Raw genomic sequence first — 144,179 nt, 5'->3', positions numbered from 1 at the left:
CCTACAAAACAATTTTATTGATGTTATTCAGTGCACATGTAGTCTTTAGCTTGCACCATGTTTTCGTGTTACTCTTTAGTGATGTGTAGCAACCATGCAACCCATTCGTCTACTCCAGCAACAGGGCCTCTCCAGGGCAACACTGTAACACCCATCTTGAACCCGCGTACTCAAGAAAATAATCTGAGTTTGCAGATATTTATACCTCATATTTATTGCAGATATTATGCCTCAAGCGTATTTTTGGTTGCTGCTCTTTCGCTGCTTTTCAAGCATTTTTGTACTCAGTTGCTGTACTTGTCTTTCTTTTTAATCGGTTTATATTTTTTTCAAACACGCAGGTGATTGTGTATTTTGCATACTTGTTTTTACACTAATGCTTGGTTTGACTTCGTATTTGCTGTCGTGACAGAAGTGCCGTCGCATGCCACTGCTCACCTGCTGTACGGGGGGTGGGAACTTAGTCAAGCGTCCATCGCCTTTATTCCCATCTCCTCCATCAATATAATGGTGATGGAAATAAATCATTATATCATTATATCATGCACATTACACGTAGTAAACACTGTCAGAAAGACTGGCCATTGTCTTCATGATCGAGTAAAAGAACTATGCAATCGAATAGGCAGATTGTCAGCACATTGAAACATGTGTGTGACTCCATCTGGTAAAGGAATGTACTATTCAGAGCAAACAGGGGGATCTCCTAATGTGAGGATTCACAATACCAAAAAGGTATCACGTTCACTACCTGTCCCTCTCAGCACAGTGTCAATTGCTTTATTAGAAGAATTATCATTTCTTAGACATCAGCGTGATAGTTTGCTTAGGGAACCTGTCTAGTATATTTTACCAAATAATTATACAACAGTGCTGCGTCTCATCACTTCTTTCTGTTCACGTCAGTGTTTTTCATGCTGTACAGCAACTTAGGCCTTATGACTAGCCATGCCAATAGATACCTTGTGGTAGAAAGACTACCCAGGAGTGTTACTAACAAGTTATGATCTTTGTAGTATACAGCTTCTTTGCATAGTGGACTACCAAAAAATGCAACATTAAAGCAGCCCACTCTTCTCAGCTTTGTTTTCCTAGCAGCTACTTGCGAACATCCAAGCAACATACCGTGGAACCATGGACCATGGCTAAAGTTTCACAACTGTCTATAGTCTTAGACATCTTACTGAGAAATAGAAAAATCAAGAAAATAACTATTTATGCCTTGCTGCTCAAATTGTTTACATTGCTCTTTAGAGTGCTACTCTACTGCTAAGTTGGCACACTCTTCAAGCTGTTCAGCTACCAGGTAACTGAAGAATTGCATCTTCTAGCTGTACATTTCAATCGTTACGCAATGCCTCAAAACCAAACGAAATGTTCAAAACTAGGGCAAACAGTCTCGTAGAGTTCATTATGCAAAATAAGTTTTACTTGAGTTTTCGGCTTTACCCATACAGGAAGAAAGATAATGCAGATCCCATGCAATGTGAGAATCGATGTAGGCGAAGCTTTGTGTGCATTTTGCTTTGACCAAAGATAATGAGCAGTGATGTTGAAGGCGAGTTGATGTTAAACATTACCTTTCGTGCACCACTGCTGTTTTTCTGCGTAGTACACAAAACACACAAGGGGAGGCGTTTGCTTGAAATGGTGTTTTGCGCCGTACTTCAGGACCTCCGAGAGGAGAGTTGAACATATTCATTGCGTCACATGGCACATAGGATTGTGGCACAACTATTAAACTTTAATTAAATTCGGGGGCTGCACATGCTAAAATTACAATTGGATGATGAGGCACGCCTTAGTGTCGGACTCTGGATTAATTTTGACACCGTGGACTTTCTTTAACGTGTCCATAAATATAAGTGCGCAAGCACGTTTTATTTTCCCGCCGTCGAAATGCAGCTGCCGCGATCAGGATCAAACCCGTGAGCTAAAGCACTGCCATAGCCGCAAAGCTACTGCAGCGGGCACTGAAGTGTTGATTTGACGTGTGACAACTTCCGTAGTGTCGCTTTGACCCTCAAGGTGTCCTTTAATGCGGCTCTGCTTCAGCACACCCCTAGTAAGTAGTCCGCTTGACAAATTTGCATGGTACTTATTTTTCCGAAATAGCAGAAACGTAGCGTACCCTGCCTTGAACTTAAATTTATTTCATTTGCCTCTGACCACTGCCATGTCTACAGCAGCGTTTCCTTGCGTTCTCACGTCGTCTTTTCCCTAACTCCCATTCTCTTGTATAGGAACAGCGAGTGAAGAATCGCAAGGCTTGTTTCGCGACTGCATCGGTTCTTTCTCCTCTGCCACGTTTCTTCCATGTATATGCACACTCTGAATCGCCCCCCGACGCGGTGCGCCAGACAGCAGCAGCTACAGCAGCAGCAGCAATGGGAAAGTCAAAGGAAGAGGCAAAGAAAGATTCAGTTTAAAAAGATAAAAGGCCGATGCAAGTCTCGGCTAATTCTAGGACGAGCGCCTTCAACTTTTACAGCAGCTCTTCCTCTCTACCCGCCTTTTCTCATCTCGGAGCTAACCGCTGCTGCCCCGCACATTGCACCGCACCAAGGAAATGTCAGAGAGTATGGCTAGCTCCCTTAGCTACTGCTATTTGCTCCATACATAAAAACAGGGAAGCCTAAAATGCCACTTGGCTTCCATCACACACTTCCTTAAGCATACTGGAACTTTGAGGCCTCTTCAGTTCTTTCGTTCCTCCATTATCCCAACACAGGGCGTGTATATGCATTTGTTTATGAAACAGCCAATTTCACAAGCTTTTTCGCCATAACGCCGTTGTCAAGCTCTAACCAGCAGTAGTGTCTAAAACAGTAAGTGAATCAAAACTGCTGAAAAACCAAGCATTTCACATTTGTTATTGTCATCGTTTATTCTCACAAAGAGGTATCCCTTTCAGTATACACCAGCGATTATGCAAAAAAGAGCACTGGTGAAGACCAATTCTTACACTCAGAGGCCACTAATCATGGTATATCTATATATATATGGGTCATTCCATCTCAAGTGTACTCGGTGTTTTTTCGACCATCTGGGAGAAGACGAAGAAATGGCTCTTGTGTGGAACCCCGTTTTCTACTGCTCTCATTCTGCGAGTATTTTCGCGTGTTTTCGGGAGGCGCCGCTTCCGAGACCTTCGGCGATGGAAGCGGAGTCAGCTAGACGTCCCGAGGAGACCGACGTCACAGCGTCGAGCGCTCCGAGGAAGTGCAATCACCTGATGAGCGACACAGGCAGCAAGGACACCTTGTTGTACTACTCTGCTTCAGAAGAAGATCTGTCGGATGACGGCTACTACTTGACAGTTGTGAGGCAAAAAGGAAAGAGGAGAATCGTCACTGCCTCCTCGTCTTCAAGAAGGACGACGGTGGCAGCAAAGACCCATGACACGGCTCATACCGTCCTCTTCCTACCCGAGACGCCCACCGACAACCTGAATCGGCTAAACAGGCAAGCCATATTTGTAACACTAGAGGCTCTTGTTCCAAATGAGATGACGGATATGAGAGCCAACACCCGTAAGAACATTCTCGCAGTTGACGTCAAGAACAGGGCATCATTGGATATCTTGAGTACAGTGAAAATGCTGGGCAAGATAAATGTTCGCACGATAATACCACAGGACAGCAATACTATATCAGGTGAGATTTATGATGTCGATGAGTCAATCGACGACAACGATCTGCCTGTTTTGGTCAAACCCGCCACAGCAGATGTATCTATTACTGAAATCCGTCGCCTAGGAGATTCACGCTGTGTGAGTATAACTTTCAAGGGAGGTAGCTTGCCGTCCCACGTGAAAGTTGGATTCTTTCGTCATCCAGTGCGACGGTTCGTTCCAAGACCACTTCAGTGCCGTAATTGTTTGAAGATCAGGCATGTCAGCGGCATATGAAAATTTCGACCGTGTGCGCAAAATGTTCTGAGCAGCACCGCGCTGATGCTTGCCGTGCGACTCATTTCAAGTGTGCCAATTCCTCCGGTCCCCATGAAGCATCGTCGAAAGACTGCCCGAGACACAAGACAGAGCGGAAAGTACTAAAACAAATGGTGAGAGACAACTCAACTCACAGAGAGGCAGCCTCCAAAGTGTGACGGCGTAGTGTCCGCCGTCACCATAGACGATTCTCTTCTACTAGAAATACTGATACAGTCGCAAGACAGACGCCACTTCCTGAGGCTGGTGCTCCCAAGGCGCTCACTCACAGAAACACGGTGTCTGATGACGCAGTGAATACCTCTACTGCAAGCGGCTGGCCTGCGCTTCCGAGATTAAGTCCTCCAGCCCAACAAAGGTCGACGGTGGACGACCGACGAACCAATGGGTGCACAGATCACGTGCGAGGTCAGCACAAGCAAGTAATCGCCATAATAAAATCTCTAATGAAAGTCATTCGCGTGTTGATAAATGTTTTGCAGACGCCATCTGCTCGAGGTGCACTACAAGTGCTGGACAGCCTGGATCCTGCTCTTGCGAGCCTCGAGTAGCAAGCACAATGGCTCTACCGCGTCAGCCGTTCTTCAGACAAGTCAAGGAAGCATCGATTATGCAATGGAATGCCCGTGGCCTGAATTACCGCAGTGATTTTCGCCATTACGTTTTCACCAATCGATTTCCCATTGTTGTCGTCTGTGAACCGAAACTACAGAAACCCGCCCGGATCTCAGGCTATGAATCTCATGTGTCATCGACTTGTACTCACATTAGCAAAGTGATCATCTATATACGGTGTGAACTGACTTACGTTGTTCATCCAGTGCGGCCACATGGCACTAATCAGTATGTTTGTTTGACCGTGAAAAAACAAAAACTTGCGCTTACTTTATTGGGCGCTTAGCTTTCTCCATCAAGCCGTTTCGATAGGCAGAGACTTAGTGACATTATAGATGCGACACCTGGCCCATGGATTGTTGTTGGGGACTTCAACGCGCATCATTCACTTTGGGGAAGCAACAAGGTAAATTCCAAAGGAAGAAAACTCGTGTCCTTTGCTTGCGACCATGAACGTTGTTGTCTAAATGATGGCAGTGCCACGTTTCTGCGCGGCCGGACGTACAGTAGTTGTTTAGACGTAGCATTTGTTTCGCGATGCCTCACTCGCTGCGTCCATTGGTTGACAGATATAGAAACCCACGGAAGTGACCACATTCCTACCTACCTGAAGATAAAAGGTCTCACCAAATCCGTTCCATCAAATTTGAAACAAACAATCGATTGGCCCGTGTTTAAATCACTTAAGGAAGACGCATGCCACGAAGGCATTTCGTCCACACTAGAATTTGAGATCGCCAAGGCTATGCAGGATGCTATGCGCTCATTTCGGCCATTAGAAAAATACACAGATTTTGATTCGGAAATACAGAGCCTCCGTGCAATCCGCCGGCGTGCGGAGCGACGGTACAGACGGACGAAATCATTGTACGACCTTAGAGAGGCCAGACGCATTCAAAAGAAAATTCAGCGTCGCCTTGCTGTACTGCAAAATCAACGCTGGAAATCGTTTTGTGAGTCTCTCGACCCGCGTAAACCTCTGTCGGTTGTCTGGAGGACAATCCGTGGACTTCGATCACCTCCTCAACAGCGTAGTCCATATAAGTCTCTAGCCCTACATCAAGGACGCCGAGAAGTCGAGGTAGCCGAAGATTACTGCGCAAGGATCGCGGGTCTGACGCTCACGTATTCACCTTGCGCACGTATTCCCATTGTGCCCTCTTGCTCCAGAGATCCTCGTATGGACGCTGCTTTCTCCATCGAAGAACTGGAGGCCGCACTTGCTGGGTGCAGGCGATCTCCGTCACCAGGACACGATGGCATCACATACTCTTCGCTTGCAAACCTTGGTCAAGAGGCCAGAGATGCCCTTCTTGGCCTATACAACGCATCTTGGCGTGACGGCCAGGGCCCTACAACGTGGAAATCCAGTCGGCTTGTTGTACTCTTTAAGGCTGGCAAATCCCCGTTGAAATTGTCATCTTACCGTCCAAAAGCACTGGCCAGCTGTGTCGGCAAGGTAATGGAGAGAATGATCCTTGCACGGTTAGAATGGTACCTGGAATTTTACAACGTCTATCAAGAGGTAATGGCTGGTTTTCGACGTGGCCGCTCGTCAATAGATAGCGTTATTGACCTGGTAACATACGTGCAACACCAGAAACATCTGAAACGAATCACTGCGGCCCCCCGGACAATGTAGATCGTCATGCAATTCTGGACGCCTTAGAAGCTATAGGGATTGGTGGACGCACCTTTCGCTGGATATGCAACTATTTGAATGGAAGATCTTTCTTTATTTTGCCTGAAAACGGACCGACGCCATCTAGCTATACCAGTCGTGGTGTACCGCAAGGCGGAGTACTCAGCCCTATCCTTTTCAACCTGCTGCTCGTTGGTCTCGCTAATTCGTTACCGCAAACCGTACAGCTCTCCATATATGCAGACGACATTTGCATATGGCCCTCAGGCGTGACACGTGTACAATCCGTGCACGACTTCAGAAAGCCTCAACGGCTGTGTCAAGATACCTAAGAAGACAAAGCCTGGAGCTTTCCGCTGAGAAATGTGCACTCGTTGCTTTTACTCGCAAATCGATGGCCCCGTATGCTTTGCGGATTAATGACCAAATTATACGATATAGACGAACGCACTGATTTCTTGGCGTCATCATTGATAGAGACTTGTCTTGGAGCCCTCACATCTCGTACATGACAAAGCGTTTGGCTGCCGTTGTGGACCTTCTTGCGTTTCTCGGCGGGAAGTCCTGGGGCGCAACAGTACCGTCAATGTTGCAACTATATAAAGCACTCTTTTTGGGCTTCCTGCGGTACAGCTTACCTGTAATAGGAAATGCTTGCACTACGAATATTCGCAAACTCCAGAGCGTGCAAGCCCAAGCACCCAGGACTTGTCTCGGTCTTCCCAAAACTACGTCATCGATTGCGACAGTGGCCATAGCCAGAGACGCTCCTTTGACAGTCTACATTGATACAGATGTCCTGAGAGCGCACATCCGACACCTGACTCGGATTCCCTCACACCATCTTGCTTGCTTGGCAGCAAAATGGCCGCTTTCAACTTTTGCTAAAACTATTGCAAGACATCAGTCGTATTTGCCATCAGAATTTACGCCCGCTACACGATTATCAGATCCATTGTGGTGTCTGCACCGGCCGCAAGTGCAACTGACAATTCCGGCAATAACAAAGAAAGCTGGAGCGCCATTGCAAGCTTTGAAACAAGCAACTTTGGAGCACATTCACAACGTGCACAGATTCCGGAAACATGTATACACTGATGGTTCAGTGAAACTCAACAGCTCTGCTGCTGCAGTCATCATCCCAGCACAATCTGAGGAAATCAAATTAAGAACTTCATGTGCGACCACATCGACGGGTGCAGAACTCGCGGCACTCCGTGCTGCACTTGATTACATTAAGCAGAAGCCACCGCAACAATGGACAGCTTTTAGTGACTCCAAGGCAGCCCTTCAGTGCATACGAAGCCCAATGCGCCACGGACCCAATGAACAACTGGCCTCAGAAATTCGGCACATATGTCATCAAAGCTATGACAAGGGACACAACATAATCTTTCAGTGGCTTCCAGGACATTGTAACATCAGCGGGAATGACCACGCCGACGAAGCCGCCCGATCTGCACATGAAAGTGGTCAACGAGTCTTCATTCCGCTTTCGCGAACAGACGCTGCGGCTGAGCTGCGATTGATGTCCCGTGAGTGTGCTTTGCCCCTGTGGGACTCAAATGTTTTCACCATGTGTAGGTTGCGTTCGTTGTCTCCAGACATACGGATGCACCTCCCACCTGGATTACCACGACGTGAACAGACCATGCTCTACCGTCTGTGGCTAAGCGTTGCCTTTACAAACGACTATGCTTTCCTCATAGGAATGGCCAACAGCCCCACGTGCGACACATGTAACATCGACGAGACGCTCGCACGCATTATCTGTGTCTGCCCGCGATACAGTGCTGAGAGACAAGTGATGTGCAGGGTATTGGACCAGTTGGACAATCGTCCACTTTCTGAACTAAAAGCTCTAGGCCAATGCTCCGAAAGAACATCCGCGTTGAAGGCCCTACTAGCGCTATTAAGGTTCTCGCGATCTACGGGGCTTCACGACAGACTCTAAGAATGCCGCTCCCTACCGCTCTGTAGTGTACGCGCTTTGTTCCTGCTTGTCTCCCTTTCTTTCTATCTCCCCCTTGCACTCTGTTTCTTTTTTCATCCCTCTTAACCCTTCCCCCTGTGCAGGGTAGCCAACCGGAACTACCTCTGGTTAACCTCCCTGCCTTTTTTCTGCATTTTCTTCTCTCTCTCTCTTCGACCATCTTCGATTCTGCTGAAAAAATTAATACTGTTATACCTCAATGTGGGAAGTAATTATTCAAGCGATTTTTTAAAAAAGGAAATGTTCTAATGCCATGAGGACGCTTCTAAGGTTGCACACACAAATGAATCTATGCCAGGCAGATAAATTTCTGCAACTTTATTGCTTTGGCCTGCTGCTGCAAATAATGTTTATATAGTCGCCAGACGGTACTCTATCATGTCTACTATAGTTTGTTAATTTTGTTTTAATTTATATAATTTTTAGCCATAAGAAAAAGCTGACAATTGCCCATTGTGTATAATTTTTATTAAAGAAACTAACATCTCCATGAGCAACATATTCACAATATGGGTCTTGTATCTTTGTATACTAGATAATGAAAGTACTCTGGTAAGAAATAAAACCTAAACCTTCGCTTAATCTCATCGGAAAAGTGTAAAGAGTTACGTGCTGACTCAATTTGTGGCTTCATTTTCACAATGTAGCGTTCCAAGTAAAAATACGGCTTAGCCATCATTGCGTAGTACGCTTTGCTGCCTATCTATCTAGAAAGATTTAAAGGACTGAATTTTGTTTTAGGCGAGAAACAAATTTTTTAACTGCACAACCACAAGGTTACGCGGAGCATCTTGTTTCGCCTTCACTGCACAGCACGTCGGTTGGCATTTCAGCCTGGCTCACATTACGTGTTTCTTGCTTTTCTTTTTGAAGATAAGGTCTTTTTTGGCGACTTCAGGTTGACTTGAGGTTCCTGCGGACTGAGTTTCTGGCCATCGTCATCTTGTAAAATTATATAACTTTAGGCCTTCTAGTGCACGTAGAAAAAGAAATAGGCGTCCGAATTACGCTTGGAGCGAAAAAAAAACGCACAAAGTTTGCGTACAACTATATACGGAGAAGTTACAACTCGTAATTGTCACAAGATATGAAAAAAATATGTTCAATCCACATGTCCCCGTTCACACAAAGGGCGCCAGAAATTGAACCAGAACTTTGGCTTTCTTCAACAAACAGGTTATTTGTGGCACCCTGCCATACCTAAAACAACGAAAAAGGCCACTGGCCAGCTGGATATCGAGAATGTCTGCGAAGCAACTTTATATGTGTGGTTGGAGCACGTCTTCGTATCGTAAACGCGTAAAAATTCCAAAATTTTAGACAGCAATCTCTCCAGGATTGGCCCATATTTTTCGTAGAGCCACACTACCCGTTCTGGTTTTAGGCGCACGGTGTGTGAACGGGCACATGTGCATTTATTTCGCCATTGCGCGTTGTAACTTCTCCGCATATAGTTGTAAGCAAACTTCGTGCGGTTTTTTCGTTCCAAGCGTAACTCGGACGCCTATTTTCTTGTCCTACGTGCATTAGAACGTCTGATATAATCTAATTTTACAAGATGACTATTGCCAGAAACTCAGTCCCCACAAAGCCCAAATAAACCTGAAGTCGCCAAAAAAGACCTGCTCTGCAAAAATAAAAAGAAGAAACACGTAAAATGAACCAGGCTGAAATGCCGACCGATGTGTTGTGCAGTGAAAACGAAACAAAAGATGCTCCACGCAACCTTGTGGCTGTGCAGTTCAAAATTTTTTTTTCTTTCCTAAAACAAAATTTAATCCTTTGAATCTTTCTACATAGATAGGCAGGAAAGCATACTACGCAATGCTGACTAAGCCATATTTTTACTTGGAACACTACATTGTGAAAATGAAGCCACAAATTGATTCAGAACGTAACTTTTTTTTTCATTTTGCCATGACATAAAGCGAAAGTTTGGGTTTTTTCTTCTGATCAGAGTATATTTAACATCTAGTATACAGAGATACCAAGCCCATATTGCGAATACATTTTTCAAGGGAATGTTAGCTTTTTTATAGGAAATATTAAACAAGGGGCAATCGACAGCTTTTCCTTACGGCTAAAAATTAACTTAAAACAAAAAGTAATAAACGACAATACACATGAAAGAGTACCATCTGGCGACTATATAAAAATATTCGCAGTAACAGGTCGAGGCAATAAGAATGCAGAAATTTCGCTGCCCGACAGAGTTTCACTTTTGTGTGCAACCTTCGAAGCGTCTTCACGGCATTAGAAAATTAGAAAAAAAATTGCTTGAATATATACTTGCCACGTTGAGATAAAACAGTAGGATTTTCTTTTTTCAGCAGGATCAGAGATGGTTGAAAAAACACCGAGTACGCTTGAAACGGAAGGATCCATCAATATATAGGATTCAGGTATTGAGAACCGCTACCATGACAGCACATGTAGGAATCATACAGGTATGCCCTAATCAGAGTCACAGCGAAGTCTATTGCAGAACATCATCATCTGAAACTATTTCTGTGAATGATAAGAGAAAATCGAAATTACATATGAACAAGCTTCACAGCCCATTTATTACCGCAGCAATGCTGAAGAACATAATTCTACACTAATTACTTATAAAATATAAGAAACAATTGTAACTGCAACTGCACAATTTCCAAAACTATTGATTTCAAATACTTGAGTAAAAAGTGGCAAATCAGTTCAGCCCGAATGCAAAAGTCGGAGAACATTCTATAAAAGCAATAAGTCATGCAACTAAGAGTAGCACAAAGCTTAATGCTACTGCTAGGTGGGTGATTTGCCTCTCATTATCCAAAAGGCATGATGTCCCACTAGGTCATGTTATAGTATGGCGAGTGATTTGGTTGGTAATCTAAGCTTGCTGAAAAAGTTATAACATTTGCGTGTAGAGTAGACAAAGATACTAAACACTGATCTCAGAACAGCAAATTTTCTTCTCGATCAATACTTTTCCATCGGGCCAAAGTTAGATTAGCCCTATCAGGATACAAGTGGATAATTCAACTCAAAACAAGGAATTGTGGAATTCTGGGCTTTTATGTGCCAAAATCATGATTCGATTATTAGGCACGCCATAGCGAGGGACTCCACATTAATTTTGACCACCAGGACATCTTTAACGTGCCCCCAATGCACGGGGCCGGGCCCCGTGCATTTTGCCCCCATCGAAATGCAGCTGGCGTGGCCGGGATACAAAACATTGTTCACATCTTTGATGCGCTTTAATTATACATGGTCCTCCTATACGATCTTTGTATTAATGTTGTTCAAAAGACTTCCTAAATAGCATTTTCTTTACGGCTTCTGGCACACTGCACACATCACGCAGTCAACTGCCAGGCCCGATTAGGTTTCTATTGAAGCCATAAATCCACAACCCTGCCAAGCAACATTGGTTTTAGGTAGCCGTTGCGATAGAGACACTGGCAGGCCCTAGTCAGAACGTCGCCTGCACTGCCAGGTGCTTTTATGTTTTGCTCCATGTTCCTAGTGGTCCTCCAATGAAGTTTTACATGTCCACCTACTGCTGCAAGCAATTATGCAGGCAATGCACTGCCCTCATCAGACAACACAAACACGGAGGCAAGCGGACCGTGTGACCGTCAGCGTGATGAAACAGAACCAGTTGGGATTGAGACGACACTACAGGCGGGCATATTACGCCTGTTGACAGTACAGTAAACTAATTATAATTGAAATGGATATTTCGTACTCTCAGTTGATTCAAGCAAATCTATAATTTTTGGTTGGTTCACTATGTTGCCAATGTACGTAAAGCCAATTAATTCAAACTGCACCATTCGGTCCATACCAGAAGTATGAGCTGCTCTAGTCACTTCTAGCTGAACATTTTCGTTCATATAATAATGGAGCCAACTACCTGCCTACACTTCTAAAAGCGGTAAAAACCACAAACAGGAAAGCGGTCCTTGTTGGAATAGAAAAATTTTTGTTTTAAAGGCGCTTGCTGCAAGAGAGCAGTCACGAATTTACAATTTATTTTCAATATATGAGCAAATGTATATTTCATTACAGTATAAGCTGATGTGTCGCCCTAAGACATATTCACACCTGCATCTGATAATTCAAACAAAATTCTGGGGCCCCCTCGAGTTTGGATTATCGGAAGTCTACTGTATATCTAATCAGTTGTAAGCAACGAACACGGCACCGTCACTACCAGGCCCAGTTTTTCTCAGAAACCGAGGTGCCTCGAAGACGTTGAGGACACAGACCCGCAAGCGGCGGGCTGCATGCCTGCAGCCTCGCTGCCACCTCCGGTTCGACCCCCTTCGCTGACCGCAGGCATCTCTCCTCCGCCTCGAGCCTAGCATCTTACGATCCCGCCAGTCTACAGTAGCCTGTGTCGTACAGAGAGTAATATTACGTTTTAAAAAGAAAGGTTGTGTGTCTCTTGCTCTTCCAAGTTCTCTCGAGGCACCCTTTTTGAGTGGAAGCAACTTGAGGCGAGTGTGCGCAGTGCCTTACTTAGCGTCGCGTGTTTCTGTTCTGCAGTGGCACATTCAAGGGCCGCTGTCGACCAGAGCTCGCTTTTAACTACGTGCGTGGTTAGCTAGCCGAGTCCGCGGTCGAGAACATTTTGCACTCAGAAGTGGGATAATCCCAACAAGCCCGTCCAGATGAGCCGGAATGACGACGTCTTGCTGCACAATCATGCGCTGATGAACAGGTGACGAGCGCCACCGAGCTTCAACGGGACAGCAGGCAACAATATGATCACGCCACACCAGACCAGCTCCAAGAAAAAAGTCGCCCAACTTTCATGACTGCAGGAGGAGATTCAGGAGCCCGGCGGCTCTACTTATGTTCCCTTAACACCGTCATTCCAGCCGGATCCAGGACTCATCTTGGGACGTCATCTTGGGACAGCTCACGGAGGCCTTCTCTGCAATGGCCCGCATGATGGAGAGTATGAATGTGCCATCGACTGCGACAACTGTTCATGCGAGACCGGACCTCTCTACCGCAATCCCAAACTTCACAGGAGGCAACTACCAAATCAGTGCTGTAAACAATCTCGCGCGTTGCCGACGTAGCCAAATGGTCCGAACATCAACGACTAACTACTGTTCTCCTCAAGCTGCAGGGCCCAGATGAGAATATACTGATTTCATCGGCAACAAAGTGTTATTTATGGCAAGGGTTTGTAGCTGCGTTTAAATCAGGTTTTGTGACTGAGGAAAACTGAGAAAACAGGAAAACTGAGGAGAATGGGCGAACTAGTTCAGAGTCGTAACGAGGATTTGACGAAGTACGTCCGAGAAAAGAAAAAAAAATTGGAGGACGCTTAAGCTTCGCCTTCAAGAGTGGGACGCGACAGCGTTCCCGTCGACCCGCCAAGGGGTATAAGACAATGCGCTACGGCACAGCAATCACTTACGATGCGCCCCGCATCGGACTTAGCGCCCACCTATCACGCGGTGAGCGTCAAGCAACGCAGCGTTCGGCGCGGCGACGAAACGTGCGCCTGAGCGAACGAAACGAACCAAAGAACTCGGTGTCTCGGAGGGGAAACGATCTACGCCAGCCAAACGTCGTGATCGGCACGGGCAGAGAGATAGATAGTAATCTAAACCGGAAGCACGGCGAAGCGTCGTCAGGGGAGAGGGAGTCCCGCGACGCGCCTGGCAGCGGTCCCAATGCGCGCGCGGCGCTCCTCCTGTCGGGGCAGCGCCGTACATTGAGAGGAGGGGGGTCTTCTGTGTTTGCCGCAAGATGGCTCTGCGTGTGCGGAAAGCGCAGAAGAAATGCAGCGGAAACGCACTTCGCAACTCGTGTAATTGTGACTTCTGTACGTTACATGTTCATAATTACCGATATACACCGCAGTATAACTTTCCACGGCTCGTTTCGAAGGCAACACCGCATTCACTAGAGGCGCGTTTGCACCGCTTGGAAGCATCGAACTCGTGGCTGAGTGGTAGCGTCTCCGTCTCACACTCCGGAGACCTGGGTTCGATTCCCACCGGGCCAATCTTGGAAGTTGCTTTTTATTTATGAAGCGCCTGCCGTGATTTATCGCTCACGGTCAACGCCGCCGACGCCGACACCCGACGCCGACGACACCGGCTTTTCTGCGACACGAGCTCCTTAACGCTATCGCGTTAAAAATTCGCGCCAGCCTGAAGCTAACTCTGCCGGATACCATTGTCAAGATTATCAGATGTCTTTGGTCGACTGAGATGAGTTTTGCATTACGAGACAGAAGCTATAAGTGTGTGGACGAGTTAGTTCATGGTATGAGAACTCATGAAAACCTAATAAAAAGCCGCAAGAGACAATTTCCATTGGCGCAACAGTTCGACTGCCGAAGCCGATGGAGTAGTGGCCACCCGCCTTGTCCTGCGTCAACATACGTAGACGATGCAGTACTCAACAGTACCGTGCAAGAAGGAGGGCGCCGCGCGGATAGGGTGCGTTGATACAACTGCCAACAAACGGGCCACCTGTTGAGTCAGTGTCCTGAGCCTCGGCGCCCACTTTATTGCACGGAATGTAACCGTGATGGGCACGGCACAAAATCGTGTCCGCATCACGGCTGCTCTGGTAATGTGACTTACACTGTACGCACTATGTCTTCAAAAAGGGAGCACAAAAGCATTTGTATTGACGGCGAACGGATGGATAATCGCCCTTCTCGATACGGGCTCCAATGTGAGCTTGATAAAGATGATGCGTGCCGTGCAGCTGAACGGGGAGCTTATGGCGCTTCCCGGAGCGGCCATACGTGGAGTCGGTGGAAAGCAGCCATCCCTCGGCGAACTAGATTTAAACGTCAGCGACGACACCTTTTTTGGATCGGACGTCATCATTGGCACTGACGTAATTGACTTGCCCGATCTGCTTCTGGTCCGCACTGGTGGATGTACCCATGTGCTGAACCAAAGGCAAGCACTAGGCCTGACAGGAATTGTCGTAGTACTCGAAAGAGCGAGAGAAGTCGCCATGTGTAATGAAAGCATTGAGGCTTCCGCGATGACGGTTCTGTCTATATAGGGAACGCCTTCTTTTTAATGGACCTGTTGTTTTCAGCGTCCTGGTTGCGCACTTCAGTAATGTCAAGTTGCACATGAAGCAAGGACACCTCATACTGATGCGTCCACCCACTCCTTGCAACATGTCAGAGCAAGTTTAGGGACCGCCAATGAGTAGGCCCATGTGCTGCAACTGATAAACTGAGACGATAATAATGTAGGCTGGATTATCTATGGCGAGGAGAAAACATAGCCCTGCACGTTGCTTAACAAGCGTAATAATTGCTGCGCACTGCGAATTGAAGAAATGAGGTGCAACGGCATCGCTGAGAAGAAAATCATCGAGCTCCCTCGAAGCAAGCCGGTTTCCCAGCCATCATACCGTAGCTCATACTACCAGAGGCAGGCATGGAGAGAGATTTTTGATGAGTCGATACCATATAGACTAATCTGTAATAGTACTTCCGCGTACAGCAACCCCGTTCTCACGCGGAAGAAAGGACACACGAGGGTGATCGACTACCACCGCCTCCATAGCCACAATAGTTCAGGACACAGGACAGCCCACCAAGACCTAAACCTGGACCTAAACCTAAACCTAAACATGGAGGCCCGTACATTCTTACAGAAGTGCTGCCTTCAGACACATACCGCATCTCGAACCTACCAATATCAAAGGGATCGACTTGGCCAGTCTACGTCACAAACGCCCATGCAAGCCAGATGAAACAAATAAATTGGCATCGGACAGCAAGTGCCTAAGCAAGTCAGCTTGATGAGACTCTCTCGGGACAAGGTTGCTCAGGATGGCCGAGTGCAAACAACGAACATGGCGCCAACACTATCAGACCCGATTTTTCTCAGAAATCGAGGTGCCACGAAGACATTAAGGAGAAAGTCCCGCAAGAGGCGAGCTGCATGCCTGCGGCCTCACCGCCAACTCCGGTTCGACCCCCTTCGCTGCCGCAGGCATCTCCCCTCCGACTAGAGCCCTGTGTCTTACGACCCCTGTGGTATACAGTAGCCTGTATAATACAGAGAGTAAAATTGCGTTTCAAAGAGAAAGGTTGTGTGTCTGTTTGCTCGCCCAAGTTAGCAAGGCGCCCTTCTTGCATGGGAGCTCCTTGGGGTGAGTGTACGCCTGTGCCTTACTTTACATCGCGTGTTTCTGGTCCAGAGTGGCCCATTCGCGGGCCGCTGTCGACCAGAGCTAGTTTTCTAACCATGTGTGCCGCTATCTAGCCGAGTCCGCGGTCGAGCACTTTTACACAGTTGTCACTTCGTTGACCCAGAGATGGACGGCCAAATCTAATTTCCTCAGCTGTCTCAGCATGCTTGCTTGCCCAAGAGAAATCCCCATAAGTGTTCTATGGGGCTTGCTGAAGGACATATCAGTGGCGTAGTGGTTTAAATATCCTGTGCTCGAGGTCCTCTGATCAAATCTGGCAACTGGAAACTTTCCTATGTATTTATTATTATTAGTAATAATGCAGTAAGTTATATAAAATTATATAAAATACAAAGCAACGATAATGTGTAAAGCGAAAAAGATAATGTTTATACAAATGCGCATAAGCAATCCTTCCCACGCTTGCTAAAGTGCCTTGCTTGCAACTCACGTGTGCCCTAACACTACACTTCTGTCAATTATAGTCTATGGTCACAACAGCCGTTATGCACCAGCGTGGACATACTGACGCAGTATGTTCATACCGCCTCAGCAAGAGACCATACATGAGTTCTAACATTCGTGACTTCTTCAACAAACTACCATGAAGAGGTACATCGGTGGGTGAGTCCTTGAGAACCATTGCGCTGAGATGCGCACATTTTGCCACCGCATCGAAACTGGCAGCTTATTTATCATTACTTGAAGTGGCCAAATTCTGTTCTTGCTGGAATGAAACACAGGTGCCACATCACTGTTGAAGGTCAGTGTGATGTCCCTCCATACCATTTTAGAGCGCAGCTCTTTGGCGTCCGTTCCTGGGTTTCGCGTCGTCGTCGGCGTCGGCCTCGTAACCAGCTCCGCCCCCCTTCGCTGGAGTGGGAGACGAAGGACGCGAGCCGCGAATGGCGGAGACCAATGAGAGCGGCCCCTTCAGTGACGTGCGCGCGCGATGCTGGTGTCATGCGGACCCTCCTTAGGGCTCGATGCGCACTCGTGTCTGGTCTCAGCCGATCTGCTCGTTTCGTACTAGGGTCTGCCCGCGCCACAGCTCTCGCCCGCGCCTGTTTGGTTCTGTTGGGTCGGTCTCGTTCGCGCTTGTTTTGGTTGTTATTTCGACAACAAACGGTTACAAATATCCCTCGAGGCCAGCGCACCTTCCACAACTTAATGCGGTGAGTGTAAGACTCGTATCTCCGCGAATCCCATTCATGCAAGTGCGACGACTGATGCACGGCGGAGGCCAATATGGCATTAAGGGCCCAGTTGTGAACGTCTTTGTGAACGTCTTTGAGAATCAAGCATTGGTGTACCAAGTCGAACATATATCAGTCTATTTCTCCCACCACAAAGCTTCCTTCATGACTGTCAAGAACTGTTAGTGGAGTCTTTGTTAAAGGAATACGTGTGAAAAATAAAAAAAAATTCTGTGATAGCGCATACATGTGTTGCTCGATTTCTTTGCCTCAATCTATCGAAAAGGTGAAACAGCTTATTTGCTGCGCTCAAATTTCGCATTAGGAAGTAACGTAATCGTCGGTAATTTTTTACCTGCTTTCATACACTACGGTACAAACTTCCATCGCTGATGCCAGAAAAGGCGCCACGCACTAGAGGCCCTGATTACAGCTTCCATAAGTTAGTCTGGATAGGTCTGCCAACTTCTTTTAAGAGTTCAAGGAACTGATGTTGCATCTTATACATCAAAAAGAAACTCCCAGAACTCATTAACTGTTGAAGCCTCTTTTCTACACCGCATGAATCACAGGTGACACTGGGCTTGCTTTCAGCATTGCAAGATAGTCCGAGGTATTTGTGGGAGGCTTTACAATGTAAATGCACCCTCAACGCTTCTTTCTTGCTCTTCCACAGCTTTCTTAGAAAGTAGGTAGTGCATGGCACAACTTTCTCCCCAAGCAGGGCATTGATCAGAGTTAGAAGTCCTAGAACGTGTGCCCATTTCAGTCCTGCAGTGACAATGTATGTAAGCACAAGCAGTAAAGCTTGTGCTTTTGTTGTTACCTGATAAGGTAGGATTTCCTGTCCGAGTTTTCCAAAGTACTTAACGAAATCATCTCCTGTAGCTTCACTCCCACTTCCTTCGGCATCACGCATTTCTGCACTTCCTATGGTCATTGCTGCCCATTTCATCTGTTTATTGAACAGGGTCACTATCAGAACTCAACTCAAATGCAAAATTGAGTTCACTGCCACTGAAGCTTGTTGCACCTTCATCACAAAGAACATCTGTTTCACTTGTAGCTGGGCTAGTTTCCTCTTCTTACACATAACTGGCACTTGCACTTGTATTCGCACCAGAACATATTCCTGCGAGGCAGGAGCTGTTTTGTCTTGAATCATCACTGTGGTCTTGAGTACAAATGACACAGGTGGCATCCATGTAAGGTGTACAGGTTGGCTGGCATGTTCTGAAGCAACATGGAGCAAATGAAAAATGGAAGATTATCACACTGAGATAATTTGAAACTCAAGTGTTCTTACTGGAAATGGTGCTTGCAGTGAAGCTTTGAGGAATGTTGTCAGAGACTAACTAAATTGTGCAAGGTAAAGCTTATGTATTGCACCATGAATAACACGCGAAGTCGGCTGCGTCCGATTTTTTTTCTTATTTATATTTGAATCTGAAAACGGGCAGTAGCTACGTATTCAAAGGAATGTCATAAGTCTTCAGCTTCAGGATGTCCTGTGATTAATGGTGAATACCTTCTGCACCTTCAGCGTACCGGCTCAGCGCGTTCCGGCAACGTTAAACAAAATAACTTCTCAGGTTTTTAAGTGTAAATCCTAATATATGATTATCAGGCACGTCACAGTGGGGGTGTAACGTGCACCTAAACTGATACATGGTCATTTCTGCCTTCCGCTTACATTGAAATGCGGCCGCCGTGGTCGAGATCCAACCTCGAGCTCAGCAGTGCAACGCCATTGCCTACCGCTGCGGGTGCCGGTGCCGCGCTCTTGCGTGCTTCACAGGCCAATAAATGGGCTTTAAATAATCGATGGCAGCAGTGGCACAACGCCGAAAATGTTACGTGAGCCACGCGAACTGTTGCTGATAGTCATGCCGGCTCTAAAGACGGCGCTTGGTGTGTAGTTTTGGTAACATATCGCATAGCTATGCTGCTTGTTATCCGCTCTTAGTTTGGTGTTTGTACTCCAATGAATTATAATGAAGTTGATGAAGCTTCCAACGCATACATACATACCTTAGTAGTAACGGCCGCAAGTATCGTTCTTTTTGACGCGTACTTCCGAGTTTGTCTTGGGACTTGGTTGCTCGATCCAGGCTGCAGTTACTGTCGGTAAGGTTTTGGCATTATTTGCGACACTTAATACGCTACTATATTTTTGGTCGAGCTGCCGAACTTGCGTCAGTCACGCAGCGGGAGGCGTCGTTTCTCGCTTGACGCGCAGATAGATGTCACTGTTTCCTAGGTTTCCTACGCGGAGGAATGATAAGTGGATGAATACTATGAGCATTCCCTTTGGAACGGGGTAATTCGTTGCGCCACCAAGCCTTTGTACATAACTACCTGAATATCTATACAAAACTTCGTTTTCTGCACCGTCGTTGCTTGTCGTTTGCCTGATTTTCTTCCACCAATCTTCGTATCGCCTCTTACTAATCTCTATTGCGGACATGTTTACTTTCCCCTTGCTCTCGCTGAACCCGAGCGCTTCAAGAAGAGGAAGGAAAGAACCGGCAAGCGCCCTCGCATGCTGCAGATTAACGAAAGCCTTCAAAGAGGTGTGACCTTTATTCTTGATGTAAATATGCTTGCTACAAATGGCATTTATATGCTCGTTGCAGTGAAAACATCTTAGTGGTATTCTAGAAAAAATGGTATAAATCCTCGATAATGCATGAATATGGATACAAAATATCATTAATAGTTTCTGCGTTATCTGTGCTCGGTACACATCGGCAAACTTTCTTCATGTACATCCTGATATGGCTCCTTTAGGTTATCGTAACACCCTCTATCGCGACTTTCGATTCTACGCGCGCGCATGTGTCAGTTAAGCATTGACTACAGTTAGGAAGTCATATGCATTTTAAAAGAAACATCACATGACAATTTTGTTGGCAACTGTACTTTCTCACACAAGCCATAGGCACCCGCTTGCTTTTAATTGTTTGTTTAAATACATATTTAAACACTTCAATCGCACAGAAGCAAAATTCTTGCAATAAACGTCATGTTCCTGCACGACCGCGCAAGCTGCAAGCTTTTGCGCTAAGGTGCTGAACGGCAGACTCCGGATGATCTAGTATTGGGCATGCTGGCGCATTTCCGGCCGTAATACAAGCCACGAGTAAAAAAAGTGGTGCCGTTTAATGCCACCTGCATTCCTCGTTTCATGAGGATGTGCTGGCGGACTAGTTGCAAGGCGGAACAAACAATTTTTTTATGACAACGTAGGACTAACATGCAAACACGAAAAAGAAAGGTTAAAAATGGTCAGAAGGATGAAAAGCACGAGGCAATTAAACGCCCGCGTCTGTCTTGCCCTTTTCGTTACTCATGACTGTGCTGCACGCATGCCTTTCAGTGACATGAATCCCTACCAAATCGCCCGAATTTATTTGAGTGGTGAAAAGCTTTCCTCTTATCTTGCTGAGTGGATGGGGAGCGCGCGTCGTGGTGGATACCGCCATGGTCGCACAAAAACACACTATATAAGAAGCAGTGCTTTGTAATGTGTTCCATTTGTCCCAGCTAGCCCATCATTCTGCCTTACTCTCTGCCTGTGCGGCCTCTCCGATGCACAGAACTAAATCCAGCATATAAATGTAAATAAATAAAGTGGTACATGGCTTGCAGTGGTGTATGGTTACCGCTTTTAAAATACTGGGCTTTTTGGTGTTTTAAGTTTCGTTTATACAGATCAACGACCACTAGAAGCGCGATTGTATTACAATCGCGCTCCTAATGCTTCGGATTTGATTGCTTGCCTGAAGTCGTCGTCATAGCTCGACGCTGTGTTTGTCATGGTGGCTTTGCGCGATGTGCACCATGTGCATTTGTGTTTTGTTTGAATGGTCCTCCTCTGCGCGAACTTCTACAAAGCACATTCGTCACGATCTTGTAGTGTGGTATCCCCGACAAAACGCTGGTGCGTGCAGTACAAGGTCGACTCGACAACTGAGGTTTACCAACTGGGTGCCATAAGAGAGTTTATTCTGACAAGCATTGCCGATTTTGATGACGCCAAATCTTACGAAGCATGGTGGACCGGCGACGACAATGTCTCCGGTGTATACTATAAAGCCAAGGTACTCCACATGGCAGCTAAGCTGTTAGACTAACAGTACTGTGTTGGTGTATAATAGTATTGGGCTGGCGAAAAGGCTAAATAAAAGAAAACATTGAGTCCAATTGGAGTTTTCAATGGGACCTAATTGCACGAAATTTGAGATCACTGCAGGTGTAAGTTCGTACAATTGCAAATCATTCGAGTTTAAAATGTCAATTGGACCGAATTTGAAGTCACTGGATGAGCAACCCCATGAAACAACAAAATTTGATAATCATAAAAGCGTAATTTTAATGTGAGCCTTCAAATTTGGCGAGAAGCATTTAGGCTTTTGGGAAGTTGGAACCTTGGCACTTTACCCTCTTTCAATTACTCGCATCACTTGGTCAACCAAATTTTGCTTAAGTATATAGCATTTGACATAGTGAACCAGTTAATGGTGGATATGTCATCGAAGATAATTGCCATTACTTGTTCATGCATGACTAAGCCTCTCGAATGGAGTTGCGAGTGTACCTGCAACATGTCAAAGTTAACAGCCATCTAGGTATTTTTTTCTTTCACATTTGTGCCAAAAAGTCCAATGCGAGATCAATTGATCGATCTAATTAATGAAGATGTGTTAAAAAGCCATACAACTAGGCCAATTTCAAACATAATCATTAATTATTTTTGACTCGTAAAAATAGGACAGATGTCCATGCATGGCCTGTGAGAGTGCGAATGTTGATGCGGTGCTCTGTGAGGAACTTCTGTGATTTACAGAAGGGTGTTTACAATCTCCGCACTGCCACTGAAGCGAGACAAAAAACAAAAAACAAAAAGAAAGCAATGCCTTAGTTGAGGATGACACCACATATAACTTGGCGGACATTTATTTAGGTTGGTATGGCATTACACGAGTCTGTCTTACACACATGAGCAATGCTTGTTATGTTAATATTCTCTTAAGCAGTTCTAGCAGACAAAAATTGAATCGCCTGCAAATCTTGCCATTGTATATAATTCCAATGCTTGTCAATAGTTGAATGTCAGTCCAAAAGAGAATGGTGAAGACTTAAGTGGCAGCTTTATTGTAATATTACATTTATGTTGCAACATACCAAAAAGTGAAAAAGTTGTAATCTAAACTGTCAGTGTTGTGTATGCATTATGCAATATTATTTCATTTCTGTGCTCAAACGTCACTGCTTTCTGGTGCCGTGCAGAAAGATGGGCGGAAATCGAATTGTTCCTGACCTAGAAAAACAATGAACCTCAATAAGGGCATAGGGATGAAGTGGACAAAAAGAAAGGTATGATTACCCAACACTTATTTTTGGGCACTTATGTAGCTGACTACACTGGGACACTTTTGAGCCCCCTGTTTTCAGCCACATTAGTTTAAGCTGGGGAAAAGAAAACACAAACACAATAATTGTAACAGATAAATAAGATAAAAGGAACCGCCGAAGGTAAAGTTTACTTATGTCTAGGCTTTTCCCTTCCGCGTCTGAGCAAACGCGAAACAGTCGCATGCGAAGCTGCTTTGATTCAGCATCTCTTCCGAGCAACCAGAAACACTGTCGAACGCTGTCGGACTATTTGGCACCGTAACACATGTGCAGCAGCCTCGCGTCCGTTGCTTTCCCTTTATCGCCACCGAAAGTTGTCCGCGTGTGTACGATCTACAACATGTCCACAATTGGAATTTGCTTTATTGTCACTTTGACAACCAAAAAGTTATTTATTTGCCACGTTGCTTGCGAGGTACTACATTTAATGTCTATTTGCTTGATATCATGTTGAAGATAGTAGACATACTGTTGTTGGCACATTATCATTGCAGACTCATGCCTGCAGTCTCGCAGCAAACCGTATTCTCACAAGAGCTCTGAGAGGAAACCGCAGCTTGTGGGTAAGGAAATGTTTTGTGCGCATATTTGGTTTATAATTTGCTAGCACATTCAAATTAATTTAACTTTGAGAACTGTATCAGTGCTACTATACTTCATCCACATTGGAATAACTAACCCGCGTATTCATAAAGGCGACTTAACTTGAGCTTGACTTGTGATTGACTCAGCACAGTGCAAACGCGTTTCAGAGACCCTCCTTAACTAGAAACGCGTCCTTGCGACGAGCTTGACTCGGTGAAGTCGACGAAAATATCAAGTCTGGTCGAAAGCAGTCTTGAATCGGTCTTCGAAGGCGCAAGCACGGCAGCGTTCCGCAGAGACGCAGCGTACTTCAGGAGACGCGGCCTTATGGAGAGACAATCAGCTTGTCAGTTTGCGTGCAGAACTTGTGTTGCTGTATTCGGGGCTGCGTACGTTTTGCCGTGTGTACCAAGGCCGTCATTGCGCGACAGAAGAAACCCAATGGAATTCTATAAAGACATGTTTTTCGCACGATATCGTTTCACGAAGGGAACAGTCCGACAACTCCTGGCGTTTCTGCCGATTGGAGAGAACCACGACTATAGGGGACTACCGCTGCCACCACTGCTGCAAGTCTTGGCCACCCTGCGGTTTCACTGTGCTGGTACTTTACAAATTGTCGCTGGAGGCTTCGTAAACGTGTCGCAGCCTACAGTTTGTTGCATCGTGAAAAATGTTACTCGGCTTATCGCCAGACATCTGTACAGAGCGGTTGTTCGTTTCCCAGGAGCCTCCCAAATGTCCAGCGTGATGCGGGACTTTTACGAGATTGCTCACTTCCCCGGAGCGACCCGGTGTATTGGTTGCAGACATGTGAGACTCAAAAGCCCCGCTGATGACGATGATGAAGTATACCGCAACCGCAAGGGTGTGTTTTCTGTAAATGTTCAGGTAAGTGCACTGCTTTTTGGCCCAAGTAATTCATTGCAAGAATATAATAGTTTTGTGTCAACTAAACATGCGCTTCACAAGAACAATTGTATTATCGAAGTTTCGTGAGTAGAACGAATGTGCACTACGCAGAAATATAGATGTGGAGGAAGAAGTACAGGAACTGCATTATAGGATATTTTTTCTGCGATATATTCCATCAGCGTTTCCTCCGGCCCTATACTCGGACGCCGTACGTCGAGTGGCCGATAACAGCGATCTCCGCGTTCCAAACGCGTCTGAGCCTGAGCATGATACATATGGTCTTTCGGCGGGGACAATTCTCAGCTTGCTTTGGAGGCGCGATCGAGCAGATAAATTAGCAACGGTGCACGTCCCTCGATCCGGTGACGGTAGCGGCTACCTATGGGCAGCACGCCGCAATTTCGAGACAGAAAAGGTTTTTATCTCCCCTTGGTACATCAGCCGACGCTTCGCGTAAGATACTGAATGATTGAGTGACATGTAGGTCACTGTGGTGAGGGTAGAGCGTGGCGAAAAGGCTATCCGCTTCGACGGAGCAGATAGGGCGACGCGACGCCGCGTGCAGATGCTGTTCTTTGGTTGCTTGTATTTATCGCGCGTTCGTTGTATGCGCAAGCTCTCGCCTGTATTTTCAAGTTGCGTCGTCCTACCGATAGGTATCCACTGCCGTCACCGGACAGATGGATGCGCACCGTTGCTAATTTATCTGGTCGGCCGCGGCTGGCGGGTATCTTTACCTAAATAGTACAGATATTTAACGGTAGCCATGAGTAAACGTGAAAGGTAGCGATTACATGAATAAAAATTGTTTGCCTAATACGGCCCCTGCTTTCGAAGCGAACATTTTACGCCAAAACTGTTAGTGCGACTACAAGCTTTTAAAAACATTTGATGCCTTTGTCACGGTGCTGTGAAAAAAACGAAAAAAATCATTCGCGAAGCTTACCTTTAGAAGAAATGTAGGACATCGTAGGGGTGATGCGCAGAAAAAATTGTAAGCGTGTGAGTTTAGTAGGGGTCGAACACTATTTGCTAAACACTCGTTATGTGCCTGTTTAGAGGCATTATAGGGAGCACTTGTTCATTTTTTCAGCTTCACTACAAGAACCAAAGGGGTAAAGAAAATTATATGCGAAGCTTACAGAGGTCATATACAGGCAAATATAATTCTCAAACAGCTCTATAGGAACAGCTTTGCTATAAATAGGGCTGTGATTATTCAATGTCGCGCAAAGCTGTTGCCTTTATTTATAAAGCTCCCTATATGCAAGCTGCAACAGAGCACCTGTGCGTTACCTTTGACTTCTGTCCTCGTTTGTTTTGTTAGTGCTACAGTATTATAATAAATAGCTATACCAATTTCTTATGCAAGTTTCCGATTATTTTTGCTCGCTGTAGTTAGTGTGGGAACTGTGAACGATATTGTAAAGTCCTCGTTTGTTTTGTTAGTGCTACAGTATTATAATAAATAGCTATACCAATTTCTTATGCAAGTTTCCGATTATTTTTGCTCACTGTAGTTAGTGTGGGAACTGTGAACGATATTGTAGAGATAGCCTAACTTCAAATATGTTACAATTTGCAACTGTCTATGGTTTTATACATGATTTCATGTTCATTGGTGCATGGTATGTGATGCGGGTGCTTCCAACCGTCAGTGTGTCTTATAATAGCGCAATATTCCTGCAAGTTGTGGGGGGCCCACAGCTACAGTGTTTCAACGTTGTGGAAAGCTGGCCAGGGTCTGTACATGGCAACCGGGTATTTGACAACTCCCGGGTGCGAGTTCTTTATCAAGAACATCGGGTGCCAGGAGATATGGGCTATTCGTGTTTCCCATTCCTAATGACCCCCCTTGCAGACCCAGGTTCAGCCAACAATCCAGAGGGAATGCAAGTAACTAAATCCAAATTTGCCCTAATGCAAAAGCTGCTTTTAAAATTAGAGCACGTTTTTTAACTGAATCAGAAATCTAATCTACACTGCTATTCCCTGAATATTGACGCAGCAAATACAAACAGAGGTATGCTAATTAGATTGCTGATTGTGTTAAGCACGCACACTGTGCAAGTAGGCATTTGCATTATTTTTGTTATTATACCTACAACAAGGCCCACATCAAGATGCGCAACTCCGTGGAGAGGGCTTTTGGTGTTCGGATACGACGCTTCCCCTGCTTGGACATGAAAGTGCAACACAGGCCCTGCAGTGCTACAAGCATCATTACCGCTTGTGCTGCTCTACATTATTTGGCACTGTCGTGAAGAGAACCCGAGCCAGTCGAACCGCCAGAGCAGCATCCGTCAACCAGCAGATGCAGACGCATGGGACGAAACACCTGTGAAGAACATTTCCCACCTATTGATCGTGTGGCAGCCGATGGGTCCGGAATGCGGGCGCGGCAACTTCTTATAGAGCGAAGCTTTTCTTGAAGTATGGTGCATGCTGTGACGGTTCACAGAAACATGTGTTTAGTGCTAGTATTTTTTGAAAAATTTAGTAAACCTCATAGAGTGCAGGCTAAGTGTGCCGCACATATTCACGTATCAACTAGTCTAGCTTTCCACTCTCGTGCAGCGAAGGGCATACGCTTCACTGTAGCTATTTCCGAACCTCTAGAAGCAAGCTGAGTAACGGTGCGTGGGACTGGATGAGAGAGAGGACGGAAAAACGAAGCATTTCGTTGGTGCTTCTTTCATTCTGTCCCATGCAACGTGTAACAACTGGCAGAAGTCAGAGTACTTTTGCTCGTGAAATCGTCGTATATCACATTTTATCTGTACTGCAGTAAAAGTAAATCGAGAGAATAGGTAGTACACTGTACCATCCGCTAAGGTGCCTCTGGTACAGAAATGTAAGAACACAGTGATCTCCTCCAATAAAAATATAGCATAAGAAGCTTCATTGGCTTCAACAACCCAAACAACTCGGTAATAGCATAACAGCAGGAACCAACGTTCCGACAAGTGGACTTATATTTTTTCAAGGCGACATATGCTGTCTTGGCACAGTGCGTATAGTTGTGGTTCTTTTAAAATGGACAGAGGGTAAAGCGTATGGGCAAGTCAACGATCGAAGGTGTCTTAGCGGCGAGTTTGCAGAATTGAAGATAGGTGTGCTACTCAACGTCGGTGAAGGAATGTAAGGTAGCCCCGTGTGTTAGCCGGTTGACATGTCCCTGTAGTTTCCCTTTCCGTGACAGAAGCGTGAACAACGCGGGGGTGATGATGATGATGCGTGGTGTTTTATGGCGCAAGGACCAGGCTTGGCCAAAGAGCGCCATGACAAGTGGTAATGTTGACGATGTATTATGGAAGACGTGACTTGGCTGTAAACTGGCCAAGAAATAGTCGCTGTAAAGTGCGTAAAATCTACGTGCTATAAAATTATGGCGATGACTAATGACAAATACTATGAACAATAAAATCCATCGTAGAACAACGATGCGAAATAGAAAATATATAAGATGGTAAAATTACTTGGAGCACTGCTGCCTCGCCAGAGCCCTTGAAACACAAGGGCCTAGAGGCATGTGCTGAACGAAAGAGCTATCACAGCGGCATCCTCTGAAGAGAGGACTCGCTACGAACATGTGGGGCTAAAAACATGCAAGAAAACATCTTTCATAAAACTTAGGACTGCGTTGGTGTCAAATAAAGGTTCTGGGCCGAGTAGCATTACGGGATATAGGGGGATGTGCTGCCGGTATGCTAGAGGAAAATGTTTCCTTCTCTCAGATTCGGCTGCCCGACACTCCAGGAGGACGTGGAGGACGGTCGGCCTCTCCCCGCATCTACCGCAGGTTGGAGGATGATTTTCAGTGAGTAAAACGTTATGCGTGCCAAATGTGTGTACTAATCTGAGGCGACAGAATAGGACATCTGTTCGCCGTGATTTTCTTACAGAGGGCCAAGAACCTAATTGTGGCTTTATCACGTGCATTTCGTTATTTACTTCTGCATCCCATATACGTTTCCAGTGGTTTCGCAGTTTCCTTCTTAAGAAAGGCTTCAGGTCTGTGACAGGGACCGAAGCAGTAGGATTAACTGCATGCAATGAAATTGATGTGGCCATCTGGTCCACTAGAACGTTACCCTGGATCCTCCTATGGCCAGGCACCCAGAATATAATCACAGGCTGGTTAGATACATATGCTTTACATAAGACGGAATAGAGTTAAATTATAACAGGATTTTTGTGCTTACAGAACGATATCAAAGACTTCACAACACTTAGGGAGTCTGTATATATAAGTGATTTCTTTAGTTTTTATTTCCCTATATGCTTCACGGTCGACAATATTGTGTAGGCCTCAGCCGTAAAGATACTAGTTTCCGGATGCAGTATGTCGGATTCCGAGAAGGATGGACCGACGGATGCATAGGACACCCCGTCGTGTGACTTCGATGCGTCTGTGTAGAACTCCGTGCAGGAGTGTTTGTGCTGGAGTTCCCGGAAATGCATTAGGATTTCAATCTCTGGAGCGTGTTTTGTAACTTGCATGAAAGATATATCGCATTGTATCAGCTGCCACTCCCAAGGAGGTAGCAGCTTGGCGGGATGCATTAGGCGAAGCTCGAGGAGTGGAACATCCATTTCATGACTAAGCTCCCTCACACGCAGCGAGAAAGGCTGCCTTACGGAGGGGACGATTATGAAAGAGTGTAGCATATGTCATCTCGTTAATGGTATTGTAACATGGATGTTGAGGATTAGACTAGACTTTCAGAAAATATGTTTGGCTGATGTATGTTCTCTGGAGATGAAGTGACCGCTCATTCGATTCTGCATATAAACTTTGTATGGGACTCGTTCTGAAAGTGCCCGTGGCTAAGCGGATACCTAGATGGTGAACAGGGTCTAGCATTTTTAGCACACTCAGGGCGGCAGAATGATAGATCACCGCACCATAATCTAATTGTGAACAAATCACGCTCTTATAGAGATTCATTAAGCACTTCCTGTCACTACCCCACGTAGTCTGGGATAGAAGCTTCATTAGGTTCATTGTTTTCAGACAATTTTCTTTAGGTTGTTTAATGTGGGGGACGAAAGTGAGCCTATACTCAAGTATAACACCTAGAAATTTGTGTTCTTTGTTTAAGGGTATCTGTTGTCCACGTATATCTAAGCAAGAATCTGGGATCAGGCCTCTCTTTCTTGTAAAAAGAGCGCAAGATCTTAAATCCATTTTTTTCTGCCGCATCGACACTTTGTTCAGGCCATGCTGTACCTGTCTCTCGCCGACTGCGAGGTTACAAGATTTGAAAGCTATTTGAATGTCGTCCACGTAGACAGAGTAAAAGATGGCCAGTGGTAATGAAGCACGAAGCGTGTTTATCTTTAGCACGAGCAATCTTTATCTTCACGATAAAGAGCGTGCAGCTGAGCACGCCTCCATGGGGTACACCCGTTTCTTGTGTAAAAGGACGTGAAAGAACATTGCCGACTTTTACCCGGAAGGTACGATTGGACAGATAGCTTTCTATTAGGGTAAGCATATTACCATGGATGCCCATACGTAACACGTCTCCTGGGATTCCGTAACGCCACGTTGTATCATACCCGTTTTCCATATCGAAAAATATCGATAGGAAGAACTGTTTAGGTATAAATGCCTCCCGGATATTTCCTTCAAGACGTACGAGATGATCGGTTGTGGAGCGCCCTTCTCGGAAGCCGCACTGATAAGGATCAAGCGTTTCGCTCATTTAAAAGAAATGGATGAGTCGCCGATTATTCATTTTTTCAAATACCTTACAAAGGCAACTTGTGAGGGCGATTGTGCGGCAACTTGCCACTGAGGGAGGATCTTTGCCTTGTTTCAAAACAGGAACCACAATGGCATCTTTCTATGCAGTTGGAAGGTATCCTACGGCTAAAATGGTGTTGAAAATTGTGAGTAGTGTAACTTGGGTGTCATTGTGAAGGCTTTTGATGATGTCATACATGATTCTGTCAGATCCCGGTGCAGAGCTCTTGCATGAGCTCAACGCAGCTCTCAACTCGGCAATAATGAAAGGGCCGTTGTACGATTCTTTCTGTAGTCATTTCCTTTTGAGTGGCTTACATTCTTCTATTTGTTTATATTTCAGAAACGATTTCGAATAATGTTTTGAACTTGACACTCTCTCAAAGTGCTCCCCAAGTGAGTCTGCCTGATCTTACAGCGTATCACCCTGTGTGTTTACCAGAAGGAGTGAATATGTTTGTCGCCTTCTAATTCTATTTACGCGGTTCCGGACTTTCGCCTCATCTGTAAACTAGTTAATACTCGATAAATACTTCTGCCAACTTTCTCTTCTGGCTTGTCGGCGGGTTCTCCTGCCTTGCGACTTCACTTTTTTGAAGTTGACAAGATTCTCTGCAGTGGGCGAAGCGCGTAGCAACCCCCACGCTTTGTTCTGATTCCTACGTGCGATTCTACATTCATCGTTCCACCACGGTACACGCCGTTTGCATGCCGAGCCACTTACTTTACCTATGCATTTAGATGCGGCATCTATTATTAAGGCTGTAAAATACTCCACAGCCGCATCAATACCTAGCGAGGACATGTCATCCCGTGATGTACTAGTTATGGTTCGGAATTTCTCCCTGTCGGCTGTGTCAATCTGCCACCTAGGAGCCTGTGGTTGATATTCGTTTTCTTTAAGTGTTTTTAATAGTATGGGGAAGTGGTCGCTTCCATAAGGATTGTTCGCAACTTCCCACTTGAGTTCAGGCAGTATAGACGGGGAAACTATGCTGAGATGAATTGAAGAAAAATTTTGTTTGCAAGACAGCATAATGTGGATTTCATCTTATTCAGAAGGCAGGCACCAAAAGAGGAAAGGAACTGTTCAACAAGACGACCTCGCACATCTATACAAGAGTCGCCCCACAGTGAGCTGTGCGCATTGAAATCGTCAAGAACAACATAAAGTTCTGGCAATTGATCTATCTAGGACTGAAAATCATGTTTGTTTAATTTGTAATGTAGGGGTATGTAAAGCGAGCTAATGGTGATGAGTTTGTTTAGGAGAACAGCTCGAACCGCCACTGCTTCAAGAGGCGTTTGCAGCTGTAAAAGTTGACACGCAATGCTTTTGTCAATAACAGTAGCTAAACCTCCCGATGATGCGATAGCATCATCACGATCTTTGCGAAAAGTTATATGCTGTCGGAGAAAATTTGTGTGTTTTGATTTTATGTGTGTTTCCTGTAAACACAGCACTTTTGGATTGTGTTTGTGTATGAGTTCTTGCACGTCATCCACGTTTCTAAGAAGACCTCTGACGTTCCATTGAATAAATAATTTGTGTATCCATATTTAAAGTAAATTGGTGCTGTGTGTACAGAAACCGAAGTGATTCCTTAGTATACAGAGCTTTTTCCAGGCCCTGTAACGGGGATTTTATCCTTTTTGGAGCGTTCGAGAGAACCTCGCCGCCCCTTAGGCGCTTGGTGCGCATTGAGGATAGGTTTAGTGTCCATTGCCTCTTGTGAGGCGCCGGACATGTGCTCTTGCGAGCGAGAAATTACCAGAGAGGGTCCCGCCTCGGAGGGCAAGACCCCTGGGCCCTTCAGCCCGGAGGTCGATGGGGCTCCCTGGGGGATTTGCCTGCGCCGGCTGTTGCCAGCGCTGGAAAGGGCCGGGGAGGTTGGGGCAGCCTCGGCTGCGGCCACCTTCGGGGTCGATGGTCCCTCATTCTGGGTCGACGAAGCAGCGCTAGCTGCAACCGCCGTGGGGGCAGATGGTGTAGCTGCCGACTCAATGCTTGTGGGTCGGACAGCCGCCGGAGGCCGTTGTGTCGCTGCCCCCTGACGCGTCACATCAGCAAAACTTTTCTTGGGCAGGTATGAAACCCGCCTACGTGCCTTCTTGAAACTTAAGTTTTCCTTGACTTTGATTGTAACAATTTCTTTTTCTCTTTTCCAAGACGGGCACGACCGGGAGTATGTGGCATGCTCGCCATCATAGTCGACACAATGTGGAGTGTTCTGGCACGTTTTGGAGGAATGTTCATTGTCACTGCACTTGGCACAAGTAAGCCGGCCTCGACAGTTCTGTGAACTGTGGCCGAAACGTTGGCACCTAAAGCATCTGAGAGCATTAAGCAGGTAAGCAGTTTAATATAACCGGCCTCGATGGTCTCGGGAAGGACACCTGAGCCGAAGGTGAGTATCAGGTGTTTCGTCTTGATCTCTTTACCATCTCGTCTCATTTTAATTCGTTTAACATTGATAACGTTCTGGTCACTGAAGCCCTCCAAGAGTTCAGCCTCAGTGAGCTCCATCAAGTCATCGTCGGAGACAGCACCACGGATGGTGTTCATCGTGTGGTGTGGGGTTATAAATATTTGGGTTTCCCCAAATGACACTAGTTTTGACAATTTTTCATATTGTTTGTGATCGCGGAGCTCCAAGAGGATATCACCGCTTGCCATTCTCGATGCCTTACAACGAGGACCAAAGACTTCAGTCAATGACTTGGAAACAAGAAAGGGTGATATTGTTCGTACTGGTTTATCTGGTTTTGCACAAAGAATGACATGGAAACGCGGGAAGGATTCTTTTTGGCGGCCAAAAAACTGGAAAATTCATTGGTGCGCCCTCTTTTCTGAGGGCGATCAGGCAGTTGAGGGAAGGAATTATCCATAGAGGAATCTGTAGTTTTTGGCAATAACGCCAACCACCCACCCTGGAGCCCTACAAGGGGACGCTGCAGGAACTGTAAAAACAGGGCCTGCAAACGGCAGCTGTACGCAATTACTATAACCGAATATGAAATAACCTAGGTTAGCTATCCACACAAGGTTAACCCGTGCTGCCTGGAAAAATTGGAAGTAAGGGGAAGCTAGGAGAAGACAGGAAAGATGAAAAGTGAAAGAAAGACGAAGGCTGGAGGGAGAGAGAGACAGGAAAAGGCAACTACCGATTTGCCCCGAGTGGGTCAGTCCGGGGGTGCCGTCTACGTGAAGCCGAGGCCAAAGGGGTGTGTTGCCGCCGCCGAGGGGCCGTAAAGGTCCAAACGCCCGGCATTGGCCCAACCCCCAGAATCCCCTTTTCCCCAGACACGGCTAAGCCGCGCACGGTTAGACGCGGGAGGATCCGACCCTGGTGTGCTCGGGTACATGGTGTCGCAACACACCAAACGCCTGCTTACGCAGACGCCCCTGCAGGGGAGAACGCGGGGAGTGCGGGATTCTCTGCAGTACACTCCACCTCCCCCCCGCCACTCCTTTGTTAGCTTATTTTCGTTTTGCTCATCGTTTTAAATTTCCACCTACCACGTTCCCCGTGTTTTCGCTGGATTGATTGCACTTCGGCACACGGCCTCGAAAGGAAGAACTGCGGCGCAGGAGCGTAGCTAGCCCAGAGTAATTTCTGTGCGCTTCGCGATCTGGCATGAAAGACGTACGCCAGCACCCGCTTGCTCCCCTCTCCTCCCCAGGTAGCGTGAGTGCACTCCCCCCCCGTATTGCTGGCACGCCACTCGCTTCGCTGCACGTCTATTGCTCGCGTAACACATCACTTTACGCAACTGTGCTTCTTTTTGCGCTGGCAAGATCTCCATTTCTAGTTTATTTTTTCATTTCTTTTTTTAATATGTCATCTTGGTCCTCCTGCAAAAGCCTCATTCGGAGTTCATGCTCCTCGCACATTGACGCGAATGTCGTTTTCCTCCGAAAGTGTCTTTTCCAATAGCGCCATTCTGCAACTAGATGGACTTGTAGTAGCAACCGCAACCTGCGCAGCGTCGAGTGGCGGACTGTCTTTTCTCGTGGAGTGTGCACCAGCACTACAAGGAGCATGGGGTGGCTGGCTAGAGGCATCATTGGCTGCACACGCACCAAGCATTTCATTTGCATCAGGAGGCTGCGGGGTGGTTGTGCCGTCACTTCCTGTTTGCATTACTGAAACTTGCAGCCGACAGTCAGGACTGCGCAGCTCCTCTGTAAAGAAGTGGTAACTAAGCGTAAGGATAAGGCAATAAAAATGAAATGTTCACCAAGCTCAACGTGTTTGAAAGCTCGTAATTGTCTCTCTGAAAAATTGCGGCACATAATGATATGACAAGTACTTGCATTCCAAATCACTAATCAAGAGATTTGCAGTTGATGTAATACTTCTGAAACATTCGGATGCGTACGTAAATACGGTACGAGTACTGGCTTTTTGGTACACAATTGTTTTTAATTGCAAAGCAATTAGAACTACAATACACTGGTCAGATAACAGAAGCACCGTATGCGATATATGCCAGGCAAAATTGAGTGGATTTCTTTAAGCTTCTTGCTCACCGCAACTACCTCATATTGGGCTCAGGAATGTGATGACTCAATATACGTAATGGCACAACTTAGGTATTACTGCACCGTAGTATTGCATAACAGGCACGTCATTGCCAGTAACCATCGGCTGTAGCAGCCGGATGACTGGTTCGCTTTGAACCGGCGGCAGGTACACTGCTCCGTCCGAGTCGTCGTCATTTCGTCTTCTGGTGGCCATATGACTTGCAACTCCTCCGACCAAAACCGACGGTGTAGTCATACTGGCAGGGGCTGGTCGTCCTCCTGTATTTAAACGTGTTCTTTTAGTACAAACACACGCGCATTATGGAATAAATATTTCGATGTTTGTGCGACTAATACACCAACCACATTGAGGTGCTACGAGGGGATTCTCGCACCCATCCGAAGTCCTGGTGGCCTGCTATGCACCGTTTTAAATACACAGAAGACTTTTCAAAAGCTTCACTATATCCTGTGCGAGGTTTTCGTAACACCTGGGCCCCCTTGTACAAAAGCGAGCCTCTAAGACTTAAATCCGAATCTTGCCTTAGTGTAACCTAAAATAAGTCTGGACTTTCCGGCCATCATGAAACGCTTGCACGAACCGACGAGAGTAAATTATAGTCCAGACTTACTGATGACGTTAGGTACTTTTAGTACCTAGGTGGGAAATTTCGCCGTCGACAGGGAATGAGATGGGGAATGGGCCGGAAGTTGATTGCGGCGGCGACAGGCGGTCGCGCTGTCCAGTAGTTGATCGCGATTCGATGTCAACATCCGGCCACAGTCCCGCCCTTGTCACCCCTGCAGAAGCAGCCGAGCCACCTACAAACGTTGACGGCACGCACGTGTTTTCAAGCATGTCCTCGCAACCCCCCGCCAAGCGACTCAAGAGCAATCACTGGAGCGAAGACGAAAAATAAATTTGGTGCAAATCATTAGCGAGAAAACCACGGCCTTATTTAGTAAGTTCAACTCGGCGTGACAAGTAAAAAGCGTGAGCGAGCTTGGGTAGGCGTTACCCAAAAACTAAATTCGCATCACTCAACGAAGAGACAAGTAAAATAGCTGAAAAATCAGTGGCAGAACCTAAAGCAGCAGCTGAAGGTGGCAGTTCAGCGCGTACGTCAGCACGAGAGACACACCGGTAAGTGATCCCTTCTATTTGCAGTAAAACCTGTGTTGTGGTACCAACTGTTACGGGCCATTATGTGCAGGTGCGGACATAAGTAAATGGAGCACGATATTCCGTTCTAAGTGCAATCATGCCTTCCCTATCAAAAGTGAAGAAACATCGTTTGTACATGCAAAAGCGCACTATCGTCAACTGCCTTCGGGCATACACCACATCCGGCAGTTACAATTAGGCAACGCGTCGTGACTGTTTGAATTCAGTGACGTGCTTACTTTTGTCCACGGCTGAACAACTCGAACGCCTTACGCGTCTGCGGCGGTAGTTGTACCTGCATTCAGAACAAGGCTAGCGCTCGGGTACGCGGCTTTCAAACTATCTATTCAGAAGAATATGGTTTTGCGCTATGATGTATTTTCGCAATGCTTCTAACGCCTCGTTTCGTCATCGCTCGCGGAGTGAACTTGAGTAGGTATGCTTAATACGACCGCAATCAAGTGAAATATGGCCCGCTTCCATCAGTCTAGCGTAATACATACGAACACCGCCTGGCACAGGAACGCGAGAAAGCGACGCTGTCTAAGTTCATAACATTTGACTCATGCAGCTGTTTAAGGACAACAACGCAACGAGGGCGGAGAAAGCCACATTCTTCCTGTTTAAATTTAGAGTCGTGGATTTCGGTACCTCCAAAATATTGGCCGGTATGCAGCATTCTGTGGGATAATATTCTTCCTTACTTGTTGAGCAGAATTATACTGTGGTCAACATTGAGATCTGAGAATTCATTAGCCGCTTCAATTTACAATTTATTGTAACTGGTTCCGAGTAGGCGAAGCGTCTGTCCTTACCACTCCTTCGGAAAAGAAAAGAAAAATGCAGTTAAGCGTGCCTCATTACAAGGTACTTTTACTGGAAGGGCTGTAACTGCGATGTAAACCTAACCTTGAAGATAGAACCGATGCAAGAAAGGAATGCTGGAGAATAAATAGCACTGCACGGGATGAATACCTTTTCCAAATATAAAAACAAAAATGGCTGTATACATTTAGAGTATATAAAAAAATATGTTTGTTTTTCGACGATTGTTTTTCTCTCTGTGCTGTTCTTTTAATGCCTGCTCACTTAGGCTTAATGATGTCTGTCTGACTGACCTTCATATCCGTCATACAATTGAAGTTCATCAGAGACTGGCAGTCCTGCCACGCAATATAATTGGCAAGAACACATGTAGAAGAATACGAGCCAGCATCACTGGTAGCAACAGATAAAAAAAAGTTTATTTTATACTCAGACAAGAAAAACAATAAGGTAATATTTATACACAAAGGTTAAAAAAGGAGTAGGAAAGTGGTACGCACAAGAACTCTTGGATGAATAGTGTTTGCCAGCCATAACAAAGTTCAAGAACACAAAAGTCATTACCATGATCTCTTGGATTAAAGCAATCAACGTAATGTCACGTCCCACATAGAAATGAAGTGTACAGTGCACAACTTCCGCTGCTGGGCATGGCTACTGAGTGTGGCATATTGATGTGGCGGTTTCCTTGTGATAAACATTCTAAGACAGTGCAATGCTTATATTAGTTCCTAATGCAAGATTTCTTAATGTGTGCAGGTGCTGGTTGTAATGAATATGAGCTGCCTGCCTTGCTGAAGGCTGTCAGGGACGTCGTCGGGGCAAATAACCCAATTTTGGAAGCCATGCCTGATGCCGTAAATCTAGAAGAGTAAGTATAAAACCTCCCCAACTGCAATGAACTGCAGTCCCTATGGTCATTATGTCAACCACTAGAATAAAGTGCTGTGGTATGGAAATAGTGCAACGTATACTTTTTGTATTTGCTGCTGAATGAAGATACACTGAATCTGGCACAAGAATTAGAGACTGCGATCACATGCATATGACAGGATTAAATCACTAGATTGCTGTGTGTGCATTCCAAAACATGGCTCATAAGTTGCTATCGTGCATAGCAGACCTAATTTGCTTATGAGAAAGCCCTTAAAAGAATATTTTCACAATTTCAACATTTAGTGAAGACAAACACACAGTTAATGCAATGCAAGTCCATAATGTTCACCACTTCCTGTAGAAATAGGTAACCTCACCAGACTGAAATCAAGACTTTGTACATAGCTGCCACATTGAAACAAGCAGAAATGCATTTCCGTCAGTGTTTGTCATTCTGCTCACTACCCTCTTTATACATATTAAGAATCACTAAAGGTGCAAATCGTTCACACAGGCTCCATGATGATGGTGATGACCAGCCTTTGCCAAGCCCTGCTGATGACCCAAGGCAACACGAGCTAAATAACAGCGGTCTGACAAAGGTTTACACGGACTAAGAAGCCCCTCTGGATGTAGTCGATGAGGCGATGTTATACTCATCGGATCATACAGAAGCTGAAGGGGACACTGCTGGCTCAGAAATTGGCAACCAAGGGAGCCCACCACAACAAGACGACGCATTGTCTTTGCGCGATAACGCTGTCCTGGAAGCAGTGGTGGTGGGAGCAGCACCAGCCGCAACTCCAGCGCCATCGCCAGCAGAAGGAGGTCAAACAGCCCTGAACACAAGAGGGCAACAAGCAGCAGCAGCAGTGGCACCTCAAGCTCCACGCTCCTCATGGTCAGTACAGCAGAATCATGGCCCCCAGAAGGCCATCCAGCCTAATAGAAGAAATGTTGAGTTGGAATATGCTGTCCTAGAAGGCAAAGAAAGAGCTGTTCATATTGAACTGAGTGAAGCAGAAGCTGCTGCTTCTGCAGCAGCAAAAGTGTCAGAAGCAGCTGGAGGCTGGAAGGCAGTCAGCGATGCTGCTGTTGCCGTCATTAACAAATATGGAGCTATTGCTGATGCAGTTTTAGCAGCAACACAAGCACGAACAAAGACAGAGGCGGGCAAAGCTGAGTTAGAGCTGGAACTACTTCAGCTAGAAAAAGGACGGCATAAGCTCGAGATCTTGAAACTACAGCTTGAACTCAAGGGAAAGAACAATAAGATGGCAAATGGTGGGGAAAGAAACTGAGTGGTCTCAAAATTTTTAAAATTTTCAATCAGCTTTCTACCTAAGATTATCTTTTATTAATCATATCTTTCGTAATGACGTTTCTATTGGCACAAAGGTTAAGAATAATTTGAGGTAAAGCTATCTGTAAGGTTTGTGGCGCATATTTGTTATTTCTGGAGCCGCATTCCATTTTGGGGCTTCCCTTTTTTTCTCAGCCATGATATGGTTTGATTTAATGGGGCTTAACGTCCCAAAACAACTCAGGCTATGAGAGACGGCGTACTATAGGGCTCCCGATAATTACGTCCGCCTGGCATTGCATTTCACGGCACACGTGATATGAATATGTAGTTTCCACTCTGAGGCAAAAGCATATTGCTAGGTGATACGTGCCTGGTGTGGTTGCAACCCGTTCTTGAAACAATGTGCAGGTCTAGTGGATGGGTTGCCTCTTCATTCATGATGTGCTTGGCGTGTCATTTTTTATTTGAACTTCCACTGTTGTGGCAACGTGTCAGCTGCGTCGTATGAGCAATGTTTGCAGATAGAATCATCTTGTCTAAGTTTAGAACACCTATATGGTATGCCAAGAAGCAGAAAGCATTCTGGTGTATTCCTTAACAATGCCTAGGTTTATTTTTGTACTCTGTTTTTATGCTTGGGATTTGACATTTAGGATTTTTCTGTGCCCGTGTTTCTATCCACATTCTATCTATTTCTCCACCGTGATAAAACTATTGTATAATCAAATAGGGAATTGTTGTTGTCCAGGATAACACACGTGTATGTCGGGGGCAGTAACTTCAGTGGTAGCATTTTTCCTGTGCATTTAGTTTAGAACTGACATCACAAATGATTTTCACGACTGTGATACGCTTGCGCAGTCTTCACATTAACGCAATAGAGCATTTCTAGGTGATATCTGTCGTTTTGCGACCACTTTTTGGAGCAGTATTCAATGCCTATGTGTATGGGTTTCCCTGCATACATAATATGGTTTCATGTTCCATGATTCCCTACCTCAACTTGTGCTGTTCTGGCAACATGCACCACTTTAACATAAAGAACAAGATTTGAAACGCACTCATCTTTTGTACTCGAGGTTAATTACATACATGAAATGCTAAGAAGCAGTAAATTTCTTGCTGGACTTTTTGCTAACATTCACGTTTTATTGCGCAATAGTTTACCTTTTGAATTTTTAGTTTTTTGTCGTGTACACAAACAAAATAAAATGTGTTCCTGTTCACTGTCGAACTTTGTCAGCAATCATGACAAAAGCACTGCACATTCAGCAAGGGCTTTCGTGAAGTCCAGGGCACGATATGTTAGAACAGTAACACAGGGAATGATATCTTTCCCCATTTCTTATTTTAGAATTACATAAAAAGCGTGATACTTACACTGAGAAAAGTGTAGCTGCACCAGTGCATTTCACACTGTGTTGCCATCATCAGTCATGTAACTGGGAGGAGTTGGCACCTCTGGTGGAAGCAGGCATTCATCATCACTAGTGCATGCGGGGACCTTGGCAATGTTGTGCAGCATACAGCAGGCGACGGTGACAGCTGAGCACCGGTGAGGTGCCATTCGCAGTTCCCCATGCAAACAGTGGAAGCGCCGCTTCAGCTGCCCGATCGACCTACAAAGGCAAGGGGACACTCCTAATTGGCACAGTCACACCCAAACATAGTAGTAGCATGCACATATTGAATAATGTGTCTACATCACGCTACGTGTCTTTCCGGCTGTTATCTGTAAACTGCATACTGTACATTCACATTCTGAAAGTAACGTTTTCTATTGAGCAGTGCATATTTTCACATGGCAGAATATCACAACAAAATGTGTACAGCACAGGGCACTTAAGCGCAATAACAGATGCGCACCTGCCTTCGTGAAATTATTGCTACGCAATATAAATAAGCTGCTGATAACCATAGTGCATGGATTAATTAAGGAAGATGTTCACTCAGCCTGTTTTAATGCCTCAATGTCTGAACCGCACAATCAGAATGCAAACAATGAAAATTGATTAATAATGCACACCTATGTTATGTTGTTACGTGGTGGCATGAGAGCTCAATCGTGTACTGCATAGAGCTGTGTGCGTTTTACCTTTTCATGTGTTACTCACTTCCCGATGCGGTGTATACGAAACCAACTATAGGTACCTGTGTTTGTCTTCGACCGAAGCGTCAAGATTTACCTCTCCACCATCGCCCTCGTTGTGCCGTATGCAGCGTTGTAGCACCTTTTCCCGGGCGTGTTTGTAGTGCGAAAGGGCCAGCCAGGGCTTGCACAGGTAACCACTGCCTCCGAGTAGCACGCCGGTGTAAGCACCGCTGTCAGAGCTTTCGGCCACACTGCTGTTCGCCAGCATCCGCGCGTCGTGAGTGCCGCCCGGCCAGCGTGCGACGACATCGATGATGCGGCAGTGGCTGTCAACCACCAGCTGCACGTTTATGGAGTGATAAAAGTGGCGGTTGACGTAGTCTTCTTCATGCTCTCCAGGAGCCTGTATCCGCACATGCGTGCAGTCAATTGCGACCACGACGCGCAAAAAGCCAGCTACAGCGCAGAAGCAGCCTTGGACTTCCCGCACCTGTCTAGGCGAAGGCCAACTGGTAAGAAAACTGGGGTGGTCACGTTTAGATTAACGCCGATGTCACGCGCGGGCCTACACACAATCACATGCGCACATGTTGAGGGAGGCACACGTATTGTAAAGAACGGCGGGTTGCACAACAAGATTGTCACCTTGCCACCCGATTACGACAAGGGGTGCAAGACGCGCACCTCCCGCTCTCCGCCGCTGCAGCTGCGAGGCGTTCAAAGAAGCGACCTTTGCGCTGGAATCCGCCGCCTTCCTCCAGCCCGCTTCGACATTGTGACAAGACGAGTTTGGTGTGTGGACAATGATTCCAGAGTTCCTCAACGCGGCGCTGATCTGACACGCCTGAAGAAGCTACCGCGGGAACGTCTTATTTTTGCGCTCTCACGGTTCAGCATGTTGCAAAACAATGAGCGTCCCTCGAGCGGCGTCGATTTTCCGGAACGGCACCACCTTCAACGCCGTCGCTTGGGCTTCGGAATGTGTGTGCCTTTGTGTCTGAAAACTGGTCTTCAGAGCAGCTGCGAGTTGGTGGTGTGTAAACGAACAGCCGCCGCGTCGTAGGACCAGCGGATCGAGTGTATAAAAACTGTGGTTGTGCGATTGTTGGACGCACTTCTCTTGAGCAGTCATGTTAGACTGGTTCACTTCTCTCATGCAGTCCTGTTGGACTAATACTATTTTTCTCAAACAGTCATGTTAGGCTGAGTTAATTTTCTGTAAATAAACCCCTTTTTCCTCGTTCTCGATGAGAAGCAGTTCTTCACTTCATCAACGATCTCAGCGTAAATAAGTTGGACGACGGCATGGGCCAGCTACCTTCGAATTCATGCCGTACTCCAATCTTGGCAAAGGACCACGGACGAAGGGATTGAGCCCCCAATCCTGACAACTGGCTGACAGCGGTGGGATGGACTTTGCGACATGGTGCTGTATCTGTGGTGAGTGCTTGGTTTTTGCTTTGACTCTCTAGGCTTCATTTTGTGGTTGTTCTGTTTAGAACAGTAGGGAAGCTAGATTGTTGTGTGTTAGCTAGGTTGTGTTTTCCTAGCTAGATTTAGAGAGCAGAATCAAGGCAGTAAAGCAGCAGTCATGGAGTTAAGGACACTGCTGAGAGACGAGTTGTTGATTGTTGGTGAGGAACTGGGCCTAGATGTACGCAAGGAAATGCTCAAATCGGAATTATTGGAGCTAATTTCCAATCAGGCCAGTGAGCAAGATATTGAAATGGGATTGGAACTTCTCAAAAAGAGAGAGAAACGGGAAAAAGAAAGAGAAGAACGAGACAGAGAAAAACGAGAGAGAGAGGAACGCGATAAAGATCGCGAGATAACAAAAATGCAACTTGAACTTGAAAACAGACGTTTGGAGTTGTCTCAAGGAAGTGAAGGAGCTCTGGGTCGATCAAGTGAGGCAGAATCGTACCGCATGGACAGGCTATTAAAGCCATATGAGGTCGGGACCGATATAGGCTTGTTCCTTTGCAATTTTGAAAGGACTTGCGAAAAGATGAACTTCGGCCCGAGTACATGGCCACAGCGGTTGCTGTCTATGTTGCCGTGTGAGGCGGCGGAAGTAATCGCCAGACTGAGTGTGCAGGATGCATATGATTATGCAAAAGTTAAGGCTAGTCTCCTGAAGAAATACCGCCTTTCAGCCGAAGCTTTTCGGCAAAGGTTTAGGAGCACAGGCAAGAAAGATAGCGAGGGCTATCCGGAGTTTGCATATAGCTTAAAGGCCAACCTAGTCGAGTGGCTTAAAAGCGCGGAAGCGTACGACAGCAGAGACATGATCATTGAATGCATGTGTCTAGAGCAGTTTTACAAAACCATTCCCCAAGCTGTGAAACTGTGGGTGCAAGATAGAGGTAATGTAAACACTGTGGAAAGGGCGGCTGAATTAGCCGAAGAGTACGCAACCCGTAGAAAGTTGAACGCCGAGGAGGGAAACTGGGACGGTCGAAATGGACCGCGGAAGCCATTTCCGTTCAAAAAGGGTGCGCAAGCTAGACGATCCGAGCCTGTAGACATGGCGGAAAAGCCCGCAGAAAAGAGCGAGGAGAAAGTTAACGGAGAAACCGCACAAAAAGAACAGAAAAGAAAATTCGAATCTGTCAGACCAATTCGCTGTTACAAATGCCACAAACTGGGACATATAGCTGTAAACTGCGAGAAGCCAAGCGTAGTTTTTTCCTACGTGGAGGAAAAGGATGAGAATATGGAACTTTTAAGTCCATATCTCCACGACCTGCAAGTTAATGGAAAACCATGCCGAGTGCTAAGAGACAGTGCCGCCACGCTGGACATTGTCCATCCGTCTTACGTGATGGTAGAGGACTTCACCGGAGAAGTAGCATGGATAAAACAGGTTGTAGAAGAACACAGCGTGTGTCTGCCCATGGCCAAAGTCAAAATCAGTGGACCATTCGGGGAGCTAGAGACTGAGGCTGCAGTTTCCAAATTTTTGTCACTGCAGTATCCCTACATCTTTTCGAATCGTTCGAATCAGTTACTGCGTGACAGAGGGCTCAAACTGGGAGAGGGCATAGTACAGGCATTGACCAGAGGCCAAGCTCGTAAGATCGCGGCGCTTTCGGCTGAAAATGCTCAAGCTCCTCCAGCTGAAGCAGAAAAGGGGATAGCTTCAATACCCGAATCCGAGCTAGGCCCGACGGACAAAAGAACAGTTGAGGAGAGCCTGCCAGTTGACCAGCTCAATGAGAGCGTAGCACTAGAGTGTCAGAGTTCTAGCCTGCAGGAAGAGCATGCAGACGCGCTCCCAAGCGAGACAGGGTCGTTATTATCACCGGCCTCAAAGAACTTTGATCAACTCTTACGCGTGGATAGAGAGTCACTGGCAGCTGAGCAAAAGAATGATGAGAGCTTAGCTAAATTACGGGACACAGCTAAAGAAGGCATTGCTAGGTGCAACGTAACGATACATGAGAAAGGAGGATTGTTGTATCGGCATTACAGAGATCGAAAGGGTAGGATTTTAGATCAGTTAGTCATACCTACTAAGTATAGGGAGGACCTTTTGAGTCTTTGTCATGGAAATGGGTGGTCCGGCCACCTAGGCATAAACAAATCAAAGGAAAGATTGCTTATGGAATACTACTGGCCTGGCTGTTTCAAAGATGTAGAAAACTTTGTAAGATCATGCGACGCCTGCCAGCGTTCTGGTAAACCAGGAGAGACTTGGAAAGCTCCACTGAAGGTAGTGCCCTTAATAACAGAGCCTTTCAGACGGCTTGTAATAGACACGGTAGGGCCTCTTCCAAAAACAAAATCAGGCTACAGGTACTTGTTTACCATGCTGTGTCCGGCTACCAAGTTTCCAGAAGCAATCCCTTTGAAAGAGCTCAGCTCCACCGAAGTAGTAGACGCGCTTTTGACAGTGTTTGCACGAGTTGGGTTTCCAGCCGAAATTCAGGCAGATCAAGGGTCAGTATTCACGAGCGCACTGACTTCCACATTCTTGCAAAAGTGCGGGGTAAAGTTAATTCACAGTTCTGTCTATCACCCTCAGTCAAACAGTGTAGAGAGGTGGCATTCGTTGCTTAAGCGAGTTTTGCGTGCGCTCTGTTACGAGCACAAGGAGGACTGGGAGAACTGTCTGCCGGCAACTTTGTTTGCTTTGCGAACGGTTCCACATGAAGCGACAGGGTTCTCACCAGCAGAACTAGTGTATGGGAGGACACTCCGTTCTCCACTGAGAATGTTAAGAGAGATGTGGGAGGAAAGAGGGGAGAGTCCAACCGTGGTTGAATACGTGCTGAATTTATTGGAACGGCTAAGCGCAACCCGAGAACTAGTCGGAAAGAACATGGAAATAGCTCAAAGGAACGCCAAATTCTATTACGACAAGAATGCGAGGCTTCGTACGTTTAAAGTTGACTTAACGATGAAAGCGGAAAAGTGTAGGTTTGGTTGTTCGCAGGTTACTTATTTGGGCCATGTTGTTGGTCAGGGCATGAGACGGCCGGCTGAGCTGAAAATAGCTACGATTGGAGATTTTTCTCAGCCGCGCACGAAAACGGACGTTCGTTCATTTTTGGGACTTGTGGGGTACTATCAACGGTACATTCCGAATTACTCACAATTGGCAAGTCCATTAACAGACGCCCTCCGAAAGGGAGCACCGAGTAACGTACACTGGGATAAGGACAAAGAGAACGCTTTTCAAAGTTTGAAAACGCTATTGGTTTCTCGCCCTGTGCTTCGCGCGCCAGACTACACAAAGGAATTCATAGTTCAATGCGACGCAAGCGACAGAGGTATGGGCGTGGTACTTAGTCAAGTCGGCGACGATAACGAGGAGCATCCTATCCTCTACGCCAGCCGTAAACTAAATGTAAGAGAGGAAGCCTACAGCGCTTCAGAGAAGGAATGCGCTTGTTTGGTTTGGGCCGCACAGAAGTTGTCGTGTTATTTGTACGGAGCGAAGTTCATCTTCGAGACCGACCACTGTCCTCTGACGTGGCTCAATCAAATGTCACACAAAAACGGCCGCTTGCTCCGATGGAGCCTCACTCTCCAAGAGTACAACTTCTCCGTTAGATATAAGAAGGGAAAGTTGCATAGCAATGCGGATGGTTTGAGCAGGCTAATTTGAATTCTGCGTTTGAGGGTCCCGCCTAAATTTTAGGGTTACTAGTGTTAATTTTATTAAGCGAAGAAGATCCCCTCTCATTTAGCAGGATTCCCTCCATGATTGCTGAATTTGTCAGCAGGAATTTGCTTCAGAAATTGGCATAGTGAAATGCAGCATTTTTTTTGTTTCTGCACTTATGTTGTTGTTGTTTTTTTTGAAGCCTAGCGAGTCTAAAGTGAGAGCCAATGCACGTCATCTCGGCGCAGAGCCGTGTTGTGGGGTTCATTTTGCAGTTGCCTGTCCTTGTTGGATGTTTTGGGGCGGTGACATCAGTGCACAAGTGGTCGCTGCGAGCCAAGACATCAATCCCCCCCTGACCAGCAGCAGTTCTCTTCCTGCCTAGCGGTTGTCAGCGCTAGACAGTCGAGACTTTTGGGGCCATGGAGGCGCTGTAAAGAACGGCGGGTTGCACAACAAGATTGTCACCTTGCCACCCGATTACGACAAGGGGTGCAAGACGCGCACCTCCCGCTCTCCGCCGCTGCAGCTGCGAGGCGTTCAAAGAAGCGACCTTTGCGCTGGAATCCGCCGCCTTCCTCCAGCCCGCTTCGACATTGTGACAAGACGAGTTTGGTGTGTGGACAATGATTCCAGAGTTCCTCAACGCGGCGCTGATCTGACACGCCTGAAGAAGCTACCGCGGGAACGTCTTATTTTTGCGCTCTCACGGTTCAGCATGTTGCAAAACAATGAGCGTCCCTCGAGCGGCGTCGATTTTCCGGAACGGCACCACCTTCAACGCCGTCGCTTGGGCTTCGGAATGTGTGTGCCTTTGTGTCTGAAAACTGGTCTTCAGAGCAGCTGCGAGTTGGTGGTGTGTAAACGAACAGCCGCCGCGTCGTAGGACCAGCGGATCGAGTGTATAAAAACTGTGGTTGTGCGATTGTTGGACGCACTTGTCTTGAGCAGTCATGTTAGACTGGTTCACTTCTCTCATGCAGTCCTGTTGGACTAATACTATTTTTCTCAAACAGTCATGTTAGGCTGAGTTAATTTTCTGTAAATAAACCCCTTTTTCCTCGTTCTCGATGAGAAGCAGTTCTTCACTTCATCAACGATCTCAGCGTAAATAAGTTGGACGACGGCATGGGCCAGCTACCTTCGAATTCATGCCGTACTCCAATCTTGGCAAAGGACCACGGACGAAGGGATTGAGCCCCCAATCCTGACAGTATATAGTGTTAATCTCGCGCTGACCATCACACCGCTACGCACGACTTCGACTTGAAAGAACAAAATCACGAACTGCTCGCTTGAGCCTGGAAACGTTATTCACGGAGAGCGACACCTCCGCGGTGCGTGCAATCAGTTAGCTTCGTTGCAGTCGAGTAGGTGCAAACATTTGAGACATCGTACGTACAGCAGCTGATTTTCTGGCAGCGCAGCTTGTTCAAATTCAAATTCAAATTGTTCAAACGAAGCGGGAACGCATCTACACGTTACAGCAGGTTAGCGAGAGCAACAGAGCCTAGTTCGACCGACGGTTTGACGTACTGGCGGACGCGGCCAATGCGCTCTGACGCGCCCGGCGTCTAATGCTCGCCCTCTACACACGTAGGCATTTCGCAGCACTAAAAGCCCTAATGCGACACGCGCTCCTAGGTTCCGCAAAGCACTTACGTGCTGCGTACTTATCGTCATGACGCAGTACTAAAACTGTTCACTATAACACAGGGAGTGTAAAATAGATGGTTGGAGATATGCTTACCAGATCCAATCTCTGCCGCGAAGGCAGCAACAACCCGGCGTACCGTGCCGCTTGCTGTTGATTCGTGGGCGCCGATCATATCTCCGGCAGTAATCAACAAGCAACCGGAGGCAAACAATTTCAGCGCCAGCATCACCTGCAGCTCGGCGCTCAAAGCACCGCTCCGACACGTCGGGTTCTCGATCTCGGAGCGAAGGAACTCGACAAGAGATGCTATGCCGTCCCGCCCGAAGCGTACGCACCGCTGCAGCTCCTCCTCGCTGAAGGCGTCAAGCGGATTTGTCCTGTCGCGAAACACACGTTCGCGGCGCAGCAGGTGCTCGGAGATCATCTCGAGGCGGGCCAGCCGCAGGGCAGCCATGTTGGAAAAGACTGAATAAGATTTTTCGGATAAGCCAGCTCGAAGCAGCCTAGATTCCGGTCTCATTTCACTCTTCATGTTGTGTCTTGTTCCCGTCAAGTCACTTTCGTGCAAGCGACTTATCGGCTGGGAAGATTAAGCCTGCAATAATATCCGATTGAGCCTGAATATCAGAATAAGACCGGACTAAAGAGTTTTGTGCAAGCGGGCCCTGGAGTGTATACGAAAGTTACAGTAATATACAATGCAGGTTCCTACATTGCTGCGTTGGCTCTACCACGCCCTGCGTCCAACCGCGCGTTGCCTACCGACGCCGCCATAGTGCCGCTTCGGGGCTCCGACGCTGAACGCGTTGCTTCCCGGCGTTTGATACGCACAACGAAGTCGCCGTACAAAAGCTGTTGTGTATCTCCACTTTAAAAAAAAAATGCCAGGACTGTGTAATATATTGCTTTGAGAACAGTTACCTGTCTTCGAAATCTCCCGCTTCTCTTCTGACTTTTCTTCCGTCCACTTCTGTTTTAGGTTTCCTCAGCACTTCTTCAATTGTTTGAAGTCGCGAGCAGTTACGCCGTGCTGGGCGTTGTACTCGGTGCACAACCGCTTCCATGCTTGCGTCTTCGCACTCAGAGACGTGACATCTGTTTTCTTGCATTCTATGACTTTCTTATACTTATTAACGAAGCTTATCAATTTCATTTTTTCTTCTGCCGTGAATCGCGGCGCCGGTTTTCAAGAGGCATGCAACGCAACGTTGAGTTCTGACTCCATGCTTGCTTTTCTGCTTGCGGGAGCTGCTGTGCATTGCTAGGATGCTAGTGTCTACTTGCCCACGTTGGATTATACTTTCTCTGAGGTTATTTCTTTCTTTTCGCTGTTCTGGGTGGTCAAAATGCGCACTTCAAACGCTTTTTGTTTAGCCTAATTTTCTGCGACTACAGTAAAGATATTCCATTCGAGTTACTATTGTACTCTCGCTCCCAGATGTGCCGTACCGTGACTTGCCAACGACTTCACAAAGGACGGCAGCTGGAGTGTCTGTGAAACGCAATGCCCGTCTCGGTCGCGTTCAAGTCAGGCGCTGCCTTTTCGCAGACTTGATCCATTCAAGTCATGGCCTCACGTAAAGGCGCGTTTATGAATACGGAGTTATTGTTTGTATGGTCTTCGGGAACCACTGCAGCTGTGGCTTCAGATGACGCTGTGGAAGAGCATGTGTAACAGCAGCTTGATAAGAAATTTTCTGTATGCCACTGCTTGCGTAGTTCTTTTTATAGACGACTTGTCATTTGCTTTTAGAAAGTTTCCATCTGGAGCTGCTTGCATGCAAATGTTTACCAGAGTTTAAATTTATTGCATCATAATAAGGTAGAACTTCAGTGAAACTTCTGTAGGGGTGAGTTGGTACATATTCAGTAGATAGATAGAATAGAATTTATTGATTGGAAAGACAGAGAGGTCGACCTGAGCTAGTGCGCTCTAGTCTGCTACTCTGCACTGGGGAAGAGGGAAGGGGAGTGAAAGTATTGGGATGGATGATGATGATAAGAGAAGTGGTGAGTGCTTATGTACATGAGACAGTTGCCTCGCTAGAGCCGCTCGTCGAGCTTGGTGTCCTGCAGGAACTTCAACAATACTTTTGGTGCACGCACTGAAATTGCAGTGTCGGGCCATGGGCCGAGAATAACTTCCTCCGATCGTAGTTATCTGCCAACGCTGGCTAGGAAACTGTCTAACGTCCTTCGCTCCAGCATATATGCTGGGCAGTCGCACAGTACGTGTTGCAGTGTTTCGGGCATCTGGCAGTGTACACAATGAGGGTTGTTCGATTGGCCGATGAGGTGTGCGTAGCGACGGGTGAAAGCAATGCCGAGCCGAATCCTGTGTAGCAATGATGTTTTGCTCCGTGTAAGCTTCGGGGGCAAACAGAATTTACCGTCTGGGTCAATCGTATGTAGACGTCTGTGAATATTATCAGAGTAGGCTCTGTAAACATGTTCAGTAAACGAGAACAGCTAAAACCAGGATGACCACAAAATGAGAGGGACACACACGGAATCGCTACTAACAACTACTTTTATTCAGTGCCACAACACACAAATACACGGTATCCCAGATAACTTGAGTCAAGAAGTTAAAAATGAAAGGCGCGTCGGAAGCGAATTGTACTAAACGCATACTATTTGAGTAGCCTAAAGTAACTCTCACAAGTTTTCGTTTTCCCCATTACTCACTAATTATTTAAGTTTAATTACCCAATTTCTTAATTATTGGCTGGGGACCCCAAGTATGATACGCAGATTTGTAGAGCACCTTCAGTAACCACCGATCGAGTTGTTTCCTTCGCGATACGTCTCACGTAGTCCTTTTTTTCCGGGTTGCAAAAGAAACCCCCGGGAAATATGAAAAAGAAAGCCACGTGACAGAGCACTTCCGTAGAGATATTGTGCTGCTCTCAAGCGTGCGTTCGGTGCATAAGGTCGGCTACATCAGGAGAAGAAGAAGAAGATGCTTCGGCTGCGACTGGCGACAAGGAAGCGGCAGGGAGTTATCTCATCGGCAGCGCTCGGTCAGGAGCATGCATTTTCGCCGTTATCCGACGGGAGCCGACGTTGTTCACCAGACGCACGCTTGGGAGCAGCACGATACCACTGCGCAAGAGCTCCGTAACGTGGCTTTTTTTTCATATTTTGTAAGCAGATGACTGACACAGTCATCTGCTTTTTTTGTGTGTGGTCAGCTTTAGTACTAATCGCGCTTGCTCGCTTATGCTTCGCCCCAGAATCAAGGTCTTATGAAAGCATGGTGCACAATTAAAGAGGGAAGGGTTTTAAAGCTTTATAGATACGTCGACGACTTTTAGTGTCTTAGCGTGTGACTCCTCGTACCTGGATACAGTTAATGAGTTTTTAAGTCTTTTTAATCAATCTTGTCAAGGGCTAAGATTTATTCATGATTTACGCCATGTAATCATTTGCAGTTCCTTGATCTTAGCCTAGAGTTCTGTCAACGGCATGTTTGTTGGGTTTGCCTTCTTCGGGCACAAAAGGAATTTTTGTCTTTCAAGTCAGAGCATTCAAGAATTGTCAAAAGAGGTATAGCATCCCAATGCATGGAATTAGGTCTCAGTATATCGTGTGTGCATAAAATGCAGGCAAGTTTTGATAATCAGGTTCGCCGGCTTTCGGCAGCAGAGTTCCGTGTGAAACTTTTGACAGCTATAGCCGAAAATATGTTACAGAGGTTGAAAATCAGAAAGCCGAGTACGAGGTCGACGACAGAACGTGAAGCGCTATGACCTGTAGTGGTGCCTTATATACATAAGGTTTCCCACAACATTAAGAAGGTCGCAAGTAGGCACGGCCTCCCTCTAGATTTTTCTGCTCAGAATAAGCTCGCAAAACTAGGCCCGGACATTCAGTGATAACAGGCGAGGCTCCTAAATTAGGCATGGGATATCGCGCGTTCCCTGTGTAATCGGAGTGGTTTCCGCCCTACCTTTATCATGTGCAAAGACGTACATTCGTCAGACCGGGTGATGCATCAACGAGCGACTGAGGGAACATGCCAGAAAAGCAACCAGTAATGCTGACAGAGAGGCACACATTGCATCCGATTTTAATATTTGCCGCCGTTGTGCATCGCGCTTTGATGAGACCTTCATTCTGGGGCGAAGCAAAAACGAGCAAGCACGATTAGTGCTAGAAGCTTATGAAATAAAGAAATAAAGCAGATGACTGTGTCAGTGACATCCTTATCTCTTCATGCTGCAGAGTGTCGTATTTTAAACTCGCATATCTGTTAACAACTGCCTGGCGTACTTGATGCGTTCATTTTGATTACATTTGTGCATGGGTGGCCATGGTGTATATATGTGCGTTGTGGCACGAGAATAAACGTAGTTGTTAGTAGCGCTTCTGTGTGTGTCCCTCTCATTTTGTGGTCGTCCTGGTTTGCGCGATTCTCTTTTACGGGTTAATAAGGTACTTCAGGCCCGTAAATTGATGCCGCACTGTGTCCAGGAGTGTCCAAAGTAAGTGTGTAGTTAACATGATACCCGTCATGGTGGCTTATCAGCTTTGGCATTCTGCTGTTAAGCATGTGGTTGATAGTTCGATTCCTGGGCATGGCAGCTTCATTTTGAAAGGGCGAAATGCAAGCACGCCCATGGTGTTTACATTTAGGTGCACATTAAAGAACTGATGTGGCCAAATTAATCCAGAGTCCTCTACGATGACATCTCTCATAGCTCCATTGTCGCTTTGAGGTGTTGAACCCCATTAATCAATCCATCGGAAGAAGGTCCTGTTCAAAGCGCCAACATGACCGTAGATGCTATGTACTTGCGTCAGGCATTGCCTGATGCAGTGGCCGGCCTAATTGGGCCTGTAGTACATATTTACCGATAAACACATTTTATCGTCAGTAAATCGCTCACAAGGAGCTCCAGGTTTAGACAATACGAACAAATGTGTACACGTGATGATGATGTCTAGAAAATAGTACATAGGCATGTGCCCAAAGCAGGGGAAAATTCAAGCAAACGTTTGCGCTACACCCAATTAGCCGTCAGCACAGCTCTTGTTCACCATGGGTTTGTACGCAGTGCACAAGTTGGCAGAACACCACGGGTTTTCTGTGAAATACACCCCAGCAAATCTGGAAATATTCTATGCAGAAGAATGGAAGAAGGAGGTGGTGGAGCTTGTAACATTAACATATCATGAGGTCTTGGCTCGATTATGGGAAAAGGCAGAAGAACTTTGTGAATGCTGTTCAAGGCAATGAGAAAGTTTGTTGTGGAGTGGGTAACTTGTTCAAAGTCCAAAAGAAGTTAAGCAGGCATGGCATTGCAAGTTGCTGCATTGACATCTTTACTTTGTAATGTATGAAAGTAATATACAAAGACTTGTCGGTCTGTTGTCATTGCAGAGCCTAGTGACAGGTTATCTGGTGTCTATGGGTCCAGAGCTTTGCAGCTTTTGAGTAAGACAATACTTCATATAGAGGGCCAGTTTTTTCTTGTTTGCCATCCTCGTGTGTGACTGTTGTTTTGTCTCAATTACTGTTGAAAGTTAAAAAATTGTCCTCCACCCTACAGCAGAAGAAAGCTACAAATTTCCTCTGGTGCTTCATGCTACTGTTGGGTGCATGACATTTTTTTACTTTCATGAAGCTTCCTCTAGTTCACGAATTTTCGCAGAACTGATTTGCAATAACATTGCTTGTGATCCTGTGACAGCATCTTGACAGCGCCACAGTGGTCCTGCCCGACCAGCTTGGTAAGATTTCTCTGACACCATTACTTAGTTTTCAGGAACAGATTGTGAGACACTTCCTCATGCTAACCAATATGTTATGCGTGCACTCGCTCATACTCATCGAGTCATTTTCACCAATACTTACCTACATACCTGCAGCACTTTTCAAAGTACTTACTCACACATTTATATGTTCACCCCCGTCTGTGTGGAAAACTTTGAGATAAGCACAGTCTTATCCAGATGTGCCTTGACTATTTCCAAGCCAACCCCCTTTTTTTCAGGAAGCCATCACTAATATTTATGCGTAATTTTTATGGATAGCTTTCGTTACTGTAATATCAGCAGTTCATATGATATTTTTTCTTGTCTGTCAGTGTTTCTAAGTTGCAGATAGACATTCTCACGGAAACTGTCTATTTGTAGCTTCACATTTCTTGGAATAGCGTTCACATACGACACATCATTTCTGGCACTGTGAATATAGGAAACCACAGAGGTGCCAGCGCCTAAGCATCTTCATTGAGCCACATTCAAGCTAGTGATGCCACCAGAGATTTGTACTCTTCTTCGTAATCATCGGTACTAAGTTGAAGCTCTGAACATGACTCAGTAGAGCTATCCAGGCCTAATCGTTTATTTGAAGTGAGTAAACATCGAAATACACAATGATTTTAGCATTGAAAAAGGCGGCGGGTATCAATAGGGCCCCCTAACTCCACACTACAATCTCTAAATCCCTGGGGAGGCACATTTCCAATTAATTTCTGCAAACTGCAGCCACAGAAATTTTTTGTGGAGGGAGGAGTGGTGAACTGGTGCCATCTAGTGCACAGCATTCACCCAAAATATGATAAAATGAGCGCCACTCATTTGTGGCGCTCTGCGGATAAAAGAAAGCCTTTGGACGAGTGAGACTCATAGTATTTGTTATAACTTAGTTGATGCATAGTTTCCATAATTAGTGGGATTGTGTGTAAGCAGTTGTTTAAATAGAACTAATCGATTAGAAATTTGCAGAAAATCTAATTGAATTCTTTCCTTTGCCTCAATATGTACTGCCACGCAGCAGCGGTGCGCAGGTGGTTCCAGATGAGCTCGGTAAGAAATGTTTTCTTAAGCTTCCTCTTATTATGCATATATATTTTTATGCATCTGTTTTTTTAGAGTACTCACAATATTGCGCGATCATAAATTGCACATGGCATTTTAACCAATCATCAGCACGCCTATCCTCGATTCCATTTCCGCCACATAAAGGGCAGAAAATTACTGTGTCATGATGGTGCTATTAGTGCCGCTCAACAAGATTTCTCGGAAGTTTTGCAGGGCTCCTTTCACGCATCATGTGGTTAATTTTATTCCCTGCTAGATGATAGGTAGCTTTGGAGTTTAATATGCACTTACAGCCTGGCTTGTAATGTTAAAAGCCATCAGTTATAGATCACGCATCCATCCTTTTTTTGTCTGAAATCTCTTTCTGTGCACATGTGCAATAGATTTTGCAGGTGCGTTTCGTGTTGCAGAGCACCATTAAGAGTTTGCATCCACTCACTTCCTTTTTTGACTGGAGTTGTGTTGTTCTGCCATTATAATTAATTATTAGAAAATAGCCCGGTTATTAGTTGTTTTGTTAGTTAAGGTAGTGCTGTAGAATGAATTGCTACACATCAGCAACACTAAACAGGTTGCAAAAATGATTGAGATTACATAAATATCATTGTTCACAGCTAGCAGCATTGCAAAATTACGAACATAGTAGTTGAACTCTAGTAGTCTGCTACATCACAACTTCCTTTTGCTTTAGTGAAGTCTGATCTCAAACTAATGCGACGTTCCAAGGTTTTACTTATAGGTAGTGCAGGTGGAACCCTCGAGCAATGTGACTCCAATTAGTGCAAAGCAAAAAATAGACATCATGTTGGAAACTGCACAAAGAATTGTTTCAGGATAAAGCTAAAGACTGTACACTTTCAATGCATTTATTACTTTGAAAGCTAACGTGGTCAGGCTTTCTAATTGTGTCAAAGCTGTAGTCATTTCTTTTAAAATTTCTGCCAGTGTGGCTACTTTGATTTTCCATGTGCACTACATGTCATTTACTTTTGTCGGTGTCCAATTCTTATCCCTATTAAATGCTTTGCATTGTAGGAAAACCTTGGACCTCTCAGGAGCTAGAGGATGCTCTCATGAGCGAACTGCCCGAGGGCCTCCAGACTGTGATCGACGGTGAGAGAGATGATGGAAAGGTAATTTCATTACGCAATGGGCTCTGCCTTTTTCCTTCATGGCAAGAGAAGTTATGGTGCAGGAAAACGTGTATTTATGTGCCAGACCATGCAGCCTGGTATTTAGGGGTACGCTTACATTTTTAAAAGCGTTGCATTACAGTCATCTCGTGACTACTCACTTGGCAAAACAGCTCTGGTGATTGTATAATTTTGTATTAGCAGCCTCAAAGCAGCACCTAAACCGATGAAGCATGCACCTGGGGGTTGATGGCTATGACACATGTCCATGCATAGGTCCTTCAAGATAATATACCGTATCGTGGGCACTACCTTATCTCGGGGGTCATGCTGGAGAAGTGCTAATGGCGGCATTTTCAATTTTAGTATAAAAAATATGGTTGATCCCTCCTTCGTAGGAATGTGTAGAAAAGAAAAGTTAAGTGTGTCTTCACGGAAGCTCTTCCATGTTTGACTCGTGAACTCATGGTCCACTGCAGGGAAAGGCGCAAGATTTGCAGGTTGGTGACCATGTTGCAGGCTTGCTTGGCAAGAGCGTCCTATCGGTGAGCGGAGTCCTGCTGCCGACTCGCTTTGGCGAAGGTACGGGCATTTTGGTCCGACTCTGTAGTGTCTTGGGCAGCCAGTTGCATAGCACTCGGCTTCGGGAATACAAGTGGCAGGGTTCGCAGCTTGCGCTGCAAACGTGCGAAGGCGTTCTGTTTCATGCTGGCGTGTCTCTAGCCGGACTAAAGCGAGATTCACCCGTCAACGTCATTCCCTTTCTGAGCCGCTTAGTTCAGCAGTTTTCCTAGTTGGTGCCATCATGAGCGAAGCAGTAGGCGGTGTGTAAGCACTGATGATGCATCTTGAAGCTGCACTCCATAGGCGACGAGGTTGTCACAGGCTAATCGGACAGGAAAGACAAACCATGTGCGGAAGCTGCGTAGTTACCTCAGCCGAAGGCCTATACTGCCTACATCAGGCTGAAGGAAAAAACCAGTCGCAAAACACAATGGACAAGAACAGAGATTCACACCACAACGACTGGAATATCAACTGAGCTGTATTAGAAATGGCGAAGTCCCAGCAAGACCAGCAGAGCCTGCGCAACAGCAGCATCACTAATCAAAGCATGAAAAATGAAATTATTGCACCTATCGTAACTGATCTAAAAAGACAAATTCTTTTTCAAGTAAGCGCCCCCAGGTTGTACTAATGCAGCCGTCATTAATAAACTGATGTAGTTGGCTTCCAGGATCTTTTGCTCTTCTATGCCCTTGCCCCTACCAAGAATCGTTGCATTGCTGAACAAAGATTAACAGCCACATTCATTGCATAGTTGTTTCCCCCAGTGCAAAAAGAACATAAAAGAAATGAGGGGGAGGCCCGCACCACTATGAGGTATAACGAGCTTAGAACGCCAATCAAAATATAAAAGATTGAAGCATCATCACGAATGACAATTCAAAATAAATTTAGATACAAAAGCCAGTAAGGTAAAAAAAGTTCGGAGCTGAAGCCAAAGGTATAAGTTAGGATAGTATATGATTATGGAGTAAGTCAGCAAAATTGGCAGCTTGGATACACCAAGTAGCGTGCTCCTGTATGTTTTATTAAGCATTAAGCTCCGGCAGGGACGTGCAGTCGTTGGTATTCTGCAGCTTTATTGCATGAAGATGTGATATCTTAAATTAGGCCGGCCATCTTCTGTCGATTGTCCATTTTCTGGCCAGGGGACAGATCAATGTGCGCACTTCCTTGTGCTAGGGTCCGGGTATATCGCATATCAGCGTGGCAGGAGGCTAGGTCCGTGGTAGGCCAAGAGCAGCATGATCTGGTGATTGACCTGAAAGCTCTAAATCACAAATGCCCGGGATAGTCGCCGAGCAGGCGCAGCTCAATGATGCGTGCCAGCATGAGTCTGAAGGCAGTATGTTATGCAGCAAGAGAGTGATAGAAAGATAGATATGACACAGTGGATAGGAAGGGAGGTAATGTAGATGGAGCATGTAGTTAGGACCACAAGCAACGGGGTATAGACCCCACCACGGTCGGAATGTACAGTGCTAATGGCACGCACAGACATGCAAAAGTAATATGAAAGCGTGAAAGAGCGAGGTGTGAGACAGAAGCCATGGAAGAGCAAGGGGAGTTATGAGCCATCTGGAAAAGTGGTAGTGGTGGGGTGCGCAGGCACAGAGCGTACAATGTCATGGGCTAACCGTAATAACAATGCGCGCTGTCGTTTACTTTGCAGCATCGCAAGGTACACTGCTGGCGTCAGTCACATGGTCAATCCGGGAGTGAGCGCACATTGGTGCCGCTATCGGCGCAGTACCTGGGCACGCAGTAAAATAGTGCTCCGCTCCCTCGCACTCCGCACCGCAGGTACACAGATTCGCGGCACTAAGATGAAATCGATGCAAGTACTAATATGGGAAGTGTCCATGTCCTGTGAAGAGGTGAACGAGTAAGTGTTTTGGATGGAACCAGCCGGGGATTGATTGAACACTGGTCACCCACGCGTAGAGGCAGGTGCCTCGCCCCTCCCGCTGCCAGTACTGGTGCCGCTGGTTCGCAGCAATCCCAAAACACTGCTTTCTGATCGATCAAACGGAGTGAGCGCTCGTTCGAACTGCTCCAGTAGTGCACGCAGACAAGACGGCGGTGTCAGCAAGCTCGTTAACCAGCACGCCCCGGTGCCCTGGTACATGAAATAACAGGACACCAGGTACGTTTCTTGCCAATAAACGAAGCTCATTCCTGATCCGCGTTATCTGCTCCCCCGCAGCGCGCAACCGCGATGAGGCCACCAACAGCGACAGACAGTCGGTGTACAGGTATACTGTGTGGCGCATGGTAGCTATATATGCCAGCGCCTCCTCACATGCACACAGCTCAGTGCCGAATGCTCCAGAGGCACTAACAACCCGGTATTTGCTCTCACGGACGACGCGACCACAACGATCCAAGGCTACAAACGCGGCGCCCGCCGCAATGGTGGTGTAGGCGCCGTCCCTATATACGTGATAAACAGGAGCCCGGGAAAGCATATTAGCCTGTTCAGGGGTGAGGCGCGTGAAGGGAAACCGGACGCGCTCACTAGGGTGCTCCGTCCACGGGTCACAGGGGAAGTCGAGTAGGTGGGGATGAAAAGTTTCAACGCCGTAATGAGTCACCTGGCGATGTGTAAATAGGAAGAACTCAGCCGTCACTCGATCCAACTCCACAGTAAGGGGAGGACAGTTGGCTAACACATGAAATGCCGACGTGAGCGTTGTGTGGTAGCGTCCGTCATGGCGACAAGAAGGGACCGCTGGGCAGAGAGGACGCGCGTAGTAAGGTGGGCGGAAGGGAACGGGGGCCACCAAACTGGGGACGCGTACGCAACGGCAGGCAGCAGATCCTGTCGGTATATTCGGCGAATAATTGCCGGAGGGAGCGTGCGATGTAAACGGATAAAATTTAGTAATCGAACAGCCAATAACTCTGATTAAGATTTAATATAGTCAGCCTGGGAAAAGAAGTTAAGTTTATCGTGAACGACCACACCAAGGAGTTTGATGCGATCCTTGCACTGCAAGAAAGCACCATCCAATCGGATGGACGGCCGCCGCTTTAACGTTCCAAAGTGGCCGTTGCTAAAAAATACAAAGAAAGATTTTGTGTGACTGATTTCGACCTTGTTCTGTCGAGACCAATTAAAGACCAAGGTAAGGACCGATTCCGCCAAGGCCTGCAGGTGCAAACGCGAAGTGCCAGCAATGAGGAGAATGGTGTCGTCCGCATATGCCTGCATGTGTACTCCCTCGGGAAGGTCGAGATCTAGGAGCGAATGGATGACTACGTTCCATAATAGGTGCTGACCGGTGATCCCTGAGGGGTGCCAGTCGACGAGCGTGCAGTCACCTCACCCGCGTGCGAACGAAAGACAACCGTTCGACCCGTCAGAAAGGACTGGAGCAGGTTGTAGAGGTTGACAGGGCACCGGTGCTTGCGGAAAAACAAGAGAACCGCGTCGTGCCACACGCTGTTGAAGGCCCCTGTAAAATCTAACGAGATGAGGACGGCTGGAGTCTTGGTGGATTTCAGGGCGCACAGCCTCTGACGTAATGCGTAGAGCGCCTGATGGGCACCATGAGCATGTGTAAATCCGAACTGGCGAGGATGAAAAAGATTGTGTGAGTGCAAAAAATAGTATAGCCGGGAATTTAGTAGGCGTTCGAGGACCTTCCCGAAAAGCGAGTTCACGACAAGGGGCCTGTACGCGGATGAAAGGTGAGGTGGATCAAGGCAGAAAGCTGGGATAGTTGGTGTGTCATCATTATTCAAAGGCTATCTGCTAAATTCAAAGGCTAGCGCCCCGCTATATTGCGCTAGCCTTTGAATAATAGTGAAGGGGACGACCAGGCTTCAGTATGAAAATTGTTCTGCCAGCCTTCCAACAGGAGGGGAAGTGGTCCAAATTGAGAGCACTGTTAAATAAAGGCAGAAAAAAGTGGGAATGCTGCTGAAACAGCTGGCGGACAAACATGCCTGTAAGGCCGTCTGGCCCCGGCGCCGCACGAGGGTTACCATGCGAGATCGCATGTTCGAGCTCTGCCATGCTGAACGGACGGTCCTCGCAGTGCCAAAGATAAGGGCAAATGCTGAGCTGCCGAAGGCGCTGGTGCAACTCGTTGTCAGAGGTCGGATCGTCAGTCGCCACATGCTCTCGCAAGAGCAACGCGGCGGAGTCAAGAACGAAGACCGTCGATCCTTCCGGAGAGACAGCGAGCGGGGAAAGGGGTGTCGGTGCGACGTGTTTGCCAAAAGCCAGCTTAAACTGTTTGCCAAAAACGAGTCTCGTGGTAAGGTCTCGACAGACAGTCTTTTCGAAGCTGTCCTTCGCGATTCGGATATTGTGTTTGTAGACCGCGAACGCGTTGGCATATTGCCGCCTGAAAACCGTTTGGAGCACAGGGTCCCGTGTCCGCTGAGCCCGGCGTCGCATCGCGCGCACTCTTGCCCGCTCCTCTCCTAATTGCGAGGTCCACCACGCCTTGGCCCTCTCACCTCGTTGTCGTATTACTCGCATGTACTTTCGAGAAAGTGCATCGTAGATACGGTAAAATTGCGCGAGCACCATGTGCAGCGGAAGGGTCGTGGAAAAGGCACAGCGATTCACCCGTGGAAACCAAGCGGAGCTCTGCAGGACGTTCAATATCTCACATTGCGCAAAAGTGGTCAGATGCTTTACGGTTATGCCGGGAGTCGCACAGAGAGAAAATTCAATATATCTGTGGTGCGAGGGCGTGTCCGCATCCGATACTGCCCTAGTGTACCCCCTTCCGGGCCAAAGGTATGGACAGCATCGCGACGTCAATCCACGAACTGGCGTAAGGCGTGTCGAAGGTAGGGGCAGATATGGGGTCGTTCAATGTCTGTAGACCATTGCCACTGGCAAAACTTGCCATCTGGACGCCCCGCATATCGCCAGCTACAGGACCCCAGAGTTCATGCTTGTCGTCAAAGTCCCCGGCTAGAACAAAGTTCTGAAAGGAATGTCACGAGAAACATTGCCAGAGCTCGTCTAGGATAGGGTCTATAGGTCCATGCGGAGGGGCATAGGTCGCCACAAGGATGAATTCCTGCCGCGGGCAGGCACAGCTAGCCGCTACTAGGTGCTGCGATATATATACCGGGAACATGTCAAACCCGGGAGCCCGTGCCAGCAGCATTACGCGCGGATTCACCGGGGCGTTGAAAGAAGTTAGGGTATGCGGTACGTTGGCAAGTTTTCCATCTCGGATGTGCGGCTCTGAGACGATGGCAAATGAAAGCCACCCCGATCCATGTGGTCATCTAACAACTTCGTCACATCCTGGATGTGGTCGATGTTGGCCTGTAGGAACTTGAGGGCGTCCTAGCCATATTCTACTGAAAACCATTGATGCCGGGAAGGAAAGTCTGACCGCCAGAATCCCGGTCGCAAGCGCGTGCCCGAGAGCCAATGGGTCGCGTTAAAGAGCCATGAGTGTGTTTCCTCGTACGCATGGACCCCCTGGAGGAGGCTGCACAAATACTGACAGAATGCCAAAGAAGGAAAGGCGGGCAGGAGGCGCGGAGAGGCACCGAGCACGATAATAGGCAGGAGAGAGTAAAGAAAAAGGGGTGAGTTTTATAAACGCTTGAAAAACTTGAAAAAAGAATTTGCCTTTTTAGGTCGGTTATGATAGATGCAATGACTTTACTTTTCATGCTCTAATTAGTGATGCTGCTGTTGAGCATGCTCTGCTGGTCTTGCTGGGACTACGCCGTTTCTAATACAGCTCAGTTGATATTTCAGTCGTTGCGGTGTGAACCTCTCTTTTTCTCCATTGTGTTTTCCGACTGGTTTTTTCCTTCAGCCTGATGTAGGCAGTATAGGCCTTCGGCTGAGGTGGCTATGCAGCTTCCGCACATGGTTTGTCTTCCCGTACATTCATTGCGATTTCTAGGCTTGTTTGCACCGTTATCGGATATGAGTTACTAAGCAAGGCAATATCATCAGCGAATCGCAAGTTACTAAGGTATTCTCCATTAACTCTTATCCCCAATTCTTCCCAATCCAGGTCTCAATACCTCCTGTAAAGATGCTGTGAATAGCATTGGAGAGATCGTATCTCCCTGCCTGACGCCTTTCTTTATTGGGATTTTGTTGCGTTGTTTATGGAGGACTACGGTGGCTGTGGAGCCGCTATAGATGTCTTTTGAGTATTTTTACATACGGCTTGTCTACACCCTGATTCCGCAATGCCTCCATGACTGCTGAGGTTTCGACTGAATCAAACGCTTTCTTGTAATCAATGAAAGCTATATATAAATGTTGGTTATATTCCGCACATTTTTCTATCACATGGTTGATAGTGTGAATATGGTCTATTGTTGAGTAGCCTTTACGGAATCCTGCCTGGTCCTTTGGTTGACGGAAGTCTAAGGTGTTCCCGATTCTGTTTGCAATTACCTTAGTAAATATTTTGTAGGCAACGGACAGTAAGCCGATCGGTCTACCATTTTTCAAGTCTTTGGCGAAACGAAGTGTACTTCGTTTGTGTTTAAATTATCATAATCTGTCGGATGTGTGGATTTGGAACATTGACCATCCGTAGGGAGGTGCACTTGTCGTGTATAAAAAATTTTTAATGTATTTTCCGCAGTACAAACACAGCCCTGTGATAGCCTAAGGGCACTGCACTTTGTATAAATCAATTATGTATTATGAAAACTCACCATTCCTGTGTCCTTCAGAAAAGGTTGACAACGGCGCTCCGCTGCTGCCTTCCTCTGAGGAACACGTCGTGTGGTCCGAGCACCTGGATGTCTCCTGGCTCCTCTAGCTCCTCAGCTGGTGGCACTTCCCCACCATAATCGTCCAATGTCCAGTCGCCCGCGTCCAAGGCAATGTTATGGTGAGCAACGCATGCATAAATGATTCGCGCTGCTCTATCGGGGCTGTAAAGTAATGTCCGAAAGCGCTGCGAACAGCGGAACTTGCTTTTCAACACCCCGATACATCTCTCCGCAACGTTCCGCATGGATGCGTGCTCCTGGTTGTAGTGGGCTTCAGAGGTGGTGCCGGCATGGCTGCCAGGTACTGGAACCAGCAGCCATGGCTCGAGAGGATATCCTGAGTCTCCTATTACAGAAAGTGACAGCTGAGTGCTCTGCCCTAGTTAGGGGTACGCATTACAAATACTGACCAAGCAGATACTCGCCAGGCTGCAGTTGTGCGGCAAGGCGTGCACGCAGTGGGTTATGCTGCCACACCGAAGGGTAATTACACGAACCATGGAACCGGGGGTAAACAACAAGAATGCCAAGTTCCGCGTTGCACACCTGCAATGGCGAGCAATACAAAATAGCGCTGCAGATATGCTCGAAATCCGTGTTGTCATTCATATGCACAAAAGAATACACGTACGCTGGTACAAGTAGCAGACTGTTTCAGCCATAGGCGTGCACAGGGTCTTGCAATTAGGGGGGGGGAGAATGCGCCCCCCCCCTTGTGTGGACGCCTATGGTTCGCACTAATTGATACTTAAATGAAAACTCGAGGCCCGATATTGCGCAAGAACCCCCATACGAGCCAAAGCCAGCCCATGCAATGGTTGTAAGTACTTCCGTGTTCAAAATGCTTCTATCGTGTCTTCCCTACAGTGTATCCAATTCTGCTACGACTGCTGCCCATTTAAAACACAATTTTGGAACGGCAAACTGATTATGCACAACACATGGCACTCATCATTACTTCCGACATGCCAGATTTCAACGAGCTCGTAAACAGCCCCCCCATGTCCTCTTTTAATTGTTACATTACTTGTTATGCCAGCTTGGGCATTAAACTGAACAATTGCTACTATGGGCGAGTAAAAATGGCAACCACAGTTTGAAGTAAAACATTCCAACGGTACTTACGACCATGACGTTTAGGGCGTAATAACCCTTTCTCGACATGAAGCTCGCCGTGTCAGCCGGCCTGAGTCCCTCTGGCTTCATAATGGTGATCAATGTGCCATCGACGCACGCTAGCATGCCTGGAATGGCGCCGCGTCGCGCAAACGCCGCCTTTGCCTCATCCTTGGCAGCCGGTGTCAATGGAAAGTCCACCAACTTTCTCCGGGCAGACACGGAAATGATGGCCTCCGTCACCTCGTGAATGGTGCTGCTCACGGCCGACTGTGCCATGCCTACGTGTTCCTCGCGACCAACGCTCCTCTGGAAGCTTCCGGTGCCGAACAATCGCAGCGCGCACAACACCTTCCTTTCTGTGGAAAGGCCACTGGCCCGCTGGCATCCAATGATAGGGTCAAGCTCGTCGCGCAAGCTACGAACTGTTCGTTTGGACACACGAAAATACTGCCGGAACTCTTCTTCCGTCAACTCTTCAAATGCATCATCTACATCGGGTCGTCGCCTCTGCGCGACTGCAGCAGCCGCACAGGCGATACGAAAAGGCACGGCAGAGAAAAACGCCATTTTCTCCAACTGTTGGGAGCGCGGAATCGGATTGAATCGGATACGAAAGACGCTAACTGTCCCAAGCACTTACATTCTAATCCAATCCAAGCCGTCTGGTAGCCGTTCTAATCCGTTCTATCGCTCCGGACGGACTCTCCGTCTGTTCTGTGGCGTTCGTCCGTTAGCAGACGACACGGAATGATTATGAGCAGCAAGACGTCACGGCTCACGTGACAATTGACGTCATGGCATTCATCGAGGTTCAAATGGACCACTCGTGTGCGGCTCGATGGAACGGACCATCTCCATTCTATTTTGGAACGCGTACAAGATCGCACCCCTGTTGTCGGTCGATTCTGACACGGGCGAGTTGTCTCGCTTCTTCAGCACGTTGAGCGAAAGCTTCAGCGTCCGTGCCTATATCGCCGCAGTCATGTGGCAACATCGTATCGAGCATCGTCATCACTTCATGGCCATGAAGAAGGCTAAATGGTGTCTTTCACGTTGTTTCCTGTTGAGCAGTGTTGTAAGCGAATGTGGTATTCGGTAGAATGTCATCCCAATTTTTGTGTCTCACGCCTACGTACATACTCAGCATGTCGGCAACAGTCTTGTTCAAGCGTTCTGTTAGGCCGTTCGTTTGCGGGTGACAGGCTCTGGTCTTTCGGTGAGCCGTGCCGCTGAGGTTAAGCACTGTCATTAGGAGTGTAGCCGTAAAGGCAGTCCCTTTGTCCGTTATTATAATCGCTGGTGCACCGTGTCTCAGAACTATGTTTTCAATAAAGAATCGCGCTGCTTCAACTGCGGTGCCACTTGGAAGGGCCTTGGTTTCTGCATAGCGCGTCACGTAATCTATGCCAACTATTACCCACTTATTGCCAGTATTGGAAGTCGGGAATGGTCCGAGAAGGTCCATCCTGATTTGGGAAAATGGGGTCGTGGGCACTTGGACTGGTTGCATTACGCAGCTGGTTTCATATCTAGTTGTTTGCATCACTGATAATCGAGGCACGTGCGCACGTAATGTTTCACAAAGGTGGCTATCCTTGGCCAGTAATATTTTTCTTCGACTCGGGCCATCGGGCGCGTGTAGCCGAGGTGGCCAGATGTCGGTTGATTGTGGCAGCCTTGCAAGACCTCCTGACGGAGGCACGTTGGGATGACAAGCAGCCGCCTGCTTTCGCTTGCAGAGAAGTTCTTGTTGTAAAGAACATCATTAAGGAAGCAGAATGATGACAAGCTCCTTGTAAATGTTTTGCGCGCGCTTGTAATCCGGCTTTCGAAAAATTCAAAAAGTGGAATGAGTTTGCTGTGTTCTAGCTGCTGAAGAATCAATCGTGGCCGTATCTAGAACACATATAAAAGCCATGTGTTCGTCATCTTCTGTGACTTCCTGCTCAATCGGTGACCTTGAAAGGCACTATGCGTCGGAGTGCTTTCGTCCGGACTTGTACACTACTGTCATATCGAATTCTTGAAGCCTTAGGCTCCAACGCGCTAGTCGACCGGACAGATCCATCAAGTTCGTCAGTCAGCAAAGTGAGTGATAATTGCTGACAACAGTGAAGGAACGGCCATAGATACGGGCGAAACTTCATAACTGCCCGTACCACCGCAACGCATTCTTTTTCTGTTGAAGAGCAATTAGACTCAGCACGTGAGGTAGTGGTGGTGGTAAACACTTATTTCACTTATTTACAGAGTGGTTTGGGGATAAACGTTACCAGTGCCGTTTTCGAGTCCATTGGGAGGGGAGTGCTGCCATCCCAGATAGTGTTGCAGTATTCGAGCAGGTGCACGTACGCCATGTCCGGGAGGTTAGCTAAGAGCTTAACCGTGACTCTACCCGTGCCTCCTTTCATTTTGGCCAAGGCCGCTTTCAGGTCTTGGAGTTGGAAAGGGCGATCCAGCTCCTCATTCGCGAGGGCTGCATACGAGTATGCTGACCCGTAAGGGCCTTGGATGCTACAGAGATATTTATCCCTGAGCACAGAAGCCAGTTTGGTTGTGTCCCCATAGAAAGCATGAACTGCCCTTTGGAGGTGTTTGTGGGTTTCTGTCCGGGTCTGGCCTGCATCGATCAGGGCGCGAAAGACAAGCCATGTACTGCGGTTTGACATCTGTTTGGCGGCGGTGCTGCAGTGGTCTACCCAGTTTGAGTCGGCGAGGTGGGCCGCATATTCCGCCGCCTCCTCGGTGAGTTCTGCTATCCGTATTGTAAGTTTACGGTTATGCTTCTGCCGGCGCCACCGGCGGATGAGGCTGTACCGGGCCTCCCAGAGGTGCAGGAGGTGGTTAGCCACCGCTGGCGTGGCCTTTGAGAGCTGAACTTGTTGTTCAGTATTACTAAGCTGCGTCACTATGTTCTGGCATCATCTTTCATAGCTCTTCTGAGCAATAGGTGTAGACTTAATGTAGTCAGATCGAAAGTGTGTCCAATCTGGTAATGTAGATTTCTGGTGTTGGCGGGTGTGTAGTTTAGTATGGACTGTGGTAAGAAGAATGCAGTGGTCTCTGCCGAGGGTTTCCTCGGTGTTGGACCAGTCTGCATATCGGATGTTCTTGGTAAACGTGAGGTCGGGGCATGTGTCCCGAGTCACTGAATAACGAATGCGGGTAGGGTGGGCAGGATCCATACGAAAAGTGAGGCCCAGCTTGGACATAAGTTAAGCCAACTTTCTGCCACGTTTCTCTTCTTGACGGTAGCCCCAAAGAGGGCTAGGAGCATTAAGATCTCTAACTATTAGAGGCTCCTTTCCCGCCACCCTAAGTGCCTCACTAAACACGTCGGCATAGGTGATGTTGGGGAGTTTCGGTGAACTGCAGATGTTGAGCACGTGTAGTGATGGGTCCTGTTTCCTAATAAGGAGGGGGTCGCCATAGCGTGCGAACAGGTCGTATTGCAGCCTACATCGATCGGGGTAGCCGTGTAATTTTTGCTAACCCAGAGTGCGGTCTGTGCGTCCCGCTGATAGACCGGATAGTTAGCCAGCGTGGCGGCGTCTCCCGGGTCCTGGAGAGCCACCACCGCGGGGAGTTCGTTGAGAGTTAAGTGGAGTAGGAGGGCCGCCCGCTTATAGCGGGCGCAAAACCCCCGACAATTCCACTGAAGGACTATGTTTGGCGCCGAATTCCTTCACGAGTGCCGGCGTCTTTTACCGTGTCCCGCCATTTTGATCACTTTGGTTTGGTGTACCGCTTGGAAGGTGAGCCGGTGCGGTGAGGTGCGCTTAGGTGAGCCCATCGGCCCGGAATGTGTTCCGGTATCCGTGTATACCTTTCTTGAGAAGGTGGGCCCTTTGAAACTATTCCCGGGCACTTTACCTCCCGACAACACTGGCCGTACCGCTAAGCCTAACGGACGCGGTAGCTCCCCGGCGAAGCGGACGCTCCGATCCGCACCGATCTGCGTCCGATGGCGACTGCAAACTCGGAGGTGAGGGGTTAAGACCCCGACGGCATGATGTGGGTGACCACATCGGCCGCGAGCGGCACGCCGGAGCAGCAGCAAGCCTTCAAGAGCCCCGCGCTCGCTAGCACGGTGGCTCGCCGAGAGAGCGGCGACAACGCCGTGATGGTGGCGTCCGCCTACGCGGCCTCTCCGGCCGCAGAAGCCATCGCCGCTCGGCAAGAAAGCCTCCTCCCGCCTGCGACGCGCTCAGCGGGCGCTCAGGGGAAAAAGCTGGTGGCCTGGAAGCCGCTTCCCCTGCCGAAACCGGCTACAAAGGACTTTGTCGTGGTCGTGAAACCCGAAACGACATTCTCACTTACGGTTGCGTTCACCTACAACAGCCTGGGACGAGCACTTGTCGCCCCCCTTGGGCCAACGGCTGCCCGCGCCTTCGCCCTCGTCCATGAAAGCGAGCAAAATCTTTTTCTAGTTTACACCGCTGAACCGAAAGTAGCGGATAAAATCATCGGAGATTTTGCGATGAATTCTCCGGTCGGTGAGGTGCCCCTTGGCGGGCATCTATGTGCTGAGGGAAACGACTCGTGTTTCGGCGTAGTCACAGTGCGCAGCACCGAGACTGAAGCCACCCTTCGGGATAGCCTGTTCTGGCGGGACGGCGAAATAACATATGGAAATTGGGCGCCTCCACCAAGGCGCGGCTGATCTTTGCCGGCAAGGTCAAGCGCCGGTACGTCCAGTACGACGCCATGCTGATTCCCACACAGCAATATAAGAAGACCGTGCCAGCCTGCGGACCCTGTGGCTCGATCGGCCACCGCCCAGACGCCTGTCCTGGCCCCAAAGCCGACGTGTGCGTACTTCGCGGCTCACCCGCGAAGCTCGTCGATGGCGTGCGCGCGCCCAATGAGTGCGCACCGAGGTGTTCATTGTGTGCTGGTCCCCATGTCACAAGGGATCGTGTGTTCAAGGCCTGGTATCGCGCTACCCGATCTTAGCCCCGGGCTCCACCGCCAGAGCCCCAAAATAATGGGCAAAAAGAAGAAAAACAAGGCGAGGTCCAAGTCGAGGCGACCTCCCAGCGGTTCCTCGCAATCTAAATCGACAGTGCCCCGGGGCTCGCAACCAGGAGCGGGATCGCAGGGCCCTTCACACCGTGAATCAAACCCAGGTTACCCGCCCTCCAAGGTGACCGAGGGGAGGGTAGGCCCCACTACCCACCACAACCCGGGACCCCCTAGTCAAGGCCAAAGGGCACCAACTATCATGGCCGGCTCGCGTGCAGCAAGGACCAGAGGTCAGGGCAGAATAGCCCCTCCTCTCTCGCATCCTCAATCTCCCTGCTCTAATCCGCATTCCCCACCCCCGACCAGGGAACAACGCGAAATTGCACAACTGCGCGAGCAAGTTGCACTACTAACCAGCAAACTAGCACTTATGGAACAGCATAATGCTAGCTCTAACCCGAATAACCAAGCGCAGACGGAGGAATAGGTGGACAGTACTCCCACCGAACCGGAAGTACAACCATCGACAATGGGCAACTTCGAAGCAAGGTTGAGCGCTATAGAAGCCCAGATGACACCCTTATGAAAATATGAGATGAGTTTCAGAAGAAAGTCTGACGAGTTTTGACATCAAAGCCATTAGACTTTCTGATGAGTTTCTTTGGAATTTTCTGATGTATTCCTAATGTCATTCTATAACATATTGGCCACCGTCTTTCTGTAGAACTCTTGACGAGTGTTTTTCTTGTGAGCATGAAATGTGTTCCTAATGTGCGCTCCAAAGCAGTTTTCTTGTGACTTTCTCACGTCTTCCTAATGAATCTCTAATGAGCTTATACATTAGACTGCTGGTGCTCATATTACTCCTATAACAAAATTGGCCACCACGTGTGGTAACATTTTCTCATGTGTCCCAATGGCAGTCAGACCTTATTTAAATATGTTACCTGTGCGTGACTGTCTTTGGTGCTTGATATATGCAGCCTGTATGCATAAATGTATGTCCAGCGAAGATGCAGCACTTTTGTCAACATTTACATGGGCCCTACATATGCTGCATGTTAGACATTACTCAAAGAAAGATATTTAACAAAAACATTTATTGGGCATAACAATGCTTGCTTAAATGCAGAAGGAGGTTAAATGGAAGGAAAACACAGTATGTCTGGTTACGGATGTGATATTTTCCTTTCATTTATTCTCGCTACTTATCACTGAGGAGAGGCTGTTCTTGAGGTGGAGTGTCGTCATCTTGAAGTGCACGTGTACCCTGCATGGTAGAAAGCACAGAAAATTAATAAAACTTGGCAATCAACCACAGAAATACACGCTGTATCACTTGCTGCAGAACGATCTGGAGATGTTATAGATAGTTCTGCGAAAAATTTATGTGGGGTCAGTTCACACAAAGTTGTTGAGGAACCACTGTGTGGCCTTTGGGTGGAGCAGTAACTACAGTAAGCAGAAATTGCTCTTGGCTATAAAAACGTGCAACGTGGATCAGCTGTGGTGTGTGTACATTTCGTGAACTACTTCAGCTATATCGGTTTCCACTTGACAAAGGACAGCAGTGTCTGTGGATTGCTAGCGTGAATGAGAAAATCTCACTAATTACTTGGCTTGGAAATGAGCGTAGGAGTGTTTGTGCACGGGCAACCCAATGCATCCCAGAGACATCCAAGTACCAGTCGTTACAGAATATTTGCATCAGCTACGGGCACAGTTCTCATACATTCCAAGCCTACTATGTCATGCATGTGTTGGCCTCCTGAATGACGGCATACATCTAATTCAAGAAATACACCCCGCCATGTAATTCAAGAAATACACCCCACCATGTCTGGCGTTTTTATCATTTAAACCCGAGTGCTGCTTTCAGAGGGAGGGCACAAGTTGAAAAACAAATGCGTAGAAGCATGATGAACAAGCTTGCATAAAAATAATTTAATAAATAAGCATGGTGGTTGCTATCCCACGTCATTATTGAGTATTCCTCTTTGTCATGCAATCATAATGAGCGTTGACTGACACATGTCCCATTTTTGGATGTGGTATTCCTCACTGATTTTGTTGTATCAATCGGTTGCCATAGGCGAACGAAACAGATAAACAATCTAAATCTAGTGCACAGCTTGTCGTGTCAATGCATGGTCAAATGGGACGAGCACACTGGTCCTTTGAGTGAATTATGGTGCTCTCCTAGGCGCATGCTGAGGCACCGGCTAGTCAGCGTGCCCAATGTACATTGGACCAAATATGCACGTGATCAAAAGAATAGCCTACATTGGCCCTCAGAGATACAAAACAAATTTTGGGTATCTTTAACTAAGCAAGCCTCCAATGCCTGGGTGCCTTTGTCAATTCACTTGTGGATTGCAATGCACATATATTTCCAGCAAAAATAAATTAGGCAGCATATGCACAACAGTCATGTTGTGCGGTCTCCCATCCCTCGCTGCGCAAATTTTGTCCTGAAAAGTTACATGAACTGATTGAATTGAAAATTGAATCGAGAAAGGCAAGGAGGCAAGCGAGGGTTGCTTGGTTAAAGGTGGCATCAAATTTGTCCAGTACGTGTCAGAGGCACTGTACTGTATTCCTTTCACATGCGGTCAAATGTACATAGTGCAGACTGGCTGGTACCTAAATATGTACCTATGAGATCACCATATTTCACTCAAAAGACCAGTATGCTCGTCCGACTTGGCCACACATATCCGCAATGGGGCTTCAGGCCGGATTAGGATTGTTTATCTGTTTTCACCCATGGATGAAAATTGGCAAGAGAAATCAGTCAGGCACACCACATAAATAACAATAAGTGTCAGGCAGCCCCCATTATCAATGCATGAAGAAAGGCATCCTGTGTAGATTACAAGGGATAGAAAATAGTGTGTGCCGATTCACTTACTTCTTTTTATGCAAACACCATTTATCATGATTTTATGCCTTTGTATTACAACTTCTGCCATCCCTCAAATTAACTGGTGCACAACGAGTGCTATTTTTGTTAGTCCTTCCTACAACTTAAACAGTTGTTAGCCAAGGTCATGTTGCGTGGTCTCCCTTCCCTCGCTGCGTAAATGTTGTCCTGAAAAGTTACATGAACTGATTGGCAAATTCAAATAGACACTACAAGTTTTGCCGAGTGGACACAGCTGGTTCTCAGAAATGCACAAAAACAGTGATGGGTATCTGTTGGTATCCTGTAGTGTGTGCAACCTAGCTGTGACATTGCTGCACTAGACACACTCACAACTGGTACAATGCCTACCAGCATAAATAGGGGCAGCTTGCAAAGAAAAGAATACGAAGAAAGTGAGAGAAAAAATAGAAAGCTTACCAGAAAAGACCTCACTACTTAAGTAACTGCAGCACAATGAATACTGGCCTTCCAATTTCATTTCAAGAAATTCGAGTTCATCAAATGTGTATTTGCCAGTGACAGTTATTCTGAGAACAAAACAGACATAATTGTAAATATCAATGTTAAACAATGGTATGCACACTGCGTGCTTAGACCTGTGACATATATGGCACACTACACTTCGAATTCTTACATGGACAAAAACAGCACATGTGTGTATCATAAGCAGAAAGGAAAACAGGGAAATATATGCTACAGCATAAGAAACAGTTCCAAACAAATAAAACCAAAATAAAAATGAAACATACTGCATAATAGGCAAAAATAAAATGGACTTGCAGACAAGCAATTGATGCGAAAAAAATACTAAACGTCAGGACATGCGAGGTGTAGTTTTAACAGAACAAGATTACGTGTGCATAATGTCTACAAACACAAATAAGCAGCAAGTGGAATAAAGTTGCATAAATATTTAGCCTATTTAGCAAGATTCATCAAGTAATATGTCGATACACTTATCCACTAATGATACCGAAGCCCACTTTTGTGAACACGTACACTTAAAGCATACCTGATATGTCCACCCAGATTACACACCGTGTTGCTGCAGCCATGGCCACGGGTTATGTGGACACTGTTGTGGGTCACGGCTTCACCACTACAAAGAGAATTCTGTGTTAACTTATAGCTGTGGCAGAATAAGACCATCACATCGTGAACACATGCAAGGAGCATGTAAAAACAGTCACGAAAACAATGCCTGCACTGCTGCAGGGTGGCAACAGAGCACAAAGTCGAAGTCACTGATGAATGTCACGATAACGGGGACCCCTTCAAAAAGGCAAAATTTTACACGCAGCAGCAGCGCATTACATGAATGTTTGTTTACATAACGATTCTAGAGTTTCTTTAATGACTTTATGTGACTATCCCTTGTAATGTTTAGTTACGTCAAAGTTATGGCAACACCCTTTCAAAACAAACCTGTACCAGTAGCACGCTGTGATTGCTTACATTTCTTTTCTCCTAATACTACTCCTAAATCGAAAACTTTGTAAGCAGAGATTATCTACAACGTCGAATCATTTATAAGCGAGGAAACGTCATTGCAGTGAGAATCGGTCAAGAGGTAGATGAGTCGTTATTATGCGACATCAGCAGAAATACGGGAGCTCACGCACAAGCGCGCATGATGAAGACGATTATTTCAGAACTTAATCTTTCTCATCAGAAGAAAACGCTTATCAAGATTTTCAATTCCGCATTATGGCAATAAATTCGCGCAACTAAACTCTGACACCCAGCAAGCATCGGCATAGGTTTCACTGTTGTCGTGGGAGTTCTCTTTCCTACGTTCGCAAGGCAACCTATACCCACACCGAGAAGCACGCACAACACGTGTGTAGTTAGCAAGCACGGTTACTCACCTTTTGAATGGCACGACGCTGTCGAAAAGCGCCCTCCAAGTTGCCGATGCTTCGATGTTACTCCCAGCAGACATACCCGTGAATAGTGGAGGAGCAGTGGCACGCTAACAATACGCATTATTTCTTCGCGACGTCCACCCAACTTTCCACGACAACCAGAGACAAAGGGAACGCACTCCACGGCATGAACATCGTTGGTCCACATTTGGCTGGCGCGCCACGCACACGGCGAGTTTGCAGCGAGACACAAGCTGTCTGTGGCACTTATGCGCACGCGAACTAAGTCATATTTAGTAACAGCAAACACAAAAACACACGATCAAACAAGCACATCGTTGCAGCTCGCACGCCTGACCGACTCGTAAACAGAGCGACAGGCTTATTGGATTGGATTGGATAGGAAACGGGATAGTGGGTGGCGCCACCAACAGGTCGGCTGGGGCCGGCCAATGCCTCGGCTAGCATCATCTGAGGATTTGTGCGGCTGCCTAATTGCGCATAGCTGTTGCAAGACAAGCAGAACCGCAGATAAGTCTATATTGTAAGCTATAGTTTGGCATAGAAAGAAATTCTATAACGCATTTTCAATTTGAATCGTTTCTGCTATCTGCAGACAGCAAAAGCATGGCCTTCGAGATCTGAAAATGTTAACCCTATAGAAAGCCGTTGCGGTGACGTTATTCGAACGATTTTCGCTTCGGTTACCTCTCATAAAACCCGTGAATTACGCATTTCGCTGCTCCCCGTGCTACCTGCGCCGTCGCTTCAATTTAAATAACTTCCTGCTGTCGTTAACATCAACTATATGGCCTCAGACATCGTTGACGTGATCTCCGAGGGACACATGTGTGCAGTGTGCGATGTTTTAGTGCCAGTTGCAACAGTGTCAGTCGGAAAGCGTCAAATCTGCTCGTGTGGCGCAGCTTACGCCCCTGTCGTCCGTATCTTGCTTTCGTGTTAGTGCGTTTAATCTGCGCGGGTTGCACTCCTGTCGCTCGTGCCTTCTGTGTTGATCGTGCTATCCACGAAGATTCCTCGAAAAACCCACATGTCTCGGTAGCGTGCATTTGTCCTATGTGGTATATCCCAGAAATGTGCGCTGGCGTACGATGTGCTTTCAACCAAGTACTACAGTGAGATTCAGCAAATAGACGCTTACGCGCAGTTTTTTTTTTCTTTATTACCCGTCGTGGTTGGTCAGTGGCTACGGTGTTTCGCTGCTGAGCACGAGGTCGCGGCATCGCATCCTGGCCTCGGCGGCCGCATTTCACTGGGGGCGACATGCGGAAACACCCGTGTACTTAGATTTAGGTGCACGTTAAAGAACCCCAGGTGGTCGAAATTTCCAGAGTCCTCCACTACGGCGTGCCTCATAATCAGAAAGTGGTTTTCGCACGTAAAACCCCATAATTTTTTACGCGCAGTTTTCCATGTCATGATCATGTCAATCTGCACAATTGTCGGTTTGCCACCTAAAGACTAGTAACACATCCGAGAAATCAAACTGCTCAGAACAAGGCATACGCTATAGGATTGCACTGTTTACCAAATGTGATAACGGGGTAACACCATCTTACAGTGCTCTTTAAAAAGGAAAGAAAATGACGTCGTTGTTTTGTGCCTATAGCCCTGATATATCGGAAGCGTTTCCTGAGTACTCGGCGCTCACGCTGTGTTATATCGTTTTCATCATTTTTGTCTCTTAGACTGTCCCTAACGATGAACCGGAACCACTTCCACCAAAGGCCAAGGGTCCGAGTGACTTAATTAACTGTATCCTAATTAACGGTTCCTGACTTAACATCGTCATCATTAACACCAATGGTCACGGGTTGGACTCCCACCAATAGTCATGTGTCCGAGTGCTTTCATCAACTATATCTTAATTAACTGTACATTAATTAGCATCGCCTTCATTAACGACAAAATTCGTGGGCGCAACTCCTACACAAGATCATGGGTTCCAGTGCTTTCAGTAACTATATATTAATTGAATATGCCTAATTAACATAACATTTAACAACAAACGCCATGGGATCCAGTGCCTTAACTGACCATATTAATTAACACTACCTTAATTAACATCGCCTTCATTAACAACAAAGGTCGTGGGTTGGATTCGCACCCAAGGTACTGGGTGCGAGTTACTTAATTGCTAGATCTTAATTAAGTGTGCCTTAATTAGCGCAATCTTCATTAACAAAGGCCGTGGATGCGAGTGCCTCAAATAACTGTATCATAACTGCGCCTTAATTAACACCACCTTCATTAACACATAAGATCGTGGGCTCGAGGGTGTTAATTGCATATATCTTAATTAACGCTACCTCAATTAATATCGCCTTCGTTCACAACAATGGTCGTGGGTGCGATTCCCACACAAGGTAATGTGTTCGAGTGACTTAATTCCTAGATCGTAATTAACTGTACCTTAATTAGCATCGTCATCATTAACAAAGGTCGTGGGTTCGAGTGCCTCAAATAACTGCATCTTAACTGCGCGTTAACAGCGCCTTCATAAGCACCAAGGGTCGTGGATACGAGTGTCTTAATTAACAACATAATAATCAGCTGCGCCTTAATTAACATATTAATTAACAGGCTTCGACTTCCACTAAGACTCGTACGTGCGTTCGAGTGCATTAATTAACCATATCTTCAATAACATTCTTAATTAACGGTGCCTTAATCAACACCAAAGGTCGTGGATTCGTAGCCTTAATTGCCGCCAAAGGTAGGTTAGTTCGACTCCCATGAAAGGTTGAGAGTTTGTAACCTCTTTGTACATCGAGTGCTCACGCCGACAATGCCGGATTTTGCGGCTCATGAGCCATTTAATGCTATCGCATTACAAAGAATTTTTCGCGACTTGGCATCGTACACATTCATATGTGATGTACTTTGACATTAGCAATAACACAAAAAAGCTGTACACTCTTCTCATCAGAAATCCTAAGGTGCATTGTCATTTGAGTCTCTGATGTACTTGTGATGCCAAAAAACATTAGACGATGCATTCCTTATGAATGTCTGATGTCACCTTAGGAACGCATCACGTCCTCCACAGAAACTCATGGTTCATTTTCATAAGGGCAGCGCGTCTCGACGCCATGGAGAAACATTTTTCCACCGCCCTCCAAACCGTTCTTGAGCGCATCCCGGAACTGGTTGCCGCTCAACCAAAACGACTAATGGAGCACGTAAATCAGCCTTGGTTAAGCACGTGAGAGCGTTCTCCTTGTGTATGTAATGACTCTCTCGGCTGCGTCTTGCCACTGCACGAGCACAGCGCCTCGACCTACGTTGCTAGCATCCGTATGAATCATGGTAGGATCGTGCTCGTCAAAGTGAGCCAGTACAGGAGGTGTTTTCAGGCACTGTCGGAGGTCATTAAACGCTGCTTGTTCTTCTTCGCCCCATACTAAGGCAACGTCTTCTCTTGTAAGGCGCGTTAAGGGTGAAGCTATATGTGGAAAATTGGCCATTGATCAGTAATACGAGCAGAGACCTAGGAAACGCCTCACTGCCTTCTTATTCGTTGGCGTTGGAAACTTTTCGACAGCGGTGATCTTGTCGGGGTCAGGGCGGACACCCTGATGCCTTACAGCATCACCTAAGGAATGGAGTTCCTCGAAACCAAAGTGACACAACTCTGCTTTCAGTGTTAAGCCGGCGGACCGGATAATTTGTAGCACCACCAGCAGCCGTCTAAGGTTTTCCTCGAACGTTTCCGAAAAAACAATGACGTCGTCGAGGTATACTAGGCATGCCTGCCACTTCAGGCTTGACAGAACCATATCCATGAGTCGCTGAAAAGTTGCTGGAGCTGAGCATAAACCGAAAGGCACGACCTTCAATTCGTAAAGCCCATCAGGCGTTACGAAAGCAGTCTTTTTTTCTCTCTCTCTCGTCAACCTCGCTTTTCCGATAGCCACATTTGAGGTACATCAACGAGGAGTAGCGCGCAGGCCTCGGCCTGTCGAGAGAATCTTCGATACGCGGTAATGGGTATACGTGTTTCTTTGTCAACCGATTCAGGTTACCGTCAACCGGTTCAAGCTGCCGTCTTTATTTTGGACCATGACTACCGGCGAAGCTCACGGGCTCTTTGATGGTTGGATAACGTCATCGTCGATCAATTTCATGACTTGCTCTCGGATCGCTTCGCGTTCTTTTGGTGCTACACGGTACGGGTTTTGTCGGATTGGTCTCGCTGTGTCCTCCGTGATAATCCGGTGCTTCTTCAGTGGCGTCTGACCAACTCTAGATGTCGACGAGAAGCAATCGCGAAACTGGTGAAGGAGGTCCACAAGGCGCTGAATTTCCGCTGGTGATAAGCTCCCGCTGACGTCAAGAACAGGCAACGAACGGTACCAAAGCGTCTTGCTCTCCTTGTTGTAATGCAAAGCATTCACTGAATTCCGCAATTTCGTCGACGCAAGCGACTGCTGCGCGTTTTGCAGTGTGTCGTCGTTGGTTGCTGTAGTATGTGAGCAGTAGGTTCGTTTGCCCATGCATACCTTAGACGAGACTTCTAGGTGTGGCAATACCTTGAGTGAGCAAAAGCGTAATTATCTCCTCCGCAATACCCTCCCCATCGTACTCTGTGTCGCACCTGACGAACACAAGACGGTAAGATAACGGTGGTGCGGTCACGTCGTCTATGATGCGCAAAGACTTCCGTTATAGTTCTGCGCTTTTGTCCCCAGAAAAGGTTAGTATACCTTCTGGTATGGTGATGATGGCGCCGTACTCGCGTAATAAGTCCATACCTAAGATTACATCTTTGCAGCAGTCAGGCAGACTAATAAAATTTGCGACGAATAACGAATTCCCTACGTGGACCCTTGCGGTGACAGTAGTCGGTGTAAGTAGCTGGCCTCCAGCACCTCTAATGGGCGGCCCTGACCATTCCATTTTCATTTGTGACGTCTGTCCGCCAGTTTTTCAGTTGTGATTGAATAGTCCGCGCCAGTACCTACTAGTGCCTTCACGTTGTGGCGGTCAGTTATTACAGTAACATCGGCGCTAACAATCTCGTCTGTCGACAAATCATCCGGCTGTATCGGCTTCTCGTTCGACGGCAAGGGGGGATTTTCGGCACCTCGACATGTGGAAACCTGCCTCCCTGAGGTCGCGGCCTTCAGTTTCCCGGCATGGGCTGGGAGATAGCCCTCGGGCCACGTCGGTAGAACTGTGTCTTGGAGCTGGAAAACGACGTCGCGAAGAAGGGGAGCGCGACCGATAACCGTGAGAATCGGCTTGTCAGCTCGTAGAATTCGCGTCGATGTTCGCTCGGCTGCCGTCAAAAGCATGACAAGAAGCAGTGGATGGGAACGTTTGGTACCCTTCTACGCAATAAGGGTAATGACGGCAGATGTGCCCCACTTCCCCACAATGGATCAAGGGCCTGTATTCAGCTGTGCGCCAAATGTCGGTCCTGCGAAGCGGTGGTCGCGTCGGTTGTTCCCTATGGTACCAATGTGATGCCGGTGCTGACTGCTGGTGATACTGCGGCGTCGGCATTGGAGGTGGCAGTCAACTGACAACATCTGCGTAGCTGGGCTGCCACGTCTGGGAATGTGACTGCGGTGTCGGTATCGGAGGTGGTGGTCGACGAACATTTGCGTAGCGAGGCTGCCACCTCTGAGAATTTGGCTCGGGAGGCGCGAACGCTTGCTTCATTTCTTGGCGCACAACTTCAGCCACCGACGCAGCTGTGCATTCATTTCGCGTGGCAGTGAGTTTCTGAATTTCTTCCTGAACAATTTCGCGTATCAGCCGGCGCAAGGAACCCTTGTCTGTGACTGTCACCACTGGGGCGCTTGCCGGCCCAGTACTCGTCAGGTGATCATACTTGAGGCTGCGTAGGTGTAACGTGCTCTCTTAGCCGTCGATTCTTTAATAAATTAATCGACGCCCATCGGAGGGTTCCGCACAAGACCGGCAAACAGCTGCTTCTCTACGCCGCGCATGAGGTGGCTGAGTTATTTTGCCTCGGGCATATCGGGGTCAGCACGACGAAAAAAATTACCGACGATTACGTTACTTCCTAATGCGAAATTTGAGCGCAGCAAATAAGCTGTTTCAGCTTTTCGATAGATTGAGGCAAAGAAATCGAGCAACATATGTATGCGCTATCACAAAATTTTTTTTATTTTTAACACGTATTCCTTTAACAAAGACTCCACTAACAGTTCTTGACAGTCATGAAGGAAGCTTTGTGGTCGGAGAAATAGACTGATATATGTTCGACTTGGTACACCAATGCTTGATTCTCAAAGACGAGATCTATACAAGTGCCTCGCGAGGTTGTCACAGCCGTGGGACGCGTTACGAGCGAGAGGAACGGGATGTTCTCCCGCATAAGTGTTAGGAAATTGCTGTTTGTCTTTATGTCAACATTAAAGTCCCCCACTACTAACATCGGTGTGGATCGATGGACGGTTAATGCGAGTTGCAGGAAGTGCACGACGTCTTTCGTGAGTGCGGTAGCGGACTCACGAAAGCGGTATCAGTCGGTCGCTGCTAGCGCTGGGGGGATGAAAGGGGGGCGGAGCTGGTTACGAGGCCGACGATAACGCCGACGACGACGCGAAACCCAGGAACGGACGCCAAAGAGCCATTTGTGTAGCCAGCCCTCCTCCACAGTCTCTCCTCCTCCCTTCCATCATCCTCCCTCGCCCGGAGAGCCGACAGCGCGCATGCGCGGCGGCGGAGCAGATTCGTCGGCGAGCTGGTTACGAGGCCGACGACAACGCCGACGACGACGCCGACGACGACGCGAAACCCAGGAACGGACGCCAAAGAGCCATTTGTGTAGCCAGCCCTCCTCCACAGTCTCTCCTCCTCCCTTCCATCATCCTCCCTCGCCCGGAGAGCCGACAGCGCGCATGCGCGGCGGCGGAGCAGCAGATTCGTCGGCGAGCTGGTTACGAGGCCGACGACAACAACGCCGACGACGACGACGACGCGAAACCCAGGAACGGACGCCAAAGAGCTGCGCTCTAAAAGGCGAGCCATGTCCTCAGCGAACATGACAACACTTTCATTAGGCTTTTGAATCCATTATTCGAGAAGACGCTGAGCCTGTTCACGCCTTTCGGTGTTCCCGAACGTATGGAGGAACTGGCGGCGGAACTCATCCCAGCTTGGCCAGATTCCCTCGCATTTACGAACCACGTCGGGCTCCGTCTTCAAGAGAGAAATACACATGGGATAGCTTCTGTCCAGCATGCCACTCATTATACTTGCCTACGCACTCGTATTCCTCGAGCCAATCTTCTGCATCCTCGTTGGCATTACCGTGGAAGCTCACGGGAGATCGAGGAGTTGAGAGTCACCTGTGCAGGGCCTGGGTCTGCCATGGCTTGGACATTCGTGTGTAACTTGGCAGACTTCCTGGTATGGGAACAAATTCTGGGCTTTGGCCTAGTAGGCGACGGCTCGCGCGGTGAACGGGTGTTTCGACACGCGGAACACGTCCTGGGCTTGGTGTGGGGCTGTTGACCGGCGTCCCAAACATTTACCCAGCGCCTCCAGCAGTGTCACGATTCACAAGCAGCAGGAATTGATAAAAACCCAGGCAGCACACCAGAAATGGTCCAACCATGGCCCAATGCTGCCAGAAATTGGTACCAATATTGGACCAATGTTGGCATATTTGCAAAGTGCAACCCAATCCAATGCTGGCCCAGCGTTAAAGCCAAGATTGGACCAATGTTATGCCAATGCAGCTGCCATCGTGCTGCCAGCGTAGGGCCAGCGTCAAAGCCAAGATTGGGCCAATGTTATGCAAATGCAGCAGCCAGCGTAGGACCAGCGTTGAGCCATATCGTTGCCATTATTAATGACAGCTTTGAGCCAATGCAGCAGCCATAGCGCTGCCAGCGTAGGACCAGTGTTGAACCATATCGTTGCCATTATTAATGCCACCTTTGAGCCAATGCCCTTTGCATGACGAATATTTTATATACGCTGGCCCTAGAGCACGCAGCCATTCTTACCGTAAACCTTTTGCTAGCGGCATTTTTTATAGCAATTGCCCCATACCGTCTTCCTGAATAATATCTAGGAAAGCTCGACAAAAAGATGTCAACAAGCAGAAGTCATCTATACTTGCAAATAATAATAAAAGAATACTGAAATTGAGTTTTACGACACTTTATTTGCGAATAAATTTTCACAAATAGGGATTTTCCGTGGACGTAGATGGGTGACGCTCGGTTATCGAACCAGTTTATTTACAGGCACTGCCCTCAGGATAGGAATTGGGTAAGGTGCCGAGGTTGGTGGGCTGGCCAGGGGTTTCAGGGGAGGAAGCTGACTTCGGTAGGCAGGTTGGTCAGTGCTTGGATGACGGCGGGCTGATCAGGCCCCGAGGACCACGATAACGCGGTGGTTTCTTTGAAATCACTACCACTTCCCATAGCGACTTCACCATTACTGGAGGAGACGCTTGCACTGTAAAATAAAAAGAAATATTATCAGAGGTGTCGGTATGACAAATGTATGCGGCAGTGTTTTCATTTGAAAAATCACTATACCGCAACAGTACTGTAAGTCTGAGCAGAGAGTTCGAAGGGGTGAATCAAGAAACTTTCTTGCAAGAGATTTGTCAGGTAACGCTTTTTAATATTTCGACATATATGGCATATTTCGTAGAGGGCGTAACAGAATATTTAGAACAAACATAAAATGCGCAGGATCCGTCCGCCTTGTTTGAACTCCACATCTAGTCAGCGTAGCACTTTATAATTAAAAAATTGCAGCAAGACCTGCCACAGCACAAAAAGCCTAGTTTCAGACTGTCTAGACACAATGCGGCGTTCGTGCGAAATTTTTAATGTGAAAACCGAGTACTTCCGTCAGGAAACACTAGCAAAAGAGGCATTTATTATACGAAAAGAAAGAAATACGGCCGGCTGGAAATGATGCTTGAAATAGAATAGTGAGAAGAAGCGCGGTTCCTCGGTATGACTAGCAGGATCAGGCCGCGCGCGTGGCTTGATAAAATCACAGTCCTGGAATTTGGGTGAAATTCACAGAGATTTACACGTGGTCTACTGCTGGCACTATTCAAAAGCTGCGAATAAAAAATAGCTATGTAATTACAGGCACTTTACATTAGCCAGGGCCGTTTCAGCAATATATATACCGCGTGATATTGCATGGGTGATATTACTCCTTATAAAACTTATAACATGCGCAAAACAAATGCACTCACCATTGTAAGATCCATGCTTCTGTGTATCCGAGTTCATCGCACATCGAAGACGGTAGCCAAGAGCGCCGACTTTTTTTCTAGTTGTTCTTTCGCCTATATTAATTCTAACACACACAAAAAATCGTCGCCTCTTTGCTGCGCATTTCAAGATGTAGGCTTAGGAATGACGACCGCAAGCGAGCATTTTTCACAATAGTAGTGCGCTGACAAAAACGGACAAGACGGCAAGCACTCAGGCGGTGTTGCACCCAGTCGGCGTGCTAGCGATGCATAGAAGGAAAGACTGAAAGCAAAGGGTGAATGAAGAAAACGCCGCAAACGCCAATTGCCCTCCCCCCCCCCCCCATTGCCTAGCCCGACCGCGTTTTAGGGGTGGCAGCGTCTGAGGGAGACAAGGAGTACAATAGTAACCCCGCCACTTTCCCCCGTGCTTCCGAGAGCAGCCAATTCGACACAGCAGCATATAGCTCTCTGAGCGCTTCACTGATAGCACTGACCAGGCTCACGTGGGTGCGTTGGGGAGAGGCAAGTGGGGGCTGAAGGACGGAAAGTTAGGTCGAAAAAAAATTCTGAATGCGCCCTGCCAAAAACAGGCAAAAGCCGCGTTTACATGAATGCGACAGTGTAGCATCGCATCGCATTTCTAGCGCATCGCATACATGTAAACAGCGGTAATGCGCTAGGAAGGCGCATCGCATTAATGCGCCAGGCGAGGGTAGATTTACGGACGCCAGTGGACTCTCGCGGAGCATGTAAACGCAGCATCGTCTCATTAGGAATTATGGGAAGGAATCAGCTGCGGGACTGCCGCGCTGGTGAAAAAACAAAGAACAGCAACGCCCGAATCAGAAGCACAATGGCGTCCCCCCCGGCAACTTCGTTCGCCGCAGCGTGCTCTACGCGAACTTATTTCACCGCAGAGGCAACCGCTGCTTTCCTTGCCATTATATCAGAATTAAATATTGGTGGCTGCTATATTCGCGCCGCCAATGAAATCAAGTCCGCTTCGCAAAGGTACAACAAGAAATGGCTTTACTTGCATATTGTCGGACTTGGCAACAACTGCGTACCCATTGGAAGAACCTAAAGGGGAAATACAACAAGGTAATTTGTCTTGCTGAGCTCACTGATGTTCTGAAAAGCTTTGCCAGACTCACACTCATGTTTCGAAAAATATTTCTTTTCTCGCTAGGAAAGAGAGCTACAAATGTTGATGGGCGCGGCGCCATCGAAATGGAGGTGGTACAAAGAATTAAGTGCCATTCTGTGCCACCGTCCCATGGTGGAGGCCCATCACTGTGGCCTCGACAGTGACGCTGTCAGTGTCGCCGACGAAGACAACACAGGTAAAACAAGTGCAACGTTTTTTTTTTTCTCCAGCGTCCATTTTCCCAACTCGGCACTCTGACGGCGTGTACGAAGCAGCACCCCATTTTAAGCTAATGCAAGACCAGTCGATTAAGGCTGACAAGGGAAAATTCCTAGACACACGCTATATATATATATATATATATATATATATATATATATATATATATATATATATAGCGATGGTGAGCGCACGACCTACTTCAAGTTTACAAGCGAGTGTGGGCATAAGCGCACCGAGTGTGCAAATCTGTGCTGTTAACCAGTATCAACAACTAGTAAAGCTGCATTCTCCGGATGAAACAAATTCTCCTGATGAAATTGTGATCTCCGATCTTTTGGCACTTGAACATTCAGACAAGCAACCAGAGTTTCATGATTTCATTTATTGCAAACACTGAAGACATTTGCATCACTGACAAACTGGTGTTTTATTGTGCAACTTAACAGGGGTCACGTGTTAAAAAACAGCAGCTAACGGTCAAGCAGCAAAAGCAATGTGTGCATGCATACAATATTTATGTACATGGAAACAGAAACAGAAGAACAAAAAGCAATTAATTATGCTTGTAGCAAAGCATAGCGAGAAATTGAGAAAATAAAATGTTTTGAGCAAATGAGTTGTTATACACATAAATGAAATGAGCAGATGTATGTTTAACGGTGAGTTATGCAGTGACACCGCCATCTTTTTCAATTCAGGTCAGAGTGATGACGAGAGGGGTTCGCACTTTCAAAGCGTCCACTCGCCTGGTGGCAGCCAAACCTTTGAGATGAGCTCAAGCCGTAAGTGGTGGTTTCTTAATGCTACAGTCTATTTTTAGCAACGGAGTAGTGCAGTTCCTACAGGCACAGAGGGAAGAGAGGACAAATGAGTGTTTATACATGTGCGCATACCACATGGAATGTTTCTATATGTACATGTGATGGCATAACATGGAGCCGCTGATCATGCGGCACTCCACGTTTGCTTTTTCTACGCTAGTCCAGTACCCGTGCAGAACGAAACAAACATTTCGTAAGCTCGCGTCCAACGGCGAAAGTAGAAATGACATCAGCGGCGTCATACTGCTGCTGTCTTTACACACCCACACTTTTGCGTAATGCACATAGCGGTTCTTCTTGCATAAACAGATTGGTTCCCCCGAACGTACTTTGCATAATCCCAAACAGTGCTAGGTAGGCAGCTACCAGCATAATGGTTTTCGTAACATCAATGCGTCGGATCTACTTCATGTATTGTTTTGGATGCAACTGTTTGAAATGGCTTTCCCATGTGATGTAACAGTGCAACAGGTTTTACTATGTTTATGGTGATTACAATTGGGCACATTTTCTTGCAGCAACCACTGGCTCTACCATGCCACCGGCAAAGCGGGCCAGGACCAGCACCATGGCACTGCCCGAATTACTAGAACGGCAGCATCAAAGAACAGCTGCACTACTTCAAGAGCAGAATGAAGTTCTGTTTAAGCAGCAGAAAGAGTTGCTGCAACAGGAAAATGAGAATTTTAAGGATGTTATAGCTGGCATCACAGCATCATTTCTTCAAGGAACTCAAGCGATGATGGCACGATTGGCCAGACAGCCTGTGCCAGCATTTGGCCAGCCTGGTGCACCATTTGAGCAGATGCCATATCCATTTTCACTTAATCAGCAAGAAGGACTTTATGTATTTTCTACAGCCTCAGGGTCAAGGCAGTAGCCCAAGTAATGTTGCTAACTAACAGTGAAGTGAGGAAGGTCTACTTTTTGCAAATAAACACTGCTTTTAAAAACCGTGCTTCAAACTGTTTCATTTCGCTGTCTTCAGCACATCACAAGAAACAATTCACCACGATGCAGACCGAAGTGGAAAGTTCGCAGCCGAGAAATCGCAGAGGAAATCCCGCACTTCACTAACAGAGCTTGTGTGCAGAGGTCTGGTTGAAGGCTGCTGGTAAAGCTCATCCTCAGATGACCTAACATCACTAATCCACGCATCACTTACTGTCTCTCCTCTCTCTTCACAAAAATTTTGCAAAATGTATGCAGCTACTATGACCGTCGGCATGAATTTGTAATTTATGTCAGCTCGCTTCAGTAGCACACTCCATCGCCCCTTTAGCCTTCCAAAGGCATGCTCCACAACATTGTGGCCGCTATTGTGGTACACATTAAATGATTCCAGCTCCTTTGAGAGCCTTCCTTGTGATGAGGTGTATCTATCCCTTCAGTATCCAAGGCAAACCAGGATATGCAGGATCCACCAATAGCATGAGTGGGATTGAACAGCCATTCAACGTGATTTCTCGTCTAGGCAACAGCTCCTCACTCCTTTGGAACAGTGATGACAGCCTCAACACAGATGCATCATGCGCACTTCCTGGGACATTGCAGGTAACACTTCGAAATCTGAAACATACATGAGCATTATGATTAGGACGCATGGTAAGAATATGGTTTCAAGCAACAAGAACACTTCTGTGAGAAGTTACAAGTGAAGTGTTTGTGCGCAATCTATTCACTCACATTAACTGGCCAGCACTAATACAGTCCTTCCTACATAAGAACAATGACTATGATGCAAGCAAACGAGCTTGTGGGAGGAATGGCCACTGGTTCCCATGTTTACCAGGAGAAAACTCCCAAGAGAAAAAGTAAGCCGAATATTTTGTGAAATGAAACTTATCGCCCTCGGTCATCTACTACAGCCTGCACATTGTACGATGTCCACATTTTTCTGTTTACAAAGTCACGTTATATTTTCTTTGGTGCCATGATAGGGATGTGGGTACCGTCGATTGCCCCAAATATTTGAGGGAGGTGGCACCTTGCTTCAATATTCCTGGCAATAGCTCCAGCTTCTGTGGCAGTCGGTATGCTTAGGTGCTTTTTCAGGTAATCCTGTACAAGCAATTGGCAGAACATGTATACACAATTTTTGACGCTGCTTTTGTGAACACCAAATTGATTCGCTACCACCCTATATTCACTGCAGCTGGCCATTTTGAAAAGGGCAATAGCCACTCTCTTTTCCACTGGTAGTGGTTGTCGCACGCAATATGTCTTTGGCGACATGAATGGTTCCAAAAGTAGAACAAGTTCGTTTAATGAAGCTCGGCTCATTCTAAAATTATCTTTCCCACTCCTCGTCGGTGAACTCTGTTGCCACAATGCGGTCCCACCATGTCATTAGAACGAGTCTTCATCCAGACACTTCTCTGCTTCCGTTTTTTTCCCAGCAAAGACCCTATAATAGAGGAGAGAAACCATGAAATATTTCGAAAATAGCTGCTAATGCAAGGCAGCACATAAACAATATAATTATGAAAATGTACACAAATGCCACATGAAGTGCCAAATGTTGCTTGCAAGAGTAGTGCAACCAAATGCAACAGAAGACAGCATTGGGTAATGTGTGCTGTGGGACGATGTGAGATAGCAGTGAAATTAAGAACGTTTGAAGCCTGAAAAACGTGCTGCTCCCACTGCAGAAGCTGTTGTGATATGAATAAAGAAATCTTGATGTTAACCGCTAATTTCCAGAGTTGGCGCATTTATTTTGGGCAGTTCGAATACATGTACCGGCCACACAAGTGCGAGCATCGTGATGGTGCGCCGCGTAAGAAAGGATCCGTTACTTTTCGCACTAGATGCAAAGCAAAGCAATAACTTTTGTGTTGTTTTAATTATCGCGCGCAATAATGTTCTACATAGCGCTTCAAAGGCTTCATCCCGTGCGTACCAGCCAGCATAGAGCTTCCTACAAAATTACTAGAGGGAACTGTGGTGCTAGTGTCTACGTGAGCTACAATGGGAGCGGTTGTACTAGCATGGGAATTATGGGAAGTACATGGATTTGCCTAAACTTCGTTCTTCCGGCTTCAAACGGCTTTGTAGCTTTGCAAATTGATCGTATTGAGCAACATATTGCTTAGTGAATGCGACAATTCACAATTAATATGTAAAAATACTGAAATTAATTGACAGCACGCGCTTAGAAAAATGCGAACGCCAAGATTAAGAGAAAAAAGCTTGTAGTACCAGTGTTGCCTTTGTGACTGGTAACTAGATTTAGCAAGAATTTGAAAAATGCAGTGCCAGATAGAAATTATTTTTCAGATATGACGCTTCATTTTTGTAAGTGATGGCGCCGTACTAGTGTGCTTAAGCAGGTAAGAGAGCATAAACACATCATTAATAACTAATGAGTACGCGTTTGCTTATTTTTGCGCAGGCCAATTGGGCTACTACATATTTATGGACTATGGCTCACAGCTTTGGGGGAAAGGCTTAGAAACACACTATGGGGGGGGGGGTGGAAAGGGACGATGGAAATGATGGGAATAGGCAATATTTCCGTTTCGCTAGTTTCGTTCGACGTATAAAAGATTGTGGTAATAAAGTTGTGAAGTTGTGGAGTGAGCACCTCTGCTAATATGCATTGGTGTGAGTCACACGAGATGCATTTAATAAATTATGCTGAAAGGCTGCGTGAAGTGCAAGAGTCTCTCCCTCCCCCCCCCACTCCCAATTTTATGATGTCTGTCGGTTTAGAAATACTTTGATATGTAGCATGCACAACAGGACACACCGATAAATGGCATTATGTGTAGGTTGCGACTACAGCTACTACGCGTTAAAATAACGCATACGAATTCTGCCAACTATTTCTTGTGCCGTCAGAGCGGGGGAAAAAACCGACTTCGTCTGCTACAAACGTCTTCTGCTACCGCATAGGCCGTGCGTCGTGCTACGTGCCGTTGTGTCTACTGCCATAGAGTTTCCTACAAAAAATTCTACTGTAGCATCTGGCAGCGTAAGGAATCAGTTAGCGCAATAAGCTGCAATTACGCGAAAAATTACATGTTTCCGTATTTTATTTTTTGTCCACGCTTAAAACACTATACAAGTGCGTGCGATTGCGCCCTATATGTTAACATGCTCTTTGCGTGTATGTCATTCGTTAACCAGCGTGTCCCGTTGCACAAAGCAGCTTCCAATAAAAAAATAATTTCCAAATGAAATATCTTTGTAATGTCTTTAATTGTATTGGAAACTGTGTCCGGTGTGACGTTTTGAACGTAACCCGCGCTAGCGTCTGCATGGAAGCGCAGACGCTACCGCAGGTCTATGCAGACGCTACCGGCGTCTGCATTTCGTCTGCAACACCGGTGGCGTCTGCATCGAAATGCAGACGCTACCAGTGTGTTGACGCTCAGCGTGTGAACGCCCGTCGCGTGGTCTCAGTTAACACGGCGTCAGCTGCTGCCTGGGCAGTCGTGCAATCATCCTGGTGCGGCCAACAGGACTACAACCAGTGAACTCTTTGTATGAAAACCGGTATTTACGCAAGCCAGCTGCACATTGCCGGCCCTTTTGTAATCTTAGTCAGCCAAACAAATCGGACTGAATGCGTGGAGCCAACTGCCAACGATGTCTTCGCTTTGTGCTTACCGCTTGTGCACAAGCAAATTCGAGCGAGGAAGCAGCAAGCTCTCGTACCACAGGTGAGTGTAGTTATGTAAATACGCAAAAGCACGTGTGCCATTCATATAGCTCCTAGCAGGATTATCAGAAGTGTCACCTCGTGCTGTTGAAGGTTTTTTTTAAATTTTTATAAAAGACCTATTATGTTCAGCATTGTTTTGCTGTTGTCACACTTTTGTTGCATACTAACCGAAAAAGGCGTGCAGGGGCAGCGTATGCAAGAAAACCATGGTGGAGTGCTAGAGTCGAAATGCACAAGTAGGCATTGTTAATAATGCTGCTTCATACAATGATAACATTTGGAAATGATAGAGGTATGGGCATGGATAAGAATGACAATGTTTAGATTGCAGGATTAATTAGTGCCGCCAAAATGAAAGGCTAAATTGGGCACCTGTGAAGTGAGTCTAAAATAAAAATGTGCGGACTAAGCAAAACATGTGGATGTAACAGTCAACAGAGAAATTAGGGAGCATGGAAATAAAACCTCCTATTATAAGCGTGAGGTACATAGCACAATCACATTAATTGAGAAAATGTGATAAAACGATAAATGGCTTGGTGCACAGGCATAGCAGCAGCACTGCATGGAGTATGTAAAAGTTTATGCATTAAAATTATGTCTCACTGCGGCTTTTGGAAAAAGTGCTGGAAGTAAAAAAATGTTTGTGTTCGCTGCAGCCTATATAATAGAGCATAAGTATTCCTTTTCATGTGCTTGCAATGGATACAATGCACAGTGGTAATGTCGATATATGCAATAGGCATATGCTGGCAAAAAAAGGTTTGTGAGCTAGTGGGAACTGCTCTGGAAAGCTCCAATTTGTGCTGGTCAGCTATTGCAGCAAAACATTTTCTTTTTTCGTGTACAGGTTTCCAATGAACAATGAACACCTACTGCAAAAATGGCTCCTTGCTATGAACCAGCCTGGTTTCACCCCGACAGGGCGCCACATGCTATGCTCAGCGCATTTTGAAGAAGCTGCGTTTCTCGCTGGTCTACAGTGCCGCCGCCTTCATGAGGGTGCAGTGCCATCCAGGTTCTACACTCCACACAATCATGAAAAGGTATGCACATGGGATATTTTTATTGACAGTACCAGTGTATGCAAAGCCGTGACGGGATACAACAGCCGGTGGTGCCAAAAAACCTACAAAGTGGTGGAGTTTTGCGAGAACAGCAACGATGTTATAAAAATGTGGTAACAGCACTTAGCATGCACAGCCATGAATCAATTCGTGCATGACTTTTCACAACCAGGCAAATTTCTTACCTGCCTAGCTCATGCTGTTTATGTGCAGATGTAAGAGGATGTGAAAGTGTTAATGGAACTTTTAAACAACTTTGGTACTACGTAACTCATTCTTTGAAGCCCCGCACTGCTTGTAAAAAATTTTAGAGGATAGCCATTCCAGTCATGGAGCTCATATGCCTCATAGCAATACAGTAAGTGTAATAATAGAAACCGCAAAAACCGAATTGACAAATAGTGGCATGTGTTAATATAGAGCGGCAAGTGCTACAGCAGAAGCTTCGAGACAGATCGTGTTTAATGTTTTACACAAGGATGCAATCGTAGCGAAGTGGTTTTATTATACATTTCACTTTTGCATGCCAATAGGTATCTCTGCTGGGCTCTTCTTCCATGTGTGCAGACAATCATAGCGAAATTTACAGAAGTTGTACAATGAATTTTTTTTAAGGAAAAGCCTCATTCAATGCACAATTGACATGAAAGAAGAGAAGGTACCAATACAGCGTACTGCTATCAATCACGTAGTTGTATTGCATGTACAGGAGAATGAAGTTGTAGCCGAAAAGGGGAAACATTATTAATTTGCATGCATGTTGGTCATACAATCACGATGAAGGCTACTGGCAACGCTAAATTATGAAAACACACTCATCGCTGTCTGTGAAAAGAAGCGCCATGTAGAGTGCACAAGTTAAGGTGTTCATTGCATGCGGCTTTTGTATGGAACAAGCCAAGTAAAAAAGGAAATGTATAAATGAGCAACAGCACAAACAAGCGAGCTTGGTGCATGGGTCTGTCAGCAGTCAGCTTGTAATGCAATCCTTCGTTGGTAAAGTATGCAGCTTTTGCGGATTGAAAGGACCAGAGAACTCGACACATGCGTAACATGTCCCACACACGTGCTGTGTGGATTCTGACAGGTCCCCCCTCCACAACCATTACATTATCAGACAGTTACATTGATTACCTGTCAATGTAAAAATAAGTGTCATTGCAGCCTTGCCATGAACAATCATCATGCTTGTGTGTTATAAAACTGGATTGGATGGATGTTAACGGTGCTCTGTCCTGTGAATAGGTGGCTAAGTTAGCAGGCATTATACATTCAATCGCAGGCGCATGACACTCCATCACCAGCCACCGAGGAAGCCTCACGTAGCTGCCACATACAGAGTGATGGTGGGACATCAACTACTGCCTTGGAGAATGTCCTTCTTGACCACACGTACAGCTCCGCAGAGCAGCCGGAGGGCAGAATGAAGAAGTTCAGAGAAGACCTGAATGCAGCACGAAAAAAAGTCAATTTACTGCAAAAAAAAAGCAAATCGCTATAGCAAGATTAATGAAGCCTTGGGAAGTGTGGCAGGGGAACAACATGAGCACTGCACACATCTAAAAAAATCAGCAAACAAGGAGGCACATCTTGAAAACCTGCCGCAAGGAATTGTTGCGAATTGGCAGAATAATATGGTAGAACAGCCCCGTGGAAGGAGGTACACACCCGAAATGAAAACTTTCGCATCAACCTTGCATTACTACTCCCCCCGGGCCTATGATTACATGAGCACATTGTTTCCAATGCCGAGCGTACAAAAAATTCGACAATGGCTCAAGGTCATTGACGGTTGGCCAGGATTCACTGCCGAGGTGCTAAACGACCTAAAGGGTAGGCACAAGGACGACAGTCCACGTGAGCGTCTTTGTTCCATTTTACTTGATGGCATGAGCATCAGCAAGGCATGTGAACTAGACATCCCCACAGGCCGTCTTATTGGATATGCCGACCTTGGCCAGAACAATGTACAACCAAGTGACCCCAGAAGCACCCCACTTGCTACTGATGCCCTTGTATTCATGGTTGTTGGGCTGGCATCACCATGGAAGATGCCCTTTGGGTATTTCTTAAACGCTGGCCTGTCAGGTGCAGTGCTGCGGGACCTGCTATTACAGGCTATCCACCACCTGCACCAGTGCGGCCTAAGAGTGGTGGAAGTTGTCTGTGACTGTCTCGGGGCAAATGTCCATATGGCTAAGCTGCTAGGCTGTCGAGTTCATGAATGTTCGTACAATGCCCTGAGGACAACATTTAAGAGCCCAGTCAACAAGCAGGAGGACATTCACATGGTGTTTGACGCGTGCCATGGCCTTAAGTTGTTGAGGAACCTCCTCGGAGACAAGGCGACTCTGACAAGCAGCATGTACGGGGTAAACTATTTTTTTTTGAATAATTATCATTGCCTCTTTCAAAAGCAGTGAACATGCTTTACAATTTGGTGTAATGCTCACACTGACACAGAATGCTTGCTGTGTTAGTGGATTGTTTGCAAAACATTCTTTCATTGTGTTCCCTACATTTTATTCAGTGACGTCATTTAAAGTGTGTCACTACATTTCAGAAAAAGTTGTACAAAGAAATGTGAAAGTCAGCTTCATGTTCATCTTCCGACCAAAATCAATGCGTAATTGTAATGTGGTTAAAGCCTTAAAGCAGTGAAAATATATTCTTAGTACCATGTGCCAAAATGTGCGTGTCAATGCGTCAGTGATAAGAATAAACTTGTAGGCTCCCCACAAAAATTGCCAGTTCTACAATTATATTACAGGACTGTGCAATGAGTCACCATAATTTGCACATGTTTATGCCGAACCATGCATTATTAAAACACGTTATCAATTAATAAATAATGTTTTCATAACAAAACTTTCTCCAAAGCATAGCCCATACTGGCAAACTTTACAATATGTTTCAACCATTGGTGTTAACCGCACAGGCTCCTGTATGAAGAAACTTGCCACAAGTACATAATGCGAATCAAGGAAACTGTTACGAGTGTTTGCAAAAGAAACGTATCTTCTCAATGAAGCCTTCAGTTGTTCCCTACGAGTCTTCAAAATTTGTCCAGTTGGTTTCATAGACTTTTTAGCAGGTGCCACCTCATTTCTACGCCTTAATGGAAAATAAATATGGATCCTGCAAATGAGGGACCCCAAAACATGTTGAGCTTTTGTGAGGTAATTGATAGTGATCCCAATGAGGCGTGTTGCATCTGGAAAATGAAGTTTTGATGCATGCTACTTTATGTAAAACATTATTTTCCTGCATAGCATTCCTTACAAATAGTTCATAAATATTCAAAAGTACACAAACATAGAACCACATTTCCTATAAAACCACAACTGTCCACACACAAAAAAAAATGCAGTTGTGTAAAGTGTGTTAATGAGTGTATGTGAAGCGAACATATGTAATATAGGAATTTACAACGCATGGATACCTTATAGAGAATTTTTACCGTTTATGAAGCGTTACCAAAACTCAAACACCCAATTAGTGCGCCATTACAGAGTAGTATATGTCGTGGCAAACTTATCATCTTATGTATTGTTAGGTGAGGTTAGCACATTTAGGAAACTGTTTCATAACTACTACCTTGCTCACTTACTAACTTTACTGTCCTGAATCTTTAGAATGTGTAACACTTTTTATAAACATTTCCTTACACTCTTCCAATTATCCTACATCAAGATTTTCGTCTAACTAAACGTCCTCGAGAGTTTGGGTGTGCCTTCTGCTGTCTCTATGCTTCTTAATGTCAGGTTCGTACCAGTGACATTTCGGACATGACATTATGTAAATTCTGTCAAACGCTATTGGTATCCTACAGATGCAGTATGAGGTAAGATTGTGCTTGTGTGATTGATTACATAAAGTTAGCTACGACACTGACTTTTCCATTACACACAATTACGGGTTTTTTTAAAACTTGGCGGGACTGGTGACAACATTGAAAACAAGTAGCCTCTGCCTTGAAAGTGAGGCTTGACTTTTCTGTACTAATGTTGGCTCCAGGTCGTTCAGTGGAAACACATTACAATGCTCCACCAGCTCCAGGAAAAAGAAGGACTAAATGCAGCCAACAAGCTCTCACGGGCTCATGTGGAGTACTGCCGACAGGTAAGTTCCTACCTGTTAATACATGACACTACAGTGGCAATTACAATAGTGTCTGTGGTCTCTGTTTCTTCTATAACAGATAATGAAAGTAAAACTTGAAGCCCAGACATTCAGTGCATCAGTCAGCACAGCACTGGAATTTGCCTCGGAGCTGCATCTGCAGGGTTTTGAAGACTGCAACGGGACCGCAAAATTCATCAGCATGGTTAACAAATAAGGACTGTGAGATTGTACTTCATTCACAATATACTTCTGTTAAAGCACACTATCAGGCCATCACCTACACTTTCCCGGAGGGAGAAGAGCAGTAAAGAAAACGCTACTGCAATAACAACGCACACTCACACCCTCAATAAAATGAAATGTTTAAACCTGATTTGAGGAATAGCATGTGACTAATACAGTTACGGTCCTGAGTGAGCAGTAATTAACCAAAGCACAGGGGTTTTATTATTACACTCAATGTGATTCAAGCGAAGCACTTCATTACTTCCACTGCCACTTCTTTCTCTTCAAAATAATCATCCCTTGTTGTCATTCAGTGATTACACATCTATGTCAAGGGAGCTGGCCAGAAAATTTTGACACAGGCAACGCTTGTAAACTCACTAATGTGTCATGATAAAAAAAAGGTACATGTGCCGAGCACTTCATTGCTGTCTTCTTCATTCCTTGCATGTACGTATACTGAACGCCTGCCCATTTAAGAGGATGCTTTAGCTCGGGCCCAAGTTTAACGCGGCCTATTGAAGTACATATAAAATGCAAAAAACGCATTTCTGAGATAAGCCGTGGACCAATGTTAATGAAATTTGTTGCATTTGAGAGCGAAAGTTGGATTGTAGTGAGTATTGGAAGCAGAATTTCGATTTAGGGCATGAATTGTGTTGAAAGAATTTTTTAGAAATGCGAAATTTCAGAAAGAAATAGAAACGCGAAGTATACAAACTAATATCTCTCCGCCAAATACAGATACCGCAGTTCTATAAACAGTATTCATTAGATTATTCGAAGTGGACAAATTAGATATGTCAATTTACATAATACGTGAATGTCTTACATTGTGTATTACGGTTTTTCAGGAAGATGTATTTACGCATTAGTAAAATATCTGAGACTCATGTGTAACTTATCAATTCTGTCCGCTAGAGATGTACTATGACACACAATATCATTTTTCATTGCACATTCACAAAAGTGGAAGCTTGATATTTTCGGGGTTTTTATAAACATAGCATTTTGACCAATTTTCAGTTGAACATTGAGGCCTAAATTCAAAAATCGAAAGCAACAGCCCCTGGATTTAAAATTTTTATTTTGCATACAACAAACCTCATCAAGTTTGCTGCAGTGGTTGCCGAGAATACGAAATTCTCCTTTTACATGCATTTCAATAGGAGCACCAGAGCTGAAGCTTCCTCTTAAGGCAAGAGTTCTGGTGAAAGCTAAACACTGCTGTGGTCTGTGGCAACTATAGTGGGCTTTACTAGCAGTAGCATTTAGCTAGCGCTACAGTGGCATATCATTGCTGCACCTTTGTTCTACGAGTGTTTGCACACATTGCTAAACGACAACCTTTTCCTCGCACATGAATGGTGCAGTTTCATCTATTATCTCTTTTGCCATGTTAGACGACTAGCACATAGATAACCACTGTCACAATGGGTGTCATCATTAACATACTTTGTCTAGTACAAGAAAACCGCACCTTGCGATGATCTCTCCTTATGTCAGGTTACATTAAGCGATTACATGTCCTACCTGCAATCTGCGAATTTCTTTGTACCACATGGTATTTTTGTCATACTCGACTCCATCTCCCTACTTTTGGCGCACACTATGTCAACTCTAATAGACCTACATTTACTTGCCAATCAGATTATACCGCTTGCACAGCTCCATCTCTTCCTCATGCTATTAATGAAAATACTGCCTACGACTGCTTCCTCTGTAACGTGAACCATGGCCTTCTGTTTTTTCAACGATTATGTGTATGATTTCTCGTGTGGCTGTTCAAATAAAGAAACTGTTTCATAACATGAAAATATATACTCCGCATGTTAGGACAAGTAGGATGCAAGGAATGTTTGCTCTTTGTGAAATTAATTAGGCTGGAAAAAGTATCCAAGGGTTTGACTCTTGTCTATGTCATGCCATTACCCAGTAGCGAGCGTATAAGTTTTGAAGCCCTATAAACATGAATAAGTCATCGTCACTCTGATAAATTATTGCAAAGATTGTTTAATGCATTTAGTGCATGACACAAATTCATAACTTGGAGTATTGCTCAACTGCTCACTTGAATTCATATGAAGCGTTGCTTGCTGTCTTCAGTGGTGCAGTCTGAATAAATGTACCATTGTATGTATCAGTGCATAAACGAATGCATCAATTGCTGGTACTTGTTAACCGTTTCATTAGCGGCATGCACTGCTGCAATGTATGCATGCGCATACATAAAATGCTTCCTCTATTTTGACTTGCACCGTCCTTATCCGCAACAGTTATGCACTGTTACTTCTCCAGACATAAAGCTGTTCCCCTTTTTCGTGGGTACGCTTTTTTAATGAGAGCTGTGATTTTCTCTTACTTTCAGGGCGTTCGACTTGCTGAACTGGAGCAGTCCAGTGGCAAAAGGGTTCAAGGCTCCGCTGCGACGTTCAACTTTCCACTTCCAGAGGGAGGCCATGGAGTGTGCTGGCAGAGAGCTGATGGCTCTGCAACTGGTTACTGGGAAGCCAGTTGTACAGGGCAGCAGGCGTATGTCAGTAATCTCACTGGCATTCACGCTGAAGAGCGTGTCCGATATGGCGCAGGAGATCTTTGATGCTGACCCGTGCAGGTGAAGCAACCACATAATGTACGCAAGTTTTCGTAACACTAACAGAGGCAAGGACTTCATGGGTACCATTTATTTTTACTTTTGGCCTTCTCATCAATAAAAGTTTTTCTCCGCCATCACCACGGTGAACATTTGTTGACTGTATGATAACAACACTATTTGTGAAGCGATTTACCTAAACGACTAGCTTTTGTGGGTGACACCTACAAATGGAGAAGTTCGTCTGTTTTGCTTTAACCTATTCACCTTAATCATTAACGTATCACCTCAATAGCCCGAAAGTTATGTTCGTTTGTGTGTTAAGTTCCAAGCTCAATGTTATGAAAAATTTGAAACACGACTACTCTTCATATTGTTCATTTTACTTTAAAGCTACATCTGCACTAGTAGGCTCAATCAAGACCCACTATAGAGATGTACTTCAGCTGCATTAGGCAACGTGGTGGCTGGAACAACAATCCTTCGGCAGACCAGTTCCGGCACACATACAGAAGAACATTGGTGCATGCACAAGTAATGTCATCAAAAAACGCAAATGTGATGCCACAGCTACAAGGCATATGCCTCTCTAGAAGTCAGGGAGAAGACGACAGCTGCACTTCAAGCGAAGCCACCGACCACAAATTCACGTGTACACTCACACAATCATTGCTGGAGCATGATTACACTGACCTCAGTGTCTTCTCCAGTGAGGTCGTGCATTACATTGGAGGCTTTGTAGCAAGAGTGGTACTTAACCGGCTACATTGTGCAGACTGTGCACAGCTTCTAGTCTCAGACACAAAGCGCAGCATGCTCACAGCTCTAAAAACAACGGTGGGCTCATTCAGGCATCTGCTTTTGTACATGCTGCTCTGTATGCCGTAGAAAAAGTAATTCGACTCGGCACCACTACAGGCAAGTCCCAAATTGACATCATAACCCTGAGGGGCTTCCAGAACTTTTCAGAGAGACATGTATCAATGCTAAATTTAATACACCACTATCGTGAAGAGCCACAACATGTGGTTGACCTCACGAAAGTGCTTCAAAGAAAGTATGTGGTGCTTCGGCTTCGTGCACTTGCTCGGCGTATCACTTACTCCACTAGGGGTGCATATGTTCGCCACATACTGACCAAGCAAGTTTCGTTTGCACACAAATAGGCATTACTCTATGTGGTAATACCACAATGTAGCACCACTCTTGTATATAGATTTTCATGCCAATTTTATGTTTCAATGCCAAAAGCCCTGTGTAACTGTATATATTGGTTAGAGATGTCTTCATAGAATTGCTGCTTGCAACCATTTGCAATATGATATGTGCCTTGTGACAGTGTTTTTTTTCTCCTTTCTTTGTCTTGAGTGCATCCTTTACTTTGTTTATAGTATTCACGGGTGCAGCTTAAAAAAATTTAAATTATGGGGTTTTACGTGCCAAAACCACTTTCTGATTATGAGGCACGCCGTAGTGGAGGACTCCGGAAATTTCGACCACCTGGGGTTCTTTAACGTGCACCTAAATCTAAGTACACGGGTGTTTTCGCATTTCGCCCCCATCGAAATGCGGCCCCCGTGGCCGGGAATCGATCCCGCTACCTCGAGCTCAGCAGTCTAACACCATAGCCACTGAGCAACCATGGCGGGTCGGGTGCAGCTTGTGATGTTGAATGTTTGCTAGTAAGCAATCATTTTTAAGTTTAGCGACTGAACCCTTCGCTTTTTATATAGTATTGCCAGGTGCAATGTGGTGTGATGTTTAATGTACTACTGCCGAGGGTTTCTTTGTAAGCTTACCAAGTGCAAATTTCAGTTAGTTTAGAGTCCTGCCGGGTGCAACTTGTTCCAATGTCTAATGAACAACTGGCAAGGATTCGTACCTAGTTTACCGAGTGCAAAGTTCGCTTCGTTCATAGTGTTCCAGGGCACAACTTGTTGCAATCTTTAATGTGCTTAGCGGCCAGGATTTCATTTTTTGTTTACCGAGTGCAACCTTCACTTTTTTGTAATGCTGGCAGGTAATGTGCTTAGCGGCCAGGATTTCATTTTTAGTTTACGGAGTGCAACCTTCACTTTTTTGTAGTACTGTAGGTGCAACCGCTTGAGATCTTTCTGGAGCTTTGTGGCATACATGCGCATTTTTTTACAGAGTACATTTGTTTACTCTCTTGTTTGCTTTTCTGTTGCTGAGCACATCCTGCAATAGTGTTGTGGGATGTGTTTTTAGAAGGGTTTTATTTCCTGTGCGAAATGCACGTGTTCCATCAATTCTTTTTCCTTTCATAATTTCTTTTACATAATTACGTTAGTGTAGCATTTCTTTTTATGCCTTCATTTGTCTGCAGTTCCAGCATTGAACGAAAACAAGATGTTTATGTGCACAGGGCGCTGTAGGGTATTTCCGGTATATGTGTATGTTTAATGCAGCCCTTCGGAACATTTTATGGTTTTCTGTTGATATAGTGTTAAACTCCGCCCATGGTGTAAGCCTAACACTATGGCCAGTCCCAAGCCTGGAGAAAGGAGGAGGGTTAGTGTCAGGTGCGGCAGCCAACTGTAAAACCAATTGCCATATTTGTAATACCAATTAATCTTGCTGCTTTTACCAATGTCGATTGTCCTACACAGATAACACACCACCTCGCAAAGTTATGTTTGCTTTCATTTTGGGATATATTAACTAGGCAAATCGGGAGGCTTAAACTTCATGTACAGTACTTAAACAGCGAGATACGCCATAGCAACCGATGCAGCACATGACTTCATGAGCCACTGCCAGTGGGGAAGGAAGAAATGAATTATTTATGTGAAAACATACATCTGAAACGGTTTTCGGCGAGTACTGCAAGTATGTCAAACATATGACATGAACACAGCATAAGGGTGCAAAAAAACTGAGCACAAGTTACGAGAATATCTGTGAACAGTACCAAATGAACATTACCGTGGTACAGAAGCCATTGCAGTGATTCAGACACTCATGCCAACAAACAAAGTACAACAGTACAATGTGGACATAACATTAGGCAGAAGGTTGCAGGAAGGGAACGGTCAATTTGCAGCCTTCAGTGGTCACTCCAGAGAGAAGTACCTAGCATTGGGCACCTTTGTTTACACCTCTGAAAGACCTCCTAAAAACACCACGCACATAGACATTATACCAATGTAACATGTGAAACAACAGCATACACTCTTTATAGTGAACTGAACGAAGGCACCGGCTCACACGTGGCAAATGTAGCAAAGATAAAAAGCTCTAAGCAAACAAACCCCATGTAATAAAAATTTACTCTTCAACAGCCACAAGATGCACAAAGAAATGAAATAATGTTGCGCAAGCCGAGTAAGCACAAAGAAGCTTTTAAAGGAAATGCAAATAATGTTGTCAAAATGACATTTTGCAGCTCTAAGGGACGGTAAAGGGACGGTACTAAGGGACGGTAAAGGGACGGTAAAGTACTCAGAAGGCACAGACGTGTATGGACACTTAGAGGTTTCGAGTGAATAAGTAAACAAACATACGGTGAGTACAAAGCTACAGTTAAGAATATAAGAAAGCAGCCAAATTAAAAATGAGTGAATTGCATAATTTATACGGCAAATCTAAGTTACATGAAAACATGAACTCTGTTCTGTATGTTTCCACTCAAGTGTCCAAATAACAAGAAATGGAAAACCTAACAAAAATATGTTGGAGTACAGATTTACACAATATGCTTAATACAAAAGAAGTGCACTTTACTGAACACAAGCAGTCATGAGAAACACGGGTGCGACAACACTGAAAATGAGGGATGTAAAGGTACCTTGCAGTATGCGGAATCCCTGGAAAAGTGAGACAGATGACTGCTCAAGAGTAGAATACTGCACAGCGGGAGCTGGTGATGAACAGGTGCAGGTCATGACAAAGTGGACAGAAACCTTTTCTCCATCTAGAAACAAAGCAAGGACATCAGCAGAGCTGAAACGTGGCCAGCAAGATCAATGTTAAGCGGTAGCAATGAAAGCTTATATGGAACACAAAAGCGAAAACGTTACATCACATGGGAATGGAAAAAGCTACGGCCATGGCAAGTCATGACATGCATGATGTGGTCAGCTTCCTGCAACGATTGTAAACGTCGTTGGCTTTGTTAGGTAACAGATTTTTGCAATATGTTAAACAACACAGTCTACTGTGTTAAACAACACAGTAGACGACAAGAAGTCATGGTCGCCTTGCGCAAAGCAGGGAAGTCAGAAGGCGACAAGGGGAGCACAATAAGCTACCGTACTGTCTGCTGAGAAATATGAACTGAGTAGCCCAGGAACGTGCAATTCTGGATCACTAACGAGCAGGCTGGCATAAGTCTCTTGCCACTGCACTAGTCGAAAGCCTACTATGCTTGCTTAAAGTGGAACTACTTCATGTGTGACAGTATTGCTGTATAGGTGAGTTCCCTATATGAAATAATGCAAGGTATTTTATTTTGCATGTGCTTTTCTGGAATTACTTTGAAGTGGTCTAGGTCACCTTAGGCAGATAAATTGCATTACTCTGCAATCGGCAACATAACTACACCTGGGATGATGCACTTTTCACTAGCTGCATCAATGTCATTGAGATGTGAGCAAGTTGCCTGAGGCTTTTTTACAAGCGAAAAAGTTTTACACGTTGAAACTGTTTCGAATGCTCGACATCCTGCTGGAGTTATGTTGCACTTACTGCTTGGTCTTGCAGTGCATATGCATTGTTTGATGACAACACTGCATCTTCACATTGTGACAAAGAAACTTTTCAGAGGATAGGTCCTCCTATCGAAACGTTGGCCAGCCTTTCTGAGGCACCTTATCCCTGTTTACAATCTTTATACCACAGTGTGCTATTCCATCTGTCAGCCCCTTTCTTTATTTTCGTTTTCAGAAGAGAGTATTCTTACACCTAATAATAGCCAGTGCTGCACAAGATGCATTATTGATCACTAAGCTTCATTACTACCGTAATTATAACTACTACTACTGTTATGCGTACCTTTCAGACATCGACACAATTAACAGGTAATGCAGTTTTCGTACTTGTGCTGATGGCCTTCCAGCACAAAGTCTCATTACTTGTGAAATGCTTTGGCAATGAAGCACATGCATCTAATCTTGCGAAAGTATGCCTTTTCCGTAAAATTACTTTGTGCATAAATTTGAGAAACAAAATTTATACGCACTTCTTTGTCAATTTCGTTTCATTGTTTCAACTGCTTGGCGCCCTTTGTGTTGCTTTTCCTAATATAAGAGGGGCTTCCACCCAACTACTAATTGTTTCACATACAGCGGCATATTTAACATGAGGCGACAGAACGTGCACACACAGCAAAGAAATTCACTATTGCACAGCCCATATGTGTTTAATTGCGTACGTGTGTGTGCGGTTTTGGGTGGATGCATACACAACAGCTGTGCACCCAACTCGATGAAAGTAAACGCACAATACACTTTTTCATACCGCACAGTTATTGTATGTGTGGCATTCAGCAATTTGCCTACCTCTGCAGGAAATGAAATGTTTGCTTTCCTGAAACCACAGTAAAGGTACTAGTTTTTCATACATTAACGTTGCCTGCTCCAAGAAAAAATATGTAACCTCAAAATCAGGCTACGATATTCTCCTAGACATATGCACCCCTTCAAACTAACTCTTTCTTTTTGTAGCCAGAGTTATTGAAAGTTACTCATTCATACATTACATGTAGGTTGCTGAGCAGCTTGAACCTACATCATGACGTCATGGTTTGTTTGAATCGACTGTGGGCCTGTGCACCATACACCTACGGTGTGCCTATGCTAGCTTTCCGTTGCCTTTTCTTGTCACCTGCCTACTGCAAGATGGTTAGTGTGCTGCCATAACTGCCTGTAGTTATAGTTTTGTTGAGTGGAGCAGAGTACAAGGAATGTTTTTTTTTTTTCCATTACCAATACAGTGCATCTTCAATGCGTCATCACCCATATCTTGCATTTCAGTTGCATGAGTAATCAACTGTGCTTTCTCTGCATCAGTGCACACATAGACTTGTCATCTTTGTCATAAGGTGCACTTCCACGACTATTCACTGGAAAAGGGACAAAGAAAACCTTCGTTCCCATGGTGCGATGGCAATTTTATTGAAATCCGTATTCACACCTTACATGCACGTTCCACGAGGGCCTGTCCTGTTCGTATTCTCATTACTTAAACATATCAGGTAATTTAAATGTACTTGTTTTACTTGTCTACATTGCGCATTTCTCTGTTTAGTAAAAATTCCTTGCAAAGGCCACATCACGAGAGAGTCTCCTAAACGGACTGTCTGCCAAACATCTGGCTCCAAGTCCTACCCTTTGGGCGAATGGGAAGGCCACCAGTACAATGAAGGCATACATGCGTTCATTAATCTCGTTAAATAGAAAGGACATAATAAGTTCACGCACTGTTTCGACAATGGCCATTTCTCAACACTACACTCTCAGTAAGTTAATTTTCAATAACTAACTCTGATATGTGTTGCAACATGCCCCCATGTTTCCACTTCATGTCTGAATTCTTTCATATGCAGCTACATGAATCATTGCACATCCTTTGTATTTACTGTTCTGGTCCTTTCTCACTGGTTCTATTTCTTAATTTAATATGTTGCTTGCTTCTTACATGATGTACAGTGATCAGTGATTGAAATGCGATATTCAGACGGCATGGCGGCTGCCACTATTTTTGTGCCACATGTGGATGCTTGGCACATCGAGCTGATGCAATTTTGTGTCACATGAAAACGAGTGTCATTCTGATGCAATTCGCCCCCCCCCCCCCAGCAATCACCCAGCGCTCACTGGCGGCGCAAGAGTGACTGCGCTACATGCTTCAGAGTACTGCGTTTCAATAGCTGAACACTCTAACTTCATAAGCTATGCATTGGTGCATTCTTACGACAAATAACTATGCACATTCAACTGTTGTGTGGATGCTGTCTTTCTTATTTATACACGACATTTACGGTGCTTAAATTGAATAAAAATCAATAATTCAAGCATGTGCACCTCTCATTTCATTTTCTCCTCTCGGGGCCAACGTCACACACTGCAGCACATGTGTGTTAGTGTTTGTACAGATACAAATGAGCCCCTACCATAGTCATTTAAGTGCACATTTTAGTACTGCGTATTATAGACACGTGCTTCTTTCATTCTTATTTTTAGTATAACATATGGAAAGCGCAAGTTAAGAGCAACACATGATTATGTGCAATCAATACGTGGACAAAACGTTGCCATTCCTTACATTGTTTGCCGCCATGTGTAAGCATGGCCGGTGCTATGCATTGTCTGATTTTACTTTTTCAACAAGTAACGAGAGCACAAGGAAATATTAGACAGGGTACAAAAGCACCTCACCACCAAAAGGGAACAAAGAAGGTTTTACAACTGCTTATGCCAAAAGTATTATTCCCACTTAATGCTTTCTGTTGCCTAATGCAACCCCTTAACTGATGGAAAAGTTATATGATACAAATACATCACTGCCTCAAGACATAGAAAGCACGGGCACAGCTGCACTTCAAAATTGTTTAATGGCTCCAATATTGCCTTATATTGCAGTGCAAAGGATAGAGGTGCTATGGTGTAAAATTAAATACGAAGAAGGCCGCAGATGTCATAAATGCCTCACTTTTCAGTGACTCAAGAGGGCAAACCGAACGGCCTGTTTCTTATAGTTACACCCATACGAAGGCAATAGATAATGATGTCAAGGAAAGAAGAGAATAATTTATTTGAACTTTACTGATTGAACTGCACAAGCTATCCCCTTTTTAAAGAAAAATGAAAGTGGCTGAAAAAACAATGTGCTGCCAGTAGTAGTAGAAACGCACAACATGAGCTTATCATTTCTGCACTTAAGTTAAAGAACTATCAATAACTTCTCCTTTGCTATTCTTGGTGTCATTATCTGTTTGCTCCATATGATTGTCACTTATCAGTAGAGCCACAAACTGTCCCGGCCTCTTCAATGAAATATACACGTGCCCAAAATGAGTGTCGTGCCTCTCCCTTTTGTACAATCAAAATGTGTCTTTTCCATTTTGGTCGATTTCGAAGTCCATTAGCACAATGCAGTGCTTGCCAGCAGTACCTAATTCGTAAGGCTATGCGCCTCTCATAGCGAACATAATAAGTCAGATACTCCACCGAATTGCACCATATAGTGCCCAAAACACGACACATTCATATTTTGCACACATTTCATTTCATTCATGTTTGACGCAGTTCGGCGGCGGTGCACGAACAGTGCAAATCGTAACACACCTTCTGCCTTTGCAGCTCGCTGTCCTTGGCTCAACTCACGGAAGACCGCCCTTATCAACCTCGTGGACGGACGCTCCGCTGCAGGCTTGGTCACCGTGGTCCTGCGCCTGCGCTTGGATCTTCACGTGGCCGCAACGCCAGCTGGTTGTGAAAGACGCATAAAAGGACGGCTTCACCGAGTGGGCCACGCAGTTCGGCGGTGGTGCACGAACAGTGCGAATCGTAACACACCTTCTGCCTTTGCAGCTCGCTGTCCTTGGCTCAACTCACGGAAGACCGCCCTTATCAACCTCGTGGACGGACGCTCCGCTGCAGGCTTGGTCACCGTGGTCCTGCGCCTGCGCTTGGATCTTCACGTGGCCGCAACGCCAGCTGGTTGTGAAAGACGCATAAAAGGACGGCTTCACCGAGTGGGCCACGCAGTTCGGCGGCGGTGCACGAACAGTGCAAATCGTAACACACCTTCTGCCTTTGCAGGTGAGAATTGGTGTTACTTGTTTTTAAGTTTGATTCTGTTCTTGTGCACTGCTGCCGAACACAGCGTGAAGTGTATTTGTATTGCGTGAAGTGTATTTGCTTTGCTAATGGGGAAAGACTCCGCAAAGAATGCCGGAAAAGATGCAGAGAAGGACACAACTGACACAAAAGATCTTGCAGAGCTGTCAAAGGCGTTTGAAAACTTCAAACGTGATTTCAGAATTCAGATGAGGGAAATTAAAGACAGCATAACATTTTGCTCTGATACTTGCAGTGAGGTGAAAGATGCAGCCATTGATATTAAGAATATGAGAGCTGAAATGCAAGAACTGATCAGGCAAAACATGGAACTAAAAGCAGAAAACAAGAAACTGGCACAAAAATGCGATGAGCTAGAGCAGTATCAGCGCCTAAACAATCTTGAGATAAAAGGCGCCCCGGTGGGAAATGATCCAGTGGCAGTTGTAACAAAGATAGGGGAAGCTGTCGGCACGACGATTGATCCGGCTGACATCGACACATGCCACTGGATTCACACTCCTAAACCAGGCGTGCAGAAGATAATCGTTCGTTTTGTCAAAAGAACAAAACGTGACGATATTTTGGCGAAGTGTAGAAAGAAAAGGCTGGATAGCGCTGTGTTTGGGGATAAGAAGAAAATGCCCGTTTTTGTAAATGAGCATTTGACTCAGAGGGGCAGGGCTTTGCTTGCAGCGGCAATACAGAAAAAGAAAGAAACTGGCTGGAAATTTGTCTGGACATCTGGTGGCAAAGTGCTAGCACGCAAAGATGAAGGTTCACGAGTGATACACATTGCGGATGAGGCAAGCCTGACTAAAATAGGGAATTGAACATGCAATGTGAAATACGAAATTGAAGACGGTTTATTATGTCTGATCTTTTTAATAACCGAAAGTATTATGATGTTGCAGAATTTAATAGCGAATTCCGCTCTAGCAAGAACTTGTTTTCGACATTACATATAAATTGTAGGAGTATAAAAAGAAAAGTCGATAATATTGCTGTTTTTCTACAGTCTCTATCAATTGGGTTTGATGTGCTGGTTTTCTCAGAAACATGGATCACTTGTAAAGAAGATGCACCGTTCCTTCCAGGTTATCGAAATGAAATCCTTTGTCGTGAACAACAAAAAGGTGGAGGTCTTGCTATTTATTTTAAGGCTGCGCTTTCTTGTGAACTGCTCGATAAATATTCTGTCATGAATGATGATATTGAATGCATGACTATGTGTATTGGGCCATATTTAGTAGTTGGTGTATATAGGCCACCCCGTGGCCACAAAAAGAAATTTATTCAGTTCTTTGACGTTGTGTTATCATCAACTGTTCTCTGGAATACTCCTTGCATAATTATGGGCGATATAAATATTGACCTCTGCTCCAATGATCCCTATGCGAAAGAATTTGAAACGCTTTTGCTTACATATGGAAGTGCAAATTTTATAACATCACCTACTAGGATTACACCAGTAAGCGCTACGCTGCTTGATATATGTGCTTCAAATTTAAGTTCGCAGAATATAAAAACCGGGGTTTTTTCGTATGACATCAGTGATCATATGCCCATCTTCTTTCTGGTATTATCTACTTCTCGCCTTTGCATACCAAAAACCCAGACATTTCTACATCGAACTAAAAACAGCAAAACTCGGGAAAATTTTTTTCACTTAGTTCAGAACCTAGATTGGAGCACTGTTTATAGGCAAAATACCCCTGATGAAGCGTATAACGCCTTCCTAAAGCTGTTTCGTGCTAGTTATGATGCAGCATTTCCACTTCATGAGTTCTCACGTGATATAAATAAAAAATGCAGAAAGCCTTGGATAAATTCTGATCTTTACAGGCGCGTTCAAATAAAGAATAAGTTGTACCACGATTTCATCCACTCGAGAGAGACTGACGCGTTCACTAAATATAAGGCATATAGAAATGTTTTAACTTCAGATATAAGGAAGGCTAAAACGAACTACTATGAAAAGTTATTTGAAAAAATTTACAACAATCAGAGAAAATTATGGGAAGTTATATATGGGCTTACGAATAGGAATAAAGGCTGTCATAGGACACAAGACCTAACAATTAATGGCGAAACACTCAGCGGCGAAAGTTTGGCCAATGTCATGAACGAACACTTCATAAACGCGGGCTCCTATGTTGCAGCCGATGGAAATACGGAAAGTGCCCCAACTGCTGATAAGTCTACTGTACCTTATTCTATCTTTTTGGTTCCCATAGAAAACTTAATCAGAAAGCTTAAAAATAATGTTGCATCAGGTATTGATGAAATAGGTTCTGCTGAGTTGAAATTGATATCACCATTGATATGTGATGTATTGTCCTATATTATCAACCTCACCCTCACTGCCGGTGTATTTCCGGAACAGTTAAAGGTGGCAAAAGTCACTGCAGTACACAAAGGTGGTGATATCAATAGTTTAGCAAATTATCGACCAATATCAGTGCTTCCAACAATATCAAAAATATTTGAAGGAGTAATTTACAGTAGACTTGCATCCTTTTTTGATAAACATCAAATAATAACAAAGAGTCAATATGGGTTTCAAAAAAATAAGTCAACGGAGCAAGCTCTATTATATATTAAGGATAAGATAATCGACCATATGGAAAAGAAAAAATACACACTTGGGCTCTTTCTTGATCTTCAAAAAGCATTTGACTCCATACAATTCCAACTGTTAATTCAGAAATTATCGAGGTATGCAGTGCGTGGAGTCGCACTTCAACTCTTCAAAAGTTATCTTGAAGATCGCTATCAATTCATGCAAATTAATAACACAATGTCTAAAAAGATAAAATTAAACCAAGGAGTCCCCCAAGGGTCCATATTGGGGCCACTATTGTTCCTTGCTTATATAAATGATATTGTAGAAATTCCTGATTCCCCTGAACTTATTATGTACGCTGATGATGCAAACGTTTTCTTTTCATCAGACAATTTATTATCACTTGAAGTCAGTGTAAATAACTATTTAGGGCATCTTTCAGGATGGTTAAGGCAAAATAAGCTACGCTTAAATGCCAAAAAAACAACCTATATGATATTCCGAACTATAAACAAGCCTATGAGTAAAATACGTGTCACATTTGAAGGAAATTGTATTACACACGTTAGGGAACAAAAATTTCTTGGTGTGTGGTTTCAGGAGGAATTAAACTGGAATACACATGTAAATCACCTGATTACCGCATTAGCGCGAATAGTTGGTAGTTTTCACAAAACAGTACACTTAATCCCATTAAGGTTAAAACTAAATATGTACTATGCACTCTTTCATTCTAAGGTAACTTATGGGATATTAGTCTGGGGAACAACATCGCAAAGAAATTACCATAGACTTGTTACTATGCAGAAGAAAATATTGCGCTGTTTCGAAAAGTACAGGGGAAAATTACAAGACCTGCCAACTGCTCCACTGTTCATAAAACATTCCATGCTCAGGGTTGATCAGTTATACTATTTTAAATTGCTCCAACTAATTCAACAAAATAAATTATATGAACAAAGCCGCACCGAAAAACTATACTACTGTTTACGAGAACAAAAGATTCGAGCACCTAAAGAACTAATTACGGAAAACAAAGTGCTGCGTACCAGACACATCATGTTTTGAATATTCTTGCAGATAGATTGAACTTTACAGGTAGTAGTGCTGCATTTAAAAAACAAGCAAAGAACTTATTAATTACCACATGTATACAGTATAATCATTAACCTGTGAATTTTCATGCCTCGACCAATGCTTAAATCATTCAAGAATTAGTATTTTGAGTGTTTCCATGTATAATGTAATTTCATCGTATCCTCATGCATTCTTAGTTTCAAATTTCTTGAACTTATTTTGTGTAGCTGTATATTATGGCGTGCGCGCGACCTCTTCTGTATGATTGTTTAGAGATGTTATGTATATTTTTCTCTTGTTCATGTGATTTGTTATGTGTACTCTTGAAAGTAGCTAGTTGTCTATTTTCCTGAAACTGATGTACTGCAATCTTTTTTTTTTTTAACTCTGTTGAACTCGAAGCGTGTGAGCTGCCACGAACTGCGGAGGGACAGGGACCTTTGTCAGGCTTGATTGCCTTTAGCCCCTGCCCCTGCAGTGAGCTTTGTATGCTGCTTACTGTAAATAAAAACACTTACTTACTTACTTACACGAGCGTTCACTACAATGCACAGGGCAACTGCATGCCATCGGTATACGGGAACAATTTAGGTGCTAATCGAGATCTCATTTCACGAGCGCGGCTGCGCTGACTCTTGCGCAGCTAGCGCAAAGGCGACTATCGCGATCGTGCAAATCGATGGTGATAGAAATCGATATTCTCGACCGCGATTGGCTCTCTTCCGCAGTTAGCGCAAAGGAGACAAGCGCCATCGTTCGATGCCGATTGAGTTCTATCGGGATCGGAAGTACCCCGCGAGACAGCAGTTACAACCAAGAATTGACAAGTACAAAGACGTTCGCTTACCTTGAAATCTTAAGCTGGTAATGCTGACTTCGTTACACAGTCCGCGAAAAATGCCGTACACACAACAGTCTATGGTACGGACAGCCTTGTTCTTGTGCAGGATGGCTTGCAGTCTGTGAGACTCTATGCGTGACATCAGCCACACAGTTTCTGTCATCGCCGAGGCGAAAACAAAGCACAGCAGAAGCCTTCTGCTGCGCTTTGCGAACAACGCTTACATGCTGCACAAGAACACAATTGCACTGACTTGGGCCCGTCGACATTATAAAGTAATCGTGTCGCCAAGTATAAACAAAACAGAACCAAACGACACACGTCCGCCTTTTCAAGCCAGCGATTAAAAAATTAACGCCGCGAGCATTGTAGAGGCTCTCAGTGACGCTGGTACCGCCGTTCGTTGCTCGCTCATCGATCGTTCGGTCATCCCAGTCACGCCACTACGGCAGTTACAGCTTTTAAACTCACCGCTTTCAATCCGTTCACAATCAGCCGAGACGGGCCGACGCTGTAACCGAAAAGATGCCGAAAGAAAAGCATAGAGTGGTATAGTCAGTATGGTAAGTCTACGGTGAAAAGCCCAGAAAGAGCTATAAACGAAGCCACAAGTACGTTTAAAGCCACAAGCACGAAGATCAGACAAATCCATGTACTTCCCATCATTCCCATGGTAGGACAACGACTATAGCACCAGAGTTCCCTCTAGTAATTTTGTAGGAAACTCTATGCCAGCCACAGCACCGGCAGCGAAAGAAAGCGCTTCTACACTGGGGAATCCGGCGTCTACAGCGAATTCTCCTGCCGCCCCCGACTAGACGCTTGTCGCGTCGCCGACACCCACCGTAGCTGCATGGAGCTTTGACAGGCGTTTCTTTATGATGCATCTAGTTTTGGTACTCGGTGGGGCAAACTGATCCCCGGCGTCACATGGATGTTTTCGATCGCGAGTTTGCGCTAAACCTCACTCACTCGATCATAATTTCTGGACCGTGTGGCGGCAATTGTTGTCGATCACGACGCGACTGCTATCAAAAGTACTTCGTAACAAACGCCACTCGCCTTCGTATGCTGCTTCGTTTTGGGAGCACTAGCGGGCTTAAATGCTCTCATTAACAAGTATAGCACAGTGTCTGTCTAAAAGGATCCTTTAGAGATGTTCTCACCCTGCATGACAACCAAATCGTTGACGGCAGAGCACGTCGCCAACCCTCTTGCGCGCAAAAGTGCTTTCATGTAGGCCGACCGTATCCGACGGCGTCGCTGCTGATGCTGCATGCAGGCGACAGCGTACAAGATGACGTGAAAGTTGGCCAATGCCGACAACAGTAGCATAAGGTGGAGACGGAACGCTGCATTCCCAAGCATTTTGCACAAGCGTCAAACTCTCGGTAGTCGGTACAGTCGGCATTCAGCCACCAACGTGCGCTCGGCGCACAACCGGAAACCAGTTACACCGGAAATCGGCTGCACTTCCCTTATACGACACCATGTGGCGCTATGTTCTCGCGAGAGTTAATGCGCTACATGTAAACGGCGTCGCATCGCCTTCCCAAAATGCGCTCGGAAATGCGATGCGCCACTGTCGCATTCATGTAAACGGGGCTAAAGACAAGAAGTTGTTGACACGAAAAAGCCAAAACCTGCAATTAATTCTTTTTGGTCAGGGGCATTCATACAAGCAGCTTACTACACATGCACGAAGAAACAAATATATTGGAATTGGAGCATGATGATTATGTCACCGCAACATGCCAAGCATGCTAAACAAACAAACAAGTTTCCATAATACATGTGTGCTCCATCTCGATGCAATATAAAACGGCTCCATCAGCTCTGTTGCGCTGTAATTCTCGATTCTCCTCAGAATCCCGATCCTCCAAAGCCGCGGAGCGTACATGCAAAATGTACAATGCGCAGGGAAATTCGCAATAACGTTTCTTCTTATGGAAAGCTCATGTTCCCATGCACGATAAATAAAGCAGCGGCTAATTTTATGCGACTTCCCCTGCTTGCTACTTGGTGCACTGGCATTTCTCTTTAGGGGGCGCATTTCGGTGAAGGCGAAGTGCAAAAATGGCGGTGTACCATGCATGACATGGGAGAACCACAGGTGGTTTCGCAGGTGATCCATCTTGCAAACACATTTCTGGTTCCTGCGCACTGTGCCTGTGATCAGTGCGTTAGTTTTCAAAACACGTTGTTCAATCTCAGTAAGTCGTAGAGCACTAAAAACCGACAAGGCAAAAATTGGCTCATTACGGCCCAATGTCCTCCAAAGAAAGTCAACAAGTAACCCATTCTGGCAAATTCGTAAGAAAGTCGGTCCAATAATTCCCGCCTTGTTGAACGGCAGAGCCAATATTGTTTACTGACTGTGTAATGTGGGCCAACGTTGGATCTTTATCAGAATGGCACAGCCAATATTGGCGCCACGCTGTTAACCTTAGGCCAACATTGGGCCAGGAAATGCCAATACGTTTCCAACGTTGGCCCGACCTGACGTGCCGCCTGCGCCCTTTCATTTGGTGGAGCTGCGGGGCAGAACTCGGAAACTGGAACTTCGAAGCCGGACGCTACCAAATGCTTCGACCATGCCTGACGATACCACCCGGGAAGATGCACCACAGCCTCTGGCAGTCATCGTTTCCGGTGTGTTGCGCCAGCGTGATCCTGCCATCTTTCGCGGCACCGATGATCATGACGTGGAGGATTGGTTGTAATCTTACGAACGGGTGAGCCAGCATAACAAGTGGGACGACGTCACCAAGTTGCACAACATGCTGTTTTACTTAACCGGCGTCGCGAACCTCTGGTTCCGGAACCACGAACACGATTTCGCAACATGGAGCACATTCAAAACAAGTTTCGCAGAAGTGTTTGGGGCGCCCCGCTGTGCGCAAGCTTCGTGCAAAACAACGCTTGCGGGGGCGTGCGCAACATCACGGTGAAACTTTCACAAGTTACATCGAAGATGTCATTGACCTGTGTAAGCGCGTGAATCCGTCAATGTCAGAACAGGACAAGATAAAACACATTATGAAAGGCATTAATGACGACGCCTTTCAGATGTTGTTAGCGAAGGATCCGCGTACCGTGGCCGAAGTTATCAATTTGTGCCAATGTTTGGACGAGCTACGGAAACAACGCATCTTAGCTCGGCGCCCACCGCCTACGGAAGATTCATTAGCAGCAATAATTATTGGCGACAACCACACAACTTTGCTGACGCAAATAAAAGAATTTGTGCGTGAGGAGGTCGCACGACAGCTTTCGATTTTGCCGACCACGGAGAAGCCTTCTCTGTGTTTGACTCCAGCGCTCCGACATAATTCAAGAGCGAGTGACCGAAGCTATTCCACCTCCGTGTCAGCCGGCTCCCGTGGCCGCGCCTCTGACGTATGCTGAAGCCGTTGCACGGGCGCCTCGTCTACAGGGGTTCTCTCCTCCGCCTTCGCCTCGCCAGCTGGCGGATCTTTTTTTCAGTGCACAGCAGCATGGTCCAAATCCTTGGCGCACTGCTGACACCCGCCCAATATGCTATGCCTGCGGTACCCCGGGTCATGCAGATGCGCTTCTGCCGCTGGCGCTTGCCGGCCTTCGTGGGCACCCCGCGACGACCCAGCTCCGACTTCCGACCTTTCCGAATGCCTTCACGACCACCACCGGAAGTCTACGCTGCTGATGACATACCGGCACCGCAGTCACAGCTCTGCGGCACTCGTCGCTCGCCTTCCCCTCGTCGGCGCTCACTCTCACCCATGCGTCGTAGACCCAGTGCCAGTACTACTGAGGCGGAAAACTGATTTCCGCAGTTCCTGAGGCACGAACTGCGCCATCGTCGGAACATCAAAGTCATCGTTTTTCCCCCGCTAACGTTATTGAAGTGTCCGTTGATGGCATCAAATCTCTTGCGCTCGTCGATACAGGTGCTGCTGTATCCGTGATTAGTGAGAAGCTTTGTCGTGCATTACGGAAAGTGACCATGAAGCCGTCGGTACCATTGCTTAGAACAGCCTGTGAGCAACAAGTACAGCCAGTCGCTATGTGCACTGCCAGGGTGCTGATTCGAGACATTTCGTATTCGATTGATTTCTTTGTGTTAACTTGTTGCTCCCACGATGTGATTCTCGGTTGGGATATCCTGTCGCGCCATCATGTCATCATTGACTGTGCACGTGCTGAGGTTCAGTTCTCCGTTCTGTGCGATTTGCCATCTCACGACTTTCAAGTTCAGGATCTTAGCAGGATCTGTGTCGCTTCAGATACTGATCTTCCCCCTCACAGTGCTGTATTTGTCCCTCTTTCATGCGCATCGCTTGTCGAAGCGATGGTAATGTTTATACCCGCTGCCGTCTTCATTCGCCGCCCGCCTATATTGTTGCCTTTCGCCCTCCTCACGGTTCACCATGGTGTGCAGAAATACTGATTTCAAACCCGAATTCGTAAACTGTGGCTTTGCACTGTGGCAAGAATATTAGTATCGTCGAGTCTGTGGACGCTGACGCTATTGTGCCTTTCCCTATGGCCGACGACGTAGATACTGCCAGCGTAACAGCACTGACACCCCTTGTGCCATCTAACCGAGTAGCACCGGATGTTTTTTGTCGCTCCATTGCCGATGACCTCGAGCCGACACAACGTGAGCGGCTAATTACTCTTTTAAATGATTTCCACGCCTCTTTTGACTGGAACCAAGCATCATTAGGCCGCACAAGTACCGTCTCTCACCACATTGATACGGGACATCACGCACCATTACGCCAGCGTCCGTACCGCGTGTCATCCACCGAGCATCGTGTCATCACCGAGCAAGTGGAAGAGATGCTTGACCGTGGTGTTATCAAGCCATCCTGCAGCCCTTGGTCATCGCCCGTAATATTCATTAAGAAAAAAGATGGCTCGATTCCTTTCTGTGTGGACTATTGTCGCCTCAACAAGATTACACGAAAAGATGTTTCAAAGTTTCAAAGTTTTATTTCATCTCTCAACAAAGAGAAAGGGGGTGGCGGGAAAAAGCTGCATTACTGCAGCTTGACTAAGCCCGGCCCCCTGTGGTACAATTCGACAGTGTGCAGCAGTAGTATAGGTACATAAGTCAAGGCACTTAACAGGCAATGTGAAAAAAAAAGGTAACATGGACGTGCAGGCAGTATTTTTTTTTCTTCTGCAGAACAACAACAAAAGAAATTGAAGAGAATAGAATTACATACGAAATAATTTCAGAAAAATGAGCTGTGAATACAGCTAAAAAATGAACAAAGATTGAATACATCAGATGTATCAAACTCGATATAAATAGACAACATAAGCATATGTGCATACATACACATATACATACACTGATACTAATGTATACCAATACAAATGTGCGTACTAATATGTATACAATAATCCAATACAAGTACAGAAATCACACAGCGGGATTTTGCGAGAGGAAGTAAGTGAAAAAAGAACGAGGAGACATAGTATCCGTGTTTAATCCACTTGTAGTTACGGTATTTAGTAGATCAGCTATGCGGTAGGACATAGATTGATGTCCATAATTAGTACGACAAAAGCTTGTTAACCAAATGTCGGTATGTGTCGTGTTGTAGGGAATTTCGCGACGATTCAGGTTAAACAACTTTACATAATCAACATTTCCCCTTCTCAACGTTGTTCTGTACAGGCATGCTAGACGAAATGAATAAATGAATTCAAGCGGCATTATTTTGTATTCGTTAAAATATTTAGACGTGTGTTCTTTGGAGGAAAGATTAGCTACAGCACGAATTGCTCGTTTTTGACATAATTTTACTTTGGCGATGTTTTGTTTTGATGTCGTTGCCCAGACCAGGTGACAGTAATTTAGTGTAGAAAGAAAAAGTGAGTTATATACAGTTCGTTTCACAGTGGTAGGCAAGACATGTCGGTGTCTATGCAACAGTCCCGTTATTCTGTTTAGCTTTCCGCAAAGAGATTCCACATGTTTGTTCCAAATCAGATTTTCTGAAAATATAACTCCTAGTGTTTTAACCTCGCTTAAAATTTTAATTTCCTCACTTTTTAAATACAGCCTGTCTTCAAGATTTAGGGCCCTATGCTTTGGGCGAAACATGATCGCTTGCGTTTTTTTAGCATTAATTCTTAAATAGTTTCTATCACACCAATTTGCGATATCCCGGAGCACAATGTTTGCATAATTGACGAGAGTGTCCTGATTTGTGCCCCTGAAAAAAATGGTGGTATCGTCTGCATAGCCTATCCATTTGATGCTTTCAGCGGTCGAAAAAAGATCATTCATGTAAACAATGAAAAGAAGTGGTCCGAGAATGCTCCCTTGTGGCACACCATGTGGGATGGCCTTTATTTTTGAGTTTGAATGATTATGGCAAACGTACTGACACCGATGTTGCAGATACGAAGACAAAAGCTCGTTTGCGTGACTACGTACTCCGTGTTGTTCAAGCTTAGCTAAAAGTGTAATATGATGAACAGTATCGAATGCTTTCGTGAAATCTAAATATATACCTAAGACAGACAGACAGACAACGAACTTTATTTTAAATATATACCTAAGACTAGTTCTTTTGCATCAAACGCTGTAGCTATGAATTCTTTTTGTGTTAGTAAAGCCAATTCCGTTGATTTGCCTTTGAGAAAACCATACTGAGATGTCGAGATGAGCGAGTGTTTGTCTAAGAAACCATACAATTGCTTGTGCAGGATTTTTTCTAAGCCCTTCGAAAAGACAGGCAAAATGGAAATCGGCCTAAAATTATTTGGGTCATTTTTATTTCCACCTTTGTGGATTGCTACCACTTTTGCAATCTGCATTTCCTTCGGAAAGCAGCTCTTTTCTAAGCATAAGTTGTAGATTTCAACTAAAATGGGCGCAATTATGTCTGTAACAAATTTGACTGGCCTAACTTGCATGTCATTTACATCACGTGATTTGGAATTTTTTAAGCCATAAAACACATTTTTAACTTCATTTTCACTTGGGGGAAAAAACACCATACTACCAGAAAATTGTGCTGTTTTATGAATCGAGGGTATGCCTGTTCTGTTGCAACTTGTAGGCTTTCCAACAGCTATGAAATGATCGTTCAAAACATTTGAAAGATCTGCTCCGCGGACAACGCGGTCGTTCACAAGCATGCTGTTAACATTAGAATCATTGGTCTGTTTTATAAGACTGTTTAGTCGCTTCCAGAGCAGAGCAGAGTTGCTCACCACATCGTTAAAATAGGCTTGGTAATACTCTTTTTTCGCGGCGTTTAGTTTAGCGTTTAGCTTATTTCTAAACACCTTGAAGGCCTTAAACTTGTCAACGTCTTTGGTTTTCACAAATTCCCAGTACATGCGGTCTTTCAAATTTATCTGTTTGTAAAGGGAAGTGTTTATCCAAGGTTTTCGAGAGTTTTTACATTTTCTGATTACGATATCTGGAAAATGTTTCTTATAAATGGTGTTAAAATCCACAATGAACGCTTCGTACATGCTATCTGCGTCGGTACACGATAGAACATGACTCCAATCATGAATTTGAACTTCCCATCGAAAAGCATGAAGGGAACGATCGGTAATATACTGCGTATGCACAAGCATGCTACGTTCACGCTTTTCTTCATTTCCATCAGAAATAAAAGCAAAGACAGGAAAATGATCGCTAATATCGCACATAAGTGTTCCACTTGACACAATTTCACAGTCTGCATTTGTGATAAACAGATCAAGTAGACTAGATGTTCTATCAGTGATGCGGGTTGGTTCATTTATAACATTTTTAAATCCACTAGATGCGAGAATTGACTGAAAATCACTACTAATGCTGGAAACAGATAGCAAATCTATGTTCAGGTCACCGCTGAGAAATAGTACATATTTGTTTTGGGACACGAATTCTAACATTTCCTCAAAAAAATCTAGAAAAACTTGACACCGAGCGTTAGGCGGCCGGTAGACCACTGATATAATCCTAGAGCCGTTTTGCACAGTTAATATTTCAAAATTATCATTTGAGACAGAGAATTCCTTCAGAACTTGCACGTCGTGAGCGCGACTAACCAACAGCAACACGCCACCACCCCGGCGTTGCGGACGGTTTAGTACAAAGGTTTCATAACCAGTACGCGTAAACGGAACGTTCTGTCGTGAATACCAAGTTTCAGAGACCATTATGGCGTCAAAGTGAACATCAGTAGAATCAATGAGCAAATCAATATCATCATGCTTATTTTCTAATGATCGCGCATTAAGATGAAGGAAGGCTGGGGAGTTCTTGTTTCGCAGTGTTTTTAGGTTTTTCGGCGCAACAGCCATCTTGGCGCAACAAGAAAATAAGATGCAAGCTTGGGATTGAAAGAGATTGCTCTGATAGGCTTATCACGGCTCTTCAGCATTGTTTGTCATGAGCTGTACGGCATCGAGGCTGATGAGCCGAAGCACAGGGGAGCCATCTTCTCGACGTGCGAAGACTTTCCCGTCTTTGGTCCATACGTGCTTCCACCCCGCCTGCCTCTTTTTTGCTGTTGCAGCGCCAAGTATCTGCTTACTTTTTCGGGTGAGATGCTCGTTTACGTACACGGCACTCGCTTTCCCTTGCCCTAGTACAGCAGTCGTGATCCGCAGTTTCTTTGCTTTCGCAAGGACTGCATTACGCTTTTCTCGCCTCACGAACCGCACGACAATGTTTTTTTTTCATTTCCCTTTGCGGTTGGTACCTGATGACAAACATCAATGTCACTTTCGGTCACAGCGTCACCGATGAACTCAGCCAACTTCACGACGGCTTCAAATGGCTCATAGTCTGCAGGGACGCCTTTAATTTCAATGTTGTTTGTTCGAGAATAGCGTTCGAGGTCTTCGATTCGGTCAGGTAACCTGCGGTTTTCCTCCTGAAGAGCTTGGTTGCTAGTCTTCAGTGACTTAATTTCTTTCATCAGTTCTTTGACTTCTCTGTGACATTCAGCCACTGTATCACAGGTATCGCTACAATACTGAACACTTTTCTTGAGCGCTTTGAATTCAGCAAGAACTTCCTTTCTGAAATTAGACAACTCTTGTCGTGAGCTGTCGAGGTCGTCTGTATCCTCGCGCTCTCCCTTCGAGGGCGGCATTTCTTAAAAAGGGAAGCTGGTAACACACCTGAAAACTGGTAACACAAACAAAAATAAGCAACGACCAGTACAATAGCTGTGTTCGGCAGCGGTGCGGAAGGAAATAGGCGTGAAAAACACGTACAGAAAACTTTGCTTACCTGCAAAAAGCAGGAAAGTCAGTGCGCGTGACACCGTCGCACCACTGCCGAACCGAGCGTCTACGGCCGTAGCAGGGTTCTTTTATAGTTGATCCAGGTGGGGGTGATGTCGGCGCATGCTCGGTAGCAGGTCCAGGCTGATAGCAGTCGGCGATGACAATTTCTTTCTTGGCAGATTAGGATCCACCCCTTGGCAGTGCAGTCTTGTCCAGCGCTGACAACAAGCTTTCGATGCAGCCTCCAGCCACCGCGTAGTCAAGCTGCAAAAAGCAGGAAAGTCAGTGCGCGTGACACTGCCGCACCACTGCCGAACTAGTCTATGTCTATCCTATACCGCGATGACGCCCTGGATTATCTACATGGTGCTGAATTCTTTTCTTCTTTGGACTTGCGATCGGGCTATTCGCAAGTGCCAGTGGATGAATCCGACCGCTCGAAAACGGCTTTCATTACGCCTGATGCCCTGTGTGAGTTTACAGTAATGCCATTCGGCCTCTGCAATGCGCCTGCGACATTCGAAAGAATGATGGACAATATTCTGCGAGGCCTCAAATGGAAGACGTGCCTGTGTTATTTAGACGACGTGGTAGTTTTCTCCCCTGATTTCACCACTCATCGCTCTCGTCTACACGAAGTCCTTACTTGCCTTGCCACCGCCGGCCTTCAACTTGACTTGAAAAACTGCCGCTTCGGCGCCCGCCAGCTGACAATACTTGGCCATGTCGTTTCCGAAGACGGCGTCCTTCCCGACCCGGACAAACTTATTGCTGTCGCAGAATTTCCGCGGCTGACTACACTGAAAGAGCTCCGAAGTTTTATCGGCCTTTGCTCTTATTTTCGACGCTTTGTGAGCAATTTTGCCTGCATCATCGCTCCCCTGACGAAGCTCCTGGCTGGCCCAGGTGACCTTCGCGATTGGACTCCGGCATGTGACCAAGCCTTCACCACTTTGCGTCATCTGCTTACCTCACCGCCTGTTCTACGCCACTATGACCCGACTGCACCGACCGAAGTTCATACGGACGCCGGTGGCGTTGGTATTGGACCCATCCTTGCGCAGCGCAAACCTGCCTTTCCGGAATATGTGGTTGCATATGCGAGTCATGCCCTCACGAAGGCAGAAACCAATTATTCTGTCACAGAAAAAGAATGATTGGCTATAGTTTGGGCGTTAAACAAATTTCGCCCTTACTTGTATGGCCATTCGTTCGACGTCGTGACAGACCACCACGCGCTCTGCTGGCTTGCGTCACTGAAAGACCCGTCAGGCCGTCTTGGACGTTGGGCTCTTCGGCTTCAAGAATTTCACATTCGCGTCATCTATCGATCCGGGCGCCGACATTATGATGCCGATGCACTCTGCCGATCGCCCATGCGATCCGAGGAAACGCCACCCTCACCCATAGAGTGCCCGGTTGCTACACTTGCTATTACTGACATGTCGTCTGAACAGAGGAAAGATCCGTGGATTGTGTCTCTCATTGACATTCTTCACAGTTCTTCGACGGCTACATGCCCTCGAGCCCTTCGTCGCCAAGCCACCCATTTCGTGCTACGGGACGCCTATCTTGTACCGCCGAAACTATCAGCCGGAAGGTGTCGAATGGCTGCTAGTCATCTCTCGCCGTTTGCTCTCCGACATATGCACGTATTTCCACGCCGACCCACAACAAGCTCATGCTGGCGTCCTGAAAACCTACGAGTGGCTCCGCCAGCGCTACTACTGGTGCGGCATGTATTCTTATGACCGCAAATACATTCAGTCATGTGTAGCCTGTCAGCGACGCAAGACATCTGCTCATACGACTGGCCCTCTGCAGCCTCTACCGTGTACTGCACGTCCTTTTGATCGGATTGGCATTGACCTTTATGGGCCTCTTCCATCCACTGCTAAAGGAAATCGTTGGATAATTGTCGCAGTAGACCACCTCACAAGATATGCTGAAACTGCTGCACTTGCTTCGGCTGCTGCTCCCGACGTCGCCGCATTCATGTTACGGCATTTCATCTTACGGCATGGCGCACCGCGAGAACTGCTCAGCGACTGAGGCCGTGTCTTCTTGTCCGAAGTTATTAACGAGCTACTCGCCGCTTGCCGCACTATTCACCGCACCACTACGGCGTATCACCCACAGGCTAACGGTCTAACGGAACGGTTCAACCGCACTCTCTGTGACATGCTCACCATGTATGTTGCGTCTGATCATTCCAATTGGGACGATGTCCTGCCTTTTGTGACGTACGCGTATAATACCGCCGTTCAGGCTAGCACAGGCTTCTCCCCATTTTTCCTTCTTTATGGACGTGAACCATCCACTACCCTCAACACCGTGCTACATATCACCCGGATACCTCTGAATTCACCCCTCTTTCCGAAGTTGCTCGCCATGCTGAAGAGTGCCGCCAACTGGTTCGCTCGTTCATGTCGGATACCCAAGGAAGCCACAAAGATCGCCACGACAACGGGCAGCCCACACAGTCTTTCGCCGTGGACTCTCACCTCTGGCTTCAGCTGCCCTTCCAATTTCCAGGCCTTAGCCCAAAGCTTGCTCCGAAATATCAGGGTCCATACCGGATCGTCGCGTGTACATCGCCGGTGAATTATGTGGTCGAACCGGTGACGCCATCTTCAGACAAACGCCGCCGTGGCCGCGAGACGGTTCATGTCAGCCGCCTGAAGCCGTACCACGACCCCCTTATCGTGTCATCTCCTTAGGTCGCACGGATGTCTCCTCTTCGCCGCGGGGGCAATTGTAGTGGGTAACATGCAACTGGCGCTGTGCGGACTGCCACAGCTGCGGCGCGAGACCCGAGCTCGGGCTGCTGATGCGAACCGCTAGGACTCGCGATCAAGAGCTACCTGCGATCCCTCGTACAAGCTGCAATAAACCCCCGTGCAATGTGTATATATATATATATATATATATATATATATATATATATATATATATATATATATATATATATATATATATATATAATGTGTGTATGTATGTATCCACATTCAGCCAGTGAAGAAGTGTGCGACGGAGTTTTATGGCGGAATAGCACTAGGACAAAGCAGCTTTGCGAGATGCACCTTAGGTTGTCCTAGTCGTAGACCGCCTTGCTGTCCTTCCTAAAGACTTAGTGAGATGATTTACTGTTGCATTTCATTTTATTTTGTATCATTTTGTGTAATTTTATAAAATTTTCTCTCCTTTTGCCCACTTTTGCCATGAAAAGGAATCTGTACTATAATTGCATTCCACCAGAGCTATAATACGAGGCCGAAACTTCGAAGGTTAAGGGAGAGAATAAAAGACAGACTTACCCCCGAAAGCAGAGATCTAACTTGGATCGGGCTTGGACTTGACTTGACTAAGTCGGCCCGAAGCAAGAAGCGGACTTCAAAACGCCCTAGTCGGCTTCCGCGTTTCATAGACGCTCAAGCTGACTTCCTTCGTCAAGTCAAGACTGTGCTTCAATGCAGAAGCCTGTTGCTCGTCTGTGTTCGAGGTTAACAATAAATTTGTTAGCGTAAGGCACGTTGTACAGTGAAAAAGTGTGTATCTTTCCTAATTTCTATCAGGGCGTAAGCATAGTTTGGGTAATGTGACGGTGTCCGCCGCCGCGATGCGCAGTGTTGCTTGCAGAAAGCGACCGTTACCCGCGGGTTTAAGTGGTCTTCACGTTTCGGTGTTCTTGCGCGCTTTTTGAGTTGAAGGATTCACCATTTTTCCAAGTCGGCGCTCCCCTTTTACGCGACAGTGTATTTGAGTGCAAATTAAAAACCTTTATAGCCACATTTATTTCGGTTTTAGCTTTTTTTTTTTAACCAAAAGGTCTTGTTGCACGTTTGTAGGAATGGCCATAGAGAAGCGAACGAAATGGTTGGTTCGTATGGTGGTCTTTCAACGGCTTTTGTTCTCGATTGCCGCAAGGCGTTCGTGCACCGTCTGGACGGGCAACCTGATGCAAGAGGCCGAGATGAGGCATATGTTCGGTTTCGGGGGAGCTCGCGCGTCCCCTTTCCCCTATAGGCATTCCAGCAGAAAGGCAGCGGCCCTTGTTCTGGTCCGGCTACGTGACCCTTTGAAGAAAAGACCAATCTATTCGAACGCGCTAGGCTGGAGTCATAAACAAGAAAAAAAAACAGCAACATGTGCTGCGAATGAGGAGTACCGAGCGCCGTTGAGTCCGCTGTCCGGACCCATATGGGTGACAACACCCGATAAAAAATCAAAATAAATAAATACATAAACAAAATGACACGTGCAAACGATTTGCCGCATGGATGGTTTGTCGAGAACAACGAGAGGGAGATTGTGGCACAGTGATGGACATTGCAAATTGCCAGCGCGTGTCGTCTGCTAGGAAAGTGTCGTCTGTTAGGAAAACAAGTTGTGGGGCTCGCGCGCCGTCCGCGCGCCGCATTCGCTACGAAGTTGTTGTCCCGTCAACAAGCTCACGTCGCACTCACGTACGCTCATGTCGCACTCACGTACGCTCATGTCGCACTCACGTACGCTCTCCTCCGAAGAGAATGCACCGCAACGCAAGACGGCACCTCGTTTTGCTGAAGACGAGAAGAGCCTACTGACCGCACTTGTCAATGACTGCAAGCATATTGTAGAATGTGAAAAAAACTGATGTCGCATCATTGGCAAAGAAGAACGAAACATGGAAAGAAATAGCTAAACAGTATAATGCGAACCACGGGATTACGCGGCGTGACCACCTCCAACTGAAGAAATGTTGGAACAATCTCAAGCAAAAGTGGAAAGAGGAAGCTGCAAAAGAAAAGGGAGAGCGCCACAAAACTGGTAAGCGCACATGTTCTGTATGACTGGCTCATTTGGGATACTTTTTATTATGCTCGCGCACTTCTTTTGTGTTCGGTGGATGAGTGCGTGACATTTTGGCATGCTGAGCGTAAATATGGTTGTGAGCGCTAATAACTAGTGATGGCATGTGTAATCATTGGAGATGAGAAAATACACTCGTAATCACGTTTTCCGCAAGCTGTTGTCTTATCACGAAAATTGCAAGCACATGTAACCTGCCTTACACGTTAAAACAGTCCTCGAGAAGTCTCTTGCGCCAAAGGGACTGCTAGATATGCAAAGACTTTTTAGCACAATTCAAAAAGACAGTGCCGTGACAGAGACACAGGACAGCGCTAACTTTCAGCTGACCTTTATTGAAACACAGAGACAGATATATAGCGAAGCAGGTATAAAAGATTTGCATCTTTTGCATCTTTCCATACCTGCTTCGCAATATATCTGCCTCTGTGTTTCAATAAAGGCCAGTTGAAAGTTAGCGCTGTCCTGTGTCTCTGTCACGGCGCTGTCTTTTTGAATTGCGCTAGAGGCTTTGCCATTATGAGCATACCGTACCAACTAGCTCAAGAATCAGCTTTGTTGGACTGCTAGAGATCTTTGAGCAGGACTTTCACTAAAGCAGCGCATATGAGGTCGGGCAGGCATGTTCTGCGTATTCCTTCGTTATTATTCTGGTTCCGGTAAACCAGTTTACACTCCAAAGATAAAAAAGTGGCGGAGTACAATTATTTATTGAAGCAGCTATTGAAGAGTGCGTCTATTTTGTGCTGAAACTACTTTATTTCTCGTTAGGAGGTGGACCGGCACCTTCGACCATGGCCCCCATCCACCAGTTGATGGGATCGATTGCTGGCCACATAGCAACGCGGGTAGATAACCCTTTCGATTCAGATGGGACCCAATACCAGCCTCCCGTCGAAAGTCCTGTGGTGAGGCTACTCCAACCAACGGTCGATGGGCAAAATGAGCTGGACTTTGACTTTCAAGGTAGGGTGCTTTGCATGTGAAATGCACTTGGGTCATAAGAAAGGGACTTTCTTTGCTGCAGAATGTGATTTCTACGTAGACATAGAGCGATGTACGCTGCATTTCGAGCGGGCACTTAACCCCAAGGTGACAGGAAACACTACTGTAAAGAGGAACTGTAGATACGGTTGTGTGACTATGAAACTATAGAATGACTGCATTGGTGGGATGTCAGAAGGGTGACCTACCTCAAGCTGTTTCTGTACTGGGTAGCACATTGCACATGTTTGTCTTTTCAACCGACATGCGTGCATTTGACGTGAAGTTGTTTTGTAGCAGAAGGCATGGGCAAAGCTCTTGTGAGGTGGTAGTGAGCGGTAAAGAATGATGTATAGTTCAATATCGTCAGACGGATACAAGAAAAGACAGATAGCTAACTTCCAACAACCTTTATTTAAAGAAACAACGGTTCATGTACATTTAGGCGACATCACGTGACAGCGCAAATCACCTTTTTAGGAAGTCATTCTCTTTATTAGTCAGAAGCAATGACGGAGTTCACACAGTTTCGGCGAAGACCTAAAATCACATTGGCTTCCATAATTTAAGGTTTCAACCGTTTGCGATCCTTACCGACAACAGTACATGCGTCAAATGAAGTCTTGAATCAACAGCTTGTACAGTTAATCACCAGCCAGCCATCACGATTATTTTTCACCCGATTTGCATACTCACGAACGCGATCGTTAAGGCTGTGACCCATCTTATCTATATACAGCTTACGATATGAAATCGAAGCCTTGTAAACCGCATTGTAGATACAACTGGCAAACTCCACTCTGCGTTTTTAATTACACCTACTCATACAATCAACACTATATCGTAAACGACACAAATTACTTTGTTTGCATGGAGCAAAGAAGTTAGCTTTGGAATGGTTACCTAGCTTTCTGAAATTATGGAAGAAATTGTGAAGGTGAGGAATCACTGCTACATCGGCACATGTGTTCACAGCCCTAGGGCTCCTCGGAAACCAGTTAGTAATCCTAGGAACCATTACCATTTTAAGTGCACATGCTCTGATATTCTCATCTAATTGGTGATTGTTTTTTCATGTTTTAAGCATTCTCAACTTTATAATTTTTGCAGCTGTGAACAGTTTCAATATGTAGTTCCCAGAAATGTATAACTCTTCTCTGCATGCAGTGATGCACTTCATTGCCTGCGTCATATAGTGCTGCCTAATTAACGTTACACCACATTTCGTTTATTACAGATGATCAGTGGGATGCCGCGAGCCTTGCTGAGCAGTCACAGCCACCAGCAGGTACTGAAGCAAATGAGGACAACACCTCCTCTTCGATCGTGCAGCCCAACACCGAGCAAAACGCTCCTGCAGCAGGCCACACCGACAGCTCCAGTGCTTTTGGAGCTGCTGTTAGCTGCAGTTTTGCTGCAGCAACTGCCGCTGGGGACGTCTGCAGCACTCCAAGGGGGCGGTTGGCCCTTTTGGAAAAGACGTTGAACGCTGAAAACGACGTCCGTTCAGAGCTCCTGAGGGAGGAGCATGCTGTCCGTGTGCGGCTGCTTCAGGAGAACCACCCCGCCATGCTGCAAGAACGAGCAGAAAAGAGGGCATTTGAAAAACATGTAGAAGAGCTTGAGGTTATGAAGCAAAAAAAATGAGCTGGAGAAACAAAAGCTGGCCATAGAGATTCTTCAAATAGAAAAAGAAATTAAAAACGAACAGCTCCGCAGGCTGCGGTGTACTGAGACACATGAAAAATAAAAGAATCTGTCAGCAAAAATGTGATGTGCTGAAACCACGCAACAGTACGTTTGGATGCGTCCATTGTTCAAAAGTGTATGGCCGGGTGTAGCACTCCTGAGAAGCTTTTGCATGCCTGTCAAGCAATCAATTGGACCACTGATATGCACGGTGATCAGGCAGCATGTTTTGGAACAGTAAAGATCAAGGAAAATGTGGTACAGCTTCGGTAGCCACAGCAGCAACAGGGAATGGCGGCAGCAAATATTTCCTCAATAGCATTCACTTTCTGGAAGATCAATACAGCATTCTCGAAGAATTTAATCAAAGCGAACGTAATAACAAATGCAGCAGCTTGAACTTGATAATTTTAAAGGAAAAACAGCTCTGTGAGGTGCAACTGGTTTGTGATTCAACAGCCTCCCAATCTTCGGAGAAAATAAAATACGTTCTAAAAAATTCTAGGATGTCGGTAGTCGTGCACGTAGGTGCACTTCGCAATTATGCTTGAGTTCAGATGTATGGCACACTGTGGAGAAATCTGCAGTCTTTACCTAAGTGAAGCTCTTCTGGATAAGTAGCTGCCGTGCTTGCATTCCTGAAAAGCTGTCAGTGAGGCGATCAACTGGTGGCAAGTGCAGTGTTCGATTTGCCCTTGTCGTGCTGGAGGGGCTTGCGGGAACTCTGTGAACAGGAGGCTGCGGCTCCTTCAGCAGACAACCCAAGTTGTGCAGTGCTGCACAGGCTGTTATAATGAGGACGATGTTTGCCTCCTTATGCTGCAGCTCCATATCCAGGCAAGGAAAGCGGCGCTTCCAGACGCCGAACGCCCTTTCAACAATGTTGCGTGTCCTTATGTGGGCTTTCTGGTACCTGTTTGTAAAAAGGTTTATTGCACGTTATCCCACAAGCATTACGATTCGATGCCGCACCTCAACAACGTGGTCCATGTTTCCGTCATGCAACGTCACCGACATGTTAAATTACCTTCCTTGTGGTGTGTGTGCTGGGCCAGGATCTGAGAGCGGTGTCAGCAAGAATGGCTGACATGCATACCCCGCATCTCCCAGCAACACTCCAGGCACCCTGCTCTCCTCGTAGAGCACCCGCAAGCGGAAATTGTCAAAAATTCGGCTATCGTGCACCGAACCTGGCCAGCCGGCAACGATGTCAAAAAATTGCAAGTGTGGTCCGGCGACAGCCTGCATCAAAGCAGCAACATATCATTCAGCAAAATTAAGGCGCATTTACTTCGTGAGTTCGGGATAAACTACCCGTGTAGTACGGATGCATGTTGTTGCACACAATCACTGTCGATAAAGTCTTTCGATCACAAACCGCAGACAGTAGTCCTTCTTTAAGAACCCCCGCGAAACCCGCATTAATGGGCAAGCAGAAAACGGGAAAAAAAAAGAAAATAAAGTGTTACTATGTTCTAGGCATGCACATTATAGGAAACGAAGGTACATTCTAATACAATCACTGGGTTTAAAATAAAATGACGGACCTCGAGCGCAGCAGAACATGCGACGAAGGTGCAAGTTCCGAGCCCCTACATATTAGCTGCATTAATATACTCCGCCAGCGCTCGATACAAGCGAGCTATGAATGTACGTCCCGCAAGAATAATAAAAAAGAAAAAAAAGCACAGCACATGCAGTACACGAAATACAGGCGAGGTAAACTGTTCAGAGTGTTTCAGTTTTCATTGCTTACCTGCACGTTGATGGAGAAAAAGCCCTTGCGGTTACGGAAGACCTCCGCGTCGTCACCGCCGGAGCTTTTAATGCGCACGTGTGTGCAGTCAACGCATCCGGTTACGCCAGGAAATTCAGCCACTTCATAAAAATCCCGCATCACTTTGGGAAGTCTGGCCGACTGCGGGAAGCGCACCAGCATCGGGCGCAGGTGCTTCGCGATGAGCAGAGTCATCTTTCCAACTGCGCGGCACACTGTTGACTGAGGAATGCGGACCAGATCCCCGGTGACTGTTTGAAACGTGCCAGCACCGTAAAACCTCAGAGCCATCAGCAACTGCAGCATGGGAGGCACAGGCTGTCCTCTGTTGTCACCGCTTTCCCGGATAGGCAACATAGCGAGAAGCTGTCGCACGGCGTTCTTCGTGAATCTGTAGCGACCGAGGAATTGTTGGTCGTCGTACAGCTCCATCGGATTCCCTCGGTCACGTAGGGCGGGTCGCGGAATTCTTGGCAAGGAATGCGCCTCTGAAAATGCTGTATCCATGGCGTGGCAAGCAAACTCGAAAGCAGCTAACCTCCGCGCGACATCCGTTCGGGACGCTGCCATGTTGGAATACCGCACGAAGTCAGTTTCAAGCTAGCCCGGGTTGCAGACTTGAAACGCGGGCGGACTTCGACCCAGCCAAGTCGTTCGCAAGTCGTCCGCAAGATCGAGAACGATTTAAGACGCGCGGCGAAGCTGTCTTGAGACTGCCAGAAGTCAAGTTCGAGCCAAGTTAGATCTCTGCATTCGGGGGTTACTATAGAAGTGCAGAGAAGTCAGCTTAAGCTACAGCTTGCACTAGACTGCTACTGAACACTATCGAAGAGAGACAAGAGGAAAATGAATAATGTAGGTTCAAATAATCTGGTTCGAATTACAAAGACTGTCACTGAAAGGAATCCTGTATTACGTATTTTGAATATGTCCCGTGTACGCGCTAGAACAACCAAAGCTTGTTTCTTCCATCGCACACATTTGTAATGGACGGCTATCTGACAAGCTTGTTTTAGGGCCTCGACTGACGCCTACAGTGGAGCTGCAGTTGTGAGCGCAGAAAGCCTTTCTACAAGCCACAGGGCTAGACGCACAGCTTTAGAGTTGCCACAACGTGATGCATTGGTGATACGCACGTACTTCTCGTATTAACAAAGCAGCTTGAGGAGTTGAAGCCCGCGCGACGACCCATAAAAGAAAAAAAAATGTAATGCATATTTTTAACAGACAGTAAGTCACATGTGTGCATGAAGAAACAAGCGGGGGTCAGTCGATACTCTAGTTGACATCAAGAACAAAAGATCCGTGGCTGCCTAAGCAGAGATGAGTTCTGAATGCGAAAGCATTCATGTTCAATTGAACGCCAGTGAGCGGTCCTTCCACTGTTGAGCTGCGATTAATGTACCATAGCGGTACGCACTGCCCAAGCCAACAAGCAGTAGCAGCAGTAGCCATCACCGCATACTACCGTGGTCTTGCTTGACGAGAGACCGATGAAGCAGCAGCGGCCACCGAGGCCGGCAGGCTGGCGCAGCAGCTAAGCCCAGTGGGCGTGAAGGAGATACGGACTGCGCGCCGGCATGCGAGAGCGACACGACGGCACCCGCACACGAGCGTCTGCTAGGCAGGCATGCACGGGCAAGTTCAGAACCGCGTTTTGCAGGACGCGGCAACGACGCTTGGCGTCCCGGGTTGTCTGGTTCCATTCGGCACTTCTCGTGAAAACGCGAGCTCTGTTCAACCGATTTCGTCTTTCATCGGAGGTGTTCGCGTTTATTTGCGCCAGGGCCGGTCACGCTCAGCATATCGGATACGGACGAGGAACTAGCAACTGGTGACTGTGAACATGAGAATACTAATGTGTTCTTGTGCGACGCCTACATGCCGGAAAGTGGACGGTAAGGTTCTGGGTCCGCCGATCTGAGATACAGCGACACTGAGGGCGAAACACACACTCTATTTCCCCGCCTGCGCCTGAGAGATGAAATATACTTGAGAGAGTAAGTGAGGATAATTATCTCTTCAAATTAGTGCCTGCCACCTGACGGTTATCGAGGCTCACAAAACATTGTGCCGTTTCTCGTAGCCACCTGCGAATGCCGCCTAGTGTCTTCGACACTTTGATCGGTCTCGTGCGGCCCCTGATTGACAGGCAGATGACACCATTCCGGTGTACCATTTCCGGTCATGTTGCACGAGCACTGATGATACGGTAAAAGCTATTTCAATCATGTATTTCTCTGTAGCCAAGCAATGCTCAATTTATATGGTACGCTTGTACTCATATTCAAGTCAGTCAGTCAAGAACTTTATTCCTCATATTCAAGAAAAACTTTATTTACGCGCGGAAAGCTTACCGCACAGCTCTTGGTTGCATTGGGACATCAACGCACAAAAAAGTCTGTATACGGTTCTTTGGTGCACGCTCAATAATCCTAGGCGATCGACAATTAACCCTGGCCTCTTTCTCAACACACACACCTAACACCTACCAACGGTGTGCTTTCGTACGTGAAGTCCGAGTTTATTTTATTTAGTATTTTCGGCTGTGCCAAAATAAACATGCGAGTCAGCGATTATTTACTTAACTGATTATGCTATTACTGCAATTCTATTTGTGTTATTGTGGAATACCGAGCGAATATTCTGTGCGTTACAATATTGGCTGGTAATGTGTGAATAAAAAAATATAGGATTTTTTATGGATTCTTCGCAAAGTGAGACACCTTAAGGAGTCTATCCTACAATTTCCTAACAAGGAGGTCAACATCATGTGAAATTGTCGAGAAAACAACTGCCACACTTTGGGACGCTCTTCAGTCAATTCATTTAAGATTTCCCGCAACTTCACAGGAGTGACTAAGGGTAAGGAGAGAAGCTCTGATTCTTATGTTGTCTGAAATCGGAGTAATCAAGGCATTTTAGTGGTTCTTGAGGATACCGTGCTGTAGTTCAATATTAAATCTGTTCTGTTACACAGCCTTGTACATGTCAAGTACGTATTTTGTGTGACAGGTTTGGAAGGAGTGCTGAGTGCAAAGACACTGGGAACATCATTTTATGCAATAAAAAATGATGCACATCAATACGCAAGTTTCCTGTTATGGTTCGGGCATTGGACGGGCAACGTTGATTCACTTATATGCTTTCAAGTTCGTGCCACATGGCTGCCTGGAAACAAACTTTGTTATGTTAGTATTTTTTGGCGTGTATGACTGCTGTTTCTTGGTTGAATATTTAGTGCTTGAGTTGTCATGATTTTTCATGCTTACGTTCACGTACGTTTTGACGCCCTCTTCATTTCACTCTTTTCCTCTCAGTAGACGCGTTGGCCTGAGTAGTGACCCCGAAATAGGAATCCGTCAGTCTATTGAAGTCAATGATGCCACTTGATGATGTCTTCTGATAACAATGATAATTACTTCCACACCTAACCTACGCATTTACATGAGGATGTGTTGACTACAACATCAAGACGATTAACGAATAAAACCAATTGACCTGTACTGTAACTACGCCATCTTAAGATTGGAGAAAACACGGGAGAATTTCTGAACTTTCCTAACTGCGTACGAAGCATCGGTGGCAAACGTGCACGAACACCACTGAGGATCAAAGAAATCTAAATTATCAGAAAACATACAGTGTTGTCCTCCTAGCTTTGTGCGGTGCACATTAGAAATAAGTCAATTCTTTGACTACGTGGAATTTTACTCTGTTGATCTCCTTAGCCTGCACTCAAGTGCTTTCCTGGCGCCACAGAGAGCATAGCTGTCGGTGTGCTCCAATTTACAATGCGCGCATTCACAAACTGTGCGTATGTGTGAGCCCAGCATAACAAATTCAGCAGCCAAGGTTACCACTGCGGAATAAATTTAGGTAGTGACTACAGTGACGGGGCCCGGCACTTTAACATCTGTACTACAGTGACGGGGCCCGGTACTTTAACATATGCACTACAGTGACGGGGCCCGGCACTTTAACATCTGCACTACAGTGACGGGGCCCGGCACTTTAACATATACACTACAGTGACGGGGCCCGGCGCTTTAACCTCAGCCCTGCAGTGACGGGGCCCGTCTCCTTAACCACAGACGGGACCGGCACTTTACGTCAACACTGTAGCGACGTCAATGGCCGCACTTCTTTCAAACATTCTATGCAAACAACTTCGAGCACTTCACGGCCGGCATTGAACTTTATTAAGGTCCTGAGGAGCGACTCCGAAACCCCCTTATGAGGGAGGGGGCCGTCGCGAGCCGTTCCAACGTTGGGACGGGCAGGCCGTGCCTGACCGCCTCCTCCCACTCTTCTTCCGTGGTGAGATGACCGTGGTCCAGTAACGAGGGACACCGCCAGAGCATGTGTTCTAAAGTGCAGAATGGATCTCCGCAATCCGGACACCTGCCCCACGCGGACGCGGTGTTAGGTTGCCCCTGTGATCCACCACGGCCGCCGCGAACCGGTCGGACGAACCGTATTGGGCGACGTCGACGAACGCGACAGATCGCGGATCGTCGGCGACGGATCCGAGAAGTGCGGCCGCTCGGGCCCGGCGTGTGCCTACATTGCGTTGCGGGTGCACGTTGCGCGCGAACGGCGTGACCGTGACGGCCTCCCGCGACCACGCGTCGAGCACGCACCGCCTTTCCCTGACGGGTTAAAGTCCAGCGCCTCCAGGATCCGCCTCCCCGCAGGCGAGGAAGCGAGCCTGACAACCTGGTCTAACTTCTGTGACCCAACCTGATCGAAAGTGTTGTGAACCCCCAGCTGCATGAGCTTCTCGATGCTGGCGCCTATGGGGATGCCAAGCACTTCACGGACAGCGGTATTTTATTCCAGTACTGTCCACAACACCATGCGAATTTCACGATGTCAGCAACTTCCGTGCAGTAATGGAATACATTGATTGCACACATACGGATCGAACGACCGCAATGGGTATTTGTCCACGAATGTACAATCTTTTGTGTATGCACTGTAACACCTATGATGATTATAATAAAGAAAGAAAGTTCACTCTAATGGAAGGCGAACGGTAAAAACACATTAAAAAAGGCACGGCACATGTTCCTGCTTGTGTAGCACCAGACAATGAATATTCTAAAGAATTAAGAAAAAGAAGCAGCGGGTAATTGCTCACTTAGAAGACCGATAAACACGCAGTTCCATGAAATTTGAGAAATAATGATATTGAAGCTTCCAAGACTTTAGAAGAAAAGAAAAAGAAAATTAAGACTGAATCATCGCGACGGAACATATCATAAGTCGCTGTAGGCGTCGAAGACCCTAGCTATCACGAAATTATTTTTGAACAGCTCCCAGAGTGTCCATGCAACAATGGTTGCTTGCGTACTGTCAAATGCTCATATGCTGCGGCATAAAGCTCACGGCACGGTGCGAAAACGTGCTCGGAGCGAAAGCGAAACAGTGCGCGTGGACATGCATGCAGAGGCGAAGTCGGTCACCGCGAACCCGTGCGATCGCTGCATTGCAGCTTCATTCTGTTATGCTACATTTAGTTAAACAGACAGCCATCCCACTAAAAGAACATATTTCACACAGTTTTCTCAGCGATTGCTTACGTTTTACGCAAACCGGTTCGGTGGAATCGATTGCGGCGACCGCTCGCAGTGTCCCAGCTTACTGTATGTAGTAAGCAAAGAGATAGCGTTTGTAAACCATTCTGTGCTTTCTTTTTGTCCAACATGATTATTTTAAAGGTAAAATACTGCCATTTTGAGAGTACTTGCAAAATAGTTCAGGAGGGCTGCCACGTAGTATGTTTGTTTAACCTTTACTTAACGCCGACGCATGTGAGGCGCTTCCGACAGATGGCGACTCCGTAAGTCGTCCTCGCCCCCAATACCGACATATTTATAGTGACGGCCCCGTCGGTGTAGTGTTGTTGTTAAAGCGACGGACCCCGTCATGGTAGTGCGGATGTTAAAGTGCCGGGCCCCGTCACTGTAGTCACTACCATAAATTTATTGTGTACGGGGGTGTGTTCTTCATTTATTGTCCTAATGTGTGTCGGCTTCTAGGTTCACTTATTTAGACATTGGCCATTACGGCGAAGACGACAGTGGGATCTTGCAGCGATCACCACTGCTGGAAGTGCTGGAAAACGGTGTGTTCACGATTCCTCATCCAAAGAGCGTTGGCTCAATAGGTCCCATTTCATACCACATGACTGGCGATAAAACTTTTCCACTGAAGCCATTCATGATGAGGTCTTATCCACAACGAGGTCAATTGGAAATTATTTCTACTTCATATATCTGCATTTACTGCACTATGTATGCTGCCTTGCTATTGCAATATGGTGTTCTGTTGCCTTCATTTAAAATGCTAACTAAAGCTACATCAAAGTCTGCATGTAGACTACAAAGTTTTCAATTGCCATACATCAGTGAGATATAATAAGCCTGCATGGTAGATAACATCAACACTAATTTAGTCACTTGGCACGTTTAGCAAAATGTAGAATTGCTGTTGATATACCGTTTCTCTATTCCTGAGATCTACAAAAGTTCACGAATGGCGCAGCTCATTGGCAAGAGTATTTCAAAAGGGCAACATTCAACTATCGTCTCAACCGTGCAAGACGGTTGATTGAAAATGTTTTCGGAATCATGTAAAGCAGATGAAGAATTTTGCGGCGACCATTTAGAGCATCAGAGCAAACGACCTTTGCAGTGCAGCTATTGATATGTGCAACCACTTGGCAACCTATTTCATGAATGAAGGACGGGTGCCATGGCAGGAGGGGATAGTGACCCGTGCAGGAATAGAGGTAATGACACATAGCTTTTGAATGATTTGCTCGAAACCAGTGTTGCAGATTCATAAAGTCACAATAAAATGCATTCCTTAGTGCATGGATGTAAATTGGCGTACACAGCAAATCTTCGTTAAGGTAGTTCCAGCTCAGCTTTGAAAATAGGCGAATGAATTTTACTGATTATTTCAGCGCGTTTTCTTGTTGGTAGCTTTCGCAGCTTTGTGGTCATCCATTTGAGAACCTCCTGGCATTCATCTGTTGGACCTCTGGCACTGGGTACTTCGAGCTGCTTTGCTCTCTGAATTTCGCTTAGCGTACTGCTGCAGCTTTCCAGGAATTCTTGCATTAGTTCCTCGAACGGGTCATTATTTATTTACTGTAATAACAGTGCCGCAATTTTATTAGAGAGGTACACAGGCGGGAAATGTTTTGCAGAAGAAGGAACAGCAGAACTACCGAGACTGTGGTTCCTCTGAGAGTCGTGCTTGGGAAGGCTGTGCGGATGACTGAGCTGATGGCTGGGCTACTGACTACACTCTGCTTGTACCACTTTTGGACCTTGGTTGCGCATGAAAAAGAAATATATTCTGCGGAGGGTTGCAACTTGGCCTGTCTTGAGAGATGGTCAGCCGCGATACGCTGCAGGATCAATGTAGGTCGAAGTGAACAAGCTGGATATAGATACAGTGTAATTCGATGCGACAACAGCACATGAAAGATATACATGTGGTGCACAGCGTTTTATTGCTAGCATGACAACTTACACAATACATTATTTTCCATGTTTATAAGTAATAAACTGTTTCACTGAGCAAATAGTTCAGGCACCTGTGAATTTATGTGTAGTATGATCAGTATTTCTTTCAACACCATATATACACTACACAGAGAAGGGAAAGCGAGGAGCAGGCTGACCAGTGCCACGGGAAGGGGCACAACACTTGCATACTCTTCGAAAAGGAGGATAGACTAGCATAGAAAAGCAAGGTAGAAATATTGAGAGGGAAAACGAAAGAAATATTGATAATGCATAATAAATAGTGAAGCACCCACCCACATTTCTTCGTCCTCAGGGTGACACATCAGTGTTCTTCCTGGGTATCTGCATTGACATCAATGTTATAATAATAAAAATTGCACAGATGTCATACCGATCGGTCGTGGTTGGGGTGTAGGCTCGACCGTGATCCTAGCCGTATTGCCACTCCTAAGTTCCTCTACTCCTCTCATAAGGCTGTGAATCACGGTCCGTATATGCACGTTTTCGATTTCTAGCTTAGCCAGCCTGTCATTGCTCACATGCCCCGTTGTCGCGCTCCCGGCTACCTTGTTTGAGCTGTTAGCCCTCAAGTGGTCGGCCCGCGTTGTGCCGGTTGCCGTCGGTCTGCCTCCTGGGTGGTGGTCCTCCAGTAACTGCGCCCGGCTCGTCCTGATGCTTCTGGGTCCTGAAGTCGGGCGCCCCCTGGATTGGGAGCGCCCTCTCAGTCGGGTTCTGCCTTGGGACCCGGAAGGCCCCCTGGACCTGGAGCCCACCCTGGACACGGAGTGCCCCCTGGTTCTGGAGCGTCCCCGGGATGGTGGCTGGCCCTCAGCTACAGTGTGCCCGGCACGCTGGTCCTCCAATATGTCCAGCCCTCGATGGTCTTTGGACCCGGGGTGGGCGTGGGGTTCGCAGATTATGAAGTCGATAGCGATAGGCCCACCAAACGCAGGGTTCACAATGGCTAACTAGAATCGACGACGGCCGGGCGCGCTCTCTCCGAGATCCGCGACATGCTGTGTTTGCTCACGGACAGTGTCAAGCAGCTAACGGAGTCGGTAACCTGCACGCAATCCAATATCGCTCGTCTGGAAACAAATATAGTCAACCTACACAGTAACATCAAGAGTCTCCAAACCAACGTGACGGATATGGACGAAAGGTACAACCAACGCTGCAAAAAGATTGAGGCGTTCCTAGACAATGCGGTGGCCCCTGCACTACGACCCCGAGCAGCGAGCTGCCCCGGGATGGCGACCAGTCAACCAGCAGACCGAGTAATGCCAGGCAGTCACACCAGCATGCGTAGAACTCCTCATAATGGCAGGACACACTAGCGACTTCATAGTATGGCAGTCGAACTGTCGAGGACTGAGGGCAAGGCAAAAACGCTACAGCAGTACCTCAGCACACATGAAACGAATCATCGCGTGATCCTGCCACAGGAGACGCTCACCGAGCACATTAAAATTCAGGGCTATCGTACCCTGGCCATACATGCCGACGCTAGCGGGGTCAAAATACTGGTACGGAACAAGCTCAGTTTTGTTCAGCATGGCTTCCACATGCCGTCTAATAGCATCGGATATCTGATGGTAGAGATAGCAGGCAAGGGGAAACGTAACAAGCCAATGCTCATCCTCAACGCATGCAGCAGCCCGAAACAGCACAGGCAGACGTTTGGAGCTTTACCAACCAAGGCCACACACCTGGCAGGCATTAGCCCCCTGCTCGTGGCTCGCGACTTTAATGTCCCGCAACCCACATGGGGATACGTGTAGAGTACACGTAAGAGCGAAGATCTATAGGAAGAGAGCGTCGAGGCACGCCTCGAGCTCATAACCGACCCGACACAACTACAAGACGGGAAACCTCCACCAGCAGAGACACCATGCGCGACCTTGCCTTCACCAAGAACATTACTCGAGCGTCGTGGGCTAACATAGCGGTGGCTCTGGGCAGCGACCACTACATCACACCGATGACGGTGGGATAACACAGGAGCGAGAAAATGATATTCAAGCTAGTGGACCTGGGCAAGTGCAGAGAGCTGAGGACCCGTAGGTCCGCGGAGGGCGCGGACGCATCCCTACACGGGTGGACGGTGCAACTCCAGACGGATTTCGAGGCAGAAACGTGAACGGTCGCCACCAAACTGGAAACTGAGATAGACAGTAAACTCGCCCACATGCTAGAAGTCAGCAATCGGTACTGCAAAGATGGAAGGGGCAACGCCTGAAGTGTAAGCTGCGGAGGAAGATTGCGGAGCTAAACCGGAGCATCGAACACCAATGCTCCACATTAGCTAGGTGGCAATGCGACGAGATCTGCAACATGACTGACGGGCAGGTATGCAGACATGGCTCTTGAAACATTCTGGAACACCTCTTCGACGGCGCGAGCACCAAGACCTCGCAGAGGAACACGATGAAGAACAAACTGCTATACCAGCCATGCAAGACCGAAACACCGGACGAGCTCATAGCAAGACTGACGGCCAAGTGCCTCTCCGTGGCGGATGCGGCAGCTTCCGAGGACGTGACCTCCCAATATAGGGGTCGACCTAATGCGGAGCTTCATGCCGACTTCACCACAGAAAATATCATACAAGCGCCCAGGGGTCTCAACAGCCGATCCGCACCGGCGCTGGATAACATCACCAACAAGGCCCTCCACAAACTAGACGAGGGCGGCGCGGAGCAGCCCACGTCATATTTAATAAGATGTGGCGTTCAGGCAAAGTTCCCATAGAATGGAAGAGACGGCCAAAACAGTCTTAATACCGAAAACAGGAAAACCTCTGAGCATGCACAATATTCGTCCGATCTCGGTTACGTCGCGTGCGGATAAGACGATGAACCATGTGGTGCTCAAGCGTATGAAGCCTTACTTGTAAGACGAGATATATCCTCAGAGCATCATTGACTTTCTTCAGGCGCTGGCGACACAAGACGCTGTGAAGCTGGTCAAAAGCCAGACACTAGAGAGCACAACAATAGGAGTCAAGAACATCCTAGGCCTATACCTAGAAAAGGCCTTTGATAACATACGGCACTTCTTCATTCTACAACAAATCTCAACACTCGCACTTAGTCAACGTCTCCATGACTACATCGGTGACTTCCTGAAGGGAACGCAGGCCTTGCTACGAGTCAGCTCTCTGCAGTTGGAGCCAGTCGTACTAGGCAACAGGGGTACCCCGCAGGGCTCTGTGATATCCCCTATCCTCTTTAATCTGGCCACGAGTGGACTGTCCCGGTAACTTACTCGAATCCAGAACAGCCAACATGCCATCTATGCATATGACGTGACCATGTCGATGGCAATGAGGAGCGAATGACAAATCAAGCACACTTTGCAAAATGCGATCCGAACCACTGAGGAGTAACTCAAACCAACAGGCCTGCGGTGCTCGCCGAGCAAGTCTGAGGTGCTGTTATATAGACCCAAGATACGAAGGCCCAAACCAAAGGGATGGGTCACAGGCGCCAACCCATGCGTCCGCCTGTACACTCCTGAAGGCGACACGACTCCGGTGGTCGGTCACACCAAGATGTTCGGCATGACAATAAAGGCGAATGGCTCGAACACCATCGCAGTCGCTAAGCTCACCACGAAGGCCGAGAATGCCACACGCCTACTGAGACAAGTGGCCAACCGGTATCACGGGATCAAGGAGGACAACCTGCCTAGACTGGCACAGGCCTTCGTATTAAGTCACTTCGTGTACGCGGCCATGCACAATTGGTGCAAAGTTGAGAGAGACAAGCTCGAAACGCTCTTGCGTAAGGTCGTCAAGAGAGCCATGGGTCTGCCCAGGCACACGAGCAAGGAGGCACTGGACGAATTAGGCATGTACAATACGCTGAGCGAGATTACGGAGGCACAAGAACGGGCACAAATCACCACGTTGTCCGGCACACCTGCGGGCAGATGGATCCACCGAGAAATCGGCGTCGCACCCCGGGAGGTCGAGTGTAACAGCTACGGGCTAAGACCCGTCCAGAGGAGATATTCCTGGGCGGCCCCACTGCCCAAGAATATGAACCCTGAGCACAACACCGACAGAAAGCTTGCTCGAGCCAAAGCACTACTCCGACAGGTAGCCGCCTCCGGGAAAGTATCCTGCTTTACGGACGCAGCAAAATTGACTTGCAGAAGAGCCTATGTAGCAGCGGTGGTAAAGAAAGATGGCACGGTCATCAGTGCGCGCACGGTCCGCACTGATAGACCTGAGGTGGCCGAGCAGGTGGCCACCATTCTTGCACTCTTTGAAGACGGTAAAAGCTTGGTATACTGCGACCTCAAGAGGGTGAATCTGTCCTTCGGAGCAGCGAGCATATCCCCGACCGTCGGCAGAATACTTGGTATTCAACACCTCACCAGACACTAGATCAATTGATCAACGAGACGGCACACCAGGCCGTGCGAGACCTAACCGTGCCAGCCCCCTCGTCAGGATGGACTCAATCTCGGCAGGATGGGCCAGCGAGCGTGAACCCCTCGCCATTTAAAACGGTCTCGCCCAGCACTATAAGTTAGCCAAGATAACCATTCCGCTACTGCAGCAAGCACTCAATAAAGTACAAGAAGTCACGTACAGGCGGTTTCACATGGGCACCCACTCATTCCCGGCCTTCCTGCACAATATTATTCCGGACGCCCACCCTCACAATGCGTGTCGCTTTCACTCAGATACTCTGAGGTTGCCGCCTGGCGCCAGGGTCCAGGACCACAGAGGAAGAATGGGACCGAGCTATACGCAGCTTGGATCTGAAGCACAACTCTGGGCTGTCCGTACGGCCCACAACGCGGCGGAGGGGCATGGCTTCTCTGTGCCGACATGGAAGTGGCCCGCTGCGCTCTAATCGCGAGCGCCGAGGGACCTCAATAAAGTTATTCACCCATTCATGCATCCATAGACGTCATACGTAACTGTTCCCCCAAAAATGTTAAAAAGCATACATTTCATCCATCAGTTCCTTAATAGCTAATGGTCTGGGACAACTGCATATAAGAGTTTTCTATGCTGAAGAGATATTTCTCAGAGTGCCAAATGCACGCCTAGGTACGTAAGCAGAAACGAACAAAATACTGGTCGACAGCAAAAACCGCTGGTTTCACGGTCCTCTTTAGCCAGCTGCAGGTGTCTGTGAAAACAGAAACCATAGCTTAAACTCCTTAGGCCTTCAAGAGCAGCCTAAATAATGGGATTCCACTTACCATTGCAGCAGAGTCATATTTGTAGGTAATCTGGAAAGCAACCGCACACCACGTATTGTATTCTTCGCTACATGCACATAGGTAAAGCTTTCTTAGTTATTCGGCTATATGCAACTAATCAATGCAGTTCTGCTGTGTTGCTTCGCACTGTAAGATCCCCGCGCAGCGAAATACCAAGTCAAATAAACTAATTTATTGGCTGTAATGACTGGTTTTTTTAAGCTGTAACTGCTTCGATAACGTTACCTGTCCGAGAGCACTTGCAAAGCAGGGAAATATCCATTCACAAGCAGGGGCTGTCGCACATGACCGACTAGGGCGGGAAAATATTGCAGCTTGCAGTTGTACATATGTGCCAACACACGCAGCCAATAAATGTTGCAACACGGAGAAAGGCCGAAAACACGGCCGATATGCAAAAACAATATTTCTACGTGGAAATAACATGTTGTGCATTAGATGTGAGTGTATTTACGATATGAACTCATTTCAAATCAAATCAAATCATGCTTATTTTTTCAAAGAGCATTTGGAAGGAGGCCGGAACAAAAAGTGGCAGCTAGTCTACTTGACGAGGGTTCGAGCCCCCTTATACACGGCACAGCGAAGGTGAGAAATCGACAAGCAAACAATACAATCAAGTATACAGAACAAGATAACTATTGCACAATAACACAGAGGTACAAATGAGAAGAAAACATAATGTTATCAACATAGTAAATTTTACATTTTCTTTTGAAGACATTATTCGACAGTTTTAATGCAGAGATACAGAAGTACGGTGGACGGCGCTGGCACGAATGCAAGCCTCGTGCACGGCGCCCGCACACTTGCGTCTTCGAAGCGTCGATAACCACACAGAGCAGTATTCTTTAGCGAGACGACAGAGCAGCCGTGTACAGAAATTGATGTCGCGCATTTCGCAAGAAACGCCTGACATGAACATGCCCCAGGCGCTCATTTCGTTTCCTTCGGCGCATCGGGCGTTTATGCCAAGGCTTTCAAGCTTTTCTCAATACGGAGGTAAACGTACGCATGCACTAGCGAGCATATATTTACCCAGGCAGCAAAACTTCCCCTATCTGCACTAGATCGGTTCCCTGTGCCGATAGAGAACAGCGATGAAGGTCTTCTTACTTTTCGGCGTACTAAGATGTGCTCGTAGAATGCTGTCGACAACGTCATAGTAGGCCCAGACGGGCTTTGGTTTTGCCGTCTTTCCTGGGAGCTACACTTTAGCAGACATTCTTTTTCTCATGTGATATCTTGAGCCAGCGGTTACGAAAATTCTTGAATTTCACCACTGCTTGCTCGCCCCCATGGTATGTATATAGTCACATCTACACGCCAGCACATGTTCCGGCAACAAAGCATATGTTCCTTGAACGCGCAGAATATGCAGAACATTTCATGTATTACTCACCTGTCATGTCAGATTGTTGTCCTATAATGTTCCATTGGTTGGCGCGCAACTCTTTGTCCTAGGAATCGGCGTTGCTTGTCTCATATATACAAGCACGCATACCCGCGGACGGCCTCTAAAAA

General features: G+C 46.3%; 2 protein-coding genes and 1 pseudogene across 2 annotated transcripts; 1 reads left to right on the top strand and 2 right to left on the bottom strand.

The window, feature by feature from the left end:
* The first annotated feature begins 38,290 nt into the window (after positions 1–38,290).
* Positions 38,291–126,308, top strand: LOC139051844 (uncharacterized). The gene is made up of 7 exons (XM_070528862.1): positions 38,291–38,544; positions 54,593–54,624; positions 55,675–55,772; positions 56,252–56,354; positions 63,024–63,184; positions 106,363–106,824; positions 126,189–126,308. The coding sequence occupies exons 1-5, from the start codon at positions 38,291–38,293 to the stop codon at positions 63,110–63,112; spliced, it is 576 nt and encodes a 191-aa protein (XP_070384963.1). The 3' UTR covers positions 63,113–63,184; positions 106,363–106,824; positions 126,189–126,308.
* LOC135916384 (putative nuclease HARBI1) lies at positions 40,361–48,262 on the bottom strand (annotated as a pseudogene).
* Positions 126,309–128,607: 2,299 nt separating the features above from the next.
* On the bottom strand, positions 128,608–130,311 carry LOC135916401 (putative nuclease HARBI1). Its single transcript, XM_065449750.2, has 3 exons — positions 129,847–130,311; positions 129,118–129,332; positions 128,608–129,003 (listed from the first exon to the last, which is right to left on the bottom strand). The coding sequence occupies exons 1-3, from the start codon at positions 130,297–130,299 to the stop codon at positions 128,685–128,687; spliced, it is 987 nt and encodes a 328-aa protein (XP_065305822.2). The 5' UTR covers positions 130,300–130,311; the 3' UTR covers positions 128,608–128,684.
* Between the last annotated feature and the right edge of the window lie 13,868 nt (positions 130,312–144,179).

The sequence above is a fragment of the Dermacentor albipictus genome, unplaced genomic scaffold (genome assembly GCF_038994185.2).
Source record: "Dermacentor albipictus isolate Rhodes 1998 colony unplaced genomic scaffold, USDA_Dalb.pri_finalv2 scaffold_15, whole genome shotgun sequence".
In the NCBI taxonomy this organism is placed as follows: Eukaryota; Metazoa; Arthropoda; class Arachnida; order Ixodida; family Ixodidae; genus Dermacentor; species Dermacentor albipictus.
This window is presented reverse-complemented; position numbering and strand designations above follow the sequence as displayed.

Bases quoted from the DNA above. Each gene is read 5' to 3' on its own strand.
- LOC139051844 (XM_070528862.1), top strand. From the start codon at position 38,291: ATGTTATACTCATCGGATCATACAGAAGCTGAAGGGGACACTGCTGGC. The intron at 55,773-56,251 runs GTAATTTCATTA...GGTCCACTGCAG, and splicing joins GTGAGAGAGATGATGGAAAG to GGAAAGGCGCAAGATTTGCA. The intron at 56,355-63,023 runs GTACGGGCATTT...TGTGTCCTTCAG, and splicing joins GCCGACTCGCTTTGGCGAAG to AAAAGGTTGACAACGGCGCT.
- LOC135916401 (XM_065449750.2), bottom strand. From the start codon at position 130,299: ATGGAGCTGTACGACGACCAACAATTCCTCGGTCGCTACAGATTCACG. The intron at 129,333-129,846 runs GTAAGCAATGAA...GCTTTGATGCAG, and splicing joins TTTTCTCCATCAACGTGCAG to GCTGTCGCCGGACCACACTT. The intron at 129,004-129,117 runs GTAATTTAACAT...TTTTACAAACAG, and splicing joins GCACACACACCACAAGGAAG to GTACCAGAAAGCCCACATAA.